We start from the raw sequence: 117,732 nt of genomic DNA on the forward strand, positions 1-117,732 counted from the left end.
CTCTCAGTACCAACTGCCTTGGGCTAGGTTCTCTAGAGAAGCAAGGCCAGTGGAGGTTCTGTATACATACAGAGAGAGATTAATTTCAAGAAAATATAGAGAAAGATTTATTTTGAGAAACTGGGTAACAATATTGTAGAAGTTCCAAGCTTGTGGCTCAAACACTAGCCTGGAGGAGTCTCCTGATTCACATAGCTTTAGGGGCTGACGAAATCAAGATCTGAAGACAGAATGGCAGACTGCTGGCTCACAGAATACAGAGGTTAACAGATTCCCAAGGTCGTCAGGCAATATGGCAGCCACTGGCTCAAGTCCAAAGAAACAGACTCCCAGGGCTGCACAGCTGATGAACACAAGATTGGCAGGCTTCTGGCTACAGAGTCAAACAAAGCCAAGGTCTCCAGGTCATATGAGAGGCCACTGACTCTAGCCCAAAGATCCAGAGGTCAGACAATAAGCCAGCCTCAGGATCCTGACCCAGAAAAGAATAAGAAAGCCAAAAAAAAAAAAAGTGTCTATATAGATCAGAATCAGGTTACACCCCTGAGAAAGCCTGCTTTCAGCTGACTGGCTGCTCTTAGCAGATTTCATCATGGAAGTGATGATGTTACATTCGATCTCATCATAGGAGATGACGGCATTTCTACTGCCAGACCACCGAGAGTCCTGGCTCAGCCACCACCAGGGCACACCACCTAAACCTTTACACTGTGGCGATTCCGAACCACTTGTAATTCCACATGAACTCGAGGATTGCTCTTTCCAGTCTCTGCACACGTGCAAACAAAAGGCTACCGGGATTTGAGTATTCTGCAAGGGATCGTGTTAAATCTGAGCATCACTTTAGGTGGTATTGACACCTTAGCACGTCAAGACTTTTCATTCATAAGCACAGGATGACTTTCCATTATTTTCATCTTCTCTCATTTCTTTCAGCAATGTTTTATAGCTTTCATTATATAAGTCTCACTTCCCTGGTAAAATTTATTCCTAGGAAACGTATTCTTTTAGATGCGATTTTAAATCGGATTGCTTTCATTGCTCTTTCAGATGGTTCGCTGCTGGTGTATAGAAACAGCTGAATTTTGCTTGTTGATCTTACCCCCTGAAAATATGCTGAATTTATTATCTCTAATAGGGTTTTTTGTGGTGGTGGTTTGGTTTGGTTTGGTTTGGTGGATTCTTGGGGACTTTCCATATAGCGGATCATGAATCCACAAGTAGAACTAGTCTACTTCTTCCTGTACAATTCTGATAACTTTTCTTTCTCTGGCCTAATTGCTCTGGCTAGAACTTCCCATCCAATGCTGAGTAATCTCACCAACCTTTGAGTATTCTTTTGGCACAAAATGGTCAAGGTCCGTCCCCTACTTCTCATGTCCTTAGCCCTAGAATCAGTCTTTTCTCCAAAGAGACTTGACTTTGATTTTGAGCCAGGAATGGTATGCTGGAGGCTCTGGGTGCCCCTTGCTATTAAGAGGTCATTGAAGTGGACATTGCAAAGATGAAGTGAGGCACAGGACGAGTGAGAGGTAAACTGAGGCAAGGGGAGACGGACAAAGATAGCTTACAGGACCAGAAATAGCTTTATCACTGGCAAAGCCCCGTGGTCTAGCCAGTAGCCCAGGGGAATTGCGGGCTTTTCCCAGGGTTTGGAGTTTTTAAAGGTAAACAGGGAGAGGGAGGTCCGTGCAGCAGCAGCAAGGTTGATGGCCCAGGATGTAGTTGATCAGCTCTGGCAGGCAGGCCGACTGGTTCTCGGGGAGTCAGGCATTCCAGGCATAATTCTTCGGTCTCCTCATTTCAGGGGGCAGCTGCTGACCTCCGGGGACATGCAGGGAAGTGGGGTCTCAGGCTGCTTCTGCTCCAGTCAGACATCACTAGGACATGTGTGCTCACATATATAATGTATATGTTTAAAGAGACCTGTTTGAGTCCATCCATAGGAGCTTTGAGAGAAGGGCCTGCTGATCTGTCTCCAAGACACAGCCATTAAGGCCCCACCGAGCTCAGTTCCACTTGGTGCATGGAGCTGTCGTGAGTACTTGAAGGTAACTGGCACGGTGGCACATGAGTAGGCAGGTGAGGCACCTACATGGTAATCGGTGTGGCACACACACGGTTGGTGCTCCTTTCCTGGACTGGTGGAGCTGGGTCCCCAGTTATCAAAGCACTAGACTAGACTTTGGAGCCATTTGGCCAGCCTCCTTCTCTTGACCCCCCCTCCAGTCTTCCCAGTGACCTGTCTTCCCCAAGATGGCCACACTTCCTTCCCTGCTGCACCCCCAGAGAGAGGCTGGTCCGTTCCAGACTGGTTGCACCCTCCCCGCCTTCCACTGACACCTTGTGAGAGCTGATTGATCCCAAGGACAAGTCCCATGGTTCCCAAGGACCCCTTGAGACCTATCTGGGCCACCATGAAGACAACTGCAGCCTGGAGGGTACCAGCCCTGCAAAGAAAGGCGAATTGATGCCAGCACACTGGAAGCCAATTCATTATCTCTAAGGCAGGGGTCCAGGCTGGCCTGCAGGCTAGGCAAGAATGCAGAACAGACCTCCTGAGGCCAATGCAGCCAGTCCGTAACCTGAGAAGCATCACACACTTACTTTCCCACCAGCACTGGCTGGAAAGGCTGAGTCACGGGATGCTCTGAACTCTGGATGCAGGCCAGAATACTAGCCTTTGTACAAAGGAAGCACCATTTGTTATGGTCATGATTTTTAAAGGGGCTCGGCAGTTTGTTTTTTCACAGCTGAACCATCAGGTCTGGCCAAGAATGAACTTCACCTCGATAGGAAAACTGTTTCCGTGAGAACATGTTTTTCCCCCTAATGTCTTTTAAGGAGAGCTGATATCAAGGAGGGTAAGAAGGAAGTGTTTTGAAACGGACTGTGGTAGCTACTGTCCCACGCTGCTTGATGTGACTGAACCATGGAATGTTCTATCTGGAAGAGCTCCCCATAAAATGATATTTTTTAAAAAGTCTTTTCCAAGTACCTTTGGAAGCAGACATAAAGTAAAACCAAATCCAGGCAATTCATATTTGAATGGTTTAAGAGAATTTGACATCTTAGAAAATGTACTGTTTGGGCCAGGTCTGGACCATGCAGCCCCTTCCCCCCAGCCGCTCAGAAGCTCAGAAAGAGTGATCTGCTGGACTTCGCAGGCCCTGCCTCCAGCATTGCAAGGAGCTTATCTCTCCGGGCAGGGTCCACAAGCCCCTCCCCCCACCCCTCAAGGCCAGAGCTGGACTGTGCGGCCTCTTCCCCCACATTCCAAGAAGCTGGTCTCTGAAGGAGTCAGACTCCGCAGCTGCAGCACCAGGAAGCCTCCCTTCTCCTTATTGGAGGAAGCACCAGCAGCTCTCTTCACCTCATTTGCATATTTCTCTGACCCAAATCCTGCAACTATCCCACTGCCACACCACTGGGCGTGATTTCCCTGACCTAACTCGTTGGGTCTCGGAAATTCCCGGGAGCTCAAGATGCTCCTGTCCCTCTCTCCCTCTCTCTGCTCTCCCTTCCCTCCTGGGAGCTCTTTCCCGACCCTAATAAAGCCCCTCTTAACTTCACGTTCTGTCTCAATTCTATCTCCGATCTGTGTCTCAATAGTGGCCTCTCAGTAACAAAATCGTTTCACGGAATGCGATTTGAGTAACTCGCTAATTGTGACTTGTCCTTTTTCTTGGAAAGCTGAAGGAAAACTGTGCTAAGTTAGTGCGTGGTTCCGACATGCATACAAGATCCTGATCAGTTTATCTGGCTCTGAGAGTTCAGCACGCAGAATCGTATTTGTGACTAGAACTTCAGTTTAAGGAAAACCGTCTTTTAATTTGTAGCTTTCACGCATTGAAAACGAACCTCAAACACGAAGCAATCAGTCTTTTCCGCTGCGGAAGAGCACTGTGACTCCCCTCTGCAGTTAAGTCACGAGGTCCTTGAACATTAACCAAAAGACCTGGCACTGGCAGCCGGAAATCAGACTCCATTTGGTCCTAAGCCCCCGCTTCTGATTTGATTTGTTTTTTGGAAAATAGAGTATGTGACACATAGTCCTCATTTTTGTTTCTTTCCTAAACTTTTTTTTTCACTGAATTTATTATTTTTATTCTTTTTTTTTGTAATCATTTTATTGGGGGCTCATACAACTCTTATCACAATCCATACATCCATCCATTGTGTCAAGCATGTGTTGCTACCATCATTCTCAAAATGCTGTGTAACACTGAGTTGGCCCGGCCAGAACATCACAGGAAACAAGTAGTTCCAGAGCTCAGGAATCTCTGGGAAGGTTGAGACCCTCAGCCAAGAGGAATTCTCTACAAGGAGTCTGACGCAGCCAGTTGGGGTGGTTTCACCTCACTCCATTCTTGCTTCTCCATGTTCGAAGAATTCACTCGGCAGAAGCACTTTTATAAAACCCAAGGAACTTGTACGAGGGAAAGGAAAGTCTGGGGTAATAGTCTCAGGGAAGCGTGCAAGTTTGAGACCGAAACACCACTTAAGAGGCGTCCACGAAACAAACGGAGTCCCTGAACTGAAAAGGCAGAAAGCTCGGAATAGAGAGAGTCGGGCGCCCACTCACACAGGAGAGGTCCCACGCCTCCTGACCTGCAAGAGAACACCTAGAGGGAGGGCGTGGCCTGCCCTTGGCCTCTTTACCCCCAGCCCCACTGGCTGGGGGCGGGGGGGGGTGTGGTTGAGGGTATTGCTAAGTTCAGATGCACCTGTGCCGTCATGTCGCCTGGGCCTGGTTTCCGGGTTGATCTCTACCTGTGCCGTCTGCGCATGCTCAGTTCTGGATTTTCCCCGTAGGTGTCGAAAGGGCGACCGATTTCTTTGCTTGATTGTGGCGTGGAGAGCTAATTTTTGTGTAACGTAGGCATCTGGTGGAGACACCCCCTGTAGCCCTCATCTTTCTACCTGTCGCTCCCATACTCGTTCTAAAGAGAGACCTGAGTTTGCAGGCCCCCCGAGGGCGTTACCAGTTGACCCTTTCATCCTGCGCTTCTGGTTTTGTGAATCTTTGAATCCGAATAGAACTCTTACTTTGGGGAAACCCTGTTTCCAACACTGCTCACCAACGCTTTGTGAGGGGCTCCAGGAAGCTCGCAGGTCTCTGTTGTGTCCATGGGCCATTTCCCTCACCAGTTAAACTATGTTGACTTGTTACACACACACACACACACACACACACACAAACAGGGCTAGATATGGCTAATTGTTCCCAGGATCCGTCTCTCTTTTTCCATGGCTGTCATGGACGGCCTTAGGTGACCCCCAAAGGGCAAGTCCCTCTCCTGTGCGAGGACTGAACCTCATGGCTCGATCGCAACAAGGAGAAAATGGGAAAAGTGACAGGTGTCACCGCAAGTCGAGGTTGCAAAAGACTGTCTTCCATCTCGCCCACCCTCTGTGCACACGCTCACTGGGGGGAATTCACCTTGTGGAGAGGCCCAGTGGGCAAGGGACCAGTGTCAATGAGCACTTGATCATGATAGTGGGGAAGGAGGAAGCTGTATGTTTCATCATTGCTACATCGCACCCTGACTGGCTCATCTCCTCCCCGAGACCCTTCTGTAAGGGGATGTCCAGTGGCCTACAAACAGGCTTTGGGTCTCTACTCCACACTCTCCCCCTCATTCACTATCATAAGATTTTTTGTTCTGGTGATGCCTGATACCTGATCTCTTCGGCACTTCGTGATCACACAGGCTGGTGTGCTTCTTCCATGTGGGCTTTGTTGCTTCTGAGCTAGATGGCCACTTGTTTACCTTCAAGCCTTTAAGACCCCAGATGCTACATCTTTTGATAGCTGGGCACCATCAGCTTTCTTTGCATACAACTCTTTTTAAAAGCGATTTAACTATGGAAGTGTATGATGTGTGTTATTATATCAAGAAAACTACTTAAAAAATGAATGAGTTCTGTAAGTTTTGGTTTTGTTGGGGTGTTTGGGGTTTTGATATTTTTTTGGGGGGGGGGCTGAGTCAGAAGTACCCAGGGAAGCCTCAATCCAGAGTTTGGACAACAGAAATTCTAATTGTTTTAAGTCACTGTGTCGTTTGGGATTGACTTGTTACATAGCAATCGCTAACTAGTACAATAGAAATTGAATCTTATTGGGCACAATGCCCCTTTCCTTCAGGTCTCACAGCTTCAAGGATGTAGTCCTCCGGAAGTCTGCCCAAGACACCAACTACAAGCTCTGGCATCCCCAGGATACCACCCATTCCGATCTGCTGGGTACAAAGTCAGGGTTTCGCACGGGCAGTGCAGGGAATTGCTTTTATCCAATGGCTTTTCAAGTCAAGGTTTTGTAACTTGCACTTTGTGATTGGGTGGGATCAGGAAAATTAGGTGATGATGGCCCACCAAGGGGAACGGACAGGTTTGGGTTTGTTTTCATGCAAATAAGACACGTGGAACACTTGGGGGAGTGGGCTATACAAATCAGGAACGTGGAACTCTGGTAGGAAACTGGCGGGTGTTATTATTGGGTGCCTTCACGGTGGTCCCAACTCTTAAGGATCCCATGAACAAGAGAGTGAGACACTGCCCAGTCCTGTTCCGTCCTCACAGCTGTGGTCATGCGGGGACCACTGTGGCAGCCACTGTGTCCATCCATCCTGCCAACGGTCTTCCTCTTGTTCACTGACTCTCTACTTTCCCAAACACGATGTCCTTTCCTGGGCACAGGTCTCTCCTGATAACACGTCCAAAGAGGCTGGATCCTCCCTATCAAGGAACATGCTGGCTGTACTTTTTCCAAGACATTTGTTTGCTCAACTGGCAATCCACGGACTTTCACTCCCTGGGGGATTAGCTAGTATGTGGCTTTGCTAATGCCCCACAGCCAACGCAGCTGTGGTTTGGGCAGCGTGACTCAGGAGCCAGGCTCTAGACAGCTGCTGAGGATTGCTCAGCCCATCGCGTGAATTGACAGCAAGACCTGACCGAGGCTGAGTGGCAACAGGCCAAGTAGAAGCTGTTCTGATTGAAGAACTGTCCCCGGAGTCATTGCTGCTACTTCCAAGTTGATCCAGGTCCTGAGTGTCGACCTGTTACCACCCACCCCAGCCCTGATAAACTCGAGTCTTAACTAGAGTTTGTGAGTTATAGGAGAACTTGCCAAATCTTGTTTTGAGTGAAGTCCCAAATCCAGAAGACAAGAAGGGTGGAGGAATAGTCAGCATTAGAGATAATCAATAATCGAAAGCTACAGCGGTGTGGAACGCTGGGCAGTTGAGACATCTTTAATCTCTGCCTCATAGGGACCAGCTGTGTTCTTATAAATTAATAATTGTGTAAGTCCGGGTGGACTAGAGAAGCAAATCCAGGGAGACTCGTGTGTGTATAAGAAAGAACTTTATATGCAAGAGCAATTGAATATTGAGACAACATCCCAGCCCAGTCCAGTTCAAATCCGTAAGTCTGATATTACTCCATATGTCCGATCCCAATCTATAAAATCCTCTTCAGACTCACAAAACACATGCAATGATGCCAAATGCAGGAAGATCACAGGCCAGTGGGTGGAAAGTCTTGTGGATCCAGTGGCTGTGTACGCATCTCAGCACTGGCGTGGGTCTCCACGTGACTCCTCCCACTCCAGGGCTCTAGGGTCACTCCATGTGTCTTATTCACAGGAATGTCTTGAAGGGAGTGGGTGAGTGTCCCACTTCTATCTCCTTAGCGGCTCCAAATGAGGTCATCAAGCTGCGACCTGATTGACAGGCTAAACTCCACCCCTTCTCTCTTAATAGTCTCAAATTGACAACAGATTAGGTAACGGCCACAGTAATTCACCCATTACCTTCTCAGCCTTGGTCTGTGAGGCTGGGTTGTCTACAGAAACAAAACCAGTGGCACTCAACCATGTATAAGGAAGAACTTTATATCAAGAAGACCCTCCCCTCCCCCCGAAAAAAAACAAAACTCTAGGCATCCAAGACCAGTCCAACACAAGTCCATAGTTCTGATGCTAGCAGGGTATGTTGGGCTGGGTTGACCAGAGAAACAAATCCAGACGCACTCATATGTGTGTGTGAGAGAGGTTTACATTGAGTGAACATCCCAGCCCAGTCCAGATCAAGGTCATAATTCCTTTATCAGTCCATAAATTCTTCTTTAGACTCACCCAGTACATGCAACGATGCAAATTCAGGAAGAGCACCGGGTGGAAAGTCCTGTGGATCCAATGGCAGTGGACGCATCTCCACGGCTCTGGCTGTAATCAGCGTGGTTCCATGTGGCTTGTCCACAGGAATGCCAGGCAGAGAGAACGGCCAGCCTCTTCTGATGGCAGAGTCAAAAGAGAGCGAGAGATCCCATAATCCTCAGGAGAAGGTCACGCCCACAAGGAGGGATCATCAGGCTGTGACCTGCTTGGCAGGCTAGACTCCACCCCTTCATTCTTTTATCAAGTTGACATGACATTGTGTGGGTACCGCAAAGGGGGTCCTCTTCAGACTCATGTAGCTGAAGGTCAAAGATGCCAAAAGGTGAAGTGGGAAACAGAAAGATCACAGCTCAATGAGTGCCATCCTATAGATCCAAGGTCGGTGGAAACATGGCAGGGTGTAGACAGCTCTGAGTCAGGCAGCCCATGTGGGGTTGCCCCCTGGAGGCAGGCACGGAGTCCCAGCAAGCAGGAAGGTGAAGGAGCAGAGAGAAAGAGAGAGGTTCCCAGTTTCTCTCTTAGAACAAGGCCACACCCCAAAGGAGGCATCTTCAGGATACCACCTGACGGACAGGTCGGACCCCACACAGAACTCAAACAAACTCACTGCCATCAAGTTGATGCGGGCTCATAGCGACCCTATATGACCAGATAGAACTGCCCCTGTGAGTTTCTACTCTTTATAGGAGTAGAGAGCCCCATCTTTCTCCTGTGGAGTGGCTGGTGGTTTCTGACACATATCAACCAGTTCACATACCGTCTAACCACCATATTGGTCATTGGCTGGAAGGAATCAAGGAATCTAGTCTTATAGAGGATACCAAGGATGGGACACATAGGGCAGGGACTGGGAAGGCCTCCATCAAGGAGCTTCTTTGTCCCCAGGGATGAATGGGTGTCTGTCATCAACCAGAGAGCGCAGTGTTCAGAGTTGTTACCGAGGTGTCATGACATAGGCCTGATGGACCAACTCATCATCCGCGAGCTGAACTCAACCTCCAGTCCCCTTCCCATCCCTGGAGGTCAGGCTGGGATCCCATGAGCATTCCTTCTGTCATGGCCAGCCCCCGCTTCATTAGCATAACCAATCACTTGAGATAGACAAAAACAAAACAAAACTCACTGCCACTGAGTCAATGCCGATTTGTGGTGACCCTATAGGGTGGAGCAGGACTGCTTCTGTTGGTTTCCGAGGCTGTCAATCTTTACCGGAGCAAAAAGCCTCATCTTTCTTCCTTGGAAAGGGTGGTGGGTTCGACCTTGCAGTTAGCAGTCCAACTCAAAACCCACTGTACCCCCAGAGCTCCAAGAAATACAAACAAGGAGGTCTGATCTCCCAGGAACCAAGGACAAAGACCAAATTCTTGGAGACGTGATTAATTCTTCACCCCACGGGGGCTTGAGAGATTTTTGCAGCTATGAGCAAGTCTGGATCTTGTGATGGCAAGTTATCCTGGAGGATGTGGGGCGGGGGTGGGGAAGGGGAGGCGGAGGTTCTAAACATATAATCCCAATGGGAATTAAGCAAGTCCAGACCCAACTGAATTATTTACATTAATTCTCAAGGTTTGAAAAAAGTGATGTGCTCTTCGGGACTGTCAAAGCAAGAGCCCTGCCCTCCACACTCAGGATGTTGACCATGTTCTCATGATTTGGGGTGGAGGCCCCTCAGCCCAGAGCTGCCGTTCTACCTTCCAGGCCCCCAGGGGCAGCAACTCTGTCCTCTGGCCTTTAAGTGGGCCTCGTTCTCCTAGCCCCCCTCTGTGTGCCGGCCCCATCTTCGGGCAGTGGCCCCATCACATTTCCAGAACCAAATGGGCGAAGATCCAACTCTTTGCCATCTAGAGCTCAACCCTAACCGCACGGGTGAGGGTGGTGCAGGACCAGACAGCATTATTCCCTTCTGTCGCAGGTGGGGCCTTTTCAAACTGGAACTGAGATAAAGAGCACAGCTGCGAACAACCTGTCCGTGTGTTTATTGACATATTGACAGTCTGTCTTTTCTCCTGGGTGGATTGTCCGTTCAAGACAGTTGCTCATTTTGCAATTGGATTGTTTACCTTTTTCTTGAGCCTAAATTTTGAGATTTTAAATATTCTCTCTCTTCTCTATCTGTGTGTGTGTGTGGCCCCACCCTGTTCTCCCCAGAGGTTCTGTTGCTCTCCAAGCAGATCCAGGGACCGTCTGTTGGCTGACTGCCAGCCTGCAGAACTCCAAAAGGAAGACAGCCTTCTTTCCCTTCACTCTTCCTGTGTTCCCTTCAACCTAAGCGGGTGGCTTCTCTGCTGTGCTAAGTAGTTAGATCCGCAGACACAAGCCTAATCTCGTTCATTAAAGTCTGGGTAGCCACATCCTCAGCGAGCATTCTGAGGTAAGTGTCCTTAGCTGGGACAACGGAATCTTCCAAATCTTCACCTCCCGTTTTCATTTTGCCCAGTCCCTGTTGAAGTCCATCTTTCCCTCTCATGTTCCCCATCTTTCCAAAGCCTCGTCAGAGGTCTACTGAATGCCCACATACATGTACAGCAACGGTCAGCAGGAGTGACTTGGATGAGACTCTGCCGTGGCTTTCTCCAAGACCATTTAGGGTTTTATTATTAGGCAACTCGAAACTTTCCCACTGGGACTACTCGACCCATTACCCACTTCCAAACGGCTTCCACGTTTTAGGTACCTGTTAAACAGCACCCACTGCCTGTACCAGATCCTGTCTTAGTTATTGTCCTAGGCTGGGTTATCTTCTGTGTTATATATAACACTGATCTTGTTTCTTAATATCTATATTGAGAGAGAGAGATTTATCTCAAGGAAAAGTTTCCCATCTTTGTAAAGGCTGGCAAGTGCCAAGTCCGTGGGTCAGATGGCAGGTGGCAGGCTTCTGCTAACTCACGTGGCTCCAGGGACTATTGGCATCAAGATTAGCAGGCTGTGGCGGCAAATGAAACCAAGGCCGGCAGGATGCTGACTCATACTGGGGATGCTAAGACTCCCAGGATCCACAGGCCATATGACAGGCTGCTGGCTTAAGTTCAAAGACCTGGAGGTCAGATGCAGGATCCAAACCCAGCACAAAAAGGGGGCGCTTTGCCAGAGCCAGAAATTTATTGGCTGTTCAGAGCAGCCCTCGCGGATAAGTGATTGTATGAGATGATGGGTGGGAAAGACTACTCAATACCTGCCAACCCACTGTAACGCCTAGCCCAGGCAAGTTGACACAGGACCTTAGCGCTGATCATTATCTCGTGGTGAAAGACATTATTCCACGTACTGCCTGTGTGCTTTTGTAGGCAACCCGGAACCTTGGCTCGGCGTGTTGGCACCGTGCGCAGAGTTGGCGTTTTGGCACATTTGGACAAGTGCCAGCAGAAATTTGGGCAAAGGTGATCAACAGACAGACTGTTGGGAAATAAATGCAAATGGGTCTTAGACACACAAAACAACGGCCAATCTCCTTGTTATAAGAGAAACGCAAGAAATCACTACCAGGATGATTTTTCATGTCTTCACAAGGAAAAGATTTTTCAGGTTTGTTCACACAGGGACTGGCAAGCATCTCAGGTCCTAGTAGTTGATCAAGGAGGCCTGGGAAGCAGTAGGTTACTTACAGCTTCGGAAAACCCACTGAACAGGTCCTCTGTCCTATAGGGTTGCTATGAGTCAGAATCAACTAAATGGTAATGGTTGCTTTTGGTAGTGGTGGTGGTGGTGGTGGTGGTGGTGGTGGTGATAGTGGTGGTGAAGGTGGTGGTGAAGGTGGTCATGGTGGTGGTCATGGTGGTGGTTATGGTGGTAGTGGTGGTGGTCATGGTGGTGGTGGTGAAGGTGGTCGTAGTGGTGGTCATGGTGGTGGTCATGTTGGTGGTCATGGTGGTGGTCATGGTGGTGGTGGTGGTCATGGTGGTGGTCATGTTGGTCATGGTGGTGCTCGTGGTGGTGGTGGTGGTGGTCATGGTGGTGGTCATGGTGGTCACGGTGGTACTCATGATGGTGGTCATGGTGGTGGTGGTGGTCATGGTGGTGGTGGTGGTGGTGATGGTGATCATGGTGGTGGTGGTGGTGGTGGTGGTGGTAGTGCTCATGGTGGTGCTCATGGTGGTGGTGGTGGTCAAGCTGGTGGTGGTGGTGGTCATGGTGGTATTGGTGGTGGTTGAGATGGAGGTTTTTTGATAGTTGAGAAGATAAAAGCTGGGCATTTATTAAGCCCCACTGAAGAAAGATTGACTGGGTGGAGGGGGTCCTGTGTTCAGAATCAAGTGATGCAGAGTTGACTCAAGTCAGAAGACACAGAAGAAGTGTGACCTTGAGGGGAAAGCGTGACCTGAGTCATAAACAAGACCTATCTGCTTATTCAGCAATGGTGAGCACCATGTTTGAGTGACAGGTCAAGTTCATAGGGCTGGTGTGTTGGTATGTCCTCAGACCTGTTTGCTCCTCCCGGGTCATTGGCCACCCAGAAACCGGATCTCAACCTACCTTTGACACCTCAACTATTGGAGACAGTAGCCATGACTCCCTAAATTGTCGGAGCAAGAGGGGTGAGGGCAACAGAGAAGTCTGAAAGCACACAGCCTTCCCCACAAGAATCTTCAGTGGGACACCAATTGCAAGTTTGGGGGACGTATGAGAAGGACGTAGAAAACTCACTGGAAGTTGTCATACTCCCAGTTCCAATTGACTACAGGACAAGAAGTCCAGGATCAGCCAGAGAGGGACCACGTGAAGCACAGTCCAGAGAGGAGCCAAATGTCAAGAGTGTTGTCAGCTTTCTTCAGAATCAACTTGTGGCAACAGACACGGAGTCCTGCCAACCAAGGCAGTCCCATGTGAGTCTCGGCAAAGCCAGGAGCTTTTATTGGGGCTCCACCACATGGCATGACTGACTGATTGACTGATCTCAATCTGCAGAAGAGCTGTTACCATGGGACCCAAGGCCCCCGTCTAAGTGAAATTGTTGGTCTTTCTGATAAGTTTAGCCCCTCCGCACGTAATATCGTGTGTGACCAGTTGCTACCCTAAATCATCCTGTTAGCCTACCCCAAAGGGTCTAGGTAAACAAAGCTTTAAGTTGGCCTCCCAGAGCCAAGGACAAAAGTCAGACCTCTTTGGGGGATGAGGTTAAATTCCTTCCTACTCAGGGAGTTAAAACTATCCTCCCAACAGAAAATAAGGTTAAGAAGTGAAATAGCAATAGCAAACCGACTCCAGTCCACGGTCCCAGTACGTCTATGAGATGTTGCAGTCCCGTGTGAGTTATCACCCAGTTGATGCTGACCCAGGACACCCCTGTAATGTGCAGAGGAGAGCTGCTTCATAGGACGTTCAAGGTTGTCAACCCATGCGCCACCTCTGCCTGGGTTCAAACCAGCAACTTTTTGTAGTAGTTGGCTGTTTACCCAACCCAGGGACCTTTAGTTTCAGTATAAGTGAACATGAGTTTTATAATCTGTGATCTTGACACAATTTCATGCCTACTTGAAAAAAGAATGGAGGGGTGGAGTCTAGCCTGTCAATCAGGTGACAGCCTCATGACCCCTTCCTTGTGGGCATGTCCTTCACAGGAGCATTCTGGGAACTTCTCTTCCTCCCTGGAGGTGGGACACACTCTCTCTGCTTGACATTCCTGTTGACAAGTTACATGGAACCAGGCTGACGGCAGTCAAAGCCCTGGAGATGCATCCACTGCCATTGGATCCACAGGACTTTCCACCCACCGGCCTGTGGTCTTCCTGCATTTGGCCCCATTGCCTGTGCTGCCTGCGTCTAAAGAGGAATTCATGGGCTAATATCGGACTTATGGGCTAATATCAACCTATGCCCTTGATCTGGACTAGGCTGGGATGTTTCATTGATGCATAATTACGTCTTGATATAAAGTTCTCTCTTACACATATATGAGTGTCAATGAATTTGTTTCTCTAGTCAACCCAGACTAACACAATTATTATGTCACATGAGTGCTTTGTCTGGTACTCAAGGTTATAAAACACTTTAAAGCTGTTCATCTTAAAATGGCAAAAGATTGGCTTATCGCATTTGGGAAGAATGTTGACAAAATTAGGGACATCTGGTTTGTAGGAATAACGAGCAACCTTACCAGAGGACAAAGAGCAGGGTTCCCGACCACGGACATGCTCCATGCAGGCTAAAGAATCTAGCAGCAGGTCAAATGGGCTGCTTCCACAGGTGACTGACGAGTCAGACGGCACCAGGGGTGTAGGCATCGGGTTGGTAACCCGAAGGTCAGCAGTTCAAACCCAACAGTCAAGACGAGACTGTCTGCGCCCACAGAAATTTAGTCTCAGAAATCTTAACTGGGGTTTCTGTGAGTTGGAAGCAACTTGACGGTGGTGAGTTTTGGGGATATCAGCACTGTTTGGGTGCATGCTAGTTTTTGTGTGCATTACTTTGTTTCACTGTAGGTGCTACTTTTTCGTCTACTATGTACCCCACCATTGTTACGTGTGCAGCTCAGTGGCTTTTAGGATATTCACTCTGGTGTACAGCCATTACCACCATCTAACCCCAGAGCATTTCATCCCAGACAGAAAACCCTGACTGTGTTAGACAGGGTTCTCTAGAGAAACAAAACCTGAATCCTAATAATTTTATATATATTTATACAGATAGATATATAACATAAGAAATAAACAGTTCATTAAATTATAAAGCAGTACAAACGGCTCAGTGCAACTCACTCCCGTGAGACAGTTGTGAGACACTGGCAGTCCAAGTCTTGAGGGCCGCCGGGTAGTCCTCTGTAGAGCAATTCAGGCTATCCGGGCACAGGCAGCAAATGGCAAGGCAGGTCACCAACAGTGAGCCAGATGACAGGGTCCAACAGTCCCTAGCTCAGGAATGTACATTCCAGTGGTGTGGCAAAGCAGGTCTTGAAGGAACCTCAAATTACAGCGACACAGTCCATGGGTTAGGTGTCCCACAGGTTGTGTAGCTTGCAAATGGAGGCACAGAACAAGCAAGGCAGCAACACACTGGTCCGATGATCAAAGAGCAAGAGACAAAAAAGGCAAGGCTCGCCTAGCCATTCATCTCTCTGCCCTTCAATTATCCCGCATGTGTTTATTGGCCAGGTTGACACAATAAACTAACTACCTCACTCACCTGTAGCAGCTACTGCCCGTGCTCCTTCGGATGCATCTAGCCCCTCACTCGCTCACTGCCATCAAGTTGATGAGTCGATTGCAACTCACGACAACCCTATCCACAAGGCATGGTCTTCGCGGGAGCAGCAGCCTCATCTTCCTCCCACTGAGTGGCTGTGGGTTTGAACCTCTGACCTGTGGTTAGCCGTCCGTCGCTAACCCACCAGGCCACCAGGGCTCCGTGTTCTAAGCATTTCATGGAAGAGGAATCATACAAGTGGCCGCCTTCGTCTGGCTTTATTTAGCATGATGTTTGCAAGTTCATCCATGTTGTAGCGTGTGCCGGTACTTTAGTGGTGTGTGACTGAGTCATGTTCCACCACTGTATCGGTCTGTAAGGAGCCCTGGTGGCAGAAGGGGTGACAAGCAGACTGTTAACCGCAAGGTGAGCATTTCAAAGCCAAGCCACCAGCAGCGTCTCAGGAGAAAGGTGAAACGGTCTGCTTCCCTAAGGAGTTGTCGCCTAGGAAACCTTCAGTGCTACCCTGCTCTGTACTTGGAATTGACTCATGGCGGGAGGCTCCATTTGGGACACCAGCCTACCTCTGTAACACGCAGAGCCTAGATTACTTGTGAACTCACCTCCTCGTCACCCCCAAGTCAATACGTGGGGTATTTTCAGGTTTGCCCAAAGCTATTTGTCCAGCAATGTACTTAATCTTTGAATCACTTGATATGCTTGTTTCCAGCTGAGTCTGAATGATGCAGTGTGTGTGTGTGTGTGTGTGTGTGTGTGTGTGCGCGCGCCCATGCGCACTGCTTGGCGGTTTTGCCATTTAAAATCCCCCCAAGCATTAGACACTAAAAGACTGCCATGCCCCTTCTGGAGAAAATGCCTGCTTTAGGCAAGCTTTGTCCAGGTATGGGCAATATAGGTCATGAATTTGTAACGTTCTCACTGTGCCGATGGAACGCTACACACCACTGAAGAATAACAGCCAGTCTGTGAAAGGCCTCGGGACGCAGATGGGTTTGGAGGGCAGAATGCCGACTGAAGTTGCTCAATCACGAAAGGCAGCATGGCACGGGGCCACAGTTGCATATTGCTTTCAAAGTCAAGATCAAGACTTTTATTTTAAAAAATCAACCAGACTTTGGTGGTTCCCAGGAGTGGGCAGGGCAGAGCGGGAAGGGAGAAGCCGCAGTTTGGGGGACGGACAGGTGGGAACTTGGTGAAGGGGAGACAATATTCTACAAGAGGGAGATGCGGGGAGGGAAGGGGTGGACAGAAAGCTATTGGGAAGGTTGATAAGACTTATTAAGTTGTCAAATGCTAAAATAATGTTCTGCTATGTAAACCTCCACCTAATTAACAATTTTTATTTGTTTGTCTGTTTGTTTATTATGGTGTGTGGGCATCAGCTAACATCCTCCTCTGGTCTTACCTCAGAGGCAGGAGAGAGAATTAAGATCGGAGTCAGACATACCACCACCCTCCAACCTTTTTATTTCACCAGTTCTGACATCAGCTGCCCTGGATTTGATAAGTCGTTAGAAGAAACACACCTGATGCCCAGACCACACTCACAGTCACATGACGTATTCGAGAAGTAACAGGTTACAGCTCAAGGTCAGACTGGACCAGCTACACCTTGGGGTCAAGCTCAGGAAGCAGGGAGGCTCCCTTCTTTAGTGCAGGTCAGGCTGGCTCTTGCGGTTCCTCTTGGCCATGCAGGATTCCTCCCAGCCCCCTACGGGCAGGCCCTTGACCCTCAGCCTGCCCTCTGCCCTGCTTGGGAAAGGGTTACAAAGCCCTTTAGCTCCGTTGATAAATACCTGGAGTTGTCCCACTCTGCAAACCTCCTGCCCAGAGGAGGCTATCAGCTACCTCAATCCCTCCCCACTTCCATAACTGCCTCATTGCACCAGCTCCTTGGGCTGCGAAGCCCAACACACTGGCGTCTGCCTGCTGGTCCCCTGATTCTGCTGGTGCTGCTGCTGCCATTTCTTGACCAGGCTTAATGCCACGTCTCACCATCTGGGGCCTTGGCCAGTGGTACAGCTCTCTCTCTCTCTTGTCTCCTGGGAGCTTGGGTCCAAAGGACATGCTCCTGGCTCTTCTTTCTTGATCGTAGTGAGATCTCCCTTTCTGCTCCATCTGAAACCTACTGAGATGGTATAACCAACTAATCCCTTTGTTAGGGTTTCATACATCTTATTTGCAAGTCCCACAAGGGTACCATGTAACTCATTTGCATTATTCACAAGCTGCCAATCCCCTTGGTGGGTCACAATCATCTTATTTGCATACTACCACCCAATCATTTTGTGGAAGTGCTAAGACTATGCATGGCTAAAAAATAAAACACCCCATATTAAGTAATTCACTACATAGTAAGTCCATTGTTAATGAATCAGCAATGCACCTGCTGCCATTAGGTTGATCCTGACTTACAGCAACTCTGTAGGACAGAGTGGAACTGCTCCTTGGGGTTTCTGAGACGGCAAATAGTTATAGGAGTAGACAGTCTCATCTTTCTCTCTTGTAGTGGCTGGTGGGTTTCAACAGCCAACCTGGAGGTTAACAGCCCAATGTTTATCCCAGAGTACCACCACCATGAATGTTGTGGCAGTTACATAACTTCATGTCAACTTGAAGATACAAGAAAAGTGTAGGGGTGGAGTCTAGCCTGTCGATCAGGTCAACAGCCTGATGGTGACTTCTTATGGGCGTGGCCTTCTCATAAGGAAACTTCTCCCTCTCTCGGCCTTCACCTTCCTGCTAGCTGACCCTGATGGCGGCCAGAGCTCTGGAGATTCACCCACCTCCATTGGATCCACGGGACGTTGCACCCACTGGCCTGTGATGTTCCTGCATCCTGCATCAGTGCGTGTGACTTCATGCGTCTGAAGAGAGACTTATGGATGAGGATGGGACTTGTGCACTTGATCTGGACGGGGCTGGGATGCTTGGTTGGTATATAGTTAATCCGGATATAACTCCCGCTCTCTTGCACATATGTTAGTTCACTGGGTTTGTTTCTCTTGTCACTCTAGGGTCCTAGAGGGTCACTATGAGTCACAGTCCACTCGATGGCAGTGAGCTTGGAGGTCAGGATCTCATTGGATCTCTCCATTCCTCATCTGACGGGCACGTGGGTGCTTTCCACTTCGGGCCTATTCTGAATCATTCTGCACAGGCTTTTGTGTGCGTTTGTGTTTTCACTTCCCTCGGGCACGTACCTGGGAGTGGAACTGTTGGGTCACCTGGGAGCTCTATGTTTAGCTTTCCGAGGATCTGCCAAGCTGTTTCCCAAAGCAGCTGCACCATCTTAATTCTCACCAGCTGCATTCTCAACACCTTCACCAGCGCTTCTTCTTTTTTTTTTTTTTTTTAAACCAGCGCTTCTTATTGCCCATTAAAACTGAAAATGTATTGCTCTGGGCTTTCGCACCATCTTGTTAGAAACCTACAAACCATGAGAGCCACGTGGAGGAAGAAGAGACTGCGCAGACTGAAGCGCAAGAGAAGAAGATGGGGCAGAGGTCCAAGTACAGCAGCCGGGCGCCCCGTCCGAAGCCACAGCTGCAGGAATATGGCGTGCCCAAGGCCGGCCGGGACGCCGGCACAAGCTGTTCACTGCGTGCTACCCACCTTGTTTGCACCTGGAACTTCCATCGCCGTTCGACCGCCGCAAGCACCTGAGAGACCCACCTGGCTCCCACCTAACCAATCTGGCTTTGGTCCTTTGCCCCGGATCGGTGGCATTCTGGACTAGTTCTGCCCTCAGTTGTGGCTCGATGTAATGTGCACAACAAATCATCTCTTCTGCTGTCTTAGCTGAAGAATGAAAAAAAAGTGTTATGTATGGATTGTTATAAGATCTGTAAGAGTGCCCAATAAAGTGATTATGTACATATTTATATGTGTATATAATACATATATGATACGTATATATTATATAAATATCAATAAAATTATATTTATATATATAAAATACCCAGGTGTGGAATACAGAAAGATCTCTCCCAAGTTGCCTCCCCCAAATATATGCCAAAGCCAAGATGCTGCTTGCTACACATGGTAAATGACTGTACACTCAGAGGTCAGTGAAAGTTGGTCAGAGGTTATTCTCTTTAAGGGTTTCAGCCAGCTAGAGCAACCAGACCGTATAGTCTGACCCACCCTACGTAGGACCCAATCCCTTCTGATATTGATCCCTTGAAGGAGCGCCCGAAGGCAAGCCCGGGACCACTCAAGGATGACTAAGGTTGGCTACTTTGTTGAGTCTACGGTCCACCCATCTTGCCACATATGTGCCCCTATTCCCTCCCTTTACTATTGCATGTGCACCCCTAGGTCAGCCCCCGCCTATTGCTTGTATTGCCTATGTTACAACCCCTTCCTATGACGTAGGTCATGATCTATCATCAGAGGGCTTGCATTCCCCAGAGATTCATAAGCTTTGGTTAGAAATAAAACCTCACGAGAGCTCTCTCCTGCCCTCTCCTCCCCCACCTCCACGTGGACCAAGAGGAGCTGAGGTGAGCATGCTACCATGAGATGTGTCTGACTCCTTTACTTCACTCTCTCCCATCTCTCCTCTCTCTCCCATTTCTCTGAGTTTACTATAATCTTCATAAGTATCTTAACCGTACAATTGCGCCTACGGAACCCACCATTAGTTGTGGGGGGCTGGCTTCCCCCACACCCAGGCACATTCCTTTGGGCCAGTAGTTCAGGGAGTCCCTGAGCTCATCTGCCCTGGGGGGATTCTGTCCTGAAATGCTGCGTTTAACAACAGCAGGGGCTTATCCCGCGCCCCCCCTTCTCTCACTGCCGCCCCCCACAGAAGATTTGACAGATACAGACATGAGGCCCTCAACCTATCTTTTTCGGTGGTAAACTAAAAGTCGCCAAAGATGATCACGTGAAGGTGGACGACGGTGAAAGTTGAGCGCGAGCTATCTTGAGAAACAGCCGTTTGGGTGCCGGCGCGGAGGGTACATTGCATGCGTCAAAGCAGAGCCGATGCATAGTGCGGCAGCGGCATTACAGTAACACTGGCAGTTTTGGGACCATCTGGGCAGACAGCGGTCTCCCTTGGGGGTTTGAACGAGCACCCCAGTGTCTTATGGGTCGAAGAGCGGCTCAGTCCCTGGGCGTATTAGTGGGCAGCGTGTAGTGGCTGTGCACGAAGAGGCAGAGGCAGAAGAGGAAGAAGAGGAGGGTGTGAAGCTTTTAAGTCGATCGGGAAGGCGGGCTGCCCCCACAAGCAGCACCAAGGTGCCACAGAGAAAAAATGACGCTTGCTGTCGATGAAGATGATGGCGATGATGATTCTGATGGTGAGGAGACGGAAGGAAAAGGTCCCGAGAAGGAATCTATAGGGGAGACTCTGGCTAAAAATGTACAAAAATCAAACCTCTTTGGGCCGGGGCCGGGGACCATGCAGCCCCTTCGCCCAGCCTCTCAGAAAGATGGGTGATCTGCTGGACTGTGCAGGCCCTGTCTCCAGCATTGCAAGGAGCTTATCTCTCCGGGCAGGGTCCACACAGCCCCTCCCCCCGCCCCTCAAGGCCAGAGCTGGACTGTGCAACCTTTTCCCCCACATTCCAAGAAGCTGGTCTAGGAAGGGCTTAGACTCCGCAGCTGCAGCACCAGGAAGCCTCCCTTCTCCTTATTGGAGGAAGCACCAGCAGCTCTCTTCACCTCATTTGCATATATCCCCACGCAAATCCTACAAATATCCCACTGCCACACCGCTGGGCGTGATTTCCCTGACCTAACTTGGTGGGTCTTGGAATTTTCCGGGAGCTCAACATGCTCCTGTCGCTTTCTCTGCTCTCCCTTCCATCCTGGGGTCTCTTTCCCTGCCCTAATAAAGCCGGTCCTAACTCACGGTCTCTGTCTCAATTCTATCTCCGTTCAGTGCCTCAGTGTTGACCTCTCCAAACCAGAATGGAAAAGTCTCAAAATCATCCACACCAAGAATCCTTAAAAAACAAAACAAAAACAGGGGAGGACTCTCCAAACACGGAAAGAACCTAGTCCCATAGAAGACATTAAAGCCTGTATGCAAGCAAGTATAGAAAGGGGTGCTTCTCTTCCTCCAGGGGAAGCCAAATCTCCACAGTGATGTGAAGAATTGCTTCCAGAAGACTGATCAGAAGGCTTCACAAGACGTCTGGTCTCTTTAAGAAAACAATGTAAACAGTTTGTTAAAATTTTCCAGTCTTGCCCCTCCCCCGAGAAGAATTTGTTCAAAGGACGACATTGACTCTGCAGCTCCGGGAGAGGGACATATCTGATCAGAGCACACGGGAGCAGATGAAGGGGCAGGAGGAGAGAGTGGAGCACAGCCTGGCCCACCAGGCCGTAAGGATGATGTTCCTGATTAGAGCAGCCAGTCCACAGAGAGAACAACATGGCTCGCCCCCCTATGAGACATGATGCCCCTCAGTGACCAAGGGCGATACAAGGGACAGCACCGGAGACACAGTGTGGGAATTGCACCTGACCTGATCCCACCACACCGAGGCAAAGCACTGGGGGAGTGCAGCGGAGCAGCAAGGGAATGGAGTGGCAAGGTCCCCAGGGAATGCTGAAAGTGGACTTTGGGGTCAGGGCGTGGTGCCCCAACAGACTGGACTGGAAAACACTCCTAAAGGCCAACAAACGATCCTTGAACTAACTACAAGCTTTTCTTTTGTGAAGTGTTTTGTTTTCTTCTTTGTCAGTGGTTTGTTCTTGTTGTTTTGTTGTCTGGTTATATACTGTTGCTTTGTTTTCCTCTGTCTTGTTTTCATGCATGTTATTGTCTCCACAGGTCTGTCTAAATAAGACAGGCTGGATGAACTATCTGGAGGAAAAACAACGGGACCGACAGTTCCGGGGGGACTTGGGATAAGGGGAGGTGGGGGGGTAAGGAAGTGGTACTAACAAACACAGGGACAAGGGAACAGCATGGGACCCAAAATGGTAGTGAGGGTGGAGTGGCAGGCCTGGTAGGGAATGATCAAGGGTAAGGTTGCGTAGAGAAGAGGTATAGCTGTAGCCCAGGTGGGGACGGAGCATGGTAGTGGGGCAGGAGGAAAGTCAAGGGAGATGGAGGAAAGAGCTAGGAGTCAAAGGGCATTAATAGAGGTCTAGACAAAGACGTGTACATGCAAATTTATATATGAGGATGGGGAAATAGATCTATGTGTCTATATTTATAGGTTTAGTATTAAGGTGGCGGAAGGACGTTGGGCCTCTACTCAAGCACTCCCTCAATGCATGAATACTTTCTTTTATTAAATTGGGACTCTACGATGCTCATCCTCCCGACACAACTGCTGAAGCCAAAGCAGGTGAACAAGTAAATGTGGTGAAGAAAGCTGATGGTGCCCGGCTATCAAAAAAGAGTGTCTGGAGTCTTAAAGGCTTGAAGATAAACAAGCGGCCATCTAGCTCAGAAGCAACAAAGCCCACATGGAAGAACACACCAGCCTGTGTGATCGCGTGGTCCCGAAGGGATCAGTTATCAGGCATCAAAGAACAAAAACTCATATCATTGGGTGCACACCTCCATGATACGATCGCCGAAGACAAACGGGTGCATAAGCAAATGTGGCGAAGAAAGCTGATGGTGCCCGGCTATCGAAAGAGATAGATCCTGGGGTCTTAAAGGCTTGAAGGTGAACAAGCGGCCATCTAGCTCAGAAGAAACAAAGCCCACATGGAAGAAGCATACTAGCCTGTGTGATCATGAGGTGTCAAAGGGACCAGGTATAAGGCATCATGAAGGGGGAAGTGCAGAGTGGAGACCCAAAGCCCATTTGTCGGCCACTGGAGATCTCCTCATAGAGGGGTTTAGGAGAGGAGATGGGTCAGTCAGGGTGCGATGTAGTACTGATGAAGAACACAGCTTTCCCCCAGATCCTGGATGCTTCCTCCCCCCAACTACCATGATCCAAATTCTACCTTGCAGGACTGGATAGGGCAGAGGTTGTACACTGGTGCATATGGAAGCTGGAGGCACAGGGAATCCAGGGTGGATGATACCTTCAGGACCAGGGGTGTAAGGGGCGATACTGGGAGGGTAGAGGGTGAGTGGGTTGGAAAGGGGGAACCAATTACAAGGATCCACATGTGACCTCCTCCCTGGGAGACGGACAGCAGAGAAGGGGGTGAAGGGAGAGAGACTCCGGACAGGGCAAGATATGACAAAATAACAATCTATAAATGATCAAGGGCTCATGAGGGAGGGGGGAGCGGGGAGGGAGGGGAAAATAAAAAAGAGGACTTGATGCAAAGGGCTTAAGTGGAGAGCAAATGCTTTGAAAATGATTAGGGCAAAGAATGTACAGATGGTCTTTATACAATTGATGCATGTATATGTATGGATTGTGATAAGAGTTGTATGAGCCCCTAATAAAATGTTTTAAATAAATAAAAATAAATTTAGTCATCTCAAAAAAAAAAGTATTTCCAGTCTTGTTTCATTTTTGTAAACACTATCTGGCTGTCCTTGGTAAGGCAGTGAGAACTTTCTCCACCCTGTCTCCTAAACGTGGTCCAGGTCCCTTTGCCAAGATTCTGTTGTCCAAACGCCTGTTTCATTTGCAAAGATGGAGTCCACCCTCGATGTGGCTCTAAGTCCGCAGGCAACGTTAGGGTGGGCCAGGGGCAGAAGGGGTCAGACAAATGGAAAGGACAGGGAGCCAAAAATAGACCTGTGAAATAAAACTCGGTATTTTAATAAAGTAACTTTTTAAAGAAGGAGGAGAAAGATCATTTGCACAGGCACACGCCATCATGCAGTGTGGCGGGACTGCTCGTAAAAGCAAGATATTGGGAAGAGCCGATGTTTCCATCCATAAAGCACGAGAGGAATTCGCTGTGGCATTCCCACGCCAGGGAGACCCGCCCTAAGCCAGACTCACTGCCGTCCAGTCACTGCTGACTCAGAGAGGCCCTGGAGAACAAGGCGGAACTGACCCTGTGGGTTTCCAAGACCATAAATCTTTACAGAAGCAGAAAGCCTCATCTCTCTCCTGAGGAGCAGCTGGTGGTTTTGAACTGCTGGCCTTGCGGTAGCTCACAACACTGACCTTAGTAGTGTAACCCACTACACTTCCGAGGGTTCCTAAGGGAGAGCTAGGCAGCTATGCAAAAATAAAGGCAGAATGGTGAAGCCCGCTCCATGGAGTGACAGGGTAAGATCACTAAAATATACCCAAAAAACTCACTGCTGTCAAGTCCACTCAGACTCACAGTGACCTCTCGGATGGGGTAGACCTGCCCCTGTGAGTTTCCTGGGAGAAATGTGTGGATTCATCCGAGTTAATATTCCACAAGAGAGTTCAGGGACTAAGGTTCTTCTAGTCATTGGATTTTTTTTTGAGGTTCTCTCCAGTTTTAGAATCTCACCTTTTACCCCACCCTACCCCCCCCAAACCCCCAAACCTACTGCCATCGCGCCTAGTGTAATTCGCACCTAGTCTACTACAGGGCAGGGTAGTACTACCCCAGTGGGTTTTCAAGGATGTAAATCTTCCCAGGAGCAGAAAATTTTGTCTTCCTCCCTGGGGGCTGCTGGGGGATTCAAACTGCTGACCGAGTTGACCTTGAGTAGCTCACTACACCACCAAGGCTTCTAGATTCTCACAGAAGGGAATACTACTTCTGTGACCTTGACTAAGCTCTGTTACCTAGCTCTTACTAGGTGTTCTCAGCTGTTAAAGTGGAGATAAGAATAAAACCTGTCTAAAATCCTTCCAAACACAATGCCGTCGGGTCGATGGTGACTCACAGCGACCCAAAGGACAGGGCAGAACTGCGCCTGTGGGCTTTCAAGACTACAGTTGTTACCAGGAGTGGAAAGCCCCGTCTTTCTCTCCTGGGGAGTGGCTGGGAGTTTCTAACTGCTGCCCTTGTGGATCCCAGCTGAACGCTTAACCGCGAGGTCCCCAGGGCTCCTTGCCCAAAGCTCTGGGAAAATTAAATTTCGTTAAATAGGTGGGTCGGCGAATGTGCTTGGAGCTGCCTGAGAGAATCTCTTCAAGAAAAGTCCAGAATCTACAGGAAGATAGGGTGGCTGAGGACAGGAGTTGAAGAGATCTGTTCTTCACAGGAAATCTTTCGTGTGCTTTGTCGATTGTTCGCTATTGTTTGCAATGGCGCGCGTGCGCGCACACACACACGACAGCAAACTTAAACGTGGGGCACTAAACACACAACAGGTGTAGGTCTAGTGCCAAGCGAGGCCCACCCACCTGTGATTTTGCCATTGTTCAAGCTGGACCCTCCCATCAGAAGAAAACTGCTCTTTCATCCGGATGGGTGGGGTGGGTGGGTGTCATGTTGTAGCACAAGAGAGAGGCTGGCCTGGGAAAGCCAGAAAACACAGGACTCGGTCCTCCTCAGAGAGGAAACTACACCACCCAGAGCCAATGGGGCTGCAGGAAAGGACAACCAACAACGGAACCAGCAGAGAAGGTTTGTGTGTGGCAAGCGCTGTGTGTGTGTGTGTGTGTGTGTGTGTGTGTGTGTGTGTGTGTGTGTGAGGGGGGGGTGTCTCAGAGCTCACATGTGCCAATGTCTTAAGGAGTAGTAAATATATAGCTAGTGTATTCACAGACAAGGAAGAATCGGTAACACAGGGAATTATACGGGACATGGCCCAGGAGAGCAAAGAGTCATTCCAACTGAGAAGAGACTGAGCCCTTTTTATTTGTTTGTTTGTTTGTTTTTATCATTTTATTGGAAGCTCTCACAGCTCTGATCACATCCACACATCCATCCATTGTGTCCAGCACATTTATACATATGTTGCCATCGTCATTTTCAAAACATTTTCTTTCTACTTGAGCCCCTGGTAATCAGCTCATTTCCTCCCTCCTTGATAAGTTATGACCCTTGATAATTTATAAATTATTGTTTTTTTCATGTCTTACACCAACCGCTGTCTCCCTTCACCCACTTTTCTGTTGTCGGTCATTGTGATCGGTTCCCCCTTTCTCCCCCACCTTCGCCTTACCCTCCTGGTATCGCTACTCTCATTTTTGGTCTTGAGGGGTTCATCTGTCCTGGATTCCGTGTTTGCAGCTCGTATCTGTACCAGTGTACATGCTCTGGTCTAGCCAGATTTGTAAGGAGAATTGAAATCATGATAGTGGGGGTGAGGAAGCATGAAAGAACTAGAGGAAAGATGTGCATTTCATCAGTGCTATATTGTACCCTAACTGACTCGTCTCTTCCTTTTGACCCTTCTGTGAGGGATGTCCAATTATCTATAGATGGGCTTTGGGTCTCTGCTCCACCCTCCTCCTCGTTCACATGGATATGATTTTTTGCTCGGGGTCTTTGATGCCTGATACCTGATCCAATCGACACCTTATGATCACACAGGCTGGTGTGCTTCTTCCATGTGGGCTTTGTTACTTCTCAGTTACATGGTCACTTGTTTATCTTAAAGCCTTTAAGACCCCAGACGCTATACCTTTTGATAGCCGGGCACCATCAGCTTTCTTCACATTTGCTTATGCACCCACTTTGTCTTCAGCGATCATGGCAGAAAGGTGAGCAAGGTTATTAGAATAAAGTGTTCTTGCATTGAGGGAGTACTTGAGTAGAGACCTAGTGTCTGTCTGCTACCTTAATACTTAACATATAAATATTTGTACATAGATCTATTTCCCCATCGTTGTATATCTTTACATATGTACGTGCCTGTATTTAGACCTCTATAAACGTCCTTTGCCTCCTAGGCCATTCCTCTATTTCCTTTTACTTTCTTCTTGTCCCACTATCATGTTCGACCTTCGTTCGGCTGTCAGGAATTCCTCTCGGCTACATTGCACTTGATCAAGCCCCACCAGGAATCCTACCCCCTCCTGGCCACCGATACTAGATCACTTCTTCCCTTGTCCCTGGATTTGTTGGCTCCCCACTTAGATTCCCCCACCTCCCCCTCTCTTATGTCCCCCCCAGAACCGGTGATCCCCTGCGGATTGTTTGCCACACCTATCTTATCTAGATAGACAAGACTGAGTCTTATGACTCTCATAATAGGAAACTGAGGGCCAGGGAGAACCGAGAGCAACTGGGACCAGATGGAGGTGGCGACGTGAGGAACTAGGGAAAGGGCACCAAGGAGGCCCCAATTCAGTCTTGTGACACAATTGACCCCCCAGTGAGGCACAGTGACTTGCCTTGGGAATCAGAGGCACCACCAGGACATTCAGTCAGGTGCCAGAGGCCACGCCCTTTTCCCTGTAAGAACAGGCTTGTTTGCATAAAGGAATGGACTTGAAAGGGGATCCTGGCAGTTGGGAAGGAGAGAGTATTGAGTGCCTGATGGTGCTGTAACAAATGACCACAGAGCGAATGACTGAAGCCCACGCACATTTATTCCTTGACAGTTCTGAGGGCCAGAAGTCTGAAATCAGTCTCACAGAGCTACCGTCAAGGTATGGGCTGGGTTGCTTCCTCCTGGCGGCTCTGAGGGGAGAATTCATTGACTCATCATTTTCGGCTTCCAGGAACCGCCTGTAGCCCGTTGCGTGCAGGTCCTCCCCCATCTTCAGAGCACAGCACTCCAACCTGCTTCCACCATCACGTCACCTTCTCTCCTATCGTCAAGCCTCCCTCCACGCCCTTCTTTGAGAAGGACACTTCTATTCCCCTTACAGATGATCAGATCATCCCATAAGCCATCCTTACCTGACCCGAGCTAAGTCCCTTCTCCCATGTCAGGTGTGTTCCTTAGGGTTCTCTAGAGGTGCCAAACAGTGACCCACAAAAGAGACTGATAAAAAGGGGCAAACCCAGTCTGATTCAAGTCAGGCTTCTTCCTGAATTGTGGAAGCTGTTAAGCAGGAAGAGGGATGAGGAAGCAGAGTCAGCGGGGTGGGGAGTGGCAGGTGTTTAGGAGGGGCACAGGCTGGTGGATACAGGAGTCTGAGGTCAGCCAAAGGAATCCACCATTGGTTGTTCGCTGGTGGCTCCTGGGATCAGCAGGAGACACAATAGGAGTTCCAGGAACCAGATACAAGATCCCGCTCCAGCAGAGGGTGAAGGGCCAAAGAGGATTGGACTCTGCTTGGTCTCTCTCGCTTACACGAAAAAAAAAGGCTTAAGACAGAAAGGAGGTGCCATTAGGCTGTGACCCGATGGATAGGTTGGGTTCTGCCCCTACCCTTACCTAAGAGAGTCCACTTCTCTTAATCCCCCCGACCGTCACATAAGGTGACATTCAGTCAGAGGCTCTAGGAATTAAATGAACAAAGAAACTAGAATGCTGCTCCCCCACATTGCATCCCCAAGACAATGGCTCTTAGATACTCTCCAAGCCTGGAACTGAACTCACCCTGTTGGTTCCATTTCCAGCCAAAAGACAGGCCTAAAAGGTGAACAAAGACACTAAAGAGGTACGCAGACAGCCTCATCTTCCCCCCTTGGAGCACCTGGTGGAAGGAGTCACGGCCTGGAGGCTTGGGACCATAGTGGTGGAGAGATCAAGGCCCATTAGTATAAGTCTTTCACAAAGACATTTTCCTTTTGTGAGCGGCAACTGGGGGTAAGAGTTTTCAAGAGTTTTCAAAGGGGCTATTGGTCTCTCCCTGTTGGGGGGCGAAGAAGATGAAAGAAAGTTAAGGACACGTGGAAATAAGGAGTCCCCCAGAATAATGACATGCTACCTTCCCCACGTGCTGGGACCAGAAGAGCAAGATGGGGTCAGTCAGAACCAACTCGATGGGCCCTGACAACAACAACAGCAAGGTAACGGGAACAATAACACCAGTAAAATACGTAAGCCTTAGAATAATCAACCAACTGGGGAAGAGAGGGTATCAGTTACCTGTGTTATTAGTCCGGGTCCATTAGAGCAACACATGAAACTCATGTATAAGAGAGAGTTTTATATAAAGGGTAAGTGCGCATCAAGAAAGCATCCCAACCCAGTGCTGCCCAAGCCCACAAGTCCAACGTTAACCCCTATGTCCGACACCAATCTACAAAGTCCTCCTCCATCTCACAAAACAGACACAATGATGCCAACTGCAAGAGGAAAGCCGAGTCGGTGAATGTGTGAGCATCTCAGCGCTGGCAGGGGTCTCCACACGGCTGCTCCAGCACCCAGGGCTGCACGGGGTAGGTCCATGTGGCTTCTCCTCAGGGATGTCTTGCAGGAAGTGAGCCTTGCCAGCTGAAGCAGGGGACTGGCTAAGGCAGCCTCACTCTGGTCCGACCATCAGAAAGCAAGAGACCCAAAATCTAGAAAGGCGAGGCTCACCGAGCCATTTTCTCTCTGCCCTTCAGTTAACCCTACATGTGTTTATCAGCCAGGTTGGCACAATACACTTTAACTATCTCATTACCCAAGGACAAAATTTCCAAAGAGATCGAAAAGAGGAAAGACTAGAGTCCAGAAACACAGGAAGAGGGAGTTGCAATCATTGAGGGGATTGCAATGGATGACATGAAACAGCCTGTGTCTGAGCTGCTGAATGGACAACTGATGTCTGCTCTGGAAACCTTCACCCAACTCCCGCGCGAAGTTAGACAAAAACACAGCAGCAGCAGCAACAAGAACATTGGGCACACGGGTCTGGTGGAGACTGGTGAAGCTCCTAAAATGATGGCACACAGGTCTGGAAATGAATTTGCCTTCGTGGAAAACAACAGAGAGGTCTGCATGGTGAGCAATAACGGGATATGCATTCTCCAAAATAATCAATTATTTGAGATCAAGAGAGCAACCTTGGCCCGGACACCCAAGGAGGGCCAGTATCTGCCCAGGGACAGAATTCATTCAGAAGCAAAAGGAAAGGAGGAGGAATGGGAGGGAGCGAGATCAATGCTATTCCACGGTGGGAATTGCAACCCATGACGTGAAACAAAATGTGTACAAATCGCTGCATGGAAAACTGACTCGCTCTGTCGACCGTCACCCAGTTCATCATAAAAATTTCAAGACGTGCAGCCTGAGCACAGTGCCTGATCAAAGGGGGTGCTCACTGATGATGGGGACAAGGGTGGTTCATGGGCACATGTGAAGCCTGGCAGGGCTAGGACTAGCTCCAGGGTGTCTAAAAGCCAGTCACCCAGAGTGCCTGGGCAATCAAAGGGAAATGGTGAGGGAGGGCCGATGGCCTACGCCAGCCATCCTCAAACTACGGCCCGCGGGCTACATGCGGCCTGCCAAGGCAATTTATCTGGCCCGCCGGGTGTTTTTGCCCCGTTTGCTTTTTTACTTCAAAATAAGATATGTGCAGTGTGCATAGGAATTAGCTCCTAGTTGTTGTTGTTGTTTTAAACTATAGTTCGGCCCTCCAATGGGTCTGAGGGACAGTAAACTGGCCCCCTGTTTAAAAAGTTTGAGGACCCCTGGTCTACTCTGTCCCAGGAGCTGGAATTGACTCTACAGTCCTAAACAACAAGAACAGAAGGCCAGATGTCAGGGGTAAAGGGAGAAAGCATATCCTGACTCATTCTCATCCCAGCCTCTGGCTTCATTCAGCTGCCCACAATGTGTGTGTGGGAGTAGGGGAGGGAGGGAGTGTTCTGGCAGATGGAGGTTTCTAAGGTCAGAGGGCAGGCTGCCCTTGCTGGAGAGAAGTACCAGGGGTAAGTTGAAAACGATCACCACCAGGATTCTGGGTCCTACAGGCACAGGTGTGTCCGACACAAAACGTGTGTAAACACATCTCTGCAGGCATTGGGCGGCTGCAGACAAGTACTGTCAGTGACGCACTTGTCTTAGACACGTCGGGTTTCTTCAGAAAAAGGGATCCTTTGTGTGCTAGAGGGGAAAAAAAACAATTGAGATCGGGGTTAATGCCACAGTTTTAAGACATCTCTCCCAATTAATTGAGCTTTGCAGCACGATTATGGGGAAGCTGCCCGGCCTAAAATGACAGTTGTCTGTCTTATTCTTCAGCAGCTTCATTGGCACATAATTCACAAATCACACAATTCAGTATGTCAGTCAGAGCAAGGGAGCTGTACAGTCGTCACCACAATCAATTTTAGAACATTGTCTTCATTCTTCTGCTCATCTTTATTAGCTTCCCATCTCCCCCAACCTCCCCTGCCACACCCCCAAGGAACCATTCATCCAGTTGCCGTCTCTCTAGATTTACCTACCCTGGGGTTCACATACAGAAAAACATAAAACCAACCCAAAACAACCTAACAGCAATCACAAAGTAAAAGAGAAACCTCAAAACATAAAACCAACCCAAAACCAAACCTAAGAGCAATCACAAACTAAACCAGCAAAACCTCAATCATAAAAGAAAGCAGAAACTATTAAAGCTAGAACAAATTTGAAATGGGTCCAAGGGAGACCAGATGATAAGAAAATACCGTTTAACCTAACTGCATCGTCCACAGTCGACTGCTCGACGCTCTGTCTGGTAAGAAGGCTCTTCACACGGCTCAGCTACGGTCAGAGGGGAGTGACTGGATGGGGACTTAATCCATGTGTGGATCCTGCAAAGGATTTACGAAAAAAAGGGAAGAGTTTTTGGGTACAGGAGGCACTTTACGGAAGGTTGTAAAGACCTCAAAGATGAACCAAGAGAGAGAAGACCATCAACTTTGGCAGATGACGTAACGGTGGCTGAAGTCCAGACGCTGGTGGAACGTGACTGGAGAATGCCCACTGACGCAATAGTTACGGAGATTGGGATGGCGCATGGTTTGGCATTTCGATTCTCAGCAAGCATCTTGGCATCCGTAAGCTCTCTACCCAATGGGTGGTAAAACTGTTGGGTGCAGATTCAAACTCAAACCCGAACTCACTACCATGGAGTCTCTTTCGACTTAGCAATCCTACAGGTCAGGGTAGCGCTGCTCCGGTGGGTTTCCAAGACCGGTTAACTCTACAAGAGTAGAAAGCCTCATCTTTCTCCTGAAGAGCAGCTGGTGGTTTCGAATGGCTGACCTTGTAGTTAGCAGGCCAACATGTAACTCACCACCAACTGGGCTCTTTAGCTAGCTCAGAATGCTAATCCTGCCACCAGTCTTTTTAGCAATATAGAAGCTAATGAAGACGATTTTATGGAATGAATCAAAACTGGAACAAGTCTTGCGTTGCCTAATATGATTCCCGAGAACAAGGTCCGATCAAAACAGTGGCTTCCCAGGGGATCTGCAGTCAAAGTATTTGAGGTCTCCGGCTGGGAGGCGTGATCAAAAGTATTGGTTGATCCCATTGGCTGAATTTAAGCCCACCTGGGCGGCCCAGGTGTACTGCCCACCTGGCTGGGGCTTCAATTGGTGCATGCCCAGTTAGTCTTCGTGGCTGGCCGAGGCTCGCCTGATTCTCTTTCAACCTCATGTAGGGGGCCTTCAGGCATGGGAAGGGACAAGCCCCCGTCCCTGTCTCTTGCTGCCTAACAGGACGACCAAAGAACTGATGCATTTGAATTACGGTGCTGGTAAGAATGTAGAGAATGTCGTGGACTGCCAAGAGATCAACCAAGTCTGACTGGAAAAAGGACAACCAGCTGCTCCTTAGAGGCAAGGATGGCAAGCCTTCATCTAACGGACCTCGGAGAAGGCACCATTCTTTAAAAAGGAGAGGGACGGAGACAAAAAGACCCTCAACAAGATGGACTGACACAGTGGCTGCCGCAATGAGCTCGGACAGGAGATCAACTGCGAGGACAGCACGGGATCCACCCGGCGGTGTTTCCTTCTGTTGTGCCTGGCGTGGCCACCATGTGATTTTACAGCGACACTTTTTGACAATGACGTGGTCGAGAGGTTTGACTAGAGACTAGGTCCTGCCTTGTGAGAATTCATCCAGGGTGCGGAATGTAAATGTGAGCAAGTCATCATGGACTTGGATCTACAAGCAACCATCGTGGAAGCAGCGGTCCAGAAATCGAAGGAGGTAGCGCGTGGGGAAAGCCTGTCACAAAAGACCTCTTTTAAAAAGTGTTAGCTCACAGACGTAGCTGTCACTTCAAGGACAGAGCGGCAGCCGACTCAAGTCCAGAGCGGCGGCCGACTCAAGTCATGGTTTTTCCACTTGCCACGTGCCTGCAGACGCTGGACACTGGATAGAGAAGGTCGATGAAGGAATGAGGGCTATGCATGACCGAGTTGGTCAAGGCCATTGAGTACATCATGCACTGTCAGGGGAATGGACAAACCTGTCTTGGAAAGCGTACAGCCACAATGCTCCTTAGATGCATGGATGGGTTGGCCATGCTACCAGGAGGGCCCAGCCCCTGGAGAAGGACATCTTGCTTGATAAAGAAGAGGGGGGGGGAGAGACTTAAGGAGATGGATTGCCACGCTGAGCTGTAACACAGGAAGAACTGAGAGGATGGTTTATGATCCTGAACATCTCCAGCGATTCACGCATAACCCACTGAGCGGCCAGAACATCCAGGCAGGCCCAGGGCTGCGGTTTCAGCTAGGCACATTGCTAGCTGTGCGCGGGTGGTCGCATGAGAGCTAAAAATGGTGGAAGCTGTTTTAGGGGAAGTAAAATTCGCCCCCACACCAGGTACCTGGGGCGTGGACTGGAGATTTGGGTCACCAACAAACCAGTGGGCGAAGTGACCGCTGTCCATGGGGCGGGCCACTAGCTCTGGGAGTGTCAGGCTGGGCCTCCTCCCCGACGGCCTCTCGGCAGCAGGGCGCCTCCCCACACCGCCAGCCGCTCTCCTGGATCCGGGCCCCTCCCTAGTCCCGGCCCCCGCGCCACCCACCCCTCGGGGAGGGGAGACCTCCGCCGCCCGCCCACCCGATCTTGGAGCCCGGCCTGGCCGCCACCGCCCCCGGGAGCAGGCCCGCTGCCCAGGCCGCTGGTCCCGAGGCTCCCTGGGCGGGGCCGATCCTGGGGCGCCCCCCCCCCCAGATTGCCTTCCAGCGCAGGGTGGGGAAGGGGACCCTAGCCCGCTGCAGTCTCGAGTGGGCCTCCAGGTGAGCACCGGGTCAGTCGGAGCCCCAGGCCGCTCACAGCAGGCCCCGGGGCCGAGGGGCAGGCCCGGAGGGGTCGCGCGCCCAGCGTCGCTCCTGCGGACCATGGCGACCCCGGAACCCGCGTCTGCGCCCGTAACCCCGTAACCCCGCAGGCACACAAACACACTCCCCAGAGCCAAAGGGGAGGGCGGCGCGCCTGCAGGGGGGCGCGCCCGGGGCTCCGGAAAAGTCCGCGCGCAACTTACCAGCGCCCCACGTGTGCCCGCAGGCCCCGGGCTGGGGTCCGAGCCTGCGGGCGGCTCCTCCCCCAAATCCACGCACCCCCTTTCCGTGCGCGGTTCCTGCGCCTCTCCGCGCCCACGCCGCTCGAAGGGGCTTTTCCAACTTCCCACACTCGGCTTTCCCCTTCATGCTTGAGACGCTGTTCCGTCCGCTGCAGACAGCGTCCACGTCTTCTTTTTTTGGAAGTCTGGAATACGTCAATGCCTACTTTTTTAAAAGCTGCACCCCAGAAGAAAGGACGACTGAGCTCTGGGTGAAAAATAACTGTCTTTTAAATAGCTGCTCCTGACCCCCTCCTAGGGAATGTGTGTGTGATTCAACATTATATATATATAATGATCCTTTTAAATTTATATATATATATAAAATGATCCTTTTAAATTTATATATATATACATTTTTAAAGGATCATTTTGTGTTCCCAAACTAGCTCATGGGAACGCAAATCAGTAACTTGTGAGCGCTAGCGAATCGTTATGTGTGTGCATGTGTATCGGTTTTCTTAAGAACAACCTTTTCAGTAACTGTTAACTTCCACGTTGTTAAAGCAAATCTGTTACTGCTTTTTCTTAACCTTCTACTGTGAGTTGGGCGATAGTTTACAGAGCAGATCATCCGTTTCCCATTTAATAATCCCCATCATTCACTGCACGACGCAGGGTTGATGGTAGTGTGAATGCCTTGTCTTGGCCTTTCAGCAATACTGCGCCCCTGCGGGAGTCCGGGTGGCGGAGTGGGTTAACCTCAGGGCTGCTAACTGCAGGGTCAGCGGTTTGAAACCACCAGTCACTCCGAGAGAAGGAAGCCCGCGGCAGTGAGTTCGGTTTGATTGGGGCCTCGCAGTTTTGGTCGCTTGCTGATTCACTAATTTCACTCAGCAGAATGTCCTCCAGGTTCCCACCGGGTCTGAGGGGTCCCTCTGCTTCCTGGTTATTCCTTCGTGATGCGCTGTATTCCACTGGGTGCATGTCCCAACGTTTGTCTGTCCACGCTTCCACGGATCGGCATGTAGGCTGTTTCCATCTCTTTGCCACTGTGAATCAATCGGACTGCAAGGAAGATGGGTGTGCATATGTCTTTTCTTGGGGTGCCCCTGATTTCTCTAGGATATGTACCCGTGAAACAATGGCTGTGTGGCCTGGCATTTCTGCTCCCCATTGATGGTGGCACCGCTTGACAATCCCACCAGCGGTGCAGAAGTGTTCCGCTCTCACCGGATGTTAGACACTGGCCCCTGGGGATTTCGACTTCTTGGATCATTCTCACGCCACTTTTTCTTCTACGTCCTCCATGAGCTAGTTTGGGAATACAAAATGAGCCTTTTAAATGTGTAGACCTGCCTCTTCTGGGTTTCTAAGACTTTCAATCTCTACAGGAATAAACAGCCTCATCTTTCTAGCCAGTAGCCAGCTGGTGTTTCCGAACTACTGACACTGTGGTAACCCAGAGCTCCTTAGAGCGGTTTAACAGTGGAGTGCTTGGTGGCGGATATTCCTTCATGACCCAGGGGCCCTGCTGGCGTCATGGTTATGCATTCAGTTGCTGCTATCTGCTTGGCACCATCAAACCATCGGCGACTCCCAGGCTCCAGTGGAATTCACAGGGGTAATACTACCCAGCCCCATAGGGTTGGCATTGACTCATGCAGTGTTTTTTTTTTTAGTTGAGATCCCTTCACGGCCATCAAGTACTGTTAACATGGGAGCCCTGGCTCCCATCTAGTGCCCTAGCGCTAGATTTTGAACTTGGCGTTTTCTCTTGTTCATGCCGCAGGTGGTCCTTCGTGGTGCTTCCTGGCGTGGTACTGTTTCCCCTGCACCGCTCCCCTAAGCCCCGCCCCTCCCCGGCACCTTGTTTTCATGGCTGAGCGGTTGGGACACAAAGAGATCCAGGCGTGGGATTCTACGTTCTCCGAGCTGCACGTTAGCTGCTCTCTTAGTAACCACAGGCCAGTGAACACAAGTCGCAGCCCTGAGCTCACCGATTCTTCCACCACTTGCACCAGGTAGGAACCACACTCCCCGTTCCTGCCGACTCATGACCCTGTCAGAGGGGACCTGGGCTCCTTCCGGTTTTCAGGGGCTGGTTCTGCTGGAGTGGATCGCCAGGCTTTTCTTCTGCGGCTTCTCTGGGCAGACTGGCACATCCAACCTTTCCGTCAGCAGCTGGTGGCATGAACTGTTTGAATCGCCCAAAAACTCCAGGAGCTATCAGAGGTCTCCCAGCCCTTATCCGAAACCTTTGGGACCAGATGTGTTTGGCGGTGGAGGCTTTTTTAATGTTAGGCAAGTTGGTTTTGAATATTAGGCAAGTGGGTGGGGGGAGCCCTGGTGGTGTAGTGGTTATGCACTGAGCTGCGGTCTGCAACTGCAGCCCCATGGAAGAAAGACGGGCTTTCTACTTCCGCTAAAGAGTTACGGTCTCAGAAGCTCACAGGAGCAGTTCTACCAAGTCCCATATGGACTTGGTGGCAGTGAGTTTTAGGAACCTGGAGTGTAATCAGACACACTGATCCTTCATGAAAGGCATCTTCATTTCCCAACAACACCAGCCCCTTACACTGATGTAAGTCAACTCCCATTGGTTTTCTGGCCCTGGAGTCGATGCCAGTTTACAGAGACACCCACCCACCACCCATGGCAGGGTAGAACTGTGCTTCTTAGGGGTTCTGTGGCCTTAGGGGTTCAGAAGCAGTTCACCTGGCCTTTCTTCTGAGGCACCTCTGGATAGGTGGGCGACTGCCAATCTTAAAAGTTAGTAGCTGGGTGATTAACCCTTTGTGCCACCCAGTGATTCAGAATAGGCAAGGAACACAGTGGTTCAAGTGCTCAGCTGCTAGCCAAAGGCCAGTGGTTTGAGCTGCGTAGTGGGAAAAAGGTGAGGCAGTCTACTTCTGTCGAGATGTACAGCCTTGGAAACCCCATGGGGCAGTTCTACACTTTCCTCCAGGGTCACTGTGAGTCAGACTTGACTTGGGGGGGGGGCAGTGGGCATTTACAGGGGGAATTCTCCCTCTCCTAGAGGGCTTGCCATTGGCTGGAGTTGCAGGAAGTCGACGTGAGGGGGGCGGCCACCATAGAACCTGCCCTTGAACATCTACTTGGATCACTTCCTCTCTGGGCTCTACCAGCAGTTCCCAACCCGGCTCCCATACCGCCCCCTGGTGACTTCTTACGATATGTCAGTGCCATCTCCTGGAAAGAAACTGACCCGACATTTGAATTGAACAAAATGTCTAGAAATTGTTTCATGTTTTAATGGGAACCGAATTTGCTATGTCAACTCCCACAATTCTGACTCACAGCAGCCTTCTAAGACAAATTAGGACGCCACACACACACCCCTTTGGGTTTCCGAGACTATAAATTGTCAAGGAAGTAGAAAGTCTTATCTCTCCCCTGTGGAGCGGTTGGTAGTCTTGAACTGCTGGTCTTGCAGTTAATAACCCAGAGGGTCACCTACAATGTCGAAGCACCCAACACTAAGGTACAAACCAAACCTGGTGGCAGCGAGCCGGACTCCTGGCACGCCATGCGGTTCAGAAAGGCAGCGCCCACAGTCCTCTCAGTGGTCCTCTTTCTGAAGATCATCCGGTCTCTCTGGCAGCCCCTCTGGACGGGTTTGATCTACCAACCTTCAGGGCAGGTGTCGAGGGAAAACTGTGGGTATCTCTCGGGACCTCGGGCCCGAAGACACACTTGACTCTGTCCTTCTCTGGCTTATAGAATTCCTCCATGGGATTATGTCTTTTTTTAGATTGTAAAATATCTTTGCATTGAACGACTTAAGACATCATTCCAGCTTCAACACCCATGTGGCCAGGACCAGGTCAACTGAAAGAACACTGTTAGTCCCCGAAGGCTTCCCTGCCTGAGTCTTCTGGTTCATAACCCTCTCCCTCCCTGCAAAAGAAGCCACCATTCTTACATCACGATGCCTTTCTGTGCATCATTTGAGTACATATAGGAGAGCCCTGGGCATGTATTAGACCACCAACTTCAAGGTCGGTGGTTCCAAGCCACCAGTTGTGCCTTGGAAGAAAAATGAGGTTGTCGGCTCCCATAAGGATTTACAACCTTGGAAAGGCTATGGAGGGTTGTAGTGAGTCAGAATTGACTTGGGAGCAATGAATTTGCTATTATCCATTAAAAAAACATACAAATAAAACTAAGCCCTCTGCCATCAAGTCCATTCCGACTCCCAGCATCCTATGGTTATACATCTTTAAGGGAGCAGACAGCCTCGTCTTTCTCTTGAAGAGGCACTGGTGAGTTTGAACTACCGACCTTGCAGTTTGCCTGCTGACTATGTATGCAAATAATATGCATGCTATATGTGGGGGGCTGGGGAGATGAGGGGGGGTTAGTGAACCTCCTCATGCATCAGAGTCCTCTGCTCATATTTATGATATATGTACATGCATATGATCTATGTGACTGTTATATAAGAAAACGTAAAAAAAAAAAAAGAAGAAAACATATGGTAATTTATCATTACAAGTGGAAGTTGTGGCGGTGGAAGGAGTCAAAGTTGAATACGTGTTATTAACCGCTCATGGCAATGGGGTGAGAATGCCATCCCCGTGGTCAGTGGGGTGTCAGACCTTCGTGACCCAGAAGCAGAGTGCCAGGCCTCTCTTCCTCGTCCACCTTAGTCTGGAAGCTCCACAGAAACCTGTTCAGCATGAACGCAACATGCAAGCCCCCTACCACCACCAACAGGCTGGTGGCGGCTGAGCAAGAAGCCCATTGTCTGGGAGTGAGAGTCCTGGTCACCCTCAGATGAGGGTGACCATTCTACCACTGAACTGCCACTGTCCGTAAAATCAGAGAATGAGTGTCAACTAATGCAGTCCAAAGCCAGGCCCCCAACCATGGTGACCCCGGGAATCATATTGTCAGTGTGTGTGTGCGCACATGTGTGTGTGTATGTGTGTGTCTTCATTTACCCAAACTTAGGCATTTGGAATTCAGCCATGTTGTTCTTGGAACTTGTCATGTCTCTTTTTATTGATGGAAAGTAGTCCATGCTATGACTTTAATCTACAAATGTACTGAGTGGACAAGGAGCCCCAGTCATGAGGAAGTTCAGTGTTGGGCTGGACACCCACCAGCCACTCCCAGGGAGACAGACGAGGCTGTCTGCTCACTGAAAGATTTACAGCCTCAGAGACCCTAGCACGCAGTTATTCTCTGTTGAGGTTACTGTCTTGGGCTGGGGTCACCAGAGAAGCAAAACTATAGAGAGAGAGGAGGTCGGGGGGTGGGGGGAGAGAGAGAGATGTATAACAAGACATGGCTCACATAGTTGTAGAAGTAGGCAAGTTCAAGTCCAGGCAAGTTCCCAAGGCTGTGGTCAGGTGTTAGCCGGGAGGCTGCTCCTGACTTGCATAGCTGTGGGGGCGGGGCGAACTGAAGGCCAGCGGGAAGACGACCCACTGGTGGTTTGCAAAGGTGAATAAATCTGAGGCTGCTAGGTCAGATGGCTAGCTGCTGACGCCCCCTGGATAAGAAGACAATATGGCTTGTGTCCAAAGAACCAGGCATCAACCAACCCGCTGCAGGAGCCAAACCCAGCAAAAAAGCAAGGCAAACTTTTCCAGTGCCCACTTATACTGGGAAGCAGGTCACAGCCCGGAGGAAAGGTCCTGCCATGGATCACATTAGAGCTGTGATGTGAATGACATCCTACATCCCATCCTAATCTTACAACTGATTGGCTTCAATTACACTGTGGTAAGACAGGTCAGGAGAGTTAATAGGTGCAAACTGCCAAACCACTGAGAGTCCTGGCCCCGCCAAATTGACACAAAAACTTAATTAACAATCTATGAGTCAGGCTTGACTCACTGGTAATGGAGCTGCTCGGTTCCCAGATGGGGGTAGTAACTCAGTTCTCTGCTTCCCGGCACTGAAAGAATTCACATCACAGAAGCACTTTTGTAATTCAAGTGGATTTTTATGAAGGAAAGGGAAAGTTTCAGATATTACAGTCTCAAAAATACACGCTGTTTCTGGAAAGCGTGCAAGGCCTTGCAGGAGCCGCGCAGGAAATTCATGGTGCAGAAAAGAAAAAAACAGGTGGAAAGAATACAGGAATGGGAGCCCAAAGCCCACAGCTTCGAGAACCCTTAAGTCCCAAGAGGCCAAGAGGGTGCAGGCCCCAGGCAGGCCCTGAGGGGAAGGTGCACCTCAGGCTCGCCATCGCCCTCTTCGAGCAAGATCAGAGTGAAAGAGAGGCAATGGCCTGCAGCCTGTGTGTTTAAGCCCTCAGGCATGGTTGAAGGTGTTAGCTGATCTTACTGGCTGCATTTTAGCACACCTGGGTGATGTCACGTGCTGGTAGGTAAGGCGGATGTGCCCAGGTGAACCTCCCACCTGGGCCCAGTGGCTTGTGTCTGAGCATGCCCAGTTTGGAGTTTCCCCATAGGTGTCTAATCAGTGTGCCTGATTTCCTTGGAACCCCATTATTGTGGCATGGCCAGCTCGTTTCTGTTCAGTGCAGGTGCTCGGGAGCCAACCCCCCTTTGTCCCTAATCTAGCGACCTAATCGTTTGACCGTGGATGGGCCTTTTGGTGAGTTCCAGTCTGAAGCAGAGATCGTGTATCTTCTTGGACTTGTTTCCTGATCCTGGACTGCCATTGCGCTCCCAGATTCTGGGGGTGCATTTCCAACTGAAGTGAAGCACATCCGCTTCTCAAGGGGTGGTCCCAATGCATACTTCTTCCCCTGGATGGGTCTGCGAGGCTTCTCACGGATACATGGTGGTGAATGGCACCGGGCTAAAGCAAGTTGGGGTGCTGATTGAGAAGTCGATGGAAGGCAACCTGCTCTGGTAGAGTAGTGGTTATACGCTGGGCTGCTAACCACAAGGTCAGCAGTTTGAAACCACCAGTTGCTCCATGAGAGAAAAATGAGAAGTCGATGGTTTAAACTCACCAGCGCTCCCTGGGAGAGAAAGAAGGCAGTCGGCTTCCATGAAGATGAACAATCTCAGACACCAAATGGAGTCGTTCCTGATGGGCCTGCGCCTTAAGTTCTGACCCATCTCCGACAGCTCCGTTTGCTTCGGGTCCTTCAGAAATAGATGGACATGCTTTTGTTAGGGGTAGTGTCTCCCTCCTGGTCTCTTTTGTTAGGTAATCGAGAGACGCCAGAGACCAAATCAGTTGAATTAGGGCAAACAGGCTTGATTGGGGAGAAAACCCCAGCCTAGGCAAAGTCCCACTGTCCACAGTGTCTTGGCCGGGGGAGTCACACCCTAGGCTACAGGGGTGGTGCTTGTATGGCTAGAGAACATGTGACTGGGTTGTTTTGAATCCATATAAGGTAGAGTAGTCAGGGATTGGGAGATACAGGTATGTCCGGGTTTCTGGAATGTAAGATATCTTCCTGGTTCCGGGTATATTCATGCTGGGTGCAGAACGGCTGGTTGAGAAGAAAGTGGGTCATTAGCCAGCTCTGGTCAGCTTCGCAGGTGTGTGGGAGATTCAAGGTCACTCGCTGCTAGCTGTTTCAGCTAGCTCTGATCAGCTCCACACGGGTGGGGGAGATTCAAGGTCACTTGCTGCTACTTGTGTCAGCCAGCTCTGGTGAGCTCCTCACAGGTGGGGGAGATTCAAGGTCACTTGCTGCTAGAAGCCGGCCTGGCATTGATCCGGCCATACACTTTTGTTGCATGGAATGAGCAATGAGAGGTGGGTCAGAGCGTCTAGATTGCAGTCCTGACCCCATGCCTGACTGCTGTATGATGTTGGAGGAGACACGCCACCTCTCTGAGCCTCAAGATCAATGGGGATCGCAGAGCAGCTACAAAGAGGCTATCCCCCAATTCATTATTACATTTGCAGGGAGGCCTTGTCTTACACAAAACCTTTTTAAAAAATTCTTTTTCGGTCAGCATTTAAAAACGGGGTGGTTTTCCATAAAACTGGGATTCCTGGCCTCCTGAAGACTGGAGGAGGTGCCCACTGCCCCACTTGGCAGTCAGTCAGCTGGCATGAACAATAGCATGGACCCTCAGATGGCACTGTAGTCTGATTTGCCAGGTTGCACAACTTCAGGTTCAAATCCATCCAAACCAAACCGCACGCACTGTCACTGAGTGCGTTCACTGACAGTAACCCTCCAGGACAGAGAAGAAGCGCCCCTGGGGGGCTCAGGCTGTACATCTCGACAGTAGTAGACAGTCTCATCTTTCCACTCTGAACGGCTAGTGGAATCCAACTGCTGACCTTGCAGTTAGCAGCCCAATGCACTAGGTCAACCAGGGCCCCTACTTCCACCCGCTCAGCTTTAATTCATACTCTGCTGTCTCCTGCAGACATGTGAACTTGAGGTCTCCGGGCTAAAGCTCTGAGATCATCTAACATAGACCCAACACCAAACCCAGCGCCATCAAAGGGACTCTGTCTCAGAGTCACCCTAGAGAGATTGTGGGTCTTTCCAGAAGCAGTCAGCCCCGTCTTTCTCCCTGCAGAGGGGACCCACCAAGAACCGGGGACCTGCCACTTTGTCAAGGCGGGCCCCTTCTCAAGGCTCCACATGTGCCGCCCTGAATTGCAGTTCTTGTCCTTATCAACCTGTGAGTTGAGCAGCAGCCCCTGCGTGACAGGCGGCTTGCCTTTTTGCCAACAGCTTTGTCTATAATGAAACTCTTTTGACTTTCAACACACTTGTGGGTCTACTGTTTGCTCTCTAGCGGCCCCGCCCCTCCTGGCCCGTTTGTCTCTTTCCTTGTGTGTATGTGGACCGCTTGATCCCCCATGTTGCTAGTTTAAGGACCCACATTCCTCATGGATGATACTGTTTCCTCTTTTTTTATTTTGGTCGGGAAGGGGACTCAGTAAATATGTATTAGGTAGATGAGTGATTGAACAACCGTACTGCGGAAAGTACGCACAGCCTTCTCCATGCTGTTTCATTTTGTAGGCAAGCTATTATTAAGCCGAGGAGGTACACAGCAGTTACACACTGGGCTGCAATCCTCAACGTCAGCAGTTTGAAACCACCAGCAGCTCCGAGGGAGAAAGGCAGGGCTTTCTATTCCTGTAAAGAGTGTGTTTCGGAAACTCACAGGGGCAGCTCTATCGGGTCCTAAAGGGTCACTGGGTCAGAATTGACTGAGGGCAGGGAGTGTGGTTTGGTTTTGTGATTGAGTCGCCGGGAGACCTCGTGTATAGTTTCAGGTCCAAGTGAAAAGGATATTTCCGGGCAAGGGTCTTGGCAGCCCTTCTAGGGTTTTCAGTGGTGCATTAAAAACATTTTTTTTAAATTATTGGGGAAATAGATTACCAGGTCTTTCTTCTGAGGCGTCTGGATGGACCCTAAACTGCCCATCACTATGAGAGGCAAACGGATTGTAGGTTTGTAGTTGCAATTGTTGCTCAGCAAGAGCCAGGATGGGCGACTGATTGTTACAAGGACCCTTAGTGGCGCAGCAGGTTAAGTGCTGGCCTGCTAACCTCGAGTTCAAGCCTGACGGATGCTCCCTGGGAAGAAGATGGGGCTTTCTGCACCCATAGAGACAGTGAAGGAAAACCCTACTGAACAGTTCTAGAGGGTCACCATGAGGTGGCATGTGCTCCCCGGCAGTGTGTAGGGGGTGGGGGTTGGGGTGGGGTCCTGAGTCCTGGTGGAGACATGCAGCTGCCAGGATGAACAGAGCATGCAGGATTGCAGCTAGGAAGAGCTAGCCTTGAGGATGACTGATAGGCATGTATCCATCATGGCCCCTTCAGCAGGCTGAACCCACACAGGAAGCAGATAATTGAAAAGGAAACATTTAACAGAAGGCATTATTAACTATCAGGGGGGAGGGGTTGGAGTCCTGGGGAGTTGGCAAGGAAGCGAAGAGGCCGGTGACGAATACGGAAACAGAAACAGCAGCTCTGAGGGACAGCCCGGGAGAATGACGGGCTTCCAACTCCCGGAGTTACAGGGGGCGGGAGGGGGAGGGCGCACTAGAGCTGACTGTGATTGTTGCGCCCCCTGAGCTGGAAGGCGGGGGCGCTAAGATAGAAGTGGTGGTGATTGGACAACTCCCCTTGATGTGATGGAATGATCCAACTGTTCAATTGTGTGATATGCGGATGATGTGCCAAGGAAACTGTTGAGGGTGGGAGGGGAGTGACGGGGGCAGGCGTCGCAATGAGTGGGCATCCACTTGATGGCAGTGGGTGCCAGCGAGGGGACCGCCGCGACCGAGCACGAGGTCTGAGATCAGCCCCAAGAAAGATGGCAGCCCCCCGCTGAGGTCCAGACCGTGATGGGGAACCCCTTGCGGTGCTGCGCCAGGGGCACTTGCTGGAATAATCCACCCTTTGGGAATGTACCAAAAATGCACCCCAGAGAAGGTCCCAGAAAGCAGTTCTTGGGGAGGTGCCTTGAGGGGGCACTCAGCTAGGACACTACCGCGGAGGGGGTCAGAGGAGGGCGCTGGATGCGGCGCTACGTGCCAGACGCTGCAGCTCCGCGTGTTGGAAAAGCCGAGCGAGCAGCCCGAGCCGGGTGGGGTCCCGGGACACCGCGCACGCGGCACTGACCGTCTGCACCGCGCGAGCCCGCGGCGAGGGGCGCGCCGGAGCCGGGAAGGAAAGTCTTTCTCCCGCACCGTCTCTCTGTCGCCCTCTGCTGAAAAGGCCCAGCATCGCATCCACTGGCAGCAGGGGGGCGGGAGGATTTAAAGAGCAAGCTCAGATTCCGAAGCTAGCCGCTGTGCGGCAACAAACTGACAACCGGCACACGATAGGAGTCTATGTATATGAAATTCTAGATAATGCATATGCATACATTAGGCTATAGGTACGTAAAGCATCGCAGTGGTTGGCTGGGAGCGTGGCACTCTGACTTGGAAGGGGTGATAGATATGTTTTGTGCCTTGATTGTGGTGATCGTTGCGTGGTTATACCAAAAGAACACAAAGCAAAGCAACAAAAACACTGCCAGCAAGTCCGTTCTGATTCATTCCTGCCCTATAGGACCGGGCAGGGCTGCCCCTGAGGGTTTACAAGACTAGAACTCTCTACAGTAATGGAAAGTCTCTTCTTTCTCCCTCTGAGGGGCTGGTGGTTTTGAACTGTTGGCCTTGGGGTTAGCAGCCCAATGTGTAGCCCATTCTTGTTGCTGTTAGGTGCCATCCGGTCAGTTCTGACCCATAGCAACCTTATGCACAGCAGAATGAAACCCTTTCCTGTACTACACTGAATCGTTCCTGTGCTGGGCCTCCCCTCCTTCCCTGCCCCTCTATTTTACCAAACATGATGTCCTTCTCCAGGGACTGGTCTCTCCTGACATCAAGGCCAAAGTATGAGCCAAAGTCTCAGCATCCTTGCCTTTAAGGAGCACTGTGGCTGTCTTTCTCCCAAGACAGATTGATTAGTCCTTTTAGCAGTCCAAGATACTTCCAATATTCTTCTCCAGCACCACACTTCAAACGCACCGACTCTTCTTAGGTCAGCCTTATCCAATCTCCACCTTTCACAAGCATATGGGCCGATTAAAACTACCACAGCTGGGGTCAGATGAGCCTTAGTCCTCAAAGTAACATCCTTGCTTTTCAGTACTCTAAAGAGGTCCCGTACAACAGATTTGCCGAAGGCAATAAGTCTTTCGATCTCATGACTGCTGCTTCCATGAGCACTGATTGTGGATCCAAGCGAGGCAAAATCCTTGACAACGTGAACATTTTTTCCATTTATTATGATGTTACCTATTAGCCCGATGGTGAGGATTTGGGTCTTCTTTACATTGCGTTGTAATCCATGTGATCCTGGATCTTCATCAGCAACTACTTCAAGCCCTCCTCACGTTCAGCAAGCAAGGTTATGCCACCTGCAGATCACAGATCAGCCTTCCTCCAACCCGGATGCCACATTCTTCTTCGTACAATAAACCAACTTCTCTGAGGATTTGCTCAGCCTGCAGATTGAATAAGTATGGTGAGAAGACAAGAGCTCATTGGTAATCCCAGGACTGTGGTGGCTTTGTGTTGCTGTGATGTTGGACATTACACACTCTGGTATTTCACACTCTGGCAAGGTCCCCCATTGTGGGAAACAGGGAGATTTCTCCCAAGTCGTCTCCCCCAAACATGTTAGACTTAGGAGACTGCTTGCAGCTAATGGTAAATGATTGTCAAGTGCTGGCCTTACCCCCCAAACCCTATAGTGGGACAGATTTCAGCAGAGCTTACCGACTAAGAAGATTTAGGAAGAAACCAGTAAGAACCTTGTTATCTAACTCTCTTGCTTTGGACACATTAGCAGGGATGGGTTGCTAGAGCGGAGGATGGATGTTTGGTTAGGTAGAGGGCCCTTGTGGTCGGTCGTGGTGAGATGAATTGGCGCAGTAATGGAAGAATGGCACGAACATGCTATCAACTGTCGGGTCTTTTGTCCCTGGGCAGAACATAGGCAGTTAGGACAAGCTGACCCGTTCTTTGCCATAGAGCCAGGCGGCAGGAGCTCCGTGCATGGTATTCTCAGCGCCAGGGGACTCCAGGTGACCCACGCGCCTGGTGGGGACAAGCTGGAATGTTCTGTGTCCTGAACCTACGGATCCTACTCTTCTTGCAGGACAATGGGCGCCCGGACCTCCAGGCGGCTGCAGCCCGCGGACAAGTCCATGGACCTGGGCGCGCTGCCCCCCGAGCTGCTGGTGCAGGTGCTGAGCCACGTACCACCGCACGCGTTAGTGACGCGCTGCCGCCCCGTGTGCCGCGCCTGGCGCAACGTGGTGGACGGGCCCACCGTGTGGCTGCTGCAGCTGGCCCGCGACCGCAGCGCCCAGGGCCGCGCGCTCTACGCCGTGGCCCAGCGCTGCCCGCCCGACGCCGCCGCCGTCACCAAAGCCTACGAGGAGCTGCCGCTCTGCGCCCTGGCGCGCTACTGCCTGCTCGCGCCGCTGGGCCGCAACCTCATATTCAACTCCTGCGGCGAGAGTGGGTGATGGGGGCGGGGCCAAGGCCAGCCAGGGCGGGCGTGGCCACGGGCGGGCCGAGTCGCGATGGGAGGACCTGGGAGCGGGACCGGGACCTTGTGGGTGGGCGTGGTCAGGGAGAAGTCCAGGGGCTGGAGGGAGGCCGAGTGGGGAGTGGAGGGCCCAGGAGAAGCGGAATCGATGGGCAGGGCTGAGTGATGCAGTCTGCAGGTGGGACCCGAACTGCAGGCCGCCGAGGAGCTGAGGCAGAGTAGGCGAGACAAGAGGGGTGCAAGGCAGACTGCTGGACGAGCGGGTAGGCGAGACCCTGCCCGACCCTGTTGTAACGCACAGGGGGCTTCAGAGGCTGGGAAGTGGAGCACGGTGGAAATGGCTGGGCCGTGGAAAAGAACGTGATTCTGGTGCCGGGGGCCCCGTCGCAGACCTGCTTCGTGACTTCTTTCGAGTGAGTAGCCCCTGATGGCTGGGTAAAGGGCTCTGAGGAGGGACGATGCAGCTTACCCCACCCTCCTGACCCTCCCCCTTAATTCCCCTTCACAGCCATTCATTCAACAAGCACGTGTCGCGGGCCTGCTGGGTACCAGGCACTGTTTCATATGCCACACATGGGGGAGAGGGGCGGGCGCCGGGAATCAGCAAGATGAGAGACTGCTGCTTCCATCTCCCTTTAGACGTAGCGTTTAGAGGGGTCCCTGAGCATGCACGCAGCAAAATAACCCTAGCAACACAACAAACTGTGAGAGGGCTTTGCCTGCGGGCCCTTATTCTGAGCCCTAACTATAGATCAAGGATCGCAGCCTTCACCATGGAGTACAACTCAACCCACAGAAACCCAAAATTCTCCAAACGACCAGATAGGCAGCATCCTGATTAACTGAGAAGACACTGAAGTTGTCGATGCGGATGTCCCTGGCCTCTCTCTCCACTTCTCTCTGAAACCTCAAGATCGGAGAGTTAGTGGCTCAACAGCGAGAGAAAAGTATCACAGGGGCGCAGTGTCTCACTCAGCCAAGCATTTATTTCAAAGCGAAAAGATATTCCAAAGGACAAACGGGCCAGTCCCCAACGAGTGGAGGACCCAGGGTGGTACCATGCAGGGGCTTTGGTTCTGTTTTTGCAAATGGATGATAACGACGGGGAGGGATATTCCTGATTGTTTGGGGCGGGGGGATGGGGAGGACTCTCGATCTGTGTGGGGTCCAACCTTTGCTTTCCTGTATTTGGTCAGGGGGTAAGTGTCTTGGCAATCTCGTGTAAAGATAGACTGTCATGGAGCTGGTGGTGGGTGTGGTTTTCACTTTCACAACGAGCAGTGAGGTTTCTTTGTTGCTGTTAGGTGTCGTCGGGTGGGCTCCGACCCACAGCGACCCTTTGCCCAACAGAAGGAAACTGCCTGGTCCTGCCCCCTCCTCGCCACGGTTCCCATGCCTGAGCCCATTGCTGCAGCCACGGTGCCAATCCATCTCGCCGAGGGCCTTCCCCTTGATCGCTGCCCCTCAGCTTTAGCAAACCCGAGGGAAAGAGGACACAGTCATTGCACGACGCAGAAGAACTAGTCGACAAAAACGAGGAGCTGATACCAAGGGCTCAAGTAGAAAGAAAATGTTTTGAAAATGATGATGGCAACATGTGTACAAATGTGCTTGACACCATGGATGGAGGGAGGGAGGGAGGGAGGGAGGGATGGATGGATGGATGGATGGTGATAAAAAAGCAAACAACTAGTCGGCCTTCCACCCTTTGAGGAGGTAACAGATGAGCAGGAACCAGTGGTGCTGAAGGAAGAAGTTCAAACTGCACTGAAAGCATGAGCCCCAAACTAGGCTCCGCCCATTGAAATGTTTCAGCAAGCTGGAGAAGTACTGGAAGCACTCCCTGGTCTGTGCCAGGAAATGTGGAAGACAGCCACATTTGTGGCTCATTCCAAAGCATATTTGTGCTCATTCCAAAGAAAGGTGACCCAGAAGCATGCTCAAACTATAGAACCATATCACTGATATTGCATGCCAACAAAATGTTGTTGAAGATCATCCAATCACAGTCGCAGCAGGACATTGATGAGGAAGGCGTCATCTCTTTCTCCATTACATGTGCTTGATAAGAGAGAGCCCTCTCAGCGCAGGGTCCTCGGAGGAGTCAGTCTTACGGCAGTTTATCCACCAAACTCTTCTTGACGACTCCCTTCTTTGTAGGGTATTTTCCAGTTTTCCCACTTCCCCTGCTTTAACGTCAAAGATTTCCTCTTGCTTGGATCCACAAGCAGTGCTCATGGAAGCAGCAGACCGGAAATCAAATGACACACTGCAGTGGGTCAACGTTCTTTAAACTATTTGTGGTAGTTACAGAATCTGGTGTCCATTTGAGGATTAAGAGTGAAGGGGTGGAGTCCAGCCTGTCAATCATTGTCTTTCCAATGAGGCCTCTGTGTGGGTGTGGCCTTCTCTTGAGGATTCTGGGAACGCCTATAATTCCTCCTTGGAGGCAGAGACAGACACACACTCTCTCTCTGCTCAGTCCCTGTAAGATATCCTCCTTGACAAGCCACATGGAGACAGGCTGATGGCAGCCAGTGCCCTGAGCTGGAGGAGCCACATGGAGACCCCTGCCAGCGCTGAAATGCTTACAATACTACCGGATCCACAAGACTTCCCTCCCACCCACTGGCCTGTGATCTTCCTGCATTTGGCATCAGTGCATGTGTTTGATGAGGCTGAAGGGGACTTTATAGATTGGGTATCAGACATATGGGCTTGATCTGGACTGGGCTTTCTCAATGTACAATTGCTCCTGTACATAAAGTTCTTTCTTATACACATATGTGTCTACGAATTTGTTTCTCTAGTCAACCCGAACTCACACAGTATTGAAGAGCCAGGATGCTAGTTTGAAGGCCAAGGTGCCCCTGGCCCACGCCATGGTGTTCAATGACCTCGCATGCGTGGGGGAAGCAGGGCAGTGAACACGGAGCAGCAGAGACGCGCTGGTGCGGTTCAGCGGTGGTGCTGGAGGGGAATCTGGACTAGAACACGGACTGCCAAAAGAGCAAGCACACCTGTTTGGGAAGCAGCACAGCCAAGACTTTGTCCCACGGACTTGGGGGTGCTATCAGGAGAGACCCGTCCCTGGCAAAAGGCACCATGCTTGGGCAAGCAGAATGGCCGTGAGAAAGAGGAAGGTCTTCACCAGACGGACTGACCCCGTGGCTGCCGCCCTGTGAAGAGTGAAAAAGCAGGCAGAGTTGGTCTCTCTCGGTGGGACACAGGTGGCTACCGGCTGGAAATGGCTCAAGGCCACCTGTCAGCACCCCTACACTGTCTCCCGGGTTTCTGTTTGCGATCTGTGCTATGAAGACATAGAACCAAGCTGACTGATTGATCTTTTTATCCTCATTATGTGGGGGCTTCAAAAAGTTACAGGGGGAAGAATGGAATTTAAAGAGAGTGGAATTTATTTTTTTGATAGTGGAATTTTTCCATAAACCTTTTTTTAAAATTAATTTATTTAATCATGTTATTGGGGGCTCATACAACTCTTATCACAACCTCATGAACCTTTTGAGGCCCTCTTATGCCCCATACCCATTCTCCTTGCCTCCTGGCCCCATCCTCACCCCAAAACACACACACACACGTATGTATTGTAACGTGGCCTCCAGCTTTCTCGTGGTTGCCAGTGTATTGGGGATGAAGTACTATGTCACTGCTGTTTTAATTTGTATAAAACTTTGTAACTAACAATTGAAAGGAGCCCTGGTAGTCTAGTGGTTTACACATTGGGCTGCCAACCCCAAGGTCAGTAGTTCGAAACCACCAGCCTCTTCTCGGGAGAAAGATCGGACTTTCTACTCACATGGAGTTAGTCTCAGAAATCCCCAGGAGGCATTCTCCCCTGCCCTATAGGGTCCCTAAGAGTCAGAACTGACTCGATGGCAGTACATTTTAAATGCGGTATAGTGGGTTTCCGCATTGGGCTGCTAACGACAAAGTCAGCAGTTCAAACCCACCAGCCACTCCTTGGGAGAACGAGGCGGATCTCTGCACCCATAAAGATTTACAGCCTCAGAAACACACAGGAGCAGTTCTACCCTGTCCTGTAGGGTTCTTATGACTCAGAAGCAACTCAATGGCAGGGTGTTTTTGAGACCTAACCATTAAGCATTGCTTCATGTTATTAGCCTTGTGAATTCCCTTCTGTAAAGTAGCTGTCCATCGTTGCTCTTGGGATTGACGTTTTTCTTGTTTGGATTGAATTCCCTCATGCCAAAATCTCCCACTCAGCCATCGGTCTGAGCTGTGCCCCTGGGACTCTGTTGGGCAGTTACCTTTGATGTTATTGTGATCAAGTTCACCCTTTCTGTTTTTCCTCTATTGAACCCTGGTGGCCTAGTAGATTACACATTGGGCTGGTGCCCGCAAGGTCAGCAGTTCGAAACCACCAGCTGCTCTGCCAGAAAAGATGAGTCTTTTACCTTCTGTAACGATTTACAGTTTTGGAACACCACCACCCCCGGGCAGGTCTAGCCTGTTCTATAGTGCCTTCACTATGAATCAGAATCACTCAATGGCAGTGAGTGAACGGGGGTATTTTTGCTTTAGAATTTACAATTTTTAGATTGTGTTGGGGAAAAAATGGCCTTCCCCACCTTCAAGATCAAACAATATTGTTTTATACTCTCTTCCTAGTAACCTGTTCTTACCCTTCATGTCAGGTGCCAGGAAGGGGCTTTGGTTTCCCCTCCTCCACCTACTGAGCTCCGTCTCCACACCCTGGGGGAAGGGTTCCATCTGCCCCCCACTCCTAGGATGTCACTCACTCACAGGCCAACACGGGGCTCTGCCTAAGCTCTCTCCAACCCCACTCTCAATGTAGCAGTTCCTCCACCAACACCCCAAAACCCGGAGAAGGGGACTGTTGGTTATAAAAGTGTGGGCAGAGCTCCAGGGACAGAATACAGGGCTCTGAGCTAGTGGGCTCTGGAGGTAGGGGCATCTCAACTCCTCGGGGCATGGAGGCTCAGGTGGCAGCAGCAGCAGCAGCTCCTGAAATGTTGGGAAGACCGAAAGCGCTAAGCCTTTTGCTCAGAGGACGGGCAGGTCCCCGGTGATCCTGCGGGAAAGGGTGCTGTCAGGGGCCATGGAGGTGGCTCCCATCCACAGGGACCCTGTGCATAACAGGAGACACTGCCGGGTCCTGCGCCATCCTCACCATCGCAGCCACTCTGTCCTCCATCTCCGAGGGCCCTCTCTCACCGCATGTCCTTCTCCAGGGCCTGGTACTCCGGACAGCACAGCTGACGCAGGTGGGAGCCTTAGTTTTAGTCTCCTCCCTTCCCCTCCCACCTCCTGCTGTACCTTTCCGCTGACCCAACAGGAGGCTGAGGGCAAGGGTCCTTCCAGGCCGTCGACCTGAGAGCTTGGGCCCAGCACATTAGAAAGCCCAAATGCAAAAGAACGAGCCAGTCCGAATCCAGACCAATTGCCTTCGAGTCAAGTTCAACCCAGGGCTTCCATGGGTGCCAGGCACACTTCAAACAGCCGACCTCCCATTTAGTAGTGGCACTCTTTTAAACGGAGTGCCCACCAGGCTCCCCTGTGCCCTTGGGAAGGTCCCCCGCCACATGTCCCTACGCAGACCTCTCTCATGTGGACTTCCATGTATCCTCCCCCCAAAACCAAACTCACGGCCGTTGAGTCCAGTCTGACTCCCAGCGATGGATTCCCGAGACTTGTGGAACTTTGCTGGAGTAGAAAGCCTCATCTTTCTCCCACGGAGCAGACGGTGGTTTCAAACTGCTGACCTTGTGGTTAGCAACCCAACTTGTAACCACAATGCCATCAGGGGTCCTATACTCCTTCCCAGGTGTGTGTGTGGGGGGGGGGGTGCCGGGGGAATTGCCTACAGCTTGACCTCTGGGAGTGGAGAGCAAGGTGGGAAGAGGTCTTGAATCATGCGGCTTTCTGTGTTGTTGAGTCAACTCTGGGGGTTATGTGGGTTGTGGTCTGAGTCCAGGTAGATGGTGGTCTGAGTGAGCCCCGCCTCGTCCCTTCCCAGGTGGTGCTTCAAGAGGCAGGTTGTGGACCTGGTGATGGAGGGTGTGTGGCAGGAGCTCCTGGACAGTGCCCAGATCGAGATCTGTGTGGCCGACTGGTGAGTGGCAGCCTGACCCCCGGCGCCGATGGCATGGCCCCTCCATGGGCAGCTACTGCCACTGTGCCCCGTTCTAAAACTAAGCGGTGAGGCCAGACTTTCTTAGGCTGGGCACCTCAGAGGGAGCTGGGGTTGTTGACCAGAGAGCCACTAATTCGCTCAGGACGGCCCCTCAGAGCTGCGGGTGCCCAAGAAGTCTCTAGAGGCCCTGGGAGTGCTGTGCCCAGCACCAAGGTTCAGAGGGGCAGAGTTGGGCCAGGGGTGCCTGCTGGCTTTGAGACTGGGGACTTATGACAAGCTGTCTCCTTTTCCCAGCCTCTCCTCCAGGCTCTTATGGGGGGGTTAGCACGGGGGGATGGCCAGACAGCTGTCCCCAAACCAGGTCCCCGGGTGGGACCCACATCAGGGCGCAGGGAGGCCCAGTCCTCAGCCTCCTCCAGAGCCTCATGGCTCACCTCCACCTGGCAGGTGGGGCGCCCGAGAGAACTGCAGCTGTGTCTACCGGCTCCGGGTCCGCCTCCTGGACGTGGATGAGAACGAAGTGGTCAAGTTCTCTGCCTCCCCGGACCCTGTCTTCCAGTGGACCGAGAAGGGCTGCCGGCAGGTGCGTCCTCCCGATCACCCCTGGCCCTGCTTCTTCATGCCCAGGCCTGATCAATGTCCATTCTCAGCTCTCCTCAGGGCCGGGACTGTATGAGAATAAGAGTCGGCCGTCCTTGGGCATCCTGGCTGGCCCGAGACCTGCAAGGGCTTGACTACTAGCTGAAAACGCTGCTGGTTCCAACACCCCCAGCGGCCCGTACGCAGAAAGGCCTGGCAGTCAGCTCCCCAAACCCCGTGGAGCAATACAGCCCTGTGCACACGGCTGTCACGGAGCCCTCCAGACCCCGGCCTAACCCAGAGCTTGACATCATTTATTTCCTCAGCCCAACAGCTGGGTTTGGGGACATGCGTTTATGAAGACCTACTGTGTGTCGGGGCTGCAGCAATAGCCCCGAGTCCCTGGCCTCACCTCTCTGAAGCTGCGGAAACTCAGGCACAAGGCAGTTAAGTGATGCCTGAAAGCCATTCAAGCCCAGGCTGGCTCCCACTGTACCTCGGAGGGACGTCACCTCTGAGATGATCTTTCTGTCCCCTCCCTCTCCCCCCCCACCCCCAGCATCCAAAAAGACCCCATGAAAACATGGCCCAATCACAACTCTTCTATGACAGGGAGGGTCTGCAAGTGAAAACCCAGGGGCCCTACCCCCACCACCAATCCTGCCTCCCAGGGCCTTTGCACTGGGTGCCAGCTCGTCGGGCTGCCCAGGCCTACTCAGCCCGAGGACTACTTGTGGAGTGGTGGCAGGCGGGCACCCACAAGCCCTCACCCTCTTATCTCCACCCCACCCCAGGTCTCCCACATCTTCACCAACTTTGGCAAGGGCATCCGCTACGTCTCCTTCGAGCAGTACGGAAGAGACACTCGCTCCTGGGTGGGCCACTACGGCACCCTAGTGACCCACTCCAGCGTGAAGGTCCGCCTCCGTGTGTCCTAGCGGCCGGCCTGCAGGGGCTCCCAGGACACTGCCTGACGCTGTCCTCAGTCCAGGACTCTGCAGCCAGAGATGGCCAGGGGCAGTGGGGGTGGGTGGAAGTAGCCCACATGCTGTGAAAAACTGACAACACTGCCACCAGGCCATTCATGGCTTCCTTGGCTCACCCATGGGAGGCACCCAGGAACAGCTGCCGGCTGGTTACTACTGAACCTCACAAGTGGGAATCAATGAGGGGAAACCCAGCCCATTTTTGCAGGGAGGACACAGGGGCCAATAAGAAGCCATGGCTGTAAATCTGGTGGGGCCACCCCACCTCCACACCTGTGGGCCAGGGTGGCATTTCTTGCATGAATTCCTCAGACAGGTGCCCTGCCTTCATCTCCTGCCAGCTAAGGAAGGAGCCTCTTTTCTCTGCCTGGACACCCAGAGCAGAGTCTGTTCTGAAGGAAAGCTCCCCCACCCTGACCTCCTCAGCTAGACAGAGCCAAGAAACTCATTAAAACTGGTGCTGAATGTGAGGTGAATGTTCTGGAATCTCTGCACTTGACAACCCCAACTCGGATCCTGCCAGGTGTTTTCAGTCACACGAGTTGTGTGGGGCCTGGGGCTGCTTGGAGACCCTGAGAGGAACGTGCCCTGCCTATTCTCAGCCCCCAGCCAGGCCCCTGACCAACACCATTTGGTCCTGGAGGAAGCCAGCTGGGAGTTTGAATGGCCTGCTTGGGGTCATGGGCCACTCCTCGGGGCAAAGAGAGACAGAGGGTGAGCACAGCTCCCATATCCGCCAGGGCCGGTGGGTGCTCACCTCAATCCTCACATTGCCCCTGAAGCCAGTCTGACGCCAAGTGCCACTTTCGGGGAAGGGGTGGTGAGGCAGACCTAGCAGGGTCACCAAACACACTCTGTCACCCAATAATAAAGGGGTGGCAGCAGGATTTGAACCTAGGTCAGCCTGGGTCTGATAGTCATAGGGAATGGTGGCAGTACCACAATCACACCAGTCCAGACTGGAAAGGAGGGGGAGGAGTAACTGGGACCCTAGTCTACTGGACGCCAGAGCTGAAAAGTTACTCTCTTGGCATATCCCACACATGGGCCATCTCATTTAACCTTCCAGAAGTTTCCAGAACAAGGGGAATACTATGGGAAAGGAAACAGTGGAGTCTATACCGGCAGTTCTCAACCTGTGAGTCAAGACCCCTTGGGAGTTGAACGACCCTTCCACAGGGGTCGTCTAAGACCATCGGAAAACACAAATATATAATTACATATTGTTTTGTGATCAATCATTATGCTTTATGTTCAATTTGTAACAATGAAAATACATCCTGCCTATCAGATATTTATGATTCATTTAACAGCAAAATTACAGTAATGAAGTAGCAACGAAAATAATTTTATGGTTGGGGTCACCGCAACATGAGGCACTGTATTAAAGGGTCATGGCATTAGGAAAGTTGAAAATCACTGGTCTATACCAAGCTACCAATACAGCTTAAGGCAGCATTCCTATCATGGTAGTGGGTGATCTGGGTTTGTAACAGCCCCTCCCAGCAGGTGGCAGTACAGAATGCCCACGCCCACTACCCTTGGAGGCTCCTGGAGGTCTGGGCAGAAGCCTGGTGGCCTTTCTCACTCTTGCCCACAACCCCATGGGCTACCAGTGGTCCTGATGTGAGAGACGGAGCCACATTATAATCCTGGCTTGGATGCTGGAGCCCAGGGCGGAAGGCTCCTGTCCAGTTGGGTCTCTGCACCGCGGTTACTTCTTCTGCACGTGGCCACAGTCATATTTACCCCGCACGACAGTGAGCTTGACACCCGGCAGGTCCTGGGTGCGGCCGCCCTGCACCAGGACGACGTGGTGCTCCTGCAGGCTGTGGCCCTCCCCGGGGATGAAGCAGACGGCCTCCTGGCCGTTGCTGAGCCGTACCCGGCAGCACTTGCGGTTGGCAGAGTTGGGCTTCTTGGGCTTGCGCGTGAAGGTGCGCAGGACTACGCCCTTCAGCTGTGGCCGTCCCCCTGTCGGACCCAAGCTGCGGGGCGGCCGCTTCGGGGGTCCCTTGCGGTGCATCTGGTTCAGGGTGGCCATGGGGCGGGTGGCCCAGAGGCGGGGAGCCAGCGCCAGGCCTGGGGAAATAGGGCAGGGGGGCATTACTGTGCCAGCGCACTGGTGGTTTGGCCTCAGAGCAGCCCCCTAAGAGAGAACTGTCCCTTTGTGTATCTATGGGATAGACAGCCCCATCTTCCTCCAACAGAGCTGTTAGTAGATTCGAACTGCTGACCTTTCGTTAGCATGCCCGACTTGCAATCCACTGTACTAACAGGGCTCCTGGCCCTTTGGTCAGTCCCCACTCGCTACCCTCTAGGGCAGGGTAGAGCTGGACCCTGGTTTCCCCAGACTTTAGACTTGATGGGAGTAGACAGCCTCGTTACCCTGTGAAGTGACAGAACTTCATGGTTAGCAGTCCACTGCTTACCCACCAGAGGGCACTGCAAGAAACCAAACCCACTGCCATCGACTGACTTCCAACTCATAGCGACCCTCTAGGACTGGGGAGAATTGCCCCTATGGGATTCTGAGACTGTAACTCTTTCTGGGCGGAGCAAGCCTTTCGTCTTTCTCCCGTGGAGCAGCTGGTGGGTTCGAACTGCGGATCTTGCGGGTAGGTGCCAGCGCCTTTAACCACTGCGACACCTTGTGACACATAGTGGGCTGTAGAGAAATCAGACCGTTGAGCCTGTGGCGCCTTTGACCCTCGGTGAGATGGGGCCACATCTGAAACGCAATCCCAACCCAAGGAAGGTACTGAATACGTAAATATTTGCTGATGCGCTGAGTGATTTTGCCGAACTGGGACTCGCTAGGCTCCCCACGGGCCCTCGGGGTTGACTGCTTCATAAGCCCCACAATCCGCAACCCTCCCGGGCTCCACTTACCGCAGCTCAGGGACCTGTGCAGACCACTCAGGAGGCCGGACCACGACATCCTGCCGCCCTGTGTTAGGGGATGAGAGACTTAAAAAGCGGCCCTCGTGAAGCTAGGGGTCCAATTTCCTCTCAATCTAAGAAGTCCCTCTAAGGATCTCACCACAACCCCGCACGCTGCTGGCAGGACGTCTTTCTGTAAAGTTAGCCTCACTCGGAGTTGGGTCCGGGAGCCCAACCGCTCCCACCCGGGGGAGAGGGAGCACCGGAGAGCCCCAGAGAGGTAAGGAGCACCAGGGCCGCCGTCCTCACCGACCCTACCGAGGTCTGCAGACACGCTGAATCCGGTCTCTAGCCACTTCCGGAGGCGATACAGTCGGGAATTGGCTGGTTCTGCCGAGAGGGGGCGGGCTCGGGCGCCGATTGGTCAAACGTAGTGTCGATCTCGGTCATCGAGCCCCAGGGAACTGCTTTGCGGCACATCGTCCCGACCTTTCTCTCAGGAAGGGGTCCGATTGGCTCGTGTCGGGCCGCACAGCTGCTTGGCAATTGGTCTCCGGGCGGAGGGGGCGGGACCAGGGGGGAGTGTCTCTGTGCCCCTCTCCCAAGATGGCTGCGTCCATCGCGCGGCGCTTGTGGCCGTGGCTGGCTGGTCGGGGCCTCTGGTCCAGAGCAGGCCGCGCCTGCCCCGAGAACCAAAAGAGAAATTTCGCGACGGAGAAGCAGGACCGGAACCTCCTGTATGAGCACGCGCGCGAGGGCTACAGCGCGCTCCCTCAACTGGACATGGAGCGGCTCTGCGCATGCCCGGAGGCGGCCGCGCGCGCGCTGGAGTTCCGCAAGGGGGAGCTGCGGCCGGACGACCTGCCCGCCATCGTGAGTGCGCTTGCGCGGGCGGCCGGCGCGCTTGCTTAGCGGCTGCGCTTTGCGAGTGGCACGTGACGGCTTGCTGCTCTCCCTCTGGGGGCTGATTTAACGCGGGAGTTTTCGTTCTACCCAGTTTCTGTGCTAAAGATGCCTCCCGTGTCTTGGACATTCGTAATAGGCTCGTGGACAGGGCGCGCCAAAACTGAAGGCGACCAGGCTTACCCGGGGGCCAGGAAAGGAAGCGCGAGGTCGGGTGAATCTGAGGCGCAGGGGAGGCTCGCCCCCGGGCAGCGAACGTTAGAGCTTTGCACCTTCCCCACAAGTGGCAGGTCGTTAAATAGATAAGTAAATGCGTGCTTCCATCAGGAGACATTTATGGGACACCAAGGTGGCGTGGTGGTAACGTGGGACTGCAATCTCAAGGTTGGCAGTTCGACACCACTAGCTGCATCTCGGGAGAAAGACGGGGCTTTCTGCTCCAGTACAAGTTAGATCTCTCTGGAGCTAGAGTTATACCTCAGTCCTTGGCCCCGCGCGAGAAAGAATTCACGCCGAAGCATGGCTCGTGATCCAAGTGAGTTTTATGAGAGTTAGAAGAAGTTTCTGGTTTACACGGCCCCCGTAGGACTCCTCCCCACCATGCAGCCTGGCAGAACTGCTCAGCATCACAGACAAAAGTGTGTGTCTCAACTCTGGGCTCCTGCCTTTTCAAGGATTCCACAGGGAGGCTGGTGGATGTCCCCTGATCGAAGACCCCATTGGCTGAATTGAATTCACCTGGCCTAGGTGGGCCAATCCAGGTTTAGCGCCCACCCATGCCTACCGGCGGGATACCTAGACCTCTGAGCCTGTGCAGTGCGCTGCTCCTTGTTCCCGTGTTTGGCTCTCTGGGCAGGCGTTAATGGACATTCCCCATCCCTATGCTGAAACTACCTAAGATAAACAGTTAAGGTCTGGGACACTCACAGGGGCAGTTCTACCCAGTCCTCTAAGGTGGTGATGAGTCAGTATCGACGATGGCGGTGAGAAGACTAAGACAATGAATGTTGGCAATGAAACCGTTAGCAATTTCACAAGTAGAATAGCTTACGCTAGGGCCCTGTGCCAGGAATTTCCACATCATTGTAGAGTAAACCCTCCTGGGGGGGACTGAAGAGACTGGGGGTCCCCAAGTGCACCCTTTTCTACATACTGTATCTATCTTGAAATGCCAAACCAAGCCAACTGCCACCGAGTTGATTCCCACTTCCAGGAGTCTCAGACTGCAGCTTTACATGAGCCGACAGCCTCATTTTTCTCCCATGGAGTAGCCGGTGGGTTTGAACCACCAAACCTGCAATTGGCAGCCTAGTGCCTAACCCACTGCACCACCAGGGCTCCTTTATACAGATGAGGCTCATTTCATTTGGGGGACAGCCCTGTGAGGTAAGTGCCCTTATTTCCCCCATTTTTTTTTCCAGAGGGGAAATTAAGGCTCAGGGAAGTTCAGTAACGTACCAGCGCCACACAACTGGTAAGTGGCAGAGCAGGAAATTTGGAGCCCCTGCTGCCTGGCTCCAAAGTCCACACTCTGAACTCCCTGCCGTGCTAGCCGAGTTCGCTTGGTGGAAGAGAGACATGTCACATCCCATTCTAAATGTATGATTATAAGGTCCGCCAAAGGCTGTGAAGAAAAAGTGGGGGACTGCCCAAGCAGGCTGCTGAGAGGAGGTGGCATTGGACAAGGATGGCTGGGGTATGTGAGGCTTAGTTGGGAACTAGAGTGAGTGGTCCAGGTGGAGGGCCAGTGAATCCAGATGCCCGGAGGAAGGACAGTGTGCGGTTGCAGTTGATAGATCTGCAGGGAATGTAGGGAATTGCTGGAAGTTGCAGCTGCTTCATGATCCCAGCCGCGCACTGAGAGGTGGAAGGTGTGAGCCCTCTCTGGTTCCTTGGAAGAAAGGCCTGGCAGTCCGCTGATGAGAACCAGCGCTTGGCAAAGCCGTGGGGCACACAGCTGTGCTCTGGCGGTTGTGCGGTGTACATAATTTAGAGTCTCACACCGCTTCAGAAAACCCCGGGGGGTTTCATGGCCACGGGGAAGAAGTGCATTTCACATCTGGGCCTGGTACGCACCCACTCAAACTTGAAGGGAAAGTTTTGTTAACCATTCCTGGACTTCCCATGGGTGATGACACAGTCATATTTTGAAACTTGTATCCTATTTCATTTTAAAATGCTGGTTTAAAGATGTCGCATCCATGTACCCTGCTACCAGTAGATCCCAAGGAACCCGGTGGCTCTGTAGAGTACATACACATTGGGCTGCTAACTGCAAGGCCAGTAGTTCAAACCCACCGTGTGCTCCACAGGAAACGATCGAGTCTCAGAAACCCTAAGGAGGAGTGCTAGTCTGCCCTGTAGGGTGATATGAATCGAGTCGATGGCGGGGGGCTGGAATTTGGGGATCCCAGAACTTAAAAACCAATACTTAGAGTCCACAGTATGACGGGTGTGGCACGCGGCTGTGCAGGCCGTGGTTGGACATGTGCTCTGTGCTCACTGGGAGGCATGAATGCCTTTAGCGGAAGAGAAACGTAAGAGAACTTTGTCTGGATTGGGTGAGAGACGGGGGCAGGGTTCCTCTAGCACAGTGGTTCTCAATCTTCCTCAGGCCGCGACCCTTTCATACAGTTCCTCATATGGTGGGACCCCCAACCATAGATTTTTTTAACTTGAATTTTTTAATACTTCTATTGGGCCTCTTACATCTCATCACAATCGATGCATTCACCCAGTGTGCCAAGCACATTTGCACGTAAGCCGCCATCATTTTCAAAGCGTTCTCTTCCCACTGGAGCCCCTGATAGCCATAAAATTATTATTTTTGTTGTTACTTTATAACTGTAATTTTGCTACTGTTATGAATCATAGTGTAAATATCTGATGTGCGGGGGTTTATTTTCTTTGTTACAAATTGAACATAAGTAAAGCATTGTGATTAATCACAAAAATAATGTGTCATTCTATATTGTGAAATATTTATCCCTAGTGACAAATCAATGACATGTTGTCTTGAAGCATGGTGTAGCATGGGTAACAGTCTTCACACCCGGTGCTCATAGGTGGGCGTATCTGCATGTGGGCAGACCCACCTGGAGACAGGGTAGCAGTGTCTCGGTTCCTAAGACTATCAGAAATATGTGTTTTCCAATGGTCTTAGGCTATCCCTTTGAGAGGGTCATTTGACACACCCCCTCCCCCCTGAAGGGTCTCGACCCACAGGTTGAGAACCGCTGCTGTAGGAGATGACAGGCCTGGGATGAGTCAGGATCAGGATGGTGAGGAGGAGGCATCCAAGATTGAGGCCCAGGACTCTGGACTAGGGGGATTAGGAGCCCAGGAGGGCTGTCCCTGCAGAGGAGAAGAGCAGATTTAGGTGAGTGCTAAGCGTCCAGGGGACAGTAAGGGCAAGCCGTCAGGTGGGCAGCAAAGCATTCTGTGTGTGGCCTGCTCTCCTCCTTTGGCCTCATCACGCCCAGGGAGAGGGGACAGTGTGCAAACCAGTCAGAGAGGGCAAAGGAATTTTCCAAGGGATCCAGGCTCACAGGGAGTCATTGTCCCCCAGGAACTAGGAGCCGGTGGAGCAAGAGTCTCTTCTCATCTCCTTCTCCCACTGGTTTTGCAACTGGAAGATTAGCTTCCACAGTCGCCACGAGGAAGGGAGGCTGCCTCGCTCTCGGTCACCAAGACGGACGCGTGGGCCTGGCTGACAGGCTGACTTTGCACACATGTCCATCAGCATCCCAAGTTCCGTCCCTCTTTTGCTCTCCTTCCGGGATGTTGTCTTCATCAGCTCCCCTCAAAGTCCATCTTCCAGCTCAAGGGAAGTGAAAACGAGAAAGCCCAGGTTGGGGCCTTTGGCTTTAAGGGGATGACCCAGAGTCGCACTGCCAGGAGTTCGGGCCAGAATTGGGCCACACTTCACAGGTGGAGGGCACAGGTGTCCACAAGATGGCCCTCGCTTCAGACCCCAGCCCCAAACCCACGAGTCCCCAGGCCTTCTGCACTTCAGACCAAATGGCTCCAAATGTGGGCGTTATTCCCTGTCGGACCCATGATTTGCAAGCAGGAAGGACTCAGAACTCGGGAAGGTGCTCTGTGGTGACGGTTACAGTGTGAGAAAGTGACGGGTGCAAGCGGCTATAAACCAAACACAGGGACCACCATGGAGTCCTTCCAGCACCCAGCGACCTTACAGAACAGGGTGGAGCTCTCCCCGGGGGTCTCTCTTTAGCGGAGCAGAACGCCGCGCCCGCCTCTTTTCCCTGCAGAGCAGCCTGGAGGGTCTCAAACCGCTGACCTAACCCATAACCACCACACCACCAGAGGGACACAGTAACATTCAACTTAATTCCAGCTGAACATCAGGGAGTTCTGACCATCCCCCTGAAGGAACAGAAGGGGTGGGGGGCAGGGAGGCACTTCTGGCCCATCCCACCACAGGTCCTGGTGGTCAGTGAGGCCAGGTTCCAGCAGGAACGGGCAGCAGCAGCTTCACCATCTCCCCTGGAATGTCCACCCCTAGATTTCAGCGTGGCAGGAGCTGAGGAAGCTACAGGAGCAGATCCGGGACCTGGAGGAGGAGAAGGGGGCCGTGGCTGAAGCCGTGCGTGAGCTGCTGGTGAGCACGGGGCTCCTGGGAGACAGGCGCGCCAATCGTGTGGATGCTGGCATGTGGCCCTGGGGTCGACTGCTCTGAGGCTCTCCCCAGCACCCCCAGCCCGGGTCCCTGACCTGGTCTCTGAGTCTCAGTGTCCTCATCTGCAAACGAGGGTGACAGTGCCGCCAACTTCAAGAGGGGGGTTGTGAGGAGACGACTGTGCTCCTGTTGCCCTGCCTCCCCCCAGCTTTACAAATAGGGGACCCGAGTCACAGGGAGGAGGGGCCCAGCCACACCCGGGGATTCTGGCCCCTCTGTCCTGTTTAACGTTTGACCCCTCCTTTTCTCTCCTCCCTACTCTGCTTCATCCACCCCATCACCCACCACCTCGGCCTCCCTTCTGCCAGGAAAGCCAAGACAATGGGCAGGTGCAGCAGGTACGTGGGCGGGGTGGGGGTGCAGGCGGGCTCCTGTCCCCGGAGCAGGGGCAGGCAGGGAGGAGGCCTTCCCAGTCACGATTCCTTAGTGTGACAGAAAACAGTGCCAACAGGTTAAGGAAAACTAAAGACGACATTAATTCATGAACCTGAGAACTGGCTTCAGGTGCGGCTGGATCTAGGCTCATCTCCATGTCCTGGTTCTAGTTACCTTTCATTCCTAGCCCTGCTGTCTAGCACAGCTTGGGGTAGGGAGACCAGCCTCATAGATGACCACTTCCCTGATGGCTCCAGTCAGAGCCCCTGGGGGCTGAGTCTCCCCAGGCATGTCTGTCTCTCCAGCTGACCCCTGTGCCCAGGGCAGTGGGATGCTCCACGTGGGCATGCTCCCATGTGGTGGAGAGAGAAAATGCAGGGGCGGGCCAATGGACCAAGAAAACCAAACCAAAGTACCTGCCATGGAGTTGATGCAGCTCATGGGAGACCCTACAGGACAGAGTAGGACTGCCCTGTGCCGTTCCGAGACCGCAGCTCTCTACGGGAGCAGAGAGCCCCGCAGCCCAGTGTAACCACAACGCCACCAGGGCTCCAACCTCAGAGCCCATCAGTGTTTGCCCAGAGCTTCCACCTGCCTCCACCCCCAGCTGACCCCGCTTGCCCTGCCTCCAGGACCCCCAGTATCAGGCTCTGCGAGGCCGGGGCCGGGAGATCCGGAAACAGCTGACCCCCTTGTACTCCAAGGAGGCCCAGCTCAAGGAGCAGTTCTACCTGCGAGCGCTCAGGCTGCCCAACCAGACCCACCCCGACGTGGTGAGTGCCAAGCGGGCATCGGGGAGGCCGGCCACCTGGTGACACCATCCCCGTGACGCCCGCTCTCTCCTTGCAGCCGGTCGGGGATGAAAGCCAGGCCCGGGTGCTCCACGTCGTTGGAGACAAACCAGGTGGGCCACCGCCCAGGGGTGGGAGGCGGACATGCCCAGTGACCCCTGCTGGTGGGGGAGGGGCCTGCAGTCTCCTGCCCTCTGGCCTCTCGCTGCCCCTGAGGAGCAGCCCTGGGCCTTTGTTCCGTCTCTCCCTCTGTCTCTCTCCATTGGGCTTTCCTGCCCTTCTCTTCTGGGGGCACATGCACATGTGTGCACACAAATGTGTGTGCATGGGTGTTGGCGGTGAGCGTGCACATGGGGGAGCCTGTGTTTGATCCAATTTCCACCGTATTCATCTCTGTCTCTGTGTCTCTGTCTCTGCCTTTCTGTTTCCCCCTTCTCCCTACCTGCTCTCCTCTCTCTGGTTCCTTCTCTGTTTTTCTTCACATTCCCTCTCAGGCTTCCTCCTCATTTCGGATCTGGAATCCCATCTTCCACTGCCCCTTGGGTCCCCATGCCTCTCGGCTGGTTCTTTTCAGCGTCGCCATGTGTGTTTTCCGTTGGGAATTACATAACACGTGCCCCTCGTTCCTTGTTCACCTCCAGCTTTCTCCTTCCACCCCCGGGGTCACCTGGAAATCGGCGAGAAGTTGGGCATCATCCGGCAGAAGTGAGCCCCTCTCCCACCCTCCCTGCCCTGACAGCTGGCACCCAGCTCCTGCCTCGGGCTCTGCGTGGGGTGTGCAGCCGCAGAACCGCACCCTGGCATGAATATTTGATGCCCCGGCCCTGCCTCACAGCTGGGCCTCCACCCCTGGGTGTTGAGTCCCTGTCCCTCCTCCCACTCCCCCTGCCACCTGCCCCACCATGCACCCACCTGTCCGCCTGTCTCTCCCAGGCGCCTGTCCCACGTGTCTGGACACCGCTCCTATTACCTGTGCGGGGCCGGGGCGCTCTTGCAGCACGGCCTGGTTAACTTCACGCTCAGCAAACTCGTGGGCCAGGTGCGGGCCAGGAGGGGCAGGCAGCTGGGGGGATGAGGGGTGCTCTTGGTACTGGCTCTAGTACTGGGTGTGTTACTGGCAAGTCTGATTCTTAAACCAGCCTCACTGGACAGCTGACCTTGTCACCACCGTAGAGATGGGGACACGGGAGTAGCAGGAGAGTGGGCAAGGGCGAGGCCACAGCGAGTGGGCAGCCAGCCCATGCCCACTTCTGAGCCACAGCAGGACACTGCCTGTGTGCGTTTCAGGGTGTTTGGGTAGCAGGGCTAATCCCCAGGCCCAGGGCCCTTGTGAGGGCTGCCCTGGGGAGCCATGGACGGCCGTGCTCTCTCTGGGGTGAGCTGGGGCAACCTTGGGGAACAGCAGACAGGGATGTCATCGGGAGGGATACAGGGCCCTGCCTTGCTTCCCCTTGAGGGGTTGACATGTGAGGGGACAGGGAGTCCTTGGTGCTCCACAGTGCCCCTTCTACAGGCCTGAGAATGATCTTGCCCCTGCTCCTCCCCTGACCTTCTCCCCCCCACAGGGCTTCACCCCCATGACGGTGCCAGACCTCCTGCGAGGAGCCGTGTTTGTGAGTGAAGCGCTGCTGCCCTCCCGCCCTTGCTGGGAGGGGGGGTTGGTTCCTGAGACCAGACGTGGGGTGGGGGGGTTGTCAGAGGCCGGAGCCATTTAGCCCTTTCAGGGGCCCATGAGTCCCTGACCCTGACCCTTGCCACAGGAAGGCTGTGGGATGACCCCGAATGCCAGCCCTTCTCAGATTTACAACATCGACCCCTCCCGATTCGAGGACCTCCACCTGGCCGGGACAGCAGAGGTGGGGCTTGCAGGTGAGCAGTGCCGGGGCCATGGGGACCAGCGCTGCGCCCTTCCCGGGATGGGGGATTGTGGGAAGACAGCTGGGGGGACTGGGACTCCCTGCCCAGGGCAGTTCCGCAGCTTCAGGGCCAACCCAGACAGCTCTGTGAGTTGTCTACTGCAGACCGAGGGGCTGCCTTCTGCTTCCCACAGCGACAGACCCCAGCTGACCCCGCCCCGCCCCCTTTCTCCTCCCAGGCTACTTCATGGACCACACCGTGGCCTCCAGGGACCTGCCAGTAAGGTGACATCGAGCTCCCTAAGACCTAGGTCCACCAATGGTTCTCTCATCCGCTCCCCCGCCTAGCTCCCCCCTCCCTCCCACAGGATGGTATGTTCCAGCACCTGCTACCGCGCTGAGACGGACACAGCAAAGGACCCCCGGGGGCTGTACCGCGTGCACCACTTCACCAAGGTTGGTATACCCTGGGAGGGGGCAGGGGCCACCCCAACAGTCCAGGACCCCTGACCCCTGCACCCCTGTGCCACCCTGCCCAGGTGGAGATGTTTGGGGTGACTGGTCCTGGACTGGAACAGAGCGCGCAGCTGCTGGAGCACTTCCTGTCGCTTCAGATGGAAATCCTGACGGAGCTGGGCTTGCACTTCCGGTGTGGAGAGGGAGGGGAAAGGCGGGGGCAGGGCCAGCTAGGTGTAAACTGTCCACCCCTTCTGGAACCACCTCCCTGCCCCACACCCACCACGGAGCTTGCGGGGGGTGGGGGGTGTATGACAGCCTCAGCTCTCTCCTGGGGACCCCTTGTCGGCTTGGAACTGCCAGCCGTGTGGTTGGCAGCCCAACGCCTCCCCGCCATCCCCACCAGGGCTCCACAAAGGATAAGGGCGTCCCACTGCTGGACACGGAGCTCACCCCTCCTGCTGCCCCTTCCCGATCCCTGGGTGTTCCCTTCATGTGCACTGCCCCCATGTGGGGAGGGCTGGGGAGGGAGCCAGCTTCCCTGTGAGGGAGTAGCCCATCAACAACGACCGAGATGAGGGAGGTGGCCCTTTTCTGTGCCGCCCAGCACCAAGCTTGGCGCTCTCAGGGAGCCAAGAATGGCCCTGAGAGCTGGTTGCCCCAGCCACATGCCCTTTTACCTCTTGCCTGTTACCCCCTCCTCACTGGTGTGCACTGCCAAGTCTGGGAGAAAGATGGGGCTTTCCACTCCCCTCAAGAGTCCCAGGCTGTTCTACCCTGTCCCTGTGCGTTAGAACCACCCGATCCAGGGCAGCACATTTGGGCCTTGCCCGCTTTGCTGCTTCCCCCTGCTCTTCATCACCTCCATTTCTGCCTGTCTCCTCCCCCTCGACTTCCCCTATCACCTGGCCTGACAGGGTCCTGGACATGCCCACTCAGGAGCTGGGCCTGCCCGCCTACCGCAAGTTTGACATCGAAGCCTGGATGCCAGGCCGCGGGTGCTACGGAGAGGTGAGCCCCTGTCTCCAGGACCCCAGGCAGGGGGCTGCACACAGGCCCAGGAGAGAGGCCGGGACAGCCCCCACAGCTGGACCTTTGACCCCCACCACTCCCAGGTCACTAGTGCATCCAATTGCACGGACTTCCAGAGCCGCCGGCTGCACATCATGTTCCAGGCGGAAGAGGCTGGGGATCTGTGCTTTGCCCACACGGTGAGGGATGCACCCCCTCACCCACCCCCTGCCTACCCCCAGCGGCCGGCCCGGCCCAGGACCCAGTTCTGAGGGCCCTTCCCCGCCCCCCCCCAGGTGAACGCCACAGCCTGCGCAGTCCCCCGCCTCCTCATCGCCATCCTGGAGACCTTTCAACAGAAGGTGAGGGACGGGATGCCCCAGCTGAGCGGCAGGTAGGGAGACGAGGCCACGGGCATTGTTCTGAGAACTGCTTTGCCCTCAGGACGGCTCGGTCCTCGTGCCTCCCGCCCTGCAACCCTACCTGGGTATCGATCGGATCACGGCTCCCACCCACCCGCTGCTCCAGTACATCGGCCCCAACCAGCCCCGGAAGCCCACGCACCCGGGCAGCCGGGCCTGAGCTGGGGAACCACCCACGTGGCTATCAGAGGGACCGAGCTGCCTCCCGGTGCCAGTGCACCCCGATGCCTGGAACCTGCCTGACTCCAGCGTCCACCTCTCTTGACTCCCTACCTGACCCCAGAGCCAGTCAGTGAGCCCGAAGTGGGTGGTCTGGAGATGGGGGAGGGGAGCAGCCTCCCTCTCTCCCTGCTCCCCCTTTCCTGCCTCTGGCCCCATATACGAAGGAGAAAGCCCCCAATAAATGGTCAGAACAAAGGCTTATGGGTCTGTGGGCCAGTGTGGGCAGTCACTAAGAGGTGCTACCTCATCAGAAGGTGGGGGGGCATGGCTGTGACAAATGTGCCCTGCCACCCCCAGGGGACACAGAGGGTAGATCAGGTGCCAGTGCCACTAGGGAAAGGGAGAGTGCCAGGTCCTCTCTGAGCCCAGGCAGTCCCCTCCCATGGCTTCTCTGCTCCAACCCTGGTGTCCACTCCAGCCCTCAGCTGCCACCCCACTGCCCCTTCCTCAGCACAGCTCACCACCTGCCCATCACCCCAGACAGTGAGGCCAAGCACCAGCCGTGTTTTCCCCACGACTCACGCTTCCAGGCACCCCCAATCTCTGTAACCAGAGCCATCCTCTCCAGTGCTCTCCTCTCCCCTCCCCCCCCCCCGCCCACATGCAGTCCTTCAGATTATTCTCAGGGTGTGCCCACCTGTCTGTTCTACAGCCCCGCCCTGTCTCTGGTGGTGTCCTGGTTGACGTGTTGGGCCGCAGTCCAAATGGCCAGCACTTCAAAACCACCAGGCGGGCTTTCTACAGCCCTGGAATGCCACAGGGGTCACCATGTGTATGAGCGAGTCTACTGCCTCCTGGAGCGTCCAAGGGGGCTCCTGCCCGGGTCCACAACCAGTGCCCATGGAAGCCGCAATGAGAGCAAATGGCAGCTTGCACTGGGCAAAGCTGCCACGCAAGCCCACCCTGACATGTTGGAGAGCCAGGGTGGCACTGAGGACGGCGGCGCCTGACCCAGCAGGGGAAGCTAGACCTCGGATGGGAGACTGAAGAAGGATGGATACGTTTGACTCGTGGTGCTGGCGAAGCATATTGACCGTGCCCCTGCCTAGAGTAGGAACCGCTCTGGCCAGGATACTCCCTTAGAGGCAAGAGTACATACTTGGGACATGTCTGGACGACCAGTCCCTGGAGAAGGGCGGCATGCCTGGTACAGTGCAGGCATGGCTGGTGGAAAAGAGGAAGGCCCTCCAGATGGACTGACCCTGTGCCTGCCACCATGGGCTCGGGCCCAGGGACAGTTGGGAGGATGGCATAGGGGCGGGCAGTGCTCCTGTTGTGCACAGGGTCGCTGCGGGTCGGGACAACTGGACAGCACCTAGCAACAAGAACACTTTCTCTTGGACTATGGGATGGAGTAGCTCCCCGCCACTGAGTCCAGGCACCTTAGGAATCTGTGTGTCCATTTGATGCACCACGGCTGTGTGCTTCCTGTAGCAGATGTAAACCTGCCTGTGCCCCCCCTCCCCCCAAAGGCCACTCCGAGAGGGACGGAGCTCAGGCACAGGCCTGGCACACAGTCAGTGCGCAATTAAAGTTGCTGGAATGAACCCGCCAGGCAGGAATGGGACCGCTGCCGGGCACCGCCCTGAGCATAAAGGGGCTCTGGTGGTGGCGGGGGCATGGGTTGCAAATTGAGCCCACCAGCCGGTTGCAGTCTCGGAAACCCATAGGGCAGCCCCACCCTGCCCTGTAGGGTCACTATGAGTTGGAACCTACCGAGTGGAAAGGAGTGCTTTCCTGTAATGACCGTGACCCAAGCCGGGCAGGAGCTTGCTGTCCATTGACGGGAGAAACGGGTCTGCCACCCGTGGGGAGGCCTTGGTGGTGGTCACGGAGCTGCAGGAGGGACATTATCCTCACAATGTACAAGGAAAGTTGGGGGGCGGGTAACTGGTGGCTCCGTGGTTGAGTTCTTCCCTCCCCTGGCCTGGGCCCCACCAACACAGGCACTGCCACCGTGGGCTCGGGCCCAGGGACAATTGGGACAGGGGCAGCCAGGTTAAGCTGGGTTAGGAAGAAAGGCCTGGCGGTCAACTTCCCAAATCCAGCCACTGGAAACCCCCCTGCACCCTTTGGCCTGAGTGGACATCATGGAGGGGGGCGGGGCTGCAGGTAAGGAACCCGGGGCCTGTTGGGGGGACCCAGTGCGCAGAGGGGGAAAGTGCTGCTCAGACTACAGGCAAGCCAGACGCTGGCTCTGGGGGAAGCAGCCCCGCCGTCCAGCTGGGGCTCCTGCACCTCGGCTCCCATGAATAATTGAGGGTCCCCGATGAGGCGGCCGCTCCGCAGCTGTCAGCGCGCCGCGGGCAGGGAGGGGGCGGCCGTGACGTCATTTCCTGCCCCGCCGGCCCACCTGCGCGGGTTATAAGGGCTGCCCTGGCCCGCACAGCGCCGGCCGCCCAGGCAGCACTCCAGTGCGGACGCCAGCATGCCGCTCCGCGGGCCCGCCGCTGTGCTCCTGCTGCTGCTGGCGGGGCCCGGTGAGTGCCCCAGGCCTCGGCGGGTGCCCTGGGCGGGGAGGAGGGGGGTAACCTATGAGATGCTCCCTGGACTCGCATCAGCACCGAGGACAGCAATGGGGTGCCTGAGCCCAGCACCCATCCCTTCCTCCCTCCTCTGCAGCTGTGGCAGCTCCCCTGGCACCCAGGCCCTCCAAGGAGGTGGTGAGGATTGTGTGGACCCCTTGGCCCTGCCCAAGCGCACCTGGAGCCCCACCCCTCCCTGCCCAGCCGCCTCCATGACCGTGACCCTCCCCTCCCACCGAACCCTCCAATTGATCTCTCCACACCCCCCTCCGCTGCTCCCCACCTCCTTCCTCTCTGATCCTCCACCCTGCCCCCAGTTGACCCGCTGTCTGGCAGAGGTGGTCACAGAGGTGCTGACCCAGGGCCAGTCGCACAGAGGCCCCTGCATGGCGCTCCACAAAGGTACAGGAGCCCAGATCCTCTCTGAGTCTTTCCCCTGTACCCCACCACCCTCCCCCCAGAGAAAGGCCATCCCCTTCCTGTTCCCAGCTCCACGTGGGCTAGCTGGCATTTCCAGGATTCCCCCCCGGTCCCAGCCCTCTCCTAGGCCCCAGCCTCCAGATTCGGTGCACAGAGGGCTTTGCTTCCACCAGAGATGTGCGGGGCGGAGCCCCAGGGCTGTGTGTCTGCTGAGGAGAAAGGTCTGCCGGGTGAGGAGTTCAAGACTGGGAAGACCAGAAGCCAGGAGGTGAGGGAGAAGGACGAGGAGGAAGAGGAGGGAGCCGAGAGGACCCACAAGTCCGAGGTCCAGGAGCAAGCCGTCCGGGAGCAGCTCCACAGCCTGCTGCCCCAGGACGGGGAGGACGAGGGAAAGGGGCGCAGGGGGCCCCTGGAGGCCTTTGTGGACACGTGGAAGCAGCGCCAGGAGGGTGGCGGGGGCTCCCAGAAGCGGGTGGCAGAGAAGGCCAGCGACGAGGACACAGCCCAGTTTGAGGCGGAGGAGAAGGGGCTGAGGGTGCTAGGCAGGGGCCGCAGCCTGTGGCAGGGGGCCAAGGGAGGTGGGAGAGAGGGGCAGGAGGATTCGCTGCACCCCCGCCACCACCAGCAGCAGCCAGAAGCCGAGCTGGAGGAGGAGCAGAGGGGAGAGGCTGCAGAGAGGGAGGTGAGTGGACGAGGCCGCGCTGCCATCACGCCAAGGGCCTGGGGGAGTGGGAATGGGCTGCTGGGTATGAAACTAAGGGCCATTATGCACGGCCCAGAGTCACTGGGATCGGTCCCGATGAACCATGATGGCGATCATCAAGAGGGTGGCCAGCTTGGCGCCATGTGTATGTAGCCCAGTGGGCAGGCTGGCTGCTGCCAACAGTGGGCTTGGGTGGTAGATGGACACCACTGGGGCCGGGTTCAGAGAGCAAGGGTCACCGTGGTTGGTAGCAATAAGCAAAACAGCCACCCCAGCACCCACAAGTCCCACTGGACACCTTTGCTCACTGTGGGGCCCCTGTTGGCGTGAGGGTCTAGTGCGAGGCCAACGTGGCCACCGTGACAAGACTGACCCCTGTGGGGCTGCCCTTCTCAGAACTCGCATGGCCCACCCACATTCATAAGCAAACCACTGAGGCCGGTTGCCTGCCATAAAGGTGGGTACAGAGCGCCCCTCGCCTTGGGTCTCACCAGGAGCACAGCACGGAGCAGCTGAAGCAGGTGCGAGAGGAGCTGCAGAAGGCCTCCCAGCTGCTCGGGGAGGAACTTCGCAGGGAGGGCTGACCCCCCGACCTCGCTTGCTCCCTCCCTCCCTCCCAACACACCTTTCTGGCATAGGACTGTTGTCCCCTGAGACACCCCACCCCCGTCTTCACTTGGCACCCAGCTCCACTCCCCAACCGGGCAAGAGTGGATAGGTGCATCTTGAAACAGGAAGTTTCTCTGAGTTGGGTAGGGGGCTGACTCAGACCTGACTCAGGAAAAGGGACTCCCCCAGCCCCTCTAGCCACCCCCACCCCCCTTGAGTGAATAAAGCACAAAGAAAAACCCCCCTGCGTGACTGCGTGGCTCTTGACTTTTAGCAAAGCCGTTCTCAACCTGTGGGTAGAGACCAGAAGTCGCCCGATTCATCACAGTAGCAAAATGAGTGGTGAAGTAGCAATAAAAATAATGTTATGGTTCGGTGGGGGGGGGGGGGTCCCCACCACATGAGGAACTGTCTGAAAGGGTCTCGGCATGAGGAAGGTGGAGAACCCCTGCGATAGAGGGACGGGACTGCGGGCATGAACTGGAGCTCGGCGAAAGGACGCCTCTGGTGGCCAGACTTGGGATTTTATTAGGTTTGCGATCATAGTAACAATGAAACTACTCAGACAGGGGCGTCGGGAAGAGGCTCTGCGGCTGGGGTGGGAGGTATCTGGTCACGGCTCCGGCCACTGTGGACCACGATGTCGTCATATTCCTCCTGGGGACAGAGAGGGGTCAGCAGAGGGGCTCGGGTGGCTGCCACCGGACTGATGGCCCAAGATCTCGGGCTCTCCCCGAGAGCTGGGTCTTCCCTGCCCTTTCTTCTAAACCCCGGGTTCTCCCAGCACAGCTGCCTGGAGTTCTGGTCCTGCCACACCGCCCCCCAGCCCCCTGTTCCCACAGCTTCTGCTGCCTGCGGTGTGTCCTCTACCACCGCACAATTTTCAGATCCCTGTTGCTCAAAATAATGGTGGCATAGTGCTTGTGCATTGGGCTGCTAACTGCGAGGTCAGCAGTTCGAAACCACCAGGGGCCTCGGGTAGCGACTCAGGAGGAGGAGGAGGAGGAGGCTTGGCGGCTTTCTACCCCTGCACACAGTCTGGGAAACCCGCAGGGGCAGGTCTACCTTCCTCTAGGGTGGCAATGAGTCCCCATTGATTCAATGACATTTCCTTGCTCAGTGTCCCAGTCTGAGCTCTCCGAATTTTGCTCCTCAATCACTGACCTGGCTGCCCCCAGCCCCAATGCTCACTGCCCAGGAGGAACCAAGATCTGGTCCCTCACCTCCCCCATGGCTTTCACCTTCAACAGCCCCAGCCTCCACAGACCGCCACCCAGGGATCCTCAGCACAGCAAACAACCCTGGGCTCGAAGCACCACCCACTTCCTCACCTCCAGCGGCCAAGGCCCACCCCCCACCCCTAGGTCACCCAGTCCGACCCCAACTCACGCCCTCATCTCCGCTGTCACTGCTGCTGGGGCAGGGTCCAGGCTTGTCCTCCTCCTCCTCGAGCTCAGGGGCTCCGTGGGCGCGGAGAAGCCGGGGGAGAATGGGGTTGGGCCGGAGCATGGCACTGCCCAGCGGGGTACGGCCGCCATACATGCGGGCGGCGGGGTCGGCGCCCTCCTTCAGGAGAAGCTCTAGCACGTCAGGGGCCTGAGCCTCCACGGCCAAGTGCAAGGGGCTCCGGCCACAAGTGGGCTCCTGGCAAGGGGCAGGGTGTGTGTCAGAGGGCCCCGCTCACCCCAGGAGGCAGGCCTGCCCTACCCCACCAGGCTCACCGGTCTGTTGAGGTCTGCGCCGGCCACGCAGAGTAGCCGGACCATCTTGGCATCTTTGTGGACGACGGCCACGTGAAGCGGGGTGTGGCCTAGGGGCGGAGTAATGGGGTGAGGAGCCCAGGCCCCAAGAGCCAGGGCCCTAGGGTAGAATCTTGCGGCCTGGGTCCCAGAGACTGAGGGCCCAACGGTGGGGCTGGGCTCTTTAGGTCAGCGAGCTAGCCTTGGGTGGACTGAGAAGCAGGTCCCTAAGGTCCAACTCCTAGGTCCGAGTCTCTGGTCTTACTTCACCAAGGACCTGGGTCCTGAGGCACTGGGGGGGCCCCAGGTGAGTTCCGCCCATTTGTGGAGGGATCTGGTCCCGGGGGTAGCTGGGCTGAGAGGCAGGTGGGGGTGGTGGTGGAGAGGGTGTCTGACACTCACAAGACCAGGGCCCCAGGTGGGCAATCCCTAAATCCCATGTCTGTATCTCAGGACCTGGAATACCGGAGCCTCGCGGACAGCGTGGTCGCCTTGAATGCCTTGGGCCTGGGCAGCCTAGGGCTGGGACCAGCTGGGTCCCAGTAACTGGATCCTGGCAGCTCGGGGCCTGTGCATGCCAGGCCCGGGTGCCCACCCGTCTGTGGGCTTCAGCTGGGAGGAGCGGGGCTTCCTGGGCTCAATGCTCTAGGGTCCCCCGAGCCTGGCTCCTGCGCCCTCCCCTCCTGCAGCCCCTCACCCTCATAGTTTTCGGCGTCTAGCTGCAACTTCCAGTCCTCACTGCCCTCCCCTTTCTCCGAGCCAGGGCTGGGGGGAGGGGCGACAGGGGCGTGGTCGGCGTCCGGGGTGTGATCAGGACCCTGGGCGAGGTAGGTGCTGGGGGTTCCCCGGGGACACCGTGGCCGGGGCTGGAGCAGCACGCTGGCACAGGCATGTGCCCCCATGCGGCAGGCCAGGTGCAGCGCCGTGTGACCCCCGCGCTCCGCCACCAGCAGCCCGGCGCCCGCGGCGTATAACTTCTCCACGGTGGACGCTTCTCCCAGGATGGCTGCCAGGTGCAGGGCCGTCTGCGGGGGCAGAGGGCATGGAAGGGTTAGGGGGACACCCTGAACCCCACCGCCACCCTTCAATCCCAGCCCTTCAACCAACCCGTGATGGCTCACCTGGCCCAGATCATTCTGTAGGTCTAGGAATTCAGTACCAGCTGCGAAGGTCAGGAGGAAAGCCAGGAAGGGCTCGTGCTGATGAATCACCGCCAAGTGCAGTGCCCTGAGGACAAAGCATGGGGGCAGAGGGCAGAGGTCAAGGCCTCTTGGGTCCCTTCATTCTGTAAACCTGGAGCACCTATTAGGGACTAGGCTTGTGAACAGAGTTCTGAAACCTGCTGTCGGGTGGCCGGAAGGGGCAGAGAACAAAGTTATTCTTAATATACTTAAATGTATATTCAAGTAGGACTTTTGCTTGCATCCTAGGAGCCTAGTGACTTCATGGGTTACGGGTTAGACTGCTAAGGGCAAGGTCAGCAATTCAAAACCACCGGCCGCTCCACAGGAGCAAGATGAGGCTTTCCGCTGCTGGTAAGATTGATAGTCTTGGAGGCCCACAGGGGCAGTTCTACCCCGTCCTATGCACTTGCTGAGTTGGACATTGACTCCATGCCAGTGAGTTCCGTTGGTCTGGTCAGTTTGTGGCCAAGATGCAGTGGCAGGGACCACAGTTCCCTCTCATCTGAAACTACCCCCCAAAAAAAGGAGACAAAATATATGACGCCATAATCCTCATGATGCAAGAAATGGTCGTGATCCCTGAGCGATGAAAAGCATGCACGGTGAGACTGCGTCATGCTGAGAGCGTCTCCGAGCCACTGCTCACTGACACAGGAGAACCCACGTTGACTGCGTGAACTGGAGAGATGGTCCTGACAGGCATCTCGGAGACGAAGGTGTGGGGCGGGGTACCAGGACCCAAGAGCAGAGAGCTGCTCAGACAGAGGGTCCCCTGAGACCTTAGGGAGCAGTTCAACGCTGGGGTTGCCATGACTCAATCCAATCGCAGCCAACAACATTTGGAGTCCCCAGGGGTGCCGACTGCTGACGAGCGTAGCTGCTAACAGGACGGTCGGAGGTTCGAGTCCACCCGGAGACAGCTCATTAGAACAAGGGGTTGATCTGCTTCTAACCCCGTTTCTGAAAGTCTGTGTGACACAGTTCTACTCTGGCACGCAGTCACCACTGCTGGTGCGAACAACGCAGCCCGACTTACAACGGCTCTTTCACTGTCTGTGAATGGCAATGACCGCCCTTGAAAGAGGCCACAGTGGCTTTAAGTGACATACAATCCACCCTGAAACAAGGCTCAGCAGGCGTGTTCTCTGTTAAGGAGCCAATCATTTATTCTGTCAGGGCCGGATGGTTGGTATCAGTCCCAACTACGCAACTCTGTTGTGGGGGTTCCTAAGTAGCTGCAGACAAAGGAAGGCAGCTGCGCTCGATGAACACTGATGAGCATTGAAATGTGATTTAATAATAAAAAAAACCTGCTTTTCATACAATTTTCCCGTATCATAAAATATCATTGTGGGTTTTTTTTTTACCATTTAAAAGCATAAAATCCAATTCTAACTTAGTCATACAAAAATAGACAGATGAACAGATTTTGCCTACAGACTGTAGTTTGGCAACTCTTGCCTTTAATCAATAAAGTCACAAAAGGAAGAGCCGTAGCGAACCAACCAATGAGGAAGATAAAACAGAAGCATAAAAAAGATTCGATTATTCAAAAAGGACGGCAGAAAACTAGGAAAGAGTAAACAGAGAACATACAGGACAGACAGAGAATAGCAAAACAGTACATTTTATAAAAATAAGCCGCCATCCTAATAATCACACTAAATGTAAATGATCTAAACATGCAAATTAAGTGGTAAGTTTGCATAGTCAGATTGAGGGGATGAAAAAAAAGCAAAGCCTAACCATGTACTGTCTACAAGACATGCCTTTTAACTATAATGACACAAATTTAAAAAACGGTTTTTTAATAAAGACAAATCGGTTAAAAACAAAACGGCAAGAAAAAATAGAACATGCTAACACCAGTCACAAGAAAGCTAGATAATTAATCGGATATCAGAAATAGAGCCCTCAGGTCAGAGCTTCAAAACGTACAAAGCAAAACACTGATGAAATCAGAAGGAAAACGCTGCACCTTCAATACGCCCCTCTCAATAACTGGGCGGGCAGGCAGGCATGAAGCTATCAGTTGCTAGAACACTGCATGCCGCCCTGACCTGACCTTCAGAAAACACCCATCCAACAACACACCGACACATTCTGCGACTGTACCAGCAAGGCTTACCACGCCGGATCAGCATAAAACAAGGCCCACACTTTTAAATTGCTGACCAGATGAAACTGAAATTTAAAAATCACTAATAGAAAAATACCTGGAAACCCTTCTACATATTTGTAAATTAAACAATGTGGTTTTTTTTAATGATGTACTTTTAAATAACCTATGGGCCATGTCAGAAATCAAAAGAGAAACCACAACGAATATTGAATGAAATGAAAACGAAAGCACAACGTATCTGAATGGTGAGCAGGTAATTACCGGCAGGTAATTTTTAGAGCTAAACACAGGCAAAAAAGGGAAAGTTTCAAAATAATCGCCTCAGTGCTCATCTTAAGAAGTCAGAAACAGAGTAAGTTAAACCCAAAGGAAGAAGAAAAGAAATAGTAAAGATCAGAAGAGAAATCAATGACATAAAAAGCAGTTTAACAATATAGAGACTCAATGAAACCAGAACGTAGTCAGTTGAAAGGATAACCACTTATTCAGTGTCTCGCGAGGGTCGCTAGGAGCTGGCATCGAACTCGATGGCTGGGGGCTTTGAGTACGGGCCAGTAAAGAAGACCGAGGACGAACGGAAGCACTTGAACTGTGGTGCGGGCGAAGAATACTGAGAGTCCCGTGGACTGCCAGAAGGGCAAACAAATCTGTCTTGGAGAAAGCACAGCCACCAGATCCCTTACAAGCGAGGATGGTGAGCACTTCATCTTCCGTCCTTTGCACAGGCTACCAGGAGGGGCCGGTCTCTGGGGAAGACCGCTCGAGTTGGCTAACGCAGAAGTCCCGTGCGGAAAAAAGGAGGCCGCTTGGACAAACTGGCCTCACCCCGTGGCTACACACGTAACAAGAGATGGGAGGATGGCGAACGCCCGGGGCTGCTTCGATCTGCTGCCACGAGGCTGAACCAACTCGATGGCGCCTCACATAGGGCACGGAGCCCTGGTGGCATAGTAGGTTATGCATTCACGAGGGTCCTGAGCCCCAGGTCAGCAGTTCGAAACCAGCAGCCACTCTGTGGGTAAAAGAGGAAGTTCTCTACTCCTGTGAAGATTTAGTCTCAGAAACCCGTGGGGCAGTTCGACTTTGTCCTATAGGATCACTGTGGGTTGGAATCCACTAGATGGCAGTGGGTCAAGGAGGAACCCTGGTGGCACCATGAGTTAAGCGCTGGGCTGCTAACAGCAAGGTCAGTGGTTCGAGCCTTTCCTCTGCTCCATGAGTGAAAGGTTATGGTCTGGTCATCACACAGCTGGATCGTCTTGGAAACTCGACGGAGCACGCTGACCTAGAAAGGTTCCCATGAGTCAGAACTGAGTGGACGGCAGTGAGTTAATGTTGACGTTCCAGGTCAAGGAGAAGAAAACTCTGGCAATATACTTCTGAGAAATTCTACCCTGACATGTGGGGTCACCAGGGGTTGGTACTGACGTGAAGTCCACAGGCTGGGGTATGAGTCAAGGAGACAGCCATGGTACAGAGAGGGCTAAGGTGCTAACAGAAAAAGAGGTCCGGGGCCACCTGAGAGGAGCTAGGAAGAAAGGCCTGGAGAGCTACTTCTCAAATGTCAGTCCCGGAAAACCCTGTGAAGCCCAGTCTACTTTGATCCGCATGGTGGTGTCACGAGACAGAATGGCTTCCACGGGGAATCGTTGCTTGCTACGAGTGGGTCATGCACTGTTCAAGTCACTGGGGATACAGCAAGAAACACAGATCAAAAACCTCAGGCCTGGCTATTCCCTCTGCCTGGAATTCAGAGAGCCACTTGGCTCATTTTCCTGCTATTGCTCCAAAACACTTGCCATCTTCTGACACCAAGCCACTGCCGTGGAGTCCACCCAAGTCATAGCAACCCTCGAAGAGACAAGGGGCACGGCTCTCTGGGTCTTCTAAGGCAGTGGGTCTCCACAGACGCAGCCAGCTTCACCTGGCTCGCCCAGAACAGCTGGTGGGTTGGAGATGCCCACACGGTGGCTAGCAGGCCAGCGCATCCCCTACTCCCCCACCCCCACGGGGGCTGCGCCTGGGCCCCCAGCCACAACATGGCCATTGACCATCTCCCAGAACCGGGCTTGCTGTCTGTCATCGATTTCCTCTCTGCGTCTCTGCCTTTTCTTCCCTTGCTTTCTGTTCTGCATCGTTGTTGTTTCTGAGAAACACAGTGGACACTCGGAAATCAAAATCTAGGATCATACATCATGACCGTGTGTTTCCTCTCTGTTTATGTCTGTGCTTTCTGTCTAATCTTTTTTTTTAATAATTAAATCATTTTATTGGGGCTTGTACAACTCTTACCACAATCCATACATACATACATACATTGTGTCAAGCACTTTTGCACATTTGTTGCCATCATCATTCTCAAACATTTGCTTTCTACTTGAGTCCTTGGTACCAGCTCTTCATTTGCCCCCTCCCTCCTCCCACCCTCATGAACCCTTGATAATTTATAAATTGTTATTATTTTGTCACATCTTACACCATCCAAGTCTCCCTTTACCCACTTCTCCGCTGTCAGTCCCCTAGGGAGAAAGTTATATGTAGATCCTTGTAATCTGTTCCTCCTTGCTCCCTCACCAGTATTGCCACTCTCACCACTGGTCCTGAAGGGATCATCTGTCCTGCATTCCCTGTGTTTCCAGTTCCTATCTGTACCTGTGTACATCTTCCTGTCCAGCCAGATTTGTAGGGTAGAATTGGGATCATGATAGTGTGGGGGGAGGAAGCATTCAAGAACTAGAGGAAAGTTGTATGTTTCATCATTGCTACACTGCACGCTGACTGGCTCGTCTCTTCCCTGAGACCCTTCTGCAAGGGGATGTCCAATTGCCCACAGATGGGCCCTGGGTCCCTACTCTGAACTCCCCCTCATTCACAATGCTGTGATTTCTTTGGTCTTTGATGCCTGATACCTGATCCCTTCGACGTCTTGTGATCTCACAGGCTGCTGTGCTTCTTCCAAGTGGGCTTTGTTGTTTCTCAACTAGATGGCCCCTTGTTTATCTTCAAGCCTTTCTGTCTAATCCTCAAACCAGCCTCCCACCCCACCTCCACAAGAGTGTGGTCCACGAAGACATAGCTTTGGTCTGCCTGCTTCAGAGCTTTGCTGGCAGGTGCTGTTGAGTCGTTGCCAACGCATCGCACCCCATACAACTAAACAAATCACGGCCTGGTCCTGTGCCATCTTCTCAAGAGCATTAATATCAAAAAAATAATTTATAAGTAAACAAGGGATCATGAGGGAGAGAAGATGAGGGGGAATGAGCTGATACCAAGGGCTCAAGTAGAAAGTGTTTTGAAAATGATGAGGGAAACATGTATAAATGTGCTTGACATAATAGATGGATGGATGGATTATGATAAGAGCTGTAAAAGCCCTCAATAAATTTTTTTTAAAGAGCATTGTAAAGACAAACTGAGACAAGGACGAGTGAGAGGAAAATGAGGCGTAGGGAGACGGACAAAGATAGTTGACAGGACAAAGGGAGAGCAGAAACAGAAGTAGCTGTGTTAGGAGGGAGCTCCCAGGCAAAGCTCCATGGACTAGCAAGTAGCCCAGGGGAATCACAAGCTCCTGTCCCAGGGCTGGGACTTTTAAGGAAAGGGGGGAGGGGGGGAGCAGGGGGAGATCCAAGTGCTGCAGCAGCAAGGTTTATGGCCCAGGATGTCAGCAGTGAGGTTTATGGCCCAGGATGCAGTTTATCAGCTCTGGCAGGCAGGCCAACTGGCTCTCAAGGAGTCAGGCATCCTTTTCCGGTCTCCTCATTTCAGGGGGGGCAGCTGCTGACCTCCGGGGACGTGCAGGAAGCGGGCCCCCGGCCTGTTTTAGCTTAGTCCATACAAGCATTAATATTAGCCAGGCATATGGTCCCACCCACTGACATTGAATAAGGAAGACGGAAGAAAAAAATCGATGTGGTGCTGGTGAAAGAGACTGAAAGCACGGCACTGCCAAAAGAACAGACAAATCTTGGGACACGTCTTAGAAGACGTACAGCCAGAATGCTCCTGAGAGGCAAGGATGGCGAGACTTCATCTCACCGACGTTGGACATGTTGCCAGGAGAGACCAGTCCCTAGAAAAGGTGATCTTGCTGGGTCAAGTAGAAAGGCAACCAACAAACACAGGCCATCGACAAGGGGGATTGGCAAGTGAACAATGAGGAGACTGGCGCAGGGCCGGGCAGTGTTCCCTTTTGTCGCTGTGAGCCAGAAACAACTCTATGGCATTGAACTACAACTGCCACTGAGTGGCTTGGGTCACGCAGTGAGATTTCCAAACTGTAACTCTTTAGGGGAGCAGCTTCATCTTGTTCCCGGAGGGGAGCAGCTTCATCTTGTTCCCGGAGGGAAGCGAACGGGTTGGACCTGGTGCTCAGCAGTCCCAGCCCTGGGACCAGGTTCAATAACGATTTGTCAAACAGATGCCTCTCATCCTCTCTCTGAATGGAAGAGCTGAACATCAGTGATCAGAAGGCAGGGTCCGAAAAGGGGCCAAGTATACATGCAGAGATCAAAGTCTAGGCTCATACATCATGAAGGGTCAAAGACCATGTCGGGAGCTTAGAGGGTCAGGGGGAGCCAAGTGAGATTTCTAAGAAAGGTCTTGGGCCCAAAGGATGTTTCATTGGGCTTTGGCATGAGAATCAAGAGATCAATAAAGAAGAGGCAGACATTAATGGGTTAAAATAAACCTAAAAGAGAACCTATTGGGTTCAGATCAAAGTTGGAAATGGGGTTGATTTACCAAAGATTAGGACTTGGGGCACGGGGGTCAGGAACTCCAGGATCGAAGTCAGATTCTGGGGTGAAGGCTAGGAAGCCGGAGCATGCCACGAAAGCATCGGGTAAAGCCTATCTTATCCTGGGGGCCGGCTAGCGAGTCGTAAGGTTCACTCACGTGTCCCCATCCTCCGTGACGTAGCCGAAGACGAGGGGCACCCAGGACAGCCCCGGGCCCAGCTCTGTGCCCAGCCCCGGTCCTCCGGGGGCCGCCGCGTCCGGACCCAGCGAGCCCAAGCCGCTGTCGCACCACTCGTCGGCATCTGTGGCTTTCCCCAAGCACGCCACCCCGGCCATGGCCCCCACTGCCTCCGGGGCCCCCAGAGGCCGCCCGCCAGCCAGCCTGATGCTGGGCTCTGCCGGGATCCCTGGCGCTTCCGCCTGCGGGGAATTCCCCCACACGCCCCCTTATTGTGGCCAATGAAAATTAGCTAAATCGCTTTTACCCCGCCCCCTATCGCTCTAGAACCAATCAGAATGTTCGCACGAACTACAGCGCTTGACCCAGTCCCACATTTTCCCGGAGCCCTTTACCAAGATGGCTACCGACGCGCGGCATTCTGGGACTCGTAGTCCGGCCCGGGCGAAGCTGCCTTACCGGAGCGACGCGCGCTCGTCTTGGAATGACTCCTCTGCTGTCTTCTGGGAGTTGTAGTTCTCGGCAGCTTCCTCCCCCGATGCCTGCCCCTTCCTGTGCCGTCACGGGACAGTGCAGTCGGTGACAGCCCTGAGGGCCCCGGCCCCGCTCCCATGGCCGAGCCGGACCGTGAGTCGAGGGCACCGGTGGGAGGGTCGGGCCGCGCCGGGGCCTGGTTGTCCGATCCAGGCCCTGGGGCCCAAGAGCGGGCGGGGCGGGGCGGGAGACTGAGCGCTGCACGGGGGAACGGGAGGCGAAGGGCTGATGCTAAAGCAACCTTGTTGCTAGATCGGCGGGTTTCCGAGTCGTAAAGCCAAAAGTTTTAAGGGCCACTTAACCAAAAGTTTCTGATGATCGCATGCTTTTCCGATCCTGTTTGCTGAGGACCCTTGTTACTGCCATCCCGGTTGCTAAGGGTACCCGGTTGTCAGGAGCAACTGTAGAATGCTACGGGACCCTTGGCGCGCCCTCCTGTCTCTTCCCTCTAGGTCCTGTGCCTTTCCAAAATCTACCACCCGCACTGCACCTCCTCTCCCAAACCCACCTCTCAGCCGGGAATTTCCTTTCTAATTCCCTTCCTGCAGTTTCACCACCCGGCAAATCGAACCCCGCCTCCCCACCCCCTCAACGCACACCGCGCTGCGGCACTTTCTAACTCTTTTATCTTCTGTACCCTGTGTCCCTCCCTTTCGTCGCTCTTTCCTCCTAACCCTTCCCCATCTGCCTCACTGTCCCTCACTAGACATCTAATAGGACATGCGTTCCCCCCTCCCCACCCCCTCCTGTACTCTGCTGCCCAGTGTAACTAGGTTGGTGGGTCTTCTTAGTCCCCCACATCCACTTTGAACCGTTAATCTGCCCCCCTGCTGTAACCATGTCTGCTCCCCCTCCTCCCCCAGCCTCTGACCCTCTGGAGACCCAGGCAGGGAAGGTGCAGGAGGCTCAGGTGAGACTGGGAAAAGGGTGGACTGGCGGGAAGGAGAGACCCGGATTTGTCCTTACAGCCTGTACTGGGGGAAGGCAGCGGACAGGAGTGGGGCCTTCCAGGGCCCCAGCTCGCTGCCCCAATCCTTCTCCCCAGTCCATGGTGCAGCCTTCTGGGGACTGGTAGATTCTGGGCACCACCAGGGAAGGTGTGTTGCCTTCTTCCCAGTCCCACCCTCCAAAGCTCCCTGCTTCCTTGTGCCCATTCCCCTCACCTCTTCTGGGCCTCCGGTGTGCTGGGTCTAGGAGAGACAAACCTGGGGTCCTTGAACTCAGAGAAGACACTAGAAATTACTGCGGGACCTCAGGCACTAGGGGAACCTCCCCCCGAGTTTCCTCCTCCCTCCTCACTGCCCAGGAGCCCATCCTGACCCTTCAGGGCCCAGTAGAACAGAGCCAAACTGCTCGGTGGGGTCTCGGTGACCATAATCTCTACAGCCAACCTCATTGTTCTCCAGCAGGCCAGCTGGAGGATTTGAACCACCAGACCTTATGCTTAACCGCCCAGTGTTTAACCGCCTTGCCACCAGGGCTCCTTCCCTTTGAGCCGAGGCTGCAGAGTGGAGTCAGGAAAGCGTGACTTTGAATGTGCTAACCCAAGGTGACAAACGGTGTTTCGAAGCTGGTGCACAGACCTGGCGGCGGGCAGGACTGTGGCATGTTCGATAGCCCGGCAGTTGGGGACAGTGACTATCATTAGGCGCCAGGAGTTGGTTCCGAGTGTGTGTGGCAGAGGCAGACTTGGTCCCCATTGCGTGATCTAGGCTGGCAACCTGACACGAGCAAATCACCAGCCTTTCTTCCAGGGCGCGTCTGTCTGGGCTGGGTGCAAGCCTCCCATCTTCCGATTAGCCGCTGCGGGTATTCCCAGTTATGCCGCCAGGGCTCGGTTGGTGAGCAGGAAAGGATCGTCATGGTCATGGCGAACATTTATTGAGGGCTTACTCGGGGCCGGGCCCTCTGCTATGTGTTTCATGTACTTTCGCCTTCCCATCAGCTCGGGGAGGGGTGCACCCATTGTACAGACGAGGAACCGAAGGTAGAGGTGATAAGCAGTTCGTCGTTTTAAGAGTTTGAAACTCAGGCCCCTCTGCACACTGCCTTCCAGATGCTGAGGGGGGTCAGGGTCACCTCCTAGACGCTAGAAGGCCGAGCCAGCACCTCCACCTCCCCCCTGGGCAGAGCTGCCCTGCAGGCTGGGCAGGGCCCTGGAGTCTTTTCATAGAGCCTCTTTGTCTCCAACCCACCCCCAGATGGAGCTGGTTTGGCAGATGTAGGTCAGTGTAGATTCTGGGGTTACAGTCCCTTACAGAGTCCCGGCAGAGCGGCACTGAGGGGCTCAGAGCTGCCTCTCAGGCCTGGGTTTCACACACCCCTGGGCTCCTGAAGCCTGAGCGCTGGCACGTGGACCCCAGAGAAAAAGGTTTACTATTAAAAAGAGATGCTCCGTCCCAGGGAGAGAGAGCGGATGTAAATCGCAGCATTGTCTGCCGTGGAGCAAACACTGGAGGCAGCCCAGAGGGCTGTGTGTGGAGGCGTTGAGGGAAGTGTGGCCCACCCACACAATGCAGGGTACTATGCGGGCACTGAGCAGAAGGAGCCGGGTCTCACTCACCCTCCATTCTGACTCCCAGCGACCCTCTGGGACAGAATAGAACCTTCTGCCTCTGGCTTTCCAAAACAGTAATGCTTGATGGAAGTAGAAAGCCTCCTCTCTCTCTCTCCCTCAGTGCAGCTGGTGCTTTTGAACTGTTGACCTGACAGTAAGCCAAACACATAGCCCACTATGCCACCAGGCTCCCTGGAGGTGGGTCTGTGCCATATTATTCTCTGGGAGAAAACACACACACACACACACACACACACACACACGGTGCAGCTTCAGCTTATGGTCAAAATTGTTTCCATAGAGAAGAGTGACTTGGGGTGCGGAGAGGAGATGCTCCTGGCCCACCTCTCTTAACTGTGGTGCCTGATGGCAGGGGGGCTACTGCGGGGGCAGGGGGTACAGTGCACGGAGGTCATGGCTGGCTGTCACTCAGCAGAGCACCAGACCCCGCGGGGGGTGGGGTGGGGGTGGGGAGAGTCAGGGTGGTGCTCGCTGTCCCTGCGGTGGAGGCATAGACGCCCGTGATGAAATGCCTGAGGAAGCCTTGGAAGTAGCCAGAGATGGCCGGGCCCCCGGCAGCCTGTCCCACAGAGGACAGTGGGGAGGTGGAGACTGAGGCTGTGCACTCAGGAGGGGGTGCCTGGGCCTCCTGGAGGGTGAGCCGACCCCTGGGGGAGCTGAGGGGAAGCAGGGAGGAGGGTCAAAGTGGGGCTCATGGGCTGTGGCAGGGAGGGGGTGAGGCAGGTGGGAGGGACCCATTAGGATGCCAGAGCTTTGGCCTAGGGACTGGTGAGGCCCCCTGAAGTGAGGCTGAGACCAGTTTGGGGCACAGTCGAAGTAAGGGTCATCGAGGTCGCATACCCCTGTGATCTGGAGCCACAGAGGTGGCCTCCTTGGTGACTAGGTGGAGGCCAGGAGTGTGGATGAGGTAGATAGCCAAGGCGAGTGGAGAGATCATGCAGAGAGGGCCCACAGGCCTGCCTTGTGGGAGCCGGGCAAGGGAGACATCTGAAGGTGAGAGGGGGTCTGGGGCTTTGAGGATGGGAGCCCAGGCTGCAGGCAAGCGGACCGGGCCGTAGCAGGAGACACAGGCATAACCACGGGGCCCATGGGAGGAGAAGTCTCAGCACTTCAGTTCATCCTCCCAGGAGCCCCCAGGCTCAGAAAGGTCAGTCCCCAGAGGCCGTGCTCCCAGGAAGGAGCAGCGCTAGGTATCCAGCCCAGGGCCTGTACGCCCCCACCAGCACTATCCCCCACTGCCCATCACCTCCTCATGTACCCGCACCACAGCCTGCCCCCCAAGCCCCCGTGTCACCCTCACCTCTCCCCTCCCTCCCTGACCCCACTTCTCCACCCAGTCACCCCGCCCCCGCCCTTTGCAGGACTCAGATTCGGATTCAGACACTGAGGCCGGAGCAGCTGGCGGGGGAGCAGAGAGTGAGTATGTTTTGGGGGTTCCCTTCTCCGTGGCGGACTTCAGAGCAGGGAGCTGGGTGACAGGGGCGACCGGGTGATGTATGGGCCAGTGGAGCTGGTGCCAGCTGCTTTCTCTGTGGGGAGGCCGGGGAGCTGGCTGGGGCCTCTGTGCCCTGACTACACGTCCGCCCCACAATACTCTCCCTCTTCCTCCGGCCAGTGGACTTCCTGCGGAATTTCTTCTCCCAGACCCTGGGCCTGGGCTCTGAGAAGGAGCGGCTGCTGGATGAGCTCACCCTGGAGGGGGTGACCCGCTACATGCAGAGCCAGCGCTGTGAGTCCCCGTTCCCGCCCCAGCCCCCATCGGGGCCCTAAGCCACTTTGCTTCCTCTAGCCCCCAGATCTGTCACACCTCTTGTTTGCAAGTGATAAGAAACCCAACTCCAACTGGTGTCAGCCCTTCAGGGAAAATCGTGTGTGACTTCTGTAACTGAAGGTGGCTTTAGGCATAGCTGGAACCAGCTGCTCTCCGGTTGTGGGCAAGACTCTAGTCCTCTGTTTCTGGCATCTGCTGCGGGGGGAGGGGGGGGTTTCAAGTGTTCCCTTCTGCCAGTCTAGCAGCTCCCTCTAGGAGAGCTCTCAGAGCGGGGCTCCCCCGTGGGCCAGGTTGGTCATACGTCATACTTCCCTGTCTGTGCTCTGCTTGGCCAGGCTGGTGCCAGAGCGTTAATTTGGATGGAGGTGTTTAGAGAGGGGTGTTTGCCGCCAATTCGGGTGCCCTGGCTGGGTCACCATGTCAGTTCTGTCTTTCTCCCAGAGTCAGGGACTCTGGCATCTGAGAAACAGGCGCTTGGCAGCCCCCGCAGGAACAATCGCGCCTTTCAGGGTCCTGAACAGCCTCTTGTTCCGGGTGCCGCCTCCAGCACCCCTGTCCTGGGGCAGGCCAGGCAGCTGTCTGCAGCCATGCTCTGGCCTGGGCGGGTCCCCAGAGAATGCAGGCAGTGGCCTGCCCTGGGTGTCAGGGTCACTGGCTCCTGAGGGCCCTGTGAGGGGAGACAGTGGACTAGCACTTGAGCCTTGAGGCCCAGCATACTCCCAGCTGAGCCCTTGCAGGTGTCCTGTTTGACCTTCCCACCACACCTATAAGGTCATATGCAGGAGGGACCAGGGCAGAGGCCCCCCAGCAGGGCTGGGCCAGGGTTAGGCCTCGACGCCTGGCCACCCGAGTTCAGAGCAGGTGCCCCCACTGGGTGTGGCCCAGGGCGACCCTGAAGCGAAGCTGTGGGGTGAGGCTGTGGCCGGCTTCTCTTGGCTCGCCCTGGGACAGGACAGCACAGAGTTCCCGAGACAGCCGGGCCACCCAGTGACCAGCCCACGCCTGGATTTCATGTGACAGGACTGCCTACCAGCCCCTGCTGTGCTTCCTGGGGGATGACTCAACCCCTCCCCTGCCACAACTCCTTCCTTTGTGGGCGGGGTGGGGGTGGCATCCCCCCACCCCCATCCCCACCAAGTGCTTAAAGCGCTCTTCATTGACCCGGAAAGTGATCGTGGCTGTCCCTGTGGGTGGAATAGAAGCCGATCACCAGATCAGGTCTCCCGTGGAAGAGCTGACAGTGGTGGGTTCAAACACCTGACCTCTGGGCTGGCAGCCGAGCGCCCAGCCATGGGTCACCAGGGCTCCTTCGAGTGCACATGCAACCCATACCTCTCAAGAGTCACCGTCAGCTGCTACTAGGGCGAGTCTGCTGGCCTTTCCAGTGGTGCTACGTGCTGCCGAGGGTCACACACCTGGGAGCCGGGAGCCAGGGTCAGAACCAGGGGTGTCAGCTCTCAAACCTGGGAGCCAACTCCAGGCCCTGGTAGTAGGAGCGAGTTGGAGGAGAGAAACTGGGGGGTCCTCCCAGGTCAGGGTGGAAGAGCAAGCTGTTGGCGTGGGCAGAGCTCATTAACCATGGGCAGCACTTCCTGGAGAATGCCCCACCTGCCAGACCCGCCCCATGAGAGCTGTTTGTGTCTGCACCTCGTCAGGAGGGGAGCTTCTCCCAGGGGGCTCTGTGCCATTGAAGCGTCTCCTGACAGAGTGGACATATCCCCTGTAGGCTCCCTAGCTCCCCACATCCCGGCCGTAGCCTTTATGGGAACAGAAAGCAGGGGCTCTTCTCACTGTGGGCAGGGCGCGGTGGGCCAACAAGCCTGGCTTGCTCCCTTCCAGGTCGCAGGATCGTCTGTTTGGTGGGGGCCGGAATCTCCACGTGTAAGTGTGCCTCCCCTCCCCGCTTGGGGAGCCCCTCCCTGCCTGGGGCCTCGCGGGGGCGAGTCAGCGGGGTCCACTGGGGCCAGCCATCCGCTGACACCTAGTCCGCCCCTCGGCCTCGCAGCCGCTGGCATCCCCGACTTCCGCTCGCCATCCACCGGCCTCTACGCCAACCTGGAGAAGTACCACCTCCCCTACCCGGAGGCCATCTTTGAGATCGGCTACTTCAAGGTATGGGCTCCCCCAGGGGAGCGTGTCCCCAACACTGGTGGTGAGGGGAGCGCCCCCCGGCCCCAGCCCTCCCCTCACTGCGCCACCCCTCTGCCCCCACAGAAACATCCGGAACCCTTCTTTGCCCTCGCCAAGGAGCTCTATCCTGGGCAGTTTAAGGTGAGATGCTTTCGTGGAGGGGGACGGGGATACCCCCCACCCAGATTCTCCCCTAGACCCGCCCCCCGGACCTCAGCCTCAGGGGCCTTCAAAATGGAATGGAAAGATCCTGCAGGTTTCCACGAACTTGTCATAGCCCCCCCAACTCCCGGCTTTGTGACCGTGAACCCCAGTCGCCTCCCCGTGAAAGGCATGGGTGGGGGGGCCCCTGTCTCGCTCCATCCAGGCTGCTTGGGGGTGCCGCACAATTCTGCCTGTGGCCACCAGCCCTGGGGACCCCCGGCTCGGCCATCTCGCGCCCGGCCTCAGTTTCCCCACCCTTGAAATGGGGAGCGGGGGGCACCACCGCGCGGGGCGTGCATCCCGCGCCCGTCAGCACAGCCCTGTCGTCCCCGCAGCCCACCGTCTGCCACTACTTCATCCGCCTGCTGAAGGAGAAGGGCCTGCTCCTGCGCTGCTACACGCAGGTAGGCGGGGCTTCGGGGCGGGGCCTGGGCGGGGCCACGCCCCCTTCGGCCTCGGTTTCCCTGGGCTCCTGGAACACAGGCCCTGCGTGCGGGGGCAGCTGGCTAAGGTGCCCCCCGCACTGGGCCCGGGCACGCAGTCTCTTAGAAAGAGGGTGCCGTCAGCAGGCCGTGGCTCCCCATGTCACGTGCCTCTCCCACGGGGTCCCCAGGCAATGGGGCGTCCACAGGGGTGGCTTCCTGGCCAGCTGGCCACCCACGATGGCAGTAAACACGTTGTGGCCCTGCCGCCGCTCTCTGAACACGGGCAGCATTTACGTGCGTGATGCGTCACTGCAGTGGTGCCATGCACGCTGCAAATTGTACCCCGGAGCCCCAACGATGAGCCGGGGAGGTAACAGGCCAAAGGCCTGGGCATTTCGAATGTCTCTGCACCTAGTGGTGCTTCGGACCCTGCAGTCTCGGGAGCGGCCAGCAGGAGGCGCGCGGAACTCTTCCAATGGGCGCAGGTGCTGGGGCAGAGGGTGAGGGTGCGCTGGGAGGGAGCCCCGCTGGGCAGACCTGCCTCGTCCATGGTGCAAACTGGACTCAGCCCCAGCGGTGACGCCAAATGCTCATTCCTGGTCTGATTCCACAATGTCCTCCCCACCCCCCAGCCTCTGGCCCACTACCTTGTTGCCCTCTTAGGGCTCTGCTGGGGGCAGGGGGGCATGGTCGAGATGGATTAAGGAGCCCATGCAGGGTGCCCCCCCCATGGCGACAGGCCCACAGCTACATAGGAAAGGCACTGTGTGAGGGGAGGTGGGTGGAATTTTCTAGAAGGTACTCAAGGGGAGGCCTCCCCTAGAAGGTGGGCCTCTCAGACCTGGAGTAAGCACGGGAAGGAGTGGTGGCGTTGTCTAGGGGAGATCATGTTCTACAATGAGGGACTGCCTGGAAGAATCCCCAGGAGCTGTAACCCAGAGAGGAAGGAGGAGGGGTGTGGTAAAGGAGAGGAGGGCAAGGCCATGATGGAGGTAAGCAGGGTGGGCCTCATGGCCCCAGGGAGGACTTTGAGTCAGATGGAATCACAGGAAGGTTCTGGGGGGGGGGGTGTCGTCATGTCCTGGTTCCGGTGCTTCCCCCCATCTCCCATCCCCCCCCAGCAGGGAACCAAGTGCTGAGACTGCCCGGGTGGCCATGCAGGTTCAAGGGCAGACAGTGGGGCTTTCCCATCTGTGGTGAAGGTGGCGGCATCCGGACTTGCTCATGGATTGGCTGTGGAGGAACAGGAACATCCGGGCGGGCTCAGTGGGATTTCCCAGGAGTACCCACAGCTCTTTGTGAAGGTGGCGGGCAGTGTGGGGCGGGGAGGAGTTGCCCACGAGGAGCTCGCTGGCACGTGTAGACAGTGTTTAAACTCATGGGATGAGGTCACACGGGGCGATGAAGCAGCAGCGAGTTTCTTTCCGACAGGCCCTCTTAAAGGCGGCGTGAGCGTGTTCTGGAATGGACATAAAGTGTGGGCTTTCCTCCCCACCCTCTGGCGCTTGAGGCCCGGCAAGGCCGGGAACGTGTTTCCCACGCTCACATGGCATGACACTGTGTCCTAGCCCTTCCTTCACCTTTCTCCGGCATCACTGACCCAGCTTTCTGGAGCACACCGCCTTCGTTTCTTTCTGCATTGCGATGCTGCAGCATTTCTGAATTCGTTTGTAATACCGTTCTTATCTCGGGACGCGAGTCTCCGTTGGGACATCGGACAGGCAGCTTTCTTATTTTCTCCCAACCTTTTATTGGCATATAATTCACATATATGTTCCAGTAGTTCGATCACATCAAGAAGACTTGTACAGTCTGTTTTAGAACATTTCTTCATACTTATGTCCATCGTTACTAGCACCCCATTCCTCCCTACCCGCCATCCATCTCCACACCCAACGGTCCAGTTACACGCCCTAGATCAGCGGTTCTCAACCTGTGGGTCGAGACCCCTTTGAGGGTCAAACAACCCTTTCACAGAGGTGGCCCAATTTATAACAGTAGCAAAATGACAGTGATGAAGTAGCAACGGAAATAATTTTCTGGTTGGGGGTCACCACCACATGGGGGTCATGGCATTAGGAAGGTGGAGAACCACTGCTCTAGATGAATCTATACTGGATTTCAGATACAGAAAAAAGCATTAAAAGGACAAAAAGCAACAATAGTAAAACATAAAAAGCTCACTCAAAAAGAAAGCAGAAAACATTCAAGACGAGAATCAATTTGTGTGTGTGATTCAGAGGACGGTGGCCCCACAGCAAAATGGCGTATGAAAATACACATTAGAACTCTTCGACGTATTTTTATTATAATGCTTGTGAAATTACACATGGACACAAAGTATTAGCATATGCTTTGCAATAGAAATACAAGGCAGGCCCCTGAGTGTGAACGTGTTCCATTCCTCAGTCTGTCTCTAAGTCGAAGTTGCACACTGCGAGAGCAAAGAGGTCTAATTCCTATTTTACGTCAGTTAGTCAAATGTTTAGGGAGCCCTGCCTGGTGGCATAGTGGTCGTGCATTGTTCTGCAACCCGCAAGGTCAGCAGTTCGAAACCACCAGGTGCTCCATAGGAGAAAGACTGAGCTTTCTACTCCTATAAAGAGTGACAGTCTCAGAAACCCACAGGGGCAGTTCGACCCTGTCCTCTAGGGCCGCGGTGAGTTGGTATCGACTCCATGACAGTGAGTTTGGTTTGGTTTGGACACCAAATATTTTGGGGAACCGATGGTAGATAGTGTACCTTTCCATACGGTACGATGAGTCAGAATTAACTCAATGGATGGCAGCAAGTTTGAGGGGTTTTTTTCTTTATCATTTTATTGGGGGCTGTTACAGCTCTTATCACAGTTCTTTCATCCGTCATCCCTTGTGTCAGCACATTTGTACATTTGTTGCCACCATCATAACATCTGCTTTCTACTTGAGCCCTTGGTCTCAGCTTCTCCTTTTCCCCCCTCCCTCTCCCTCCCTCATGAATCCTTGATAATTTATCTCTTTTTTTCATGTCTTCCACCAACTGTTGTCTCTCTTCACCCACTTTTCTGTTCGCCCCCCTGGGGGAGTTATATGTCTATCACTGTAATCAGTTCCCCCTTCCTCCCCCACTTTCTCCTTACTTTCCTGATATCTCTACTCTCATTACTGGTCCTGAGGGGTTTATCTGTCCTGGATTCCCTGTGTTTCCAGCTCTTATTTGTACCAGTGTACATCCTCTGGTCTAGCCAGATTTGTAAGGTAGAATTGGGATCATGATAGTGGAGGGGAGGAAGCATTAAAGAACTAGAGAAAAGTTGTATGTTTCGTGGTTGCTACACTGCACCCTGACTGGCTCATCTCCTCCCCTCGACCCTTCTGTAAGGGGATGTCCAGTTGCCTACAGATGGGCTTTGGGTTTCTGCTCTGCACTCCCCCCTCATTTACAATGATATGATTTTTTGTTCTTTGATGCCTGATACCTGATCCCATCAACACCTCATGGTCACACAGGCTGGTGTGCTTCTTCCATGTGGGCTTTGTTGCTTCTCAGCTAGATGGCTGCTTGTTTATCTTCAAGCCTTTAAGACCCCAGACGCTATAGCTTTTGATAGCCGGGCACCATCCACTTTCTTTACCACATTTGCTTATGCACCCGCTTTGTCTTCAGCGATTGTGTTGGGAAGGTGAGCATCACAGAATGCTGGGTTATTAGAACAAAGTATTCTTGCATTGAGGGAGTACTTGAATGGAGGCCCAATGTCCGTCTGCTACCTTAATACGTAACATAAATATAAATACAAACATCTATTTCCCTATCATCATATATAAATACATTGACATATGTACATGCCTGCATTTAGACCTCTATGAATGCCCTTTGCCTCCTAGTTCTTCCCTCTGTTTCCTTTTACTTTGCTCTTGTCCCACTATCATGTTCTACCTTCGTTTGCTTTCCTTAATTACTCTTGGCTGCACTGCGCTTGCTCAAGCCCCACCAAGCACCCTACGCCCTCCCCTCCATCGATTTTAGATCACTTGTGGTTCCCTTGTCCCTGGGTTTGTTGGCTCTCTCCTTCCTTCCCCCACCTCCCCCTCTCCTGTGTCCCTCCAAGCACCAGCGGTCCGGTTGTTTTCCCCTCCGGATTGTTTATCCTGCCTATCTTATCTAGACAAGCAAAAATAAATTTTGAAAACTCACAAACAAAACAAAATCAAGCAAAATGAAAAGCCTCTAAGCAGGTCCCAGGTCTGTTTGTTGACCTTCATGAGTGTTTCCCATTCGAGTCTGATGGGGGGTCACGGCCTTGGCCCCAAGGTCTATGTTTGGCCCCATATTCCCCGGGGACTTCGTTAGTCTGCTCCCCTTGCTGTTCTGTGGCACACCCTTCTTGTTTCCCCTCAGTGTGGTGGGGTCAGATGAGGCGCAATTCCCGCCTTGTGTCTCCAGTGTTGTCCCTCGGAGCACGATGGGTCAGTGAGGGACGTCGTGTCTTTATGGTCCTCTTGGTGCATTGGCTGCTCCGAGCAGGAATATCGTCCTTGGGGCTTGGTGGGTCAGTAGATTTTTTTTTCAATGCAGTAAAAAAAAATTTTTTTTAAACACTTCCCCTGTCCAGATAGACGGAAACATCTTTCATACAATCATACGGCCATAATAATCACCATGGCTCTCTAAAAAGGTCGTCTTACTGGCAAATGCGTCCCATGTCACACCATTCCACCGCTCCCCAGGTTAAGGAGACGGGCTGTCATCACCACCATCCGCTTCAGAGTGTTTTCTTCTCGATCTGCTGTTGCTAGAGGCGCAGTGTTTGCTGCCCTCAGCAGAGCCGCGCCCGCTTATTGTGGGGACCGTGCGCACCCCTCAGATCTCAGGGTTGGCAGGCTCCCTGGCTGTGGTGAACGCCCTGGCTGCTCATCGTCAGGCTCCAAGACCCAAGGTCAGCAATTGGAACCCACCAGCTGACCAGCTGCCCGCTCCGCAGGAGAAAAGAAATTGCCGAGTCCTCCAAAGATTTCGAGTCTCAGGAACCTCCTGGGGGGCCTCGACGAGTGAGTTGGCATGGGCTCCACGGCGGTAGGCTTGGCTTGTTGCCGTCGGCTGTGTGAATGGCGGTAACTCAGGGACTGACTATGCGGCATTGATACCGCACTTGGGCTCTGTTCTTAGCTTTTGTCTCCCCCCACTGCACCTCTGGTCTGGGAGATCATCGTATCGTCAGGCCCATTTAACAGCTTCTTGCTTTTAAGACCTGTGGTTTACAGTGGCACTTTGCCTTCAATTTTATGGAATTTAAGTGTGAATTCAAATGTATTTTAACCGCAAGGTCCGTAGGTCGAAACCACCAGCCCCTCTGTGGGAGAAAGAGGAGGCTTTCTACTCCCCTGGAGAGTGGCAGTCTCAGAAACCCACAGTGGCGGTTCCCCGTGCCCCTTGGAGGGCCACTGCGAGTCAGCAGCAAGTTGATGGCGGTGAGGTTGTGAGTGAGTCAGCTGTTCAGACTGACGGCAGTCAGTGTTAAGGCTTTGCTGCCGTAAGCTGCTTGGAGTCCAGTCTGACTCTGCCCACGTGTGCACAGTGACCTGCACCATCCGGTGTCCAAGGTCATCAGCACCTCTGGAAGCAAAGCAGCCAGCCCCTTCTCCCGGGGCGCCTCAGGATGGCTCTGGGCCCCCACGTGTCTCTCCGAGGTCTGAAAGACGGCTCCCTGGGCAGGAAAACTGAGTCTGGTTCTCAGGGGAGCACGCACCCGCCAGGGCTTCCCTGACCCACATGGTGACATGTGAGTAGGTCCCCGAGACCAACCCGCCTTGTCAAAGTTAATGTCGTCTGAAAACGGAGGATGATTACATCACCTCACCCCTCACCACAAGCATCCTGCTGAGGCCACTTTCCACTGTCACCCCCGCACCACCACCACCCCTGTCCACAGAGTGAGGGAGCACCTAGGCTTCCACAGCCACACACACACACACACACACACACACACATACACACACACACCTGGAGGACTGCATTCTCTGGATGGGGGGCCCCCTTATCCTTTCAAGACCTGCAGACACCCTTGGTAGTTTTGTCAGAAGTAGCGGGCTCCTTGTCCATAGGTGGGAAGATCTAGATACTGCGGGGAAGGGGTGCACACTGCCTGCTGCTGGGTGCCCCTGCCAGTCCCTCACCTAGGCATCATCCCCCAGCTCCCGCTAGGGGTTGCACAGGTGTGGATCAGCTGATGTGGAGACCTGTCTAGAGACTCCTCTGACCACAGCCTGGCCTGTCTGCACTAGGAGCAGGTGCCAGGTGCCCCCGGGACCTGCTTCCTCCCCAGTCCCAAGAACTGCCCTCCCTCGGGGCACTGGCTGCCACTTCCTCAGCTTCAGCCCCTGCGGGCACCCAGGACCTCTTGGGCTGGGTGCCAACCCCACTGGCCCCAGTCCAGCCCCCTGCCTCTGCTCTGCCCAGCCCCCAGCAGCTCAGGGCACCGCCCCCTCTCCCCTCCCGAGTGGATGTGCTGAACTACTAGCAGTAGGCATTCCCTCCCTCCTTCCCTGTGTGCACCGGGGTCCTCCTGCAGGGACCTCGGCGCACCACGCGGGCAGCCGAGTACCACGAGCGCCCAGGTCCCAGGGGAACTAGCTTCTGCACTAGCGTTGAGCGAGGGTCCAATAACAGGGGTAGGTGCGAAGGAGCTCCTCCACTGGAGGCCACTGTTGGCTGCTTGAGAGCTGGGAACCCTATGAAGAACTGGGCGGATGGTGGCCCCACCTAAGGGCACCCAGCTGGCCCAGGCCCAGCTCACTGGCTGAGGTGCGCCCTGACCTGGGACCATGTTTGCTCGGGGCAAAGGGCATCTGGAGTCTGCACCACCAACACAGCCTGCAGCTGCCATGGCTGGTGGTTCCATGAGAGAGAGCACCAAGGCTTACGACTTAAGACTCGAGCGGTTTAACATGGACTCTGGACTTATGGCTTCTCTTAAAAATACCGCCACGCCCTGGGTCACGTGCCCGGTAGCAGCATTTGGCTGTGGCTGAGTGCCCACCGTTTGCCCAGGCCTCTCTCACCTCCACCTCCCACCACCTCTCTTCCCTACCAAAGCCTGGGGTCAACAAACAAACTCACTGCCATCAAGTCGCTGCCCGCTCACAGCGACCCTATAGGCCAGGGTAGAGCTGCCCCTCTGGGTATCCAAGACGGTCACTCTATGAGAGTGGAAAGCCCCGTCTTTCTCCCACACAGTGGCTGGTGGCTTTGAACAGCTGACCTTGCGGATCAAGGCCCTTCGTGTAACCCCTGCACCAAGGCCTGGTGTTAGTCGCCACTTAATTTCTTTCTCTTTTTTTTTTGAAGTTGCCCTGTCCCACCTCTATTGTAAATCTCCGTGGGGTTGGGTGGAGGTGAACACAGTGTCAGGGAAGCTAGGTGGTTAAAAGGTGGGGGCCTCCCACCAAGCCGGTCCCAGGAGCCAACAGTCCCCTCCCAAGGCTCTGCCTTTGGGTCCCGGCTTGCCCCTTGCCCCCACTCAGGTCAAGCTGTGTCCTACTGAGAGACCTCACGCAAAGCTGAGGGCCCCCAGAGGGCCACTTAGATGCCCTGGCAGGGGCTCGGAGCATCCTCTAGACTAGGACCCCGCTTCCTCCGCAAGGCCTCACCCCATTGCTGTTGTCATAGCAGGCGCTGGTCCGCAGGGCCCAGCAGGAGTGACGCCACGCAGCCCCCGTGTCAGTCCCGTGACTGCTGCCACCCAGCCAGGACTGCGTGGCTTGTCCTGTTAGCAACGCCAAGGGTCTAGGAACCCGTGGGCGCCGTGCACCCTGAGCCCACCCCAGGGTGGCACTGGGACTGACACTGGGGAGGTAGGTGGTGTGTGCATTAATGCCGCTTACGGCCCCAGGCTCCTGACTGGGTGGCCACTTGGTTGCTGACGGGGCTTCCAAAAGCTTGTGGAATTGAAAGTTCCGGGAATTTGTCCATGAACTTTCTGGAACCCTCTCAAGGCAGTTCTCCTCCCCCCACCCCGCCCCCACGCAGCGTGCCTGGCCCTCTGTGCCCGTGACCGCTGTAGGCAAGTCCTTCCCCGTCAGCACACAGGCACACGCTGCCTCATTGTTCTTCCCCTGCGTGTGGCCTCTTAGCGGCCATCGTGTCCAAAAGGCGCAGAGGCCCACGGGGCTGCCAGAAGCCAGGATCTGCTGGCTGGGGCTACCGGGCTTTGGAATTTGTTACTTCTCATGACATACAAACTGCTTTGTGTGCCAGGGAGGGAGGGAGGGAGGAGTCATTCAGCCCACAAAGGGGGCTCTGGGCTTTAGAATAGACACGGCCCGCCAGGGGACTGCGGAGAGCCTGGGGACAGTGGATCTTGTCTGCACGTTTTTTGTGTGATGAGCGATAGTTGGCAGAGAGCAGAGAGGTCAGCTGGGGCCATCTGCCCTTGAAAGGACGCCCTTTCAGCTGCCTGCGGAGGCCCTGCGAAACCTGGCAGGTCCCTCGGGGCCGTCTCGAGATGGGCCATCTGCGTGTCTTGTTTGCCAGGCCCCTCCGTCAGCACCCGCCCACCCCCACAGCAGTCCTCCCTCCGTGGGCCAGCTGAAAGGCACTCACCCGCCTGCCCTCCCGCCCGCCTGGGTGCCAGAGGTGGCAGTTGATCGGGCTGCACAGACAAGGTGGCCCCGTCGCCAAAGGCCCCTGGTCAATAGACAGATGGGACGGGAAGCTGAGGGGGGCAGTGGTTCCGGAGGAGGGTCGGGAGAACGTTTCCAGTGTGTCTGTGCCTGCCCATGTAGCGACGGCTGAATTGGCATGTGCTTTCCTGTGCTTGTTTCTCCATGGCAACGAGGTGACTCATAAACAGACACACACACACTCCCATCTTTCAAAACAAGCCAGCCGGCGTGATTGGCTTATCGCTCACATATCCCACAAGTCGTTGGTGCAAGCACATTAAGAAGAGTTGTAGGAGCCCACCGCTGTCAGCTTCAGAACATGGTCTCCTTCCTTGTCCTCATCGTGACTGGCTCCCCACTTCCCCCCAAGAAACCATTCACCCAGTGACTATCTCTATGAATTTCATATCCAGAAAAACATACCTTCCCCCACCCAAAAAAATCAATAAACCAAAAAGAAAACTAACAAAAGCAAAGCAAAACTACAACCCCTGTTTCAAAAGGCAGGAAAGGAAGGGGTTGCTTCCTGGGGCCCCAGATAACGAGGGGCCTTTGAGAAGTCTGTGGGGAAATTCCACCAATCTTCTCATCCCCCCTTTGCACCCACTTTGTGAAGCCCCCTTGTGTGTACTTCCATTAAATGATTTTTTTTTAATAGCACAGGTTCAGGTACCATGTGTGAATCAGACCCTAGTAAGAACTCTGCTCATAACGGAAAATCAGACTCACGGCCATTGAGTCGATGCTGACTAATAGCAGCCGAGTGGGACAGGGCGGAACTGCCCCCTGGGGGGTAAATGGGAGCAGAAAGCCTCATCTTTCTCCTGCGGAGCAGCAGGTGGGTTCGAACTGGTGACCTGGGGTCAGCAGCCCATCTCGAGCCATGACACGGCCAGCACTCCTCGAGCCCTGCCCCTAAACTCCCTGCCATCGGGCTGACTGACCCACAGCGGCCGGCCCTACAGGACAGGGCAGAACTGCCCCTGTGCGTCTCTGAGGCCTGTGATTCTTTGTGGGAGTAGAAAGCCTCGTCTTTCTCCCGGAGAGCAGCTGGTGGTTTCGAACTGCTGACCTTGCGGTAAGCAGCCCAACGCATGCATAACCCGCTAGGCCTGCAGGACTCTGCCCAAACAGTTTGGAAGCCTCCTGCCGCCTTCAGTCACGTCCTCGCCTGACTGAGGCACCACCAGCCGCCGTCGTGTGTGAGGCAGCCTTGTGGGTCTGTACGCCCATCTCAACCATCTGGCAGCCGTCTTATTCTGACCAAGCAGACGGGTCTCGAAACGAAAGCAGACTCAGCCTGAATGTTCACCAAGACACACGCTTGCTCTCTCTCTCTCTCTCTCTCTCTCTCTCTCTCTCTCTCTCTCTCTCTGTCTCTCTCTCTCTCGCTCTTGTTCTCGCTCTCGCTCTCGCTCTCTCTGCAGTGGGCCTCGGGTAGCCTCATGGCCATCTGAGTTTGGGTCCCTGCCTTCAAGGGACTGTGGGTTTGGCCCTTCTGGTGGCACCACTGGGAGAAAATAGCATCAACTCCATGACCCCCCCCCCACCCAGCCCCTCATCTTCAAGTCCCTGCGCTGCCTCCAGGCCGACAAGGGCCTCGCTCCGCTCCTCACCCGCTTCCCTCCGCCTGCAGAACATAGACACGCTGGAGCGCGTGGCGGGGCTGGAGCCCGAGGACCTGGTGGAAGCCCACGGCACTTTCTACACCTCGCACTGCGTCAGCCCCCTCTGTCGGCAGGAGTACTCGCTCAGCTGGATGAAAGGTGAGGGGCCAGAGGCCCAGGGACCACCGCAGCGTCCCTCCTGCATCGCAGGCCGGGAGCAGGCTGGCACCCCCCTCGCAGCGCTGGGGCTAGCCGGGCCTCAGCCCCTCCTGACCTGCACAGTCTCTGGCCCTGTGTGGCAGGCGATGGTAGGACAGGAGCCCCTGCCCCCTCACCACCTCACAGCCAGGCTACCACCGAGGCAAGTCCCCAACCAGTCGGAGCCCCCAGCCCCTTAGCCTTGCAGGTGTTCTGGCCCCACCTTCCAGGAGAGGGGCTTCAGAATCAGAACAGAAGGTTCTGAGAGGGCTGGAGCGGCCCGCGTCTGCACTGTCCAACATGTCAGCCACATGCTTCATGGGGTGACGTGACAAGGAGCCGCGTGTGGCCTTGTTTGTGGGTTACGAGTCCTGGGGTCCACAGTTTGAATCCCGCAGCCACCTTGGCGGGAGAAGGACGAGGCTTTCTGCTCCCATAAAGAGTCACAGTCTGGAGAACCAACAGGGGCGGTTCTGCCCTGGGCTCCAGGGTGTGGGCCTGGACTGGCCTGGACCGCAGGGAGTCTGAGGTCTTGAACAACCAAGCCCACGTCGGTCAGCTCCAGACTGAGAGTCTGGGTAGGAGGGTCGGTGAAGCGGGAAGCCGGGCATCGGCGAGGTAAGAGACAAAGGCTGGACTCTGGCTGGCTGGACCAGAGCCGTGGTCCCTGTTGGTGGCAAGCAGGGGTTCAGGGAATAAAAGCCCACTTTCCAGAGGCCAGGGTGGGGTGGGGGAGGGAGGGGAGCGGCAGGAGACCTGCGCTGGCAGCCCTGAGGTGGACTAAGAAGCCATTCACGCCAGCCGGGGACACCGGTTTCTGGCATTCTTTATGCTGCCCTGACAAAGCCCCCGCTGTCCACGCGGGGTGAGGACAGCTGCAGCGCGGCAGGCGGGCCTCCGCAGGGTGGCCTTATTGAGAAAACAGCTGAGGGCCCTGGGCTGGTTGGGGGAGGGGATACAGGGGAGGGGGGGGTACTTGACAATGAATTATACGTCCCTTTCCAACATCATCTGCCTCGTCCACCAAGCAGCTCCCGTCCACCAGGGTGGACAGGCACTCAATGGGATGGCAGGCATTTAGACCAAACCCCAAAGTCACCACCCCACAGAATCGATTCTGACTCAGAGCCAGCCTGTCAGACAGAGTAGGACGCAACGCCTCGGGAGTTTTCCAAGGCTAGAAATCTGTGTGGGGACAGACAGGCTCATCTTTCCCCCTTGGGGAGGCTGCTGGGGTCAAACTGCCGACCTTGAGGCTAGCAGCCCAACGCCTCGCTCACTACGGCACCAGGGCTCCGAGGCTCGAAGACTAGATCGAACCAAAGGCACTGTCGTCAGGCCCTCTGACTCAGGCCGACCCTGGAGGGCGCAGTTGAACTGCCCTGTGGGTTTCCGAAACTAACTGCTTAACGAGAGAAAGCCCAGTGTTTCTGCCGAGGAGCAGCCGGGGGTTTCGAACTGCCGACCTTGCAGGCGTAACCATCACACCACCAGGGCTCCCGGCATGAAGACAGCGCTCCCGTGAATGTTTGCCAAATGAATGAGCAGAGGGGAGTGTGAGCTAGGATGCTGGGGGCCGCAAGGGACAGAAGGGCTTCCCTGATGAGAATGCAGTAAGAAGCGAGGTCTGTCGGAAGGATGGAGTTGGTGGGGGGTGCAGGCCGGGGGGAGGCAGTAGCAGGTCCTGGGTTTTCTCGGTGCCCCGTCGTCTGCATGTTCCTGGGGTGAGATACTGTTGTCTCATGGGGCAGTGGAATAGCATGGGGCCGCTCACCTTAAGGTCAGTAGTTCAAACCCTGTCCAAGGGAGGAAGACGAGACTGTCTGCTGCCTTGAACATGGACAATTTCAGGCACCCGGGGACGCCAGCGCTGCAGAGAGATCTTTACTGCCCAGTCCAAGTCCCCCAGGGCGGCATGGGTAGAGTCCAGGTGCCCCTGACAGGGCCCAGGGACTGCTCACTCACTCGCTCATCGATTTAGCCTTTTGCTCACTCAGAGGGGCCCTGGTGGCATGGTGGTGACTCTCGTTGGGAGCCCCCAGCCCCTCCTCAGGAGGAAAGGCTCCCCTCCCCATGAAGCGTCTCAGCCTCGGGAACTCACCCGCGAGGTCTCCCCTGCCTGAGGCTCTCCATGAGTCGGCACTGACGTCATGGCAGTGAGTTTGGGTTTTGGGGTTCATACGTTCCCTCAATGCCCCTAGGATTCTGGGGACAGGGCGGAGACTGTGCTCCGGGGAGTCCCTGATGCTGGAAAGGGGGCTGTGGGGACAGTGGGGGCGGAGCCACGCAGCCTGTGGCCTTTGACCGCTTCTCTCCGTTCCCCTTCCTTTTCCCAGAGAAGATCTTTACCGAGGTGACCCCCAAGTGTGAGAAGTGCCAGGCCGTGGTGAAGCCTGGTGAGCTCGGGGCTCCCTGGAAGGGCCTCCATAACCCCTTCCCGACCAGGCCACCCGCCCCCCCAGCCCTCCCCTGCCTCTCTCTGATCACCACCCTGACTGGTCCTGGGGAGGGTGGACTGCTGCCCCTCAGCCCCACCTTGCACCTCTGCCTGCACTGTCTCGCCCCGTGTCACTCTCCCTCTCTGTCTCTGTGCCTGTCCGTCCGTCCGCCTGACTCCGCTCAGACATCGTGTTCTTCGGTGAGAACCTGCCAGCCCGCTTCTTCTCCTGCATGCAGTCAGTAAGTGTCCCTCCACTGCGCGCGCGTGGGCCCGGGTGTGGGGCGGGGGATGCGGCCGAGCAGAGCCCTCACCAGCCCCCCGCTCCTCAGGACTTCCAGAAGGTGGACCTCCTCATCGTCATGGGCACCTCGCTGCAGGTGCAGCCCTTTGCGTCCCTCATCAGCAAGGCCCCTCTGTCTACCCCACGGCTGCTCATCAACAAGGAGAAGACAGGCCAGGTGAGTCCACCTTTGCGCACACGCACACACACACACACACACCTCCACACCTCGCTCCCAGTCTCCCCTTCCCTCCTCTACACACTCTCCCAGATTTCTCCCCCCCCACCCCCCACTGCCTCAGGGACTAAGATACAGGGGTCCGAGAGAGCCCCACCTGAGAAATCCCACCACTTGGGAGTTCACAGCTCAGGCTTTTGGATTCTAGAATGCAGAGGAGTCTAGTCCTAGGCAACTTGGACCCGAAGATCCCACGGGCCTCTGGGTAGCACCAGCGGTCAAGTGCTCCGCAGCCTGCTGAGGGGAGGCAGGTTCGAACCCACCCAGGAGCCCCTCCCAAGACGGGTCTCGCCATCCATGCACGGGTACCAGGAGTCAAGACCCATCCATACCTTTCACGCAAGTGAATCCAGAGCTGAGGCAGCTTTGGGCATGTCCCAAGACTGAGGAGTGGAGCTGGGGCCCAGGCCTCCTTCCTCACAAGAAAGCCTCATTGCCCTACAATGAGTGGCCCTACAGGACAGGGCAGAACTGCTCCTGTGAGTGTCTGAGACCGTCCCTCTCTGCAGGAGTAGAAAGCTCTGTCTTTCTCCTGAGGGGCGGTTTTGAACCACTGACTCTGCAGATCACAGCCCAACATGTACCCACTACGGCACCAGGGCTCCTGTCTTCCTCACAGGCCTGGGTTTTCCCCCAACCCCGACCCAGGCTGTGCTCTGATTGGCTCCACAGGAGTCACATGGGCACTGCTGCATGTAACCTGTGTCCTGGGACTACCCACCCTTGGGGCCTGGGTTTGGTCTCTGCTTCCTGCCCCAGTGCCCGGAGAGCAGGAGAGAACGTGGGAGGGTGGAAGGCTGGAGCAGCAGGAGCACAGCCCAGAGCCATGGCTGCACCCCCTAAGGCTGCTGCCCCCAAAGCTTCGTTTCTCCCAGGTTAGGGTGCTAGAAGTCGCAATTCAGGGCAAGTCTCTCTCTCTCTCTATCTCTCTCTCTCTCTCTCTCTCTCTCTCTCTCTGTCGGCTCTGGGACTGGAGGCATCTCTCTCTCTGTGTGTCTGTCTCTCTGTGTGTCCCCTTTGGCGTGTGCGCTCTCTCTCTCTCTCTCTCTCTCTCTGGTCTCTGGGGCTAGCAGCCTCTGTTTCTCTGTCTCTGTCTCTCTCTGGAGCTGGCAGCCTGTCTCTCTCTGTCTCTGTCTCTCTGGGGCTGGCAGCCTGTCTGTCTCTGTCTCTCTGTCTGTCTCTGTCTCTCTCTGGAGCTGGCAGCCCGTCTCTCTCTGTCTCTGTCTCTCTGTCTCTCTCTGGGGCTGGCAGCATGTCTGTCTCTGTCTCTCTCTGGGGTTGGCAGCCACTGTCCCTCATCCTGGTCCCTTGGAAATCTCCCAAGTGTCTTGGCCTCTCTCGTCCCCATCAGGGCCCTGTGAGCTGGCTTGTCTCATCTCTTCCCCTGCGAAGAGGTGGACTGGCCCACATCCTGCATTCACCCTGCCTCCGGAAGGCAGGCCGACTGCTGTCCCCAGGGGCGGGACCACAGGTTAGGATTTGCAGGCGCACACATTTTTATAGTTGTGCTGCTGGGCGCCCTGGAGTGGGCTCCGACGTTGGCAGCCGTGCACACAACAGAAAGAAACACAGCCCGCCTGCACCGTCCTCACCAGGATGGTCATGTGTGGGCCGGTGATGCAGCCACCCTCATCTGTAATCGGGGTCCTTAAGGGGCTTCCTGCCCTTTTGAAGCCTGAAGCTCCTCCCCAGGGCCTGCTCGCTCGCTGGACAGCATCTTTCGGGAGCTTGTTTTGCAGTCTTTAGCAGCCAGCGTTGTGTGTGGGAGCTAACTGACGTGACAAGCCGTGTGTGTGTGTGTGCGCGCACATGTGTGTTTGTGTGTGCGCAGCAATGATCCCTGTTCTACAGGAAAGGAAAGTAGGGCACAGGGAAGCCGGGCCACCTGGTCAGAATCTCAGAGCTGGCAGACAAACAGGCCCCCTTGCTCTGGAGTCTCAGCTCTTAACGCGCCCCCACGACCCCCCACTTCCCTCCTTCACAGACTGACCCTTTCCTGGGCATGATGATGGGTCTTGGAGGAGGCATGGACTTCGACTCCAAGAAGGCTTACAGGTGAGGGGAGGTGGGAGGGAGACCTGAGGCAGGCAGCGCTCACACAAGACCACAGCACAGGCGGCGCTCACACAAGACACCTGTCCCCACAGGGATGTGGCCTGGCTGGGTGACTGCGACCAGGGCTGCCTGGCCCTTGCTGACCTCCTGGGATGGAAGGTGAAGGGCCTGCGCGGGAGCCCTGTTTACCCCGAGCCCTAGCCCCACCCTGCCCAGATCCTCCCTGAGTCCCCCTCCAGGACCCCTCTGACCTCTGTGACCTTGGCCCCTTGCAGAAGGAGCTGGAGGACCTTGTCCGGAAGGAGCATGCTGCCATAGACGCCCAGACAGCCGTCGGGGGCTCCAACCCCAACCCCAGCGTTTCCGCTGACCCCAAGAAGTCTCCACCACCAGCCAAGCCGGAGGCCAGGGCCGCAGAGGGGGAGAAGCCCCAGTGACAGGGCGGCCCCTGGCAGATCCCGCTCAGCCCCGCCCCGCCCCTCTCTGACTTAGAACTCAGAACAGCGCCCCCAGCTCTTAACCACTCCCCATCAAAAAACTGGGGGACCAGGTCTGAGCAGCCCATAACAGCCCTTTTAACTCCTCCTAAGGGCAAGGATCAACCTCTCTCTAATCTCTAACTGTTGGGAGGGGGGGCGAGGCAGCCCTCACCCCACTAGCTGCCCCAGGACAGGGATCCTGAGGTCTCTCACTCCACGCCGGGGCCCTGGGGCTGAACCTGAAGACCTCCACCTCTTTGACTTCAAAGTGGGTGCTTCCCCCCACGCCCCCGGGCCTGCTTTCCACCCAGGGGTGGGAAGATATGATGCGTATTAAGACAAATTAAAAACAACCACAACGCTGGCTCTGTTGGAAGTTTCTTGCTGGGGACCCAGGGGAGCAGCTGGAGGGAGTGACCTTAGACCCCAGGAGAGCCAGCACGCCAACAGGTGTACGTGAGGGTGGGGGCAGCTCCTAGCTGTTACCCCTGCCAGATGCCCTTCCTCCTCTGTCTCCAGGTCACCTAAGACCTGAGTCCGGAAAAGAGGAGGAAGGTTCATTTCTGACAACCCCCCCTGAGCCCCGCCCCTTCCCCCCCAAGGGCTCAGCTTCCTCTCTGCCTGCCAGGAACTTTCACTTCCTGCTGCACGGGCCTCCCCTCTGAGAGCAGGTAGGGCCCCCAGGGACCCAAGCATCTGGCCGATCCCCCCACTGCCTCCAGGCAGCACCAGGCAGCTACCCTGTCCTACCCTGGCCACCACCACCCATCCTCTTCCCTGTCCCTTTGCCCAGGGCCCAGGCTGACCTCTGCCCCCACCCCCACCCTTAGACACCTGCCTCTGCCCTCCCCACCCCCACTGAGACCGGGTTTAATTGTCCGGCTCATGATGACGACCTCCTGACCTCCTACTTCCACCACAAGCAAGAATGGAAAGGGTCCCTGGAGAACAGGGGCCTGGCCTGTCCCCCGGTCACCAGCCCCTCATTCTGGGCCTGGGCTCCTTTCAGGACTCACTGAATGGATGGATGGATGGATAGATGGATAGATGATGGATGGATGGATGGATGGAGCGACCTTTCCCAGATCCAAAGATTTCCCACTCCCAGGAAATGCTGCAGAGAAAATAGTCCCGTAATACTGACCCCACAAATAGTCCCATAATATCCAACCCCAGAGAACTAACTGGGTGCCAGGTGGTGAGTTGGGAGTTGGGTCCAGAGGATAGGAAGGCAAGAGGGACCCGTGGGTGAGAAGTCAGAGGGTCAGAGGGGAGAGGAAGCTTGGAGGGGTGGGCATAGGAGAAGGGCTTTCACAAGGCCATGGGGAGAAAAAGTCTTTTATCTTTTTATTTCCTTTTTAGCATAAACCTTGGGAAGGCTCCTGGTACTGATATTCCCTGGGAAATTCACTCAGCTTTTCCCTCTGTCTGGGCCTTTTCATAGTCAAACATTGGCAGAGGGGAGGGGCAGGGGCATTCCAGGGGCTGGAGAAGCAGAGGAGGGGAAGGGAGGCTGCTGCAGTATTCTTCTCCACATTTCAAAGCAGGCCAACTGCGGGCTGAGGTCTCCCCAGGCCTGCCGTGGGCCAGCAGTGTCACTCAGCCAGTCCCTGTTGGTCCTGCTGGACAGGCTACTAAAATCTTGGCCTATTTTCCTACCACTTGTTAAAATCACCGAAGAGCCCTGGGTATGTAATGGTGAAGATCAGCAGTTCACAACCACCAGCTGCTCTATAGGAGAGAGATGGGGCTGTCTACCCCCAGCTAGAGTTAGAGTCGTGGAAACTGAGGGGCAGTTCTACCCTGTCCTGTAGGGTCACTATGAATTAACATCGCCTCAATGGTAATGTGGTTGGTTGGTTGGTTGGTTGGGTTTTTTTTTTTTTTTTTTGGGCGGGGGGCATAGAAATAGCAAGGAGCCTTGGTAGCCCAATGATTTACACATTGGTGTGCTAACTGCAAGTTTGGTGGTTCAAACTCAGCAGTCACTCTATGGGAAGAAACCGAGGCTTTCTGCTCCTGTAAAGATCTACAGCCTCAGAAACCCACAAGGCCAATCTGTGCTGTCCTGTGAGTCGGAATTGGGATCAGCCCAACTGGCAGGGAGTTTAGCAGTTTCTTAGATAGCTGTTGTTATTTTAAGTCCCTCCCTCCCACCACCCAGGACCACCACCTCTCTGCTGGGGCTGCCAGGTCTCCCCCACAGGAAGCAAGCCTCAACACTGGCAGAGAACAAAGCAGAACTGCCCCTGCGGAGCACAGCTGGTTGGTTTCAAACTGCTGACCTTGCGGTGGCAGCCCCATGTGTGCCCTGCTGTACTATGAATCTGGATTGACTTGATGGCAGTGAGTGGGTGGAGTTTGGCTCCACCAGGGTCGCCGTCCCGGTGAAGGCAAGCGCTGTTTGTGGACTGGAGCGGCCTCAAGGGCAATCTTCCTCTCTCAAAAGGGCCAGACCATGGCTCCCTGGCCTCCCGCGTCCTGAGCATGGCCCAGCCGGAGCATAAGGCCGCCTCTGTCTTGCCCACTGACGGGGAGAGGTAAGGGCTTAGGGCTGGGGTCTCAGTCTTCCTGCCCCTCATCCAGAAACTGTTCACCCAATACCTACCCCCCACGCCAGGGACCCCGAAGCCCACTCAGCCCCCTCGACCCTTCATCCCTCTGATGCCCCTTCCTGCACTTTGACCCCTCTGACCCCTGACCTGAATCCTGCCTGTCCCAGGCTGGCCTCCTCACAGATGAATGGAGCAGGTGAGAACCCCCTAGGGGTCCTGAGATCCCCAGAACCACTTCTTCGTCTGCGGAGGACATGGGGGGTTTGGCAGGTCCCCGAGCTGAAGGCCCACGGTGCAGAGGCTTTGCTGAAGCTGCGGCCACCAGGAGTAAGTACTCGGAGCCGGGGACCCTCCTCGGGACACCCCATCTCAGCTGCGTGACAGCCCTGACTCAGCTGGGACAAACCGGAAAAATGGTTTTCTTTTTCTCCTTCCTCCCTGCTCCACTCTCCAGTATCTCTTCCTCCCACTAGCTGCCGCTGCCTCTGCGGCTTCCTCTTGTCCCTGCTTCTGTCTTAGTGGGCGTGTCCAGGGGGGATCCACAGGTATCTCTGCTCTGTGCCAGGCAAGCTCCTGGCATATGCACGGATCTCTTTGTGCTGTAGGATGATTCCAACTCTTAGTGGGTCTCTTAAAAGGAGGTGAAGTCACACAGGCACCTGTTTTTTCGTGTGTGTGTGTGTTCACAGATGCAGATTGGTTTATATTTCTTTTCTTTTTTGTTAAGCAGTAACTCCTTTTCTGGCAGCCCTTGGTAACCATATTTGTCTCTCTGCCGCTGCTGATTTTAGAGAATTTACACGCAGGTGACCGTTTTTGATATTGCCCTTTGGTGTTGGCTTATTTCACCCAGCATCATGTTATAAAGGCAGGTAGCACACATCAGAACCGCCTCTCTCCCGATGGCTTAAGACGGTGCCATCATACGGAGGAGCCACATGTGATTTCTCCGTTTATCCCTGGTGGCATAACGGGCTGTGCTCCACATTAAGTGGCTAACCCAAGGTCAGCAGTTCAAATCCACCAGCAGCTCCGTGGGAGCAAGATGAGGCTGTCTGCTACTTTGGGGTGTTCTGTAGTTTCAACTGTGTTAGCCTGAATTGACTAGAGAAACAAGTCCAGGACACTCATATGTGTATAAGAAAGAACTTTATATCAAAGACTAATCCTATATTAAGAAAACATCCCAGTCCAGTCCAGATCAAGTCCAAAAGGCTGATATTAGCCCATATGTCCAATACCAGTCTATAAATTCTTCTTCAGACTCACATAGCCATGCACTAATACTGAATGCAGGAAGATCACAGGTCAGTGGGTAGAAAGTCTTCTGGATCCAGTGGTGGTGGAAGCATCTCAGCGCTGGAGTGGGTCTCCATGTGGCTCCTCCAGCTACAGGGCCCTGGCTGCTATGAGTATAGCTCCATGTGGTTTGTCAACAGGAATGTCTCACAGGGAGTGTGTGTGTGTGTCCAGCCTCCAGTGAGCTGTTTGTCACCACAGCACCTCCAAATGAGGTCATTAAGCTGTGACCTGATTGACAGGCTAAGCTCCACCCCTTCACTTAAAATCATTTTTTTTCACTCTTAATAGTCTCTTAATTGACATCAAATTATGTAACTACCACATGAACTTACAAGTTTTTCCCTGATTAAATGTATTCCTAGGTATTTTATCCTTTTTGATGTTATTTGAATTGTTTCCTTAATTTCCCTTTCAGATCGCTTATTGCTTATGTGCAAAATCATGACCGATTTGGTGTGTTGAACTTGTACCTTGCGACTAGGCTCAATTCATGGATTAGTTCCTGGGTGGCACAAGTACTCCACTATGAACTGAACAATGGGCTCTTCAACCCTGCCCAGATGCGGCTGGTTATATAGGTCGATGCGCCAACAGTAGCAACTAACACCAGCTTTCTCGGGGAATCTGTGGGGCCCTCTAGAGAGAGGGAGGGTCATGTGATCTGCAAGTAGCAATCGCTTTAATTCTCCCTTTAGGGAAAAAAAAAACAACCTCTTCAGTTATCCCCAAATGCCCTTTGTCAGGCTGAAGAGTTCGCCTTCTAATCCTAGTTTGCCTGATCATGGAGGGGGGTGTTGGATTTTGTCAGATACTTTTCTACACCAATTGAGAGCACCGTGTGGTTCTTGTCTTTCGTTCTGTTAAGGCGCCAGATCGCATAGCTCCATATTCTAATGTTGCACCACACTCCCCACCGCCCCCGCTGTTAGATTCTTTTTCTGTTTCCTGGACGATTGTTCCAACTACAGTCAGAGAGCATGCTGGTCTGTGTTCGCTTCCCCTTGGTATCATTCTCTGCCCTTGCTGTTAGGGTGGTGCTCCCCCCGCCCCTGGCTTTCCAGAACAGCTGGAGAAGGGCCAGGGTTAATTCTTAAATTAGCCAGGCTATCTAAACCAGGCTCCTCTGCTAGAAGGTTTTTGGTGACCGATTTAACCCTTTCATCTGTCGTAGGGCTGTGGATTTGTCTTAGTTCTTCTTGAATCCATCTAGGTTGTTTGTATGTTTCCAAGAATCTGTCCGGATCCACTCACAGCCTTCCATCCTCTCTATCTCTGTCAGGCTGGTGTTGATGTTCCTACTTTCTTTTCTGATCTTACGTTAAGTGTCTCTTCTCGTATTTTCTCTGTGGGTCTCGCTAAACCCAGAACCAAGCCCACTTCTGTGGAGTCCCTTCTGCCTCAGAGCAACTTTCCGTGGGACGGAGTAGAACCGAGACTGTACGTCTTCACGGGAGCAATCAGCCTCGTCTTTCATTGGAGGAGAAGCTGGTGGGTTTGAACCTCTGACCTTGAGGTTAGCAGCCTCTTAATGCCATTTATTGGCTCTGTGTCTAGCCATGGGGAATTGCCCCATCAATTGGGACTGCTTTGGGCAGCAAGTAATAAGTCATTGTTCTACAGCAGCCTAAACAAAGAGGCATTCATCTTTCTGACGTAACTAGAAAGAGAGCTGACTGATTCTTTAGCATCAGGACCAGCTTCTCGGTGAGTCTCCTGGCTGTTCTTCATCATTACCCAGTGGCTGTCCCAGGTCCAAGTATACAAGGGGGCTTCAGAAAGTTGGTGCAAAGATGGCATTGAACATTGATGGAATTTTTTTTCAACAAACTTGTTGAAGCCTCGCCTCGTACGTGGGAGCACTTCATGCAGGAAGGAGAGATGGGAGAAATCTATTTATTTTATCAACCAAATTCACACGTGACTCGAAATCTGTGGATGGAACTCAGGTAGTAATATTAAGTTCATCTCTTCATCCCTGAGCCAACCGCAGGGGTCAAAGAGCACCGTCATTCACCTGGCTTGAGTTAGGTCATAGACCCACCTCCTGGGACTTGGAGGGAACCAATCCTCTGGACTGAAAGTAGGGAAGGGGCTCCTGTAAATGACACTGGAGGTGTGCAACTCACAATTACAGAAAATAGATACTGTCCAATAAAAGCAGCCAGACCCCTGCACATCTCCTCTTCAACTGAGTTCTGCCTGCTGCCCCTAGAGTTTCCTCGTCATCGGATATGAACCCAGCCAGGCCCTGGTGCTGAGGACCGGACCTTCACCAGGGAAAGTCAACACTTACCGGATCCAGAAAGTTCCCGGAGGTGAGGCACTTTCAGTCCGAAGCAAATTTCTCACTAGGAACCACTAGCTTCACTTTTATAATCCCTCCTGTCCTTCTCCACCTCTGTGCCATGGTCAGAGCCACCATCCCCTCTGGCCAGCAGCCTCCCTCCTGCTCCCTCTCCTTCCATCCTGCTTTCTGAGCACGGCAGCCAGGCAGGTGTTTTCAAACACCCATCAGATGCTACACCTCATCCCAAACCCTGCAGACCTTCCTAACATGCTTAGCTAAATGTTTAAGCTCCTCACCAGAGCTTGCAAGACACTGTATAATCTAGTATAATCTCGCCCCTGCATCTGACTCTCAGTCACTCTGCTCCTTGGACACACAGAATGGAAGGTGTTCCAACTTCAGATACTTGCACCTGCCCTTCTCTTCCGCATGACTAGTCTTCCTTGAATGGTGGGTTAGTCTCGCCAGCCTGTAGGTGCCTGCTGGCACGTAACCGTCCAGGATTTTCACAGCCGCTATGGCCCTCTGTCGTCTTGGACCCATTTTTTTTCCTCACAGCGCTCTATACTAGACACTTATCTTTCTTTTTCTTTTGTATCCGTTGGGATTTAATACATATATCATCCCCTAATTCCATCACGTCAAGTAGAATTGTGCAATTGCGACCACACTCAGTCTCCAACCATTCTTTGCTCTATACGTGTCTTTGCGTAGCTGTTTATGCATTTACTTTCACATTCCTCCTACTGAAAAGTAAAGCTTCAGGAAAAGCTCGCACGTAGCTGCCTTCTAACAACCGTTCACAAATCTCTCTCTAGTGAATGAGTCCTATGTGGTGGCATAAGTGGGATATATGAGTAAAGGCACGGGGGAAATGGGCTCTAAGTACGGGTAATTTCCTCCGTTAGTAAGACCTGGGGGGGCTTGCGGGAAGGAGTGGGGAGCTAGGAAGCTGCCACTCGTCAAAGTTTCTTCTTCCGCTCTCCTTGCTCCTCCCCAGGTGTGTCTCTGGAATCCTCTAACCTCTGCATGCCAGACCTGCCCAATCTCCTGGCCTTCCTAGCAGCCAGCAGGTACTCATCAGAAGAGCCGAGAAGGACTCTTTCCTATGGTACCCTGTGGTTTGAATTGTGGGAGCCGGCCCCCCACCACGAATCATGGGTTCAGCTAGCACAATTGTATGGATGAGATATATAAATATTGTATTGAAGTCATAGCATGAGAGAGAGAAGAAATATTGCAACACATTTCATGGTAGCATTGCTCACCTCAGCCCCGCTTGGTGGTCCACGTGGAGAGGGGGGGAAGGGAAGGAAGACAAAGGGAAAGGGAACAGGGAAGGAGAGAGTGGGGGCGAGACCAGTGAGAGAGTTCTAGAGATCTCTATTGCTAACCCAGGCCTATGTATACCTTTGAGGGGGCGTGCAAGCCCCCTAATTACAGGTGAGGACATACATCACAGGAAGGGATTGTGCTATAGGTTATACAGCAAGGAGAGGGGGACAATCTAGGGACATACATGCAATAGGAAGAGGAGGGATTGGGGGTACACATGTGACAAGATGGGTGGATCCTAGAGTCAGGATGGCAGCTGGCTCTCCATAAGAACCATTAGCAGTCAGGTGTAAACCCCAGCTACAGGAACCAAGCTAATGGTCACAGGCCTCAGGGAGAAGTAATCCATTGGTCCCCAGCAGCAGGGAGCAGGCCCACCCCTGTTGTGTGGGGAGACAGCAGTCAGGCAGGGACTGCCTTCAGGGAGGATGTCTAAGCATCTGACCTCCCTCACAGTACCCAAGTCACACAGTGAGGCTCCTTTATCGTTTCTCAGGGATGTTCTGCCCAGAACACTGCTCTTGCCCCCTCCAACTCCAGGGCCTGAGAACAAGCTTACAGGTGAGGCATGGTCTTCCAAGGGAGGATGAGGCTAATTTCCTAGCCACCTCAGTCCAGGGTGATGGAACTTGGAGAACGAGACTCCTAGGCCGGGGAATTAGAGGGAGTTAGGAAGTTTGGGGTCCCTGAGGGGGGCAGGGGCGGGGGGCTAGAAACCAGACTGTTTGGTCTGTGAGAGGAAAAAGATGGGAAACTTGATCCCTGAGCCTGAAGAAGACTGAGAACCCAGACTCCAATGTCTTGGAGAAGGGAGAAGACTAGGGCCCAAACTCCAGAGGCAGTTGGGGGGGGGTTCAAGGAAGGAGGGGGTTGGAGGCATATATTCCTTGGTAATGAGTGAGGAGGGGCAGCAGGCAATCTCAGTGTCTCTCCAGTCCTAAGGCTGGGAGCTTAAGCATTCTGGTATCCGGAGGGGCCAGGGCTTGGCCCCAGGAGACCTGGGACATCGCCCCTTTGCTGGTCTCCAGCTCCCCCACAGATCAGCAGGGTCCACCTTCATGCTTCAGGAAAAGCTCTATCGGTGGTGAACCAGCTCTGCCAGGAGACCCACCAGGAACATGAAATGGAACCGTCCCTCTCGGAGACCCCGCCAGAGAGTGCCCAGAGAGGTAGCCCAGGTGAGGGGTTCGGAGGGGCATATTCTGCTAAGGGAACAGAGATCTGCAGGTGCTGCTCCCTGAGACCAAACCCTCTCCTCACATTCCAGCCTCCAGCCACCCCGCCCCTCACCGCGTTTCCTGGATCGAAGGCCCACTCAGCCCAGAAGTTAACTATCTTGGGCCATCTCTGGCCAGCCTAGAGGAAGAGGAGGAGGAGGAGGAAGATGCCTTCAAAGAAGAGGCAGGCCCTGAGGATGCCCTCACCACTCATGTCCGGTCTCTGACCAGATCCTGGAACAACTACGTGGCCAGGCAGTTCCGAGGCCTGCGGGCGCGCCTCAGCTCGGCGACAGGAGGCGCCCACGGGCAGGGGGACCCAGCCACAGAGCTGCTTCAGGACGTGCGTCACCTCCTCACGAACCTCCAGGATTACCTAGTAAAGGATCCCAGCGTCAGAGCTGTCTTTGGGAGCAGGGGGCCTCGGCTGACCAAGAAGTACGAGGATCTTGGTAATGAGGAGACGTGGAAGGGGACTTTCTCAGCACCTCCTGATCTTCCAGGGGTTCGGGTGTACAATCTCTTGGCCTTACAAGTCGGCTTGTTTCCAGCTGCCTGCTTTCCAGGCTTGAGGGTACCTAGTTGCTTCTCCACACGCGCGTGCACCCTTTTTGCATATTAAGCCCGAACTATCACCGTGGAGTCTAATTCCAACTAGGAGGGGCCCCCATGAGGTCCCACATATAATACCGCCTATTGCATACACGGTGCCCCAGCGGGTTACGCGTCGGGCTGCTCACCGCAAGGTCAGCAGTTTGAATCCACCAGATGCCCGGTGGAAAAAGTTTGAGGCTTCCTACTCCTGTAAAGAGTTACGGTCTCAGAACCCCACAGGGGCCGCTCTCTTCGGTCCTATAGGGTTGCCATGCGTCGCACTGACTCGATGGCAAGTTTACACTTGTGGGTGGTCAAAGAGGAGGAGGGCTGGTGGTCCACTAGGGTGACTCGGTGGTTGAGGGTCGGCCTGGGGACCCGTCCTTCACTAGCCCCCATTCCCGCAGGCCCCGCGGTGGAGGCGGCGGTGTGCCAGGCGGTGCTGGCGCCCCTGAAACCAGCCCTGTGGACTCGACTGCGCACCCTCCGCGCCCCGGAGCTCAAGCGCCTGCAGCGAAGGCAGCGAGCCCTGCGTGCGGGGGCGGGGCCTCGGGAAGGGGCGGGGCATCGGGAGGCCCAGGGGGCGGGGCCGGCGGCGCTGGGCCTCGCCCCCGCCCTGCGCAGCCGCATCCATCGGAGGCTCGCGCGCCTGCACGCCACGTGCGCGCCCCGGCGCAAGGTGGAGCTCCTGCTGGCCATGTGCAGTGACATCTACGCCGGCCTCGCGCGCGGCGAGGATCAAGGTAAAGGAGCTGGACCGCCTTGAGGTTGAGCGACGTGGCCCACGTGGCCTGGGAAAGCAGGTTGGAGGCGTCTGGGCGTGGGTGGAGGGCAGAGGGTGGCAGGCTCCGATGGGTGGCATCTACGTGGCCCGTGGGATTCCTTTTGGCGATGTTTTGCCTGCTCTGCAAGGTGGGCGGGCTAGCTAGTGTGGCCCCCCGGACATCGGGTGGAAGGTGTTGGTCCCCACCACCACCATCCATCTCAGGGAGTACGCTCCGGCCCCCCCAGAGCCCCAGGGGGCCGACGCTTTCTTGCCAGCGCTGACGGAGGAACTGATCTGGAGTCCCGACCTTGGGGAGACGCAGCTGGACGTGGAGTTCCTAATGGAGCTCCTGGACCCGGATGAGCTTCGGGGAGAGGGTGAGTCCCCACCCACAGCAGGACGTGTTCAAGGGTCACCCGAGCGAGGGACACCGCTCCGGGATGCAGGCAGGAAAGGCAGGCCGTTTGCAGGGCGCTCGGGGGAGCCAGGGAAGCCAGCCAGGAGGGCTGACCTCCCCTCTCTGGCTCCCAGCCGGGTACTACTTGACCACGTGGTTTGGAGCGCTGCACCACATCGCCCACTACCAGCCCGAGGCCGGCCGTGCACCCCAGGGGCTCAGCTCTGAGGCCCGCGCCTCCCTGCGCCAGTGGCACAGCCGGAGGACGCTCCATAGACAGGACCGCACCGGTACCCAGGTGATCGCGGGCCAGGGCTGCTAGCAAAGGGTAGGGCAGGCCTATTGCCCTTCTTACGTAGGCTTTCGCCCTCCCCTCAGGCTGACTTGTCTTTTGAAGAGCCTTGGACCACGGGGACAGAGCCCAGAAACCACTGATGGTTAGTGGGGGTGTTCTCTTCAAGCAAGATGACCGAGGTGCAGTGCACCAGGACAGCAGCAACTTGTGACCCCTGTGGGTAGGGCCAGTGTTAGTCTGGGTAGACTAGAGAACCAAATCCATGGAGGCTCATGTGTATAAGAGAGAACTTTATATACAAAAGCAATTGAATAGTGAGAAAACCTCCCAGCCCAGTCCAGATCAAGTCCATAAGTCCGATATTAGCCCATATGCTCAATACCAATCTATAAATT

General features: G+C 54.3%; 7 protein-coding genes across 12 annotated transcripts; 5 read left to right on the forward strand and 2 right to left on the reverse strand.

The window, feature by feature from the left end:
• The first annotated feature begins 33,998 nt into the window (after window positions 1-33,998).
• On the forward strand, window positions 33,999-55,637 carry FBXO17 (F-box protein 17). 2 transcript variants are annotated; one of them, XM_075536185.1, is made up of 7 exons: window positions 33,999-34,213; window positions 36,269-36,500; window positions 47,071-47,435; window positions 47,768-47,879; window positions 53,486-53,581; window positions 54,050-54,185; window positions 54,976-55,637. In XM_075536185.1, the coding sequence occupies exons 2-7, from the start codon at window positions 36,355-36,357 to the stop codon at window positions 55,117-55,119; spliced, it is 999 nt and encodes a 332-aa protein (XP_075392300.1). In that variant the 5' UTR covers window positions 33,999-34,213; window positions 36,269-36,354; the 3' UTR covers window positions 55,120-55,637. The 2 variants fall into 2 exon arrangements, with proteins under 2 accessions (XP_075392300.1, XP_075392301.1); XM_075536186.1 differs by having other exon boundaries at window positions 54,253-55,098.
• Window positions 55,638-56,396: 759 nt separating this feature from the next.
• Window positions 56,397-58,414, reverse strand: MRPS12 (mitochondrial ribosomal protein S12). Of its 3 annotated transcripts, none has more exons than XM_075536189.1 (3): window positions 58,369-58,414; window positions 58,060-58,117; window positions 56,397-57,249 (listed from the first exon to the last, which is right to left on the reverse strand). In XM_075536189.1, the coding sequence occupies exons 2-3, from the start codon at window positions 58,106-58,108 to the stop codon at window positions 56,882-56,884; spliced, it is 417 nt and encodes a 138-aa protein (XP_075392304.1). In that variant the 5' UTR covers window positions 58,109-58,117; window positions 58,369-58,414; the 3' UTR covers window positions 56,397-56,881. The 3 variants fall into 3 exon arrangements, with proteins under 3 accessions (XP_075392304.1, XP_075392303.1, XP_075392302.1); XM_075536188.1 differs by having other exon boundaries at window positions 58,211-58,387; XM_075536187.1 differs by having other exon boundaries at window positions 58,060-58,387.
• A 204-nt stretch (window positions 58,415-58,618) lies between these two features.
• On the forward strand, window positions 58,619-69,358 carry SARS2 (seryl-tRNA synthetase 2, mitochondrial). Its single transcript, XM_075536184.1, has 16 exons — window positions 58,619-58,923; window positions 63,482-63,577; window positions 63,964-63,993; window positions 64,663-64,803; window positions 64,880-64,934; window positions 65,463-65,526; window positions 65,755-65,860; window positions 66,387-66,434; window positions 66,582-66,690; window positions 66,917-66,962; window positions 67,046-67,133; window positions 67,217-67,326; window positions 68,051-68,144; window positions 68,249-68,344; window positions 68,441-68,506; window positions 68,589-69,358. The coding sequence occupies exons 1-16, from the start codon at window positions 58,657-58,659 to the stop codon at window positions 68,724-68,726; spliced, it is 1,554 nt and encodes a 517-aa protein (XP_075392299.1). The 5' UTR covers window positions 58,619-58,656; the 3' UTR covers window positions 68,727-69,358.
• Window positions 69,359-71,126: 1,768 nt separating this feature from the next.
• CCER2 (coiled-coil glutamate rich protein 2) lies at window positions 71,127-73,164 on the forward strand. Its single transcript, XM_075537456.1, has 5 exons — window positions 71,127-71,268; window positions 71,411-71,451; window positions 71,631-71,715; window positions 71,907-72,415; window positions 72,931-73,164. The coding sequence occupies exons 1-5, from the start codon at window positions 71,217-71,219 to the stop codon at window positions 73,018-73,020; spliced, it is 777 nt and encodes a 258-aa protein (XP_075393571.1). The 5' UTR covers window positions 71,127-71,216; the 3' UTR covers window positions 73,021-73,164.
• A 382-nt stretch (window positions 73,165-73,546) lies between these two features.
• Window positions 73,547-83,261, reverse strand: NFKBIB (NFKB inhibitor beta). The gene is made up of 6 exons (XM_075537192.1): window positions 82,987-83,261; window positions 75,906-76,011; window positions 75,482-75,809; window positions 74,767-74,855; window positions 74,435-74,689; window positions 73,547-73,702 (listed from the first exon to the last, which is right to left on the reverse strand). The coding sequence occupies exons 1-6, from the start codon at window positions 83,163-83,165 to the stop codon at window positions 73,607-73,609; spliced, it is 1,053 nt and encodes a 350-aa protein (XP_075393307.1). The 5' UTR covers window positions 83,166-83,261; the 3' UTR covers window positions 73,547-73,606.
• Window positions 83,262-83,533: 272 nt separating this feature from the next.
• Window positions 83,534-106,953, forward strand: SIRT2 (sirtuin 2). Of its 3 annotated transcripts, XM_075536551.1 has the most exons (15): window positions 83,534-83,634; window positions 84,405-84,451; window positions 87,481-87,535; window positions 87,735-87,848; window positions 89,730-89,771; window positions 89,896-90,002; window positions 90,105-90,161; window positions 90,560-90,628; window positions 100,929-101,058; window positions 103,434-103,493; window positions 103,721-103,776; window positions 103,867-103,995; window positions 106,040-106,110; window positions 106,203-106,269; window positions 106,386-106,953. In XM_075536551.1, the coding sequence occupies exons 1-15, from the start codon at window positions 83,619-83,621 to the stop codon at window positions 106,545-106,547; spliced, it is 1,182 nt and encodes a 393-aa protein (XP_075392666.1). In that variant the 5' UTR covers window positions 83,534-83,618; the 3' UTR covers window positions 106,548-106,953. The 3 variants fall into 3 exon arrangements, with proteins under 3 accessions (XP_075392666.1, XP_075392667.1, XP_075392668.1); XM_075536552.1 differs by lacking the exon at window positions 84,405-84,451 and having other exon boundaries at window positions 83,535-83,634; XM_075536553.1 differs by lacking the exons at window positions 83,534-83,634; window positions 84,405-84,451 and adding an exon at window positions 84,959-85,090.
• A 2,123-nt stretch (window positions 106,954-109,076) lies between these two features.
• RINL (Ras and Rab interactor like) lies at window positions 109,077-117,477 on the forward strand. The gene is made up of 11 exons (XM_075536654.1): window positions 109,077-109,129; window positions 109,312-109,471; window positions 112,659-112,761; window positions 113,734-113,806; window positions 114,565-114,629; window positions 115,097-115,246; window positions 115,336-115,737; window positions 116,287-116,622; window positions 116,891-117,022; window positions 117,177-117,340; window positions 117,421-117,477. The coding sequence occupies exons 1-11, from the start codon at window positions 109,077-109,079 to the stop codon at window positions 117,475-117,477; spliced, it is 1,695 nt and encodes a 564-aa protein (XP_075392769.1).
• Window positions 117,478-117,732: the final 255 nt, after the last annotated feature.

The sequence above is a fragment of the Tenrec ecaudatus genome, chromosome 18 (assembly GCF_050624435.1).
Source record: "Tenrec ecaudatus isolate mTenEca1 chromosome 18, mTenEca1.hap1, whole genome shotgun sequence".
NCBI lineage: Eukaryota > Metazoa > Chordata > Mammalia > Afrosoricida > Tenrecidae > Tenrec > Tenrec ecaudatus.

Bases quoted from the DNA above. Each gene is read 5' to 3' on its own strand.
- FBXO17 (XM_075536185.1), top strand. From the start codon at position 36,355: ATGGCTGAGCGGTTGGGACACAAAGAGATCCAGGCGTGGGATTCTACG. The intron at 47,880-53,485 runs GTGAGTAGCCCC...GTCCCTTCCCAG, and splicing joins TGCTTCGTGACTTCTTTCGA to GTGGTGCTTCAAGAGGCAGG. The intron at 53,582-54,049 runs GTGAGTGGCAGC...TCCACCTGGCAG, and splicing joins GAGATCTGTGTGGCCGACTG to GTGGGGCGCCCGAGAGAACT.
- MRPS12 (XM_075536189.1), bottom strand. From the start codon at position 58,108: ATGTCGTGGTCCGGCCTCCTGAGTGGTCTGCACAGGTCCCTGAGCTGC. The intron at 57,250-58,059 runs GTAAGTGGAGCC...CTATTTCCCCAG, and splicing joins GCACAGGTCCCTGAGCTGCG to GCCTGGCGCTGGCTCCCCGC.
- SARS2 (XM_075536184.1), top strand. From the start codon at position 58,657: ATGGCTGCGTCCATCGCGCGGCGCTTGTGGCCGTGGCTGGCTGGTCGG. The intron at 63,578-63,963 runs GTGAGCACGGGG...CCCTTCTGCCAG, and splicing joins AAGCCGTGCGTGAGCTGCTG to GAAAGCCAAGACAATGGGCA. The intron at 63,994-64,662 runs GTACGTGGGCGG...CCCTGCCTCCAG, and splicing joins ACAATGGGCAGGTGCAGCAG to GACCCCCAGTATCAGGCTCT.
- CCER2 (XM_075537456.1), top strand. From the start codon at position 71,217: ATGCCGCTCCGCGGGCCCGCCGCTGTGCTCCTGCTGCTGCTGGCGGGG. The intron at 71,716-71,906 runs GTACAGGAGCCC...TGCTTCCACCAG, and splicing joins CTGCATGGCGCTCCACAAAG to AGATGTGCGGGGCGGAGCCC. The intron at 72,416-72,930 runs GTGAGTGGACGA...GGGTCTCACCAG, and splicing joins GAGAGGCTGCAGAGAGGGAG to GAGCACAGCACGGAGCAGCT.
- NFKBIB (XM_075537192.1), bottom strand. From the start codon at position 83,165: ATGGCCGGGGTGGCGTGCTTGGGGAAAGCCACAGATGCCGACGAGTGG. The intron at 74,856-75,481 runs GTGAGGGGCTGC...CTCCGCCCCTAG, and splicing joins AGACGCCGAAAACTATGAGG to GCCACACCCCGCTTCACGTG. The intron at 74,690-74,766 runs GTGAGCCTGGTG...GCCCCTTGCCAG, and splicing joins GCGCAGACCTCAACAGACCG to GAGCCCACTTGTGGCCGGAG.
- SIRT2 (XM_075536551.1), top strand. The intron at 90,162-90,559 runs GTGAGATGCTTT...TCGTCCCCGCAG, and splicing joins TCTATCCTGGGCAGTTTAAG to CCCACCGTCTGCCACTACTT. The intron at 106,270-106,385 runs GTGAAGGGCCTG...GGCCCCTTGCAG, and splicing joins CTGACCTCCTGGGATGGAAG to AAGGAGCTGGAGGACCTTGT.
- RINL (XM_075536654.1), top strand. From the start codon at position 109,077: ATGGCCCAGCCGGAGCATAAGGCCGCCTCTGTCTTGCCCACTGACGGG. The intron at 114,630-115,096 runs GTGAGGCATGGT...GCTGGTCTCCAG, and splicing joins GCCTGAGAACAAGCTTACAG to CTCCCCCACAGATCAGCAGG. The intron at 115,738-116,286 runs GTAATGAGGAGA...CCATTCCCGCAG, and splicing joins CAAGAAGTACGAGGATCTTG to GCCCCGCGGTGGAGGCGGCG.